This window comes from Gavia stellata, chromosome 8 (genome assembly GCF_030936135.1).
Source record: "Gavia stellata isolate bGavSte3 chromosome 8, bGavSte3.hap2, whole genome shotgun sequence".
NCBI lineage: Eukaryota > Metazoa > Chordata > Aves > Gaviiformes > Gaviidae > Gavia > Gavia stellata.
Window position 1 is genome coordinate 18,827,796 of NC_082601.1, and position 135,474 is coordinate 18,963,269.

At 61.0% G+C, this 135,474-nt stretch overlaps 8 protein-coding genes across 10 annotated transcripts in view; 4 read left to right on the top strand and 4 right to left on the bottom strand.

Moving 5' to 3' along the window:
* The first annotated feature begins 23,750 nt into the window (after positions 1–23,750).
* ASIC4 (acid sensing ion channel subunit family member 4) lies at positions 23,751–51,974 on the top strand. Its single transcript, XM_059820120.1, has 10 exons — positions 23,751–24,326; positions 48,706–48,850; positions 49,032–49,159; positions 49,252–49,411; positions 49,898–49,977; positions 50,076–50,206; positions 50,632–50,723; positions 51,041–51,120; positions 51,481–51,585; positions 51,855–51,974. Exons 1-10 carry the CDS (start codon positions 23,751–23,753, stop codon positions 51,972–51,974), a joined length of 1,617 nt encoding a protein of 538 aa, XP_059676103.1.
* Positions 51,975–59,571: 7,597 nt separating this feature from the next.
* CHPF (chondroitin polymerizing factor) lies at positions 59,572–63,981 on the bottom strand. 3 transcript variants are annotated; one of them, XM_059820118.1, is made up of 5 exons: positions 63,821–63,981; positions 63,677–63,742; positions 61,882–62,446; positions 61,504–61,686; positions 59,572–60,999 (listed from the first exon to the last, which is right to left on the bottom strand). In XM_059820118.1, the coding sequence occupies exons 1-5, from the start codon at positions 63,979–63,981 to the stop codon at positions 59,737–59,739; spliced, it is 2,238 nt and encodes a 745-aa protein (XP_059676101.1). In that variant the 3' UTR covers positions 59,572–59,736. The 3 variants fall into 3 exon arrangements, with proteins under 3 accessions (XP_059676101.1, XP_059676102.1, XP_059676100.1); XM_059820119.1 differs by lacking the exon at positions 61,504–61,686; XM_059820117.1 differs by having other exon boundaries at positions 63,677–63,981.
* Positions 63,982–68,947: 4,966 nt separating this feature from the next.
* Positions 68,948–71,231, top strand: TMEM198 (transmembrane protein 198). The gene is made up of 4 exons (XM_059820718.1): positions 68,948–69,445; positions 69,553–70,128; positions 70,357–70,547; positions 71,016–71,231. Exons 1-4 carry the CDS (start codon positions 69,256–69,258, stop codon positions 71,160–71,162), a joined length of 1,104 nt encoding a protein of 367 aa, XP_059676701.1. The 5' UTR covers positions 68,948–69,255; the 3' UTR covers positions 71,163–71,231.
* Positions 71,232–72,561: 1,330 nt separating this feature from the next.
* Positions 72,562–89,484, bottom strand: OBSL1 (obscurin like cytoskeletal adaptor 1). Its single transcript, XM_059820717.1, has 28 exons — positions 89,408–89,484; positions 87,435–88,184; positions 87,093–87,350; positions 86,052–86,321; positions 85,580–85,840; positions 84,931–85,236; positions 84,527–84,808; positions 84,155–84,430; positions 83,746–84,018; positions 80,926–81,198; positions 80,261–80,536; positions 79,907–80,179; positions 79,290–79,565; positions 78,784–79,059; positions 78,419–78,694; positions 77,866–78,147; positions 76,797–77,072; positions 76,384–76,659; positions 76,031–76,297; positions 75,602–75,871; positions 75,253–75,519; positions 74,691–74,957; positions 74,224–74,336; positions 73,886–74,039; positions 73,623–73,784; positions 73,346–73,450; positions 72,973–73,239; positions 72,562–72,729 (listed from the first exon to the last, which is right to left on the bottom strand). The coding sequence occupies exons 2-28, from the start codon at positions 88,129–88,131 to the stop codon at positions 72,722–72,724; spliced, it is 6,987 nt and encodes a 2,328-aa protein (XP_059676700.1). The 5' UTR covers positions 88,132–88,184; positions 89,408–89,484; the 3' UTR covers positions 72,562–72,721.
* Positions 89,485–90,948: 1,464 nt separating this feature from the next.
* INHA (inhibin subunit alpha) lies at positions 90,949–92,705 on the top strand. The gene is made up of 2 exons (XM_059820686.1): positions 90,949–91,207; positions 91,912–92,705. Exons 1-2 carry the CDS (start codon positions 90,949–90,951, stop codon positions 92,640–92,642), a joined length of 990 nt encoding a protein of 329 aa, XP_059676669.1. The 3' UTR covers positions 92,643–92,705.
* A 2,041-nt stretch (positions 92,706–94,746) lies between these two features.
* LOC132317397 (gap junction gamma-1 protein-like) lies at positions 94,747–98,553 on the bottom strand. The gene is made up of 3 exons (XM_059820472.1): positions 98,538–98,553; positions 94,900–96,107; positions 94,747–94,773 (listed from the first exon to the last, which is right to left on the bottom strand). The coding sequence occupies exons 2-3, from the start codon at positions 96,080–96,082 to the stop codon at positions 94,766–94,768; spliced, it is 1,191 nt and encodes a 396-aa protein (XP_059676455.1). The 5' UTR covers positions 96,083–96,107; positions 98,538–98,553; the 3' UTR covers positions 94,747–94,765.
* Positions 98,554–105,503: 6,950 nt separating this feature from the next.
* Positions 105,504–125,108, bottom strand: STK11IP (serine/threonine kinase 11 interacting protein). The gene is made up of 24 exons (XM_059820379.1): positions 125,054–125,108; positions 124,736–124,938; positions 122,553–122,627; positions 122,147–122,242; positions 121,093–121,200; positions 120,816–120,887; positions 119,720–119,849; positions 119,424–119,527; positions 118,701–118,790; positions 117,600–117,641; positions 116,916–117,083; positions 116,528–116,609; positions 116,054–116,419; positions 115,705–115,895; positions 114,661–114,771; positions 113,637–113,832; positions 111,629–112,123; positions 110,027–110,142; positions 109,740–109,837; positions 109,370–109,548; positions 109,032–109,116; positions 108,460–108,542; positions 106,711–106,937; positions 105,504–106,373 (listed from the first exon to the last, which is right to left on the bottom strand). The coding sequence occupies exons 1-24, from the start codon at positions 125,106–125,108 to the stop codon at positions 106,233–106,235; spliced, it is 3,513 nt and encodes a 1,170-aa protein (XP_059676362.1). The 3' UTR covers positions 105,504–106,232.
* A 5,939-nt stretch (positions 125,109–131,047) lies between these two features.
* SLC4A3 (solute carrier family 4 member 3) overlaps positions 131,048–135,474 on the top strand; it is a 27,489-nt gene continuing 23,062 nt past the window's right edge. Inside the window, exons 1-2 of the mRNA XM_059820114.1 lie at positions 131,048–131,101; positions 132,315–132,471. Of these exons, the coding sequence (XP_059676097.1) occupies positions 131,048–131,101; positions 132,315–132,471 (211 nt within the window). The remainder of the gene's footprint in view (positions 131,102–132,314; positions 132,472–135,474) is intronic.

Consider the following 135,474-nt stretch of genomic DNA (forward strand, 5'->3'; position numbering starts at 1 on the left):
ACGAGGCCCCAACGGGTCCCATCGATCCAGGCCGCTGTGCCATCTGTTCAGCAGTGCTGTGGCCCTGTCTGCCGTACCCCGGATTCCATGGAGATGTCATGTTTGGGTCTGCTCTTCCTGTGACAGCCTGAAGCCCTCCGTGCTCTCCTAGGAGACAGTAACTAGAGCGGACGCTTGCTCCTAGCAGGACGTGACTGGGGCTTGCAGAAGAGTCTCAGAGATCAATTTGGAGGTTGTTTTGATGCTCTCCTGGTTGCAGGATGGCGGTGGCAGCTGCTTGCTCAGCCCAGGGGACCGTGCATGGACAAGCACTGGCTGGTGATGCACGGTGGGGCTCAGCGAAACTGTTTGGGCTTGTATGAGCCACAGGGCTGGCTGTCGGCTTCGCAGCCCTGCGAAGGCTGTGGGTGCTGGCAGTGAAGATTCTGTTTGCTCCGAGGGGTGCCTGGAGCTGCCCTCTCTCTCCCAGCACCCATGGCCTGGGTTGCTGCGCCTCCAGGTTGGGGCAGAGCAGTGAGCAGGGGATGCCGTCCCGGTCCTGAGTGCTTGTCGGAGGACAGGGTGGGGAGAACGAGGGCTGGAGCGACGTCTCAGCAGGAAGACAGACAAATGCAGAGCAGATGTTTAATTATCAGCACAGCATTCTCAGACCCCTGGAAATCTCTGTATCCAAATGTAGATATTTTACGAGAGCATACACTTCTGCTGAGAGCTAGAGCCGCAGCACAGTGCCCACAAGCCGGCCGCTCATGGACTGTGTGTCGCCGGGGCTGGCGCGGTTTGCCTCTGCTGGGGATGGGGCACCCGTGGGGCTGGAGCTGGGCTGGAGGGAGCCACCAGGAACCATGTGAAGCTCTCAGGGATGAAGCTCTGCTGCAGGCTTGCAGCCCCAGAGGCATAGCTCTCTGTCCATCCTGCTGCATCCCGCTCTGCAGGGACATGCCGGGATGCAGCAGCTGGCCCTGGTGCCCAGCCGGGAACCTGGCCAGGCACAGGGGCATGCAGGGGTTGGAAACTGCCTTCTCCTTACATCCATCGCCTCTCACAGCTGGTCCTTACTGGCCCAGGCAACTTGTAGACATTACTTAAAGTCATTTGAGCCCTCTGAGGCCTCTGTTTTATACTGTAGGAATTGCTGGGTGTAGGCATGCGTGTCATCCCTGCAGACAAGCTGTCTCTCCCATATCTCACATCCCTTCCGTGGCCCTTGGCTGTTCTCCGGCACTCCTGGGGCAGGCGGAGGGCTGTGCTGTTGGCAGAGTGGGAGTTGGGGGAGCCATAGGCAGGACAGGCAGCGGAACCACCCAGGGCTCTCGGCTGACCCGAGCTTTGCGCACTGCTTGCCTCTTGGCTGCTGGAGGAGTTGGAAAGGCTGCCTGCCCTGCCGCAGGCCATGTGCTGCTGTAGGTCCCTCGAGACACCCCAGCTTGAGGCTGCAGCCAGATGTGGGGCTTGTCTCCAGCACAGAGCCCAGTGCCATGTCTGTGTAGTAGCACCATCCAGTCCAGGGCTGGCTGAGAGCAGCCCCAGTCTCCCTGCCTGCACGCAGGCACGGCGAACCCGGCTGTGCCGAATAAAGGAGTCAGCAAGAAGAAACAAGTACAGGCTGGTCCTCACCCATAGGCAGGAGTGAGGGGCACCGGGGGCAGAAAGCATTGAAGACCCCTCTCTGGCATCACTGTAAGAGACGTCTGCAGCCCAGGGGAGTCCCGCACACCAGGGCTTTGCCACAGGAATGGGTTCGGCACGTGGGGACTGGGCTTCCCTGAGTCTCCCCTGCCAGTCCCACAGAGCTGCTGTGGAGATGCCCGAACCAAGGGAGGGATTTCCAACAGCACATCAGGGATGCCGGCCGTCTCTCCCCAGCGTGGCCAGCTTGTCCCTGCCAGCCCTGCCTGACTTCCCTGCTCCACAGTTGCTGCGTCCCCTGAGGCTGCAAACATTTTGGATTCCCTGCCTCGCCTGCTCAGGCACCTTGCAGATTCAGGGCATGTTGCTGTCTTAAAACCTATCAGGTTTCCTGTCACCTCCCGGGGCCCATGAATCTGTGGCTGATGGCGGAGCTGGGACTGAAATGACCCTGCGGGGGAACGGCTCTGCGCACCCCTTGCACCGCCTCCAGCTCCCAGCGCGGCTCCTCAGCCCGCAGGTTTATAACTGCCCCCAACCCACGGGGAACTGCTCCAGCCCTGCAGAGGGGAGGGCAGTCCCTGGCGTGCTGGAACCTGCTGCTCTTCCCCTGCTCAGCCAGAGCTCCCAGGGACATCTGGGGCATCAGGTACCACCTCCAGCCGGGGCTGGTGCCGTGCCCTGGCCGCCAGCTCTGCCAGCAGGCTCAGAGCTGGGGCAGGCAAAGGGCCCGTCACTCCTGCCACCCTAATAAACCAGGACTTAGAAGCCAGGACATTTTTCTTGCCACTGTCACGCCACTTGGACATGCCGGCTGTATCCCTGCCCCAGGGGAGAGGGGAATTAGCGATGCTGTGAGTGCCGGAGTCCTGCCGGGCAGCAACGAACATGGGCTACACACGCAGCCGACAGCCCCAAACCCTCATAAATCTCCCTTGCATGGCCCATGGCTCACCTAAGTAGATTTGATTTGTCAAATATTAAAATTAATTTAGGATTGAGTGGTGGCCTGTGTGCGCACCCTGCTCTCCCGCCTTCCCCCCGCCTCCACCTCTGCTCCTGCCCAATGCATCATCCCGGGCCCCGCGCTCTCGCCCCAGCCGGGGTGCCGGGAGCTGGGATAAATCATCCTGCCGCCACGCTCAAAGACGAACCGATTGCTTGCTCGGCAGCAGGGGATCACAGGGGAAATCACACCGCGTGCCGCCCGCTCCGTGCCGGGGGCGGGGGAGACGCCACGCTTAGGCAGAGATTTATTTATTTGATTTTACTGGGCTGGGATTCTTTTTTTTTTTTTTTCATCTCTCAAACACCTACCAGGGAATTTCAGCCCCTGGAATATTAATGTCACTCAGGACGCCGGCTCATTAAAACGTCACCTGGCTGTATTTTCTCCTGTGCTTATTATTCCCTGGGGAGCACAAGCTCCCATCCTTCCCTGCCCACGGTGGTCCCAGCACGCGGGGTAGCCCTGTCCGTCCCCTTTGCCGCAGCACGAGCATTGCTCCGTCACGTCACCTGAAATGTTCCTGGCCCTCTTCCACCACCGCAGCGGTGGGCTGCACCGCCTCCGGCATCTCCTGCTGAGCTGAACCCCTGGGACCGATGCTGGGAAAGCCCCGTGCCCTTGGCCAGCAACAGCATGGTGCAAAACCAGCCTGGCCGGCGCGAGGGACGAGGGATGCCGGCATGGGCAGGGGTGGGCCGGGCAGGGGGGTGGCCAGCGGATAGTGCCAGTGCGGGCTGGGGGCAGGGTGGCACAGGGAACAGCTGCCTTAAGGAAACTTTGGCTCAGTTCCTGCAAATTAATGTTTTTTTCCCAAACAGTTTCCCGGCGCTAAGCGCGACGCGGGGAGCAATTATCTTTAGTGTCGATGTTATTACCATAAAAATTGCATTGAGGACTTTTCTCCTCCGATTAGAAAGTTAACGATCATCACTGCCTTCATTGTTCCCTGCACCGTGCTCGCTCTAATAAAGAGTCTGTGCACTTTACTTTTCACTTAGCATGAAAATTACCCAGCTGCTGCTGTGCGCGGCTGTGCAGCCCCCGCACTCGCTTCCCGGTGACGGGCCCCTGGCAGGTACCGGTGGGGAGCAGCCGCCGGCACGCAGGGGGCGGACAGGCCGACCTTCGGGCTTCCCCACGCGATGGGGGCCAGGGATCGGCTCGGGGTGGGGGATGCCGGCATCGGGGCTGCCCGCCCCACCTGTGCGCCATGGGAGCACCTGAGGGATGCTTTCCCATGCGCGCTCCTCTGGGGATATGATGTTAGCGGTCCCTGCCCACACTCATCTGCTGGGCATCCCCAGCCCCCCAAAACCCAAATCCACGGGGGATCATCCCTGCTCCCCTTGCTGAGGACTTGGAGCAGCTGGGATGGGTCCAGCCTCGCTGCAGCGGCTGCACACCCAGAGCAAGCCTCCGCCACAGCTCTCTACCCACGGCGAAGCCGGGGTCCCTCCTGGCCGTGCTCTTGTTACCTCTCATGGGCAGGGAGTGAGGGGTGAGCCCTGCCGCTGCCAGCTGTTTGCGTGCAGGCAGCACAGCATCACTGCTCACAGCGAGCCGGCGCTGTGCCTGCCTGTGGACATCCAGGCTCCGGCACTCACCGTCGGTCCCACCGCCTGTGATTTTCACAGGGAATATTTGTATCGTTTTACTCGATACCAGCATAGCTCTTTAAATTCTCCAAGTGCTGTAAAAATCTTAGCTAATCTTCAGAGAGCTTTTTTTTTTCCGAAGCTCTTCATTACTCCCTAATTGTTCAAACTTCTCTTCTTTTCCTTCTGATTAAAAGCAGATTTTAGAAGTGCAGTTCAGTTTCTCAGCTATTTTCAAGTCAAATGGATTCCATCCCCCTCTCCATGTATTAATAACCTGTTCTCGTGCATCCCCCAGTGAGCCAGTAAAAGCCCTTCTGAGCAGAGACAAGGTGACAGCAGCGCTCCAGAGGGAGCGATTGGAAGGGGGTTACAGCTTGGAGGGAGAGAGATCCATCCATCCAGCTATCTATCATCCACCCCGCTATCATCCATCTACCAGAGAAATAACATTTGCAATTCCGCTTTAGCTCTTCCTAATAATCATTAATATTTTTTTTTACCTTCCCAACCAGTAGCAGGAGGAGACGCAGGGGTTTGGGGCAGCGCTGTGGGGCTTGGGGAGGGTTGTGAGAGGAGGGGGGTTACGGTGTGGTAGCGGGATGGGGTGCGGAGGCTGCTGTGTCTGCGTGCTGGTGTGCAGGATGGCTGCGCTGCTGGGTAACTGGATGAGGGGAAAGCAGGAGAATCCAGAGCTGGTCCCCAGCACATCCCGCAGCAGGAGGGAGTGTGGGCTGGGCTGGAGAACCGTCTTCCTGAGGGGATTGCGGGATGTGGGGGCTCTGGGGGTGAAAAGCAGGTGCGGTGCTGCCCCGGGCTCTGCCCCTGCCTGGCAGAGTGAGCCTGGTGCCGGTCCTGGGTGCAAATGGTGCAGCGCAATCACAGGCAGCACCCAAGGGTGCCGCGTGCATCATCCTCTCACCATCCCCTGGGACCGGCCCCAAGGAGTCCCGCTCCCTCTGGCTGGTAAAGCCAGACCCCCCCGCAGAGCCCCAGCCCCCAGCCCGGCTGGCCTGCTGCAGGAGACAGGACAGTGATGGATTGCAGCACTTACACGTCTTCCCAGGGCGGAAATGCCAGGTCCTGCAGGGCTCCATCAGCTGTCGGCAGCGGGCAGGGCAGGACCACGGCTCTGACGGGAAGCGGGTGCCCATTTCTGATGAGCGATGCTGAGGGGGGCAGGGGGAATCCCAGGTGCCACTGCCCAGCCCGAGCGCTTCTTCCCTCTTTTGGGCACCTTCCCTCCTTTTGGTTACCACCACGCAACTCGCCTCGGGCAGGGGCAATGGCCCTGTAAAGCACCCACGCTCATCTGGAGGTGCCTGGAGGAGACCCCAGCATGGCCCAGGGGATGAGCCACCACAGTTATTGGTCCTGCTCTCCAGTGGGCTTCAGACCTGCCCCCAGGTTGGTTTGCACCACCTTCAAGCCACTTGCTGCTCTTAGACCATCACCCCCCAGTGCCAGTCATGATAAAAGCTTGTGAGAGCTTGTGAGCCATCTCTTTGGTCACCAGGGTCCCTCAGACCCAGGCTAAGACACTCCTCTGTGGCTCTGACTTTCGGTGTTCCTCTGGATGGGCACGCCGCAGCCCTGGACCCCTGGCCACATCCATGGCAAGTCCAAGATGTCCCCTGTGCCTCGCTGGAGAGATCTCCTCTTCAAAGGTCTCCTCATCCCTCTGGATGGCTCAGGCCACCCGTTGTGCTTCCCGTGGAGCAGCGTGGGGCAACCACAGGGAGGCGATGGGGCTGGGAGATGGGAGAGCCAGGGGAGGTACCAGGGGCTGGCACCGGCACCTGGGAGAGGCTGCAGGCAAGGTCCGCTGTGCCAGGCTCAAACCTTCAGGAGATGCCAGCAGGCTCATGGCTGTGGCCATGCCACGGGTGGAGGGATGCTGGTGGCACAGGGAGAGCCGCTGCGCGCTGGGGTGCTGGTGTCCCCTCCGCTGGCCTGTCCCGGCAGATGGCAGCAGGGACGCGTTGCAGCCGGGCAGCGCGTGGGGACCTGCCTCACGCCCCGACCTTGGAATAATCTTCAGTAGGATTAAGAGCTTAAATGTATCCGTGTAATTGCCAGGCCCCTGCTGAGCTGCAGAGAGTGTGAGTGCCAGCACGGGGAGGCAGTGCCCAGGCATGCCTCGCTCCCTCCTGCTGCCTGCTGCTGCTGCCACCACTGTGGGCACCACCGGGAGCCACCACCCTGAGCATGATGGACGACTGGGTGCAGGCAGGTGGCTGAAAAGGAGAGGGTGCTTGGTGTGGAAGGGACTGGTGCCCGGGCACCACCAGGGAATGGGCCCCGTGGTGTGCTCCAAAGGAGGATGCCAAGCGTGTAGAGCCTTGGGTGTGCTGCCCACACCTCCCCGGCACGGCCTTGGTCCTGCAACACTGCGCAAGGTGCTCTTGGGCACCTCTCCAGGCACCCCTCTGGGCACCCCTCTGGTACCCAGCAGCCTTGTGCCCAGGGAAGGATGCAGGGCTGCTCCTGTATGTGCCTTGAGGAATAGGGAGAGCTCAGCCAGGATGCTGGGGACCAAGAGAGTGTGTGTGTCCTGCCGAGCTGAGCCTGCCTGGGCAGATGATCTGGAAGGATTCATTCCTCTGCCCAGAAGGAGTGGGGCACATGGCTGGTGGTGTCTAGATCTGTGGGGTGCTCAGTGTGGGTTTTCAGCACCCATTAGCAATCAGAAGACGTTCAGGGTTGGCAGAGGTGCCAGGGGGGTTCAGACACCCCCAAGGAGCACAAAGGCACTGGGCTAGGGGCACCCATAGTACCAGCACAGTCCCTGCCCAGCCGTGCCAGGGGGATGCCAGCACCCTGGTCCCGGCCCGTCCAGCTGGCACAGGGCTTGGCATAGAGTGGGGAGCTGCCATCCCAGCCCCCTCCCTGTCTGCCTAATGGTCCCTGACATTTAAATGAGATTTAGTGCTCAGCCCGATGCTGAATATTCATGAGCCCATGCGGCCCTGACAGCCCGGCTGGGGCTGCTCTCATGATTAATAATTTGTTTTTCCCTTTACTGTAAACCTCACCTGCACTCGCTACTTGCTCCAGCACCACCAGCCCCATTGCTGCCGGGGAGTACCCATGCCATCTCCCAATGGGTCCTTCACTTCCCTCCCTGCTGTGGGGCACCCACCACAGGGCCCGGCAGCCCCCCAGGGACCCAGCCAGGGGCTGAGTGGCATCTGCCCAGCACAAGGAAACCTTTTCTTTGCTCTGAGTGGGCCAAGCCCTGGGCAAGGGAAGCAAGCATCCTGCCTGCTCCAGCCTGCAGAGGCAGCCCTGGATACCCAGCCTCTGCAAAGGAGCCCTGGGGATCCTGCATGGGCCACCCCAGGGAGGGGTCTGCAGTCTACAGCAGTGCTGTCCCTTACCCCCTCCCTGTGCCCTGGGCTGGGTGCAGGCACAAGTGGTGGGTCCTGGGGTAATTCCAGTTGCCCCCAAATAGAAACACCCTGGAGAGATGCAACCAAGTCCTGCGCGCTGGGCTCCATCTCTGTTGGCACCAGCCCAGGCGGTGCCGAGGCTGCCGGGCTTTCCCAGGCGGACAAGCAGTGGGCAGGCAGCCTCCAGCTGCAGCACCGCCAGCCAGAGTCCGGGACCTGCTTTTGGTGCTATTTGCATGGTTTGTGGCTGGTGCGGATGTTCCCACTGCAAACCCAGCATAGCAGTGCCCAGCCCTGACTTGGATATCCTACCATCCCGTGCATGAGTCCCCAAGGTCTTTGCTCCCAGGACCCTCGCTTCCCATCTTGCTGCCTGCTGGCTGTGGTGTGGAGGTGTGTGCCATGGCACGGCCGAGCGGTAACAGCCCCAGGCATGTCCCATGGGACCTGGGTGGAGCTGGGGTCCAGGCTGCCGTCTCCCCTCTGGCTCAGCAGTTCGGCTCCAGCAGCTCTGCGCAAATTGCATAAATATTCATAGCGAACTGAAGGAAATGCGACTGTCCCGGCTGATTACACGTGCCCGTCCTGAAGGCTGCGGCTGCTCCCCAGGTACTGCTGGCTGAGCACCTGCCGCATGGCGAGAGGCGGCGAGGGCACCCCCGCGCTGCCCACCTGCACCATGGCATGGGGCATGAGGCTGCTGGGACTGTGCACAGGGCTGGAACAAGGGCTGCGGGCTGGGGACATGCTCATCCTCAGCCCGTCCACAAGCTCAAGCCAAGGATGAGGCTTTTCCAGAGAAGGTCCCAAGACACACAGGGATTTTCTGGGATGCCCCATGAGCCTCGCCACCAGGCTCAGGGACTGCCCTGAGCACAGTCCCGGGATGCCTGCTCCCTGGTGACATGTCACACCCACTTTGGTGACCCTGGCACATTCAGCGCTGCCTCTGCTCCCTGGTCCTTTGGGCAGATGTGGGCAGGGAACAGGACAGAGCTCCTGGGAGGATCCCAGGGAGGCAGCCTGGCTGGGATACCTGCAGGCTGCAGAGATTAATCCCCTGCAGACCTGCGCAAGGTGCTGGGCTAATAGCCTGATTTATTCCTTCCTGTCTCTCCGGAGCACGCGAGGTTCCCCACTGTGTCCTGAACGACCTCATGTATAATACCATACACAATCCTATTAACGCCGCCCTGCCACGCGCTCCCTGCTTAGCGCCGCCACTCGCCAATGCCATTTCCCCATGATATATGGGAAAAATAATTGAACTATATTTGAAAATATATTGAGAATTACAGCTCGCACCCAGCGGGATTTATAGGGGCCATATTTCAGAAAACCACAGCCCCACACACCAAGGCACCTGGTGCTCCTGGGGAACCGGAGGAGAGACCTGTGGTCATGACGGGTGCTGCCCAGAGCCAGGCAGTGGGGAACGGGTCCCACTGCCCTCGTGGGGCTCAGTGTGTGCCCACGGGAGTCAGTGCAGGGCACAAGGGGGTCTGGCACAGCCCTGTGCCCTAGGAGCAGGGTGGGGGTGCCACAGGAGCAGGCGTTGGGTGCAGCAGGCACGGAGCACCCAGCTGCGCCAGGAGCCGAGGCGGCAGCTGCCAGCCAGAGCCGGGCTGAGCTTAATTCCCTCCCAGCGGGAGGAAGGAAAAGCTCCTGGCATCACACTGCCTGTTCAGCTGCACGGCTCTGCTCGCTGTGCCAGGCGGCCAGTTAGCTGGGCGCTGGTGTCCCCTGGCCTGCCGCGGGATGTCCTCCCTAGGGGCTGGTGGCTTCCCAGCCAGGACAGCCCCCGAGCTGAAGGAGGAAGGGAAGGGGCTGAGGGCTCTGTGCAGAGCTTCGAGACCTGCAATGCTCCGCAGCTACCTCTCCAGCCCCTTCGGCCCCAGCACTGCCCTGCCTGCGGGGTGGGATTTCCCTGCCTGGCTCTGGATGCCCAATGCAGTGACGGTGGCTCAGTGACAAGGGGTGCAACCTTTCCCTCCTCATCCCCTCCCTTCCCTCACACACAGTCCCCCTGCTCCCTGCCCGCATGCCCTGGGCACCCCTGCCCGAGCACCTCCGGCCCGGGTTGCCATTCCGGGCACGTCCTTGGCACTGTGGGTGCTGCTGGCACAGGTGCCGTGGGGAACATTAATTTCCTGTCAAAGCCTCTTGCTGGAGAGAGAAGCACCTGGCACGGGGGCACAGCAGATGCCCGCTGCGATCGGGGGGCTGGCAGGCAGGCTGTCCTGGGGTGCGCGGAGCCCTGGCTGGGGCACCCAGCTCTCCGCTGCATCCTGTAGCTGTGCAGCCCTGCACCCAAGGCGAGCAGGGCAGCGGTGGCGGCACATGCGCGCCCGCCTGTAGGGAGGAAGAGGAGAGAGGCCGCGATGCTGCCCAGATGGAGAAGCTCCCCCGGGGCAGCTGGCTGCACAGGCTGAGCAGGGAGCTGAGCCTGGGGGAAGCCCCCCCCCTCCCCAGCCCTGGCTGACCTGGCTGCCCTGGTAGCTGCCCCGGCAAGAGGAGCAGCCAGGGATGGTGCGTCTCTGTGAGCAGCTCCCAGGGCGACGGGGCTGGAGAGCCTTCATCCCTGTGACCCATTGAAGGGATCCCAGGGCATCGCTGTCTGGAGGAAACTCCCAGCGTGCCCTGGGGAAGGGAGCTATAAATAGCTGTCCAGCACAGGGCAGACGGGGACTGTTTGGGAAGCCGCTTTGTGATCAGGACAAAGAAGAGGCATCTTTGCGCTTGCTCTTTATTAGCTGCCTTCCTCTGGCTGGCCGGGCCAGGATGCGTTCGCATCGAATGACAGCAGGATGTAGCTGCCGGTGTCAAGGACGCAAACAATAAGGGCTTTAAATAGCAGCGCTGCCTTTGAAACCCGCTTGCCTGCGCCGCAGACGGAGCCCGGGAAAATTTTGTGGCACGACAAGCCGGGGGACGCGGGAGTGGGGGGGTGCCCTCGCCTCCAGGAAGGGCCTCCCAGTGCCACGGCTGCTGCCTGTGGGCAGGTGGTGCTGTGGCTGGGACACACAGACCCCTGCCCAGGAGCGGTCCGGGATGCCCGGGCAGATCCATCCTGGCCCCTCTGGCAGCTCCCAGAGTGGCAGAGTTCAAAGCTCCCCCTCCACGGTCCCCTGCAGCCCTGGGCGTGCGGTTAATTAGCAGGACCTCCCCACACTGCCAGAAAAGTGCCCCGTGGTTGCTGTCTGCTTTCCTCTCCCTCTGGCTCCAGGGCTCTGCTCTCCTCCTGCCTTCCTCCAGGAGATGAAGGAGCCTTGCAGGGGCCGCTGGCAGTCCCCCCCTGTGCCGGGCATGAAGGCGTCTCTCCATCTCCGCCTGGATGAGCCAAACAGCCGAGTGGCGTCCAATGGTGCCAGCAGGGATTTGGTGGGACATGAGATGGAAAAAGAAGGTGCTCTGCTATCGCGGGGAGCCCAGCTCCATGCTGTGCCAGCGTAGGACGGCCCCGGCCCTGGGTCAGACATGGGGCTGGGCACCCAGGATCTTCACATCAGGCTGATGGAGAGAGATCGGAGCCAGTGAGCCATGTGCAGGCACGTGCATGTGCACGGGGGGGCCTGGCTGCGCGTATTAGCAGGCCCTTAAATCAACACAGCACTTCAGACAGGAAGGAAATAGGCTTTGCCGACGGCAGGAGCGGCACTTGCTTTGTGCACATTACAGAACATCAGGAAAATGTCAAATTTACATAAAAATGATACAAACTCATTGGAAGAAACATGCATCCAATTATCGGCCCCAGCGCTGGCACGGCTCCGCAGCCAGAGGCTGGCTGGCCGGCTGGCTGCAAGGGACCCAGCCCCGGGGCACGCATTTCATCTCTGGGTGTTTAACATCAAAGCAACAAACAGCCTCGGCTCCGCTGGCTGCCCTGCTCGCCCACTCCCTCCCGCCGGCTTCCCGCCGCACCGTGGCCGCACCGCCTGGGCACACCGGGTGCAGGGCGAGGGGTGGGAGTGCCTGACCGCGGCTGGGTGGGGGTTTGGTCCTGGTCCTGCCAGGGCACGGTGGGGAAGGGGCTGTGCGGCTGCGGCGCTCCCACACGGCAGCGGCGTTGCGGGAAGGTGGGGGCACAGCTGAGCAGCCCAGAGTAGCAGGGATGGAGAGCTTGCTCGGAGATTTTGCCATTGCCGGGGTTGGGACCCTGTTCCTGGTTCTGTGCCAGGCTGTCCTGGTGGCCCCTTCTCTTCTTCCTGTTCCCGCCTTTCCCAGAGAAAGGCCACCGGCATCCACAGGGTTGAGAGAAGCCACACCTAACACATCCCTCCTGCTGTGGCCCCACAGCCGGGCAGCCTGGGCTGGGCACAACAGCCTGCATTCGCCCTGGGGCTGGGGGCACCCAGGGGGATGGGGGCTGGGCATGGGGACATGAGCAGGGCTGTCACCAGTGGGTGCCCTCCAGCCCTGCCCGCTCCCTGCCCTTGCTGGCATCCCACCCGGCTGCCCAGGATTGATGGCTCATCCTGCGGCCCATTCCCGGCACGCTGAACGCTACGTTTCTATCCCTGCCGTCCAGCAGGATTGATGTTTCACTGAGCGCAGGCAGTGGCCGTAACTCACGCCCGGGAGCCGGGCTCCCGGCTCGTTACTCACTGGGCACCGTCACCCCGTGAGTTATGGCTCTGCCTTGCACCGGGACACCTCAGCAGCAAGGGATCAGGGCAGGGGGACACACAGCTGAGGTGGGTCTGGGGCAGGGGACAAACCTCTCTCTCCAAGCATTCCATGGGCTGGCAACCTCGGCGCACCCACCAGCTGCCTCCATCCCTGCCAGCGGGGTGGAAGGTGGGCACACGCGGCCCCCAAGGAGGGATGCTGGGGTCCTGGGGGGGGCGGAGGGTGGCACCACAGCTGGGATTCCCCTTGCCGCACCCGCCGGCTGGTGCCCAGGCTGCAGTGCGTGGGGGAGGCTGACGAGCTGTTAATTACAGGTGCTGCTTGGCTGGTGCAGCGCGTCTCTGCTGCTCGGCTGGCAGAGCCGTGCGGCGGGTGACACACTCCATGATAAATTGATATCCCGTTTAGCATCAATTTTCCCTTCTCTGGTGGCAGACAGCTGTGCTAATGGGATGGGACAAGTGAAAATGAAATAACAGGCCCTGAGCACACCGGCACGCGCCGCAACACCGGCCCTCCTGCACAGCTGTCGCTCCCCTAGAGACAGGCGGGACCCCACACACCCTGGGGTGGGGGAGCTGTCGAGTCGGCAGCCCGCGGGCAGGGCTCCCTTCATCCCCCTGGCAGCGCGCTCAGCGCTGCTGCAAGCAGCTTGCTGGGTTGCCGTTGCACACCCGGGGCAGGTTTGTGACACGCGGTGTGCCAGCGCTTCGTGCCGCCGCCGAGCCTGGTGTTTATAGAGCATACGGTGCCTGGGGGGAGCTGGTCTTTGCAGCGGGCTTTGAGGCGGGCGTTGGAAGAAGGCTGGTTGCAGCGTGCCCAGCTCTCGGTGGTCAGCATGGGGGTGCCTGGTGTCTGCGTCCATTTGGTGTTTGCAATGCATTTAGAGGGTGGTGCCTTGGCACGTTTCCTATTTATAGCGCAGCACATAACAAGGAGGCAGAGAAGCGTTTGGTTGGCATTCAGCGCCCGTGCCATTTTGGGTATTTGCAACACACACAATGCTGAGCTGATGTATGCAGCATCCCCAGTGCCCGCGCCAAGTTTGGTGTATGCAGTAGCCCGTGGCACTCTGTACCCACACTCACACGGCATATTTTGGCTCGCTCAGCACCAGCCACACATTTGTTATCAGGAGTGTATTTGTCAAATTGGTGCCCGCAGCGTGTTTGCGGTCGTGATGTGTGCAGTGCTTGATGCCCACAGTTTGCTTGGTAATTGCAGAGTGCTCGGCACTTAATACCTGTGGCATCGTTGTTATTTGCACAGCGCTCGCACTCAGTGTCGGCAGCGCTCGGCACACGCGGTGTGCTCAGTGTAGGACCTGCCGCTGCTGATGTTTGCAGCACCTTCAGCATTTGGTGTCAGCTGTGGTTTCATGTTTGCCAAGCACCCCGCAATCTCCACAGGCAGCGTTTCGTATTCAAGGTGTGCCCAGTGCTGTTAGATTTGGCATTTGCAGCATAGTCAGTGCTCACACCTGCCTACTCTCTGTGGTGTGCTCAGTGTTTTGGTCCCTGTGGTGTGATCAGTGTTCTCAGCAGACCTCTGGCACTGCGGCCGGTGCCGCGTGCAGTGCTTGCAGTGGGCTCAGCCCGTGGTGCCTGCTGCACACTGCTGCTGCCCGCACACTCTCCACTTGCTCCCTCAGGTGTGCCTGCTTGCTGCTTGCCCTGCATCCTGCCCCCAGTGCCTGATGCACTGCTTGCTTGCTGTGTGCTTTGCGATCGCAGCCCACAGCGTGGTTGGTACAAGCTTCCTGATGCTTTTGCTATTTACAGAGCTTGCTGCACAGTGTTAGTGGTGCTTCTGCTATTTAGCCTGCGCTCGGTGCCAGATGCCAGCCCGCTTTGGAGTTGCAGTGTGCTCTGTGTGCACTGCTAGCACCAGCTCTCGCATTAGCAGTGGCATCAGTCTGTGGTTTCCCTGCCAAGGCTCGCTCGGCAGTGCGCTCAGCACTCACAGCCTGACATGCATCCCATATTCACAGCGCAGTTTTCAGTGCCCGTGGCACACGTGGCACTGTCGGTGCTCTCAGTGCTCGGCGTCAGCTGCCTGTTCGCAGGGAGGTGGCACTCAGTGCCTGAAGGTGTGGAGTTTGCAATGGCCCAGCTCACCTTTAGGATTGACACTTCTAGGATGCCCAGCAGTCAGATGCTTTCCCTATTTGCAGCATGCTCAGGATGAAGCCCAGCAAGGTGTTTGGTGTTTGCAGCATGCTCCACATTTGCTGCCAGCGGCATGCCCAGGGTTTGCAGCACACGGGGTGCTGAAGGCGCCCGACTCCACAGTGTCTAGCATGGCACACACAGCGTGTTTACTGTTAGCCTTATGCTTTGCAGCAGGCAGTACCCGCCGTGCCATCAGTACTCGTGGCCCATGCTGGGGCTGATTGATGCGGTATGCTCGGTGGCCAGCTGTGCGCTGTGCCCATGGTGCCCTCAGCCCTGGGGCCTGCCGCTGGGCTGGATCCCAGCCCCAGGAGCTCAGCTGTGGAGCTCGCATTGGGATTTCCTGGCAGCCTCCTCCGAATTCCCACTCCTCCCTGCACACCCGGTCCGGCCACCACCTCTCCACCAGCTGCCGAGGGGCAGGGCCAGTCCCGGGCTTGGCTCCCAGCCCCTTCGCCTGGCAGCCCAGGAAGGGCAGGCAGGGTGCCCCTGCTGCACATGCCGTTGGTGGGGCCGTGGCATTAAGGTTGAGGTTTTAATCACACAGATGTCAGGAAATGGGGAGCGATGGTTCCCATGGTAACGCTAACTCTGCCCCTTGCCCGCAGCACGGCGGCTGTGCACACATGGGCCCGTCATGGGCATCATGCGGCTGAGCTACTGCTGCTCGGGGACCCATAACTTCCAATTTCCTGGCTTGGGTGCATTTAAAACCTCAGCCCTATTGCTGTGCTGAGGCAGCTCTGCTGGCGGTTTATGGCTCTGTTGTTTTTAGGAAAGGCAAGCAGGAGGCCAGAGCCACCTGGGCAAAGCGCTGTAGATGGGGCAGGAGGAGCGGTCCAGGGCCAGGAGGAGCAGGAGGGTGCTGCCCGGGCACCGGCTGCCAGTGGCTGCAGGAGACGGGGCAGGACAGGGCCTGTGGGCACAGACGAGCGCGAGGGAGCCGCTGAGTGATGTCTCTTGTAGCATGAAGAGTGGATCCGCACGCTCCGCTGGCTGGGCATGCTCCCATCCAGCTCCTCACATCCCTTGGGGCCAGGGCCAAGACGGAGGAGCCGTGGTGGGTGGGTACCAGCCCTCCTGCCCGATGTGGGTGCTGCTGGAGTGCCAGCATTACCTGTGCCCAGCACTGGGGCTGCTCGCAGGCTGCACCTCTCGAGAGATGCCTAGAGAGCCTGGTGATGGGCTCCCTGCCACTGCTGTGCCGGGCTCCAGTGCTGCGGCATCCATCACCCTTCTGCTCCCATGCCAGCACAGGAGAGACTTGCTCCCTGGTGCAGCATCAGGGCTGTTTGAGGTGGGATGGGGCTCTCATCCTCCCTGCATGCCACAGCAAGGCTGCACCCATCTTCACCCTGCCCCTCCAGTGTGGCACAGCTCTGGGCATGTCCCCTTGGCTATGAGATGCCCTCCCAGCTGTGCCAGCTGTGCCTGTACAGCTATGCTCAGCAGCACCCCTACCCATGCATGCAGCTGTGCACGCTGGCGTGCCATCCCTGATGGGTGTGCGCTGGGATTGGCACTGTCGAGGCAGGACAGGGATGCCCGACCGGTGCTCGGGGTTGCACACAGTGGCCAGGGCTTACCCCAGCAGGAAGCCCAATACCATGGGGGCCTCCCGCCACTGGGAGCAGGGTGTTTCCCCAGGGTCAGCCCAGTTCATCCATCCGAGCATCTCCTGCCCATGAGTCAGGAACTGTCGGTAGGCTGCTTTAGGGGTTCATGTTCCTCCCGACTCCTTTTCCCCTGGAGGTCTTCTGGCCTGGCTTATGATCAGGGAGGACTGTGGGCAAGGTGGGCTGTCCGCCCTCCAGTCGCCTTTGCTCGGTTGTTGCTCTGGAGGGAACGAAGCAGGGGAGTGCCCTGTTCACAGCGGGGCCAGGAGAGGCTTGGCCGTGTCTCACAGCACTGTCTGGAGCATCTCCCAGCCCCGATGCTGCCCTCCCTGCCTAACTGCTGCAGCTCCCGTAATGTATTCATCCCAGGGTGCCCCGGTGCAGCTGCAATATCATTATTGGAGTTTATTACACCATTAGCTTTAAAGTTTTATAAACCACCAGGCAGGTGACAAGTCACAAGGGGGGGGCTCACACTGCAGGCAGAGGTGCTGCGCAGGGATAGCGCTGGGGACCGTCCCAGCAGGGTGCTGAGCCCAGTTTCCCCACCGTTGCTGGTGCCTTCTCTAGCGGTGCAAACCCAGCGGCACCCCAGGCACGTGCCCTGATGCTGAGCTGCTCAGCACAGCACGGCCACGTGCCAGCCTGCCCGGCTGCCCTCCTCAAGATGGCAGAGAGCAGGAAGGATCAACCCGCTGCAGCAATAAAAGGCTATAAAACCAAATGAGTGTCTGTGCACGCTGCAGCGATGGCTCCCAGGATGCTCTCCCCTTCCGAAGAGCGCTGAGGGCAGGAGGGACCGTGCTCACCCCAGCGCCCCATGCTCAGAGCTGGGGCTCCTGCTGCCACGCAGCCACTCTCCGGTCACGTCTGCAACGGCCTTTCCAGCCGCGGGCGATGCTCTGAGGGCGGTGAGGCCATTTCCTCCACTCCTCCCGCTCAGGACTGGAGGGCAGCATTAGCCGAGCCTGACCTCCTGCCCGTTCACGGGCCAGTGAGCACCGCTGGACCCGGAGCCTGGAGATAGGTGCTGGGCTGAGCATCCTCCTGGGCATGCTGAACAGCCTCTGTGCTGAAACGTGTGCCCATCCTGCTGGGAAGGAGGCTCTGCTTTGCTCTTCTCCATGGATTTGGGAGGCTTTTAGATGTGTTTTCTCTCAGTGAGGCTGTGTGTGTGGTGCAATCAAGTGGCTGGCTCAGTTTGGGGGTGGTTTGTACTGACGGGGTTAGAGCAGAACACGGATAGGGGATACCGGTTTCTGCTGCTCCTCTTGCTTTCAGCCCAGCAGAGCTGGGGCAGTGCAGGTCCATGGCACACCGGGTGTCTCAGATGGAGACCAGGAGCAGGGGCTGCTGTGCATGGGTGGGCAGCCCACAGCAACCGCTGCCTGCTGCCTCTCCCCAGGCATGGGGACAGGGGCTGGCTGGGATGGGGACATGGCTGAGCATCTCTGCATGGAGGAAGTCAGAAGGGCAACCAGCAAGGTCTCACCTGCTTCTTGGGGTTAAATACAATGGAATCTTCCTGGTCCCAGCACAGACCTTTTTCTCCTATGAGCCAGGATGGGATTTATTTATGGCACTATCCCGTTGAGAATCCATGGGATCTAACCTGGGTCTGATGCGGGCAGACATTGTCCTCTCAGCCATGGCAGATGCTCCTACACCCACATCCTACTGACACCCACTCCTCAAATTCCTGGAGGCAGGACCTCAAAAGCTGCATAAACCCAGCGTTGTTTTTCTGGCAACAGCAAAAGGTGTCCAGGGCACCTTGTGCGAGCTCATGCACACAGCTTACAAAAGAGACTTTATAATTGAGGTTTTGCGCTTAATGAAGGAATAAATTGAATGGGAGTGTTGTCCTTAATTGGGGTGTTGCATTAATTAAGGTATTGCACTTAATTGGGGTAAAACATTTAATAAGGTATTGTGTTTAATGGGGGTAGTTTACGTAAATGGGGTCAGCGCGTTAATGGGGTGTTGCATCGCCAATGCATCTGCCGGCCCTGGCAGACGTGTCATCTGCCACCGTGGGCTAAACCGGGGAGCAGCTCCTCGCACATGGGGGAGCCCAGCCCAACCCAGCCACCGCCTGCTCGTGTGACCAGGGCCACCAGCGAGGCTGGTCTGCGGCTCCGGAGCTGCCATCCTCCTCATCCCAGCACCGCGTGTCTGGTAACGGTGTTCGTAGCGATGGCTCTGCTCTCCGCCCTGGTGCGTACGGCTGCCTTCCGCTGTTCCCAGTCCCACTGCTCCCCGGGGGCGCAGGAGGACAGTGCGGAGGTTTTGGTGAGTGGGGTGCAAGCAGCATTACCACTCCTGTGGCTGCCCCACGGAGAGCTCCATGATGGGCGGTGGTGCCCGGCATGCTCATCACACTGTCGCCAGCCCTGCTCTCCTGTAATTGGAGTGGACATCTTGTCATCCCACATCTCCCCATAGCCGAGGCGCTTGCTGCCCTCGCCTCGGAGCCCGACCTGCCAGGCAGGGGGAGGAGGCTGTGCTTGTTAAGTCGGTGTGTTTGCAAGGGTCTCGGAACATCCAACCGGTGCGAGGCAGAGCTGAGCGTTGCGGCCAGCTGGGCTCCACAGTCACGTTTCCTTCAATTAGATCAAAATTAATGATTGCCCCACATCCACTTCCCTCCGGGCACAGGGCCACAGCCAGCGCCAGCTCCAGAGCATGTGGAGCTGGTGAGGAAGACACGGCATCCAGCTTACGGGCTTGGGCTGGCAACAGAAGTGCCCAGCAAGCAGGATCTGTGTCCCAGCCAGCTCGGAATGGCAGGGGATCAGGTGGGGGCTGCCTGCTGGGAGTCTCCCCTCGCGCAGGTGCCTGCTGCCTGCCTGGGGCTGTAACTGTCCCGTCACCTGTGTCCCCCACCCACCTGGGCTGCCCTGACCACGGCACCCTTTGGTCCCCCAGGCTGATCCCCTGTGCCCGCTCTGAGGAGCCGCAGCCCCACTGGGTGGCTGGGAGGGTGGGCTCACCGCAGCGGCACAGCACCAGTGCCGGAGCGTAGCGGGAGGTCAGGTGCTGGTACAGAGAAGAATCGATCCATTGGCTTGGTGGGAAGATAGGGAAATCACAACCAAACCCTCACCCAGATTGGCCTAAGAATAGAAACGGACAGTGTCTGTGTCTTGCGGGCCATGAATCATCACGAGGATGTTGGAGGGCACTGCGGCAGGATCAGTCCCACCAAGCACCCCTCCAGGCTGTGGGCCAGCTTCTCCCACATGGAGACTCCACCTAAGCCCTGCTGTCTTCTACGGTGTGTCAGGGCCCTGATGCTCTAGAAAGCCCTCTCCTTCTGTGCTCACAGCAGTTATTTTGTCTACGGATGCAGCCTCTCAGCCTCCTCCGCTCTTGCCCAAACCCCTAGTGCCTCCAGCCAGTCTCCAGTGCTGCTCTCTGTTATTGCCATCCTCTCTACTCTTTCCAATTAGTTTGGATTTTTCTTGACGTGTGGTCCCAGACCAGGCACAGGGCTCCCATCGAGGCCTCGCCGCCAGCAAGTGCTTCAGATGCCTTGCAAATGATGCTCCTTCTCATGCAGCCCTGAGCAACGTGCTCCTTTCCACCGAGCTCAGTGCAGTTGCAGGGCAGCCAGACATCCCATATTAAACTGGCAGATCCCATATCCCAAATGAATGAGGCTTCTCCTGTTTTTGCCTAGCTCCCGTCTGCTTTTCCAAGCAGCTGCCTGGCTGCTGGGCATCTGGAAGCGCAGCTTCTGCACACACAGATAACTGCACCTGCACAGCACGTCCTGCCTGGGGGGGTCTGACCCTCTGCACGCCTTGTTTATCCGACTGGGACTGTCCTGGGCTTTGGTGTTAAACTCAGGCAAACCAATGCTGCTGCCTGCTGCCAAGCCGGGGCTCTGCCCTGCCCTTCTGCCTGCTCGGCAGCCCTGCCCTCCAGCCACTCACCCTCCGCTTGCTGGACAGATTTACTTCCCTCCCCAGCCCAGCTCTCAGCGTTTGTCCTTTTGAATTGTATCTGATTGTTTTCAGGCCATTTCTCCGATTTGTCAACATCATTTTGAATTCCAGTCCTGTCTTCCCCGGCTCTCACAGCCTCCCCCTGTCATCTGAGCGTAGCACGTGGGCCCTGTGCCAAGCCCCCGCCACTCAGCATCCCCGCAGGCTGGGGGATGTGGGGGCGAGCAGGGGGGACCCCACTTTCCTGATCTGCTGGTAAGCCCTCAGCTGGATCTCTATTCCTGTCAGCTCGCTTGCACGGTGGCTAGTCAAGTCAGCACTCCCGAGCTTGGGGCATTGGGCTTCTCCCGGCTGTTAGCATCAAACCCAAGGGCTGGATGTGGGAGCACCAGTGGGCACGCAGGCTCTGCAGCGGCTCGTGGCCAGGTGGAGGGGCGGACGATTCCCAGTGCACACCGCAGAGTCTGTCCTCGTGGCCTCGTGACCCCTGTGCACAGGCGTGCCATGCTCAGTCACAGGTGGGAGGCTCTGGTGCAGAACCGTGAGCTGCAGACGTGCCATTCCCAGCTGGCGCTGTGCTCGCTGCTCTGTCTGGTCCCAGAAGAAAGCAGTCCCTGAGCCCTGCTGCCTCCCCTCCCAGCCGTGCTGCTTCTCTGCGCCCTGCCACTCCAGCCCAGCGTCTCTCCCAGTGTGCCCTCTCCCCAGTTGCTGGTGGCCGCAAAGCCACAGCCCTCCCTGCTCTGTGGCTTGCAGGAGGCCTGCTGCTACAGCTGGGGATGGGGCTTGTGCCCTGAGTGCCACTCATTTGGGCACAGCTTGATTCCATCCCAGCCTGGCTGCACTTCAGCCCCGAGCCCTGGGTCATCCTGCAAGGGGATGAGTCCCCAGTACCCGTCTGCGCTTGCCAGGTGGTCAGGCAGGACCAGGGCACAGCAGGGGAGGAGAGGCAGGACAGGACGCATCTCTTTGGCTGCAGAGGAGGGGGCCATGCTGTGGGGAGGGTGCTGAGAGGTGTCCCCAGCCCAGGTGGCGGCCGCTAATGGAGCAAAAGATGCCCAGAGAGGACAGGAGTCTGTGGTCCCCATGGCGTAGGGGCCAGGGCTGTGCAGGGAGCCATGAGGCAGTCCTGCTCCTGTGCCATGACTGTCCATCAACGGAGGACATCGGGCTCCTGCTGGTCTCAGGCTCAGACAGCTCGGTTTCCCCTGTACTTCCGTGCCCTCACTCCCCTCGCTACCACAGCACTGAGAGACACAGGCAGGGACTCCACACCATGCTCTGCAGACTGAAGACCCAATGCTGGCCATTGCCTCGCACCGCAGAACCTCCTCGCCACAGGATCAGGCCCTTGCTGCCCACAGTCTTCGAAGGACCAAGCATCCTGCCAGCCCTGCGAAAGCAGCTCGGCGCTTGTGGCTGTGTGGCTGGGGCTACCCGTGGTGGCAGCAGCGCTCGGGCTGCCTGCCTAGCCCGCTCCCCAACGTGCCTCTCCGAGCTGGGGATGCAGGGCTGGCACGTGCACACCGCATCCCCTGGGCAGGGTGAAGCGGGTGGCTGGGGCTGTGCGTGCTCCCTGCCGGAGGCAGCCTATCATGCTGTATTGACCCACACAGAGGCAGGAACATGTGTGCCATGCACAGATCGATGGGAAGATTGAAGATGTGTGTGCGCTTGCCGGACGACTGGGGAAAGCTTTGCCGTTGGCATCGGCAGCACAGTGAAGGTCACGCTGACCTGCGGCGCAGTCCTTGGGGAGAGGCGAGGCCTCTTGTCGAGCGCATGGGAGGCTGTCTCATCACTTGCCCTCCGGGGACCCTGGCTTCCCGGCCAGGCACGCACCTCCCCAGCAGAGCCGGGTCTCCTGTGGAGGGTACCCGGTGTTGGGCTTGTTCTGGAGGCAGGGAGCTGGTGTTTCCCCCACCGCTGTGCCGCTAGGCAGGGTCACAGGGGGTTGCTTGACTTGTGGGTGAGGGGTCCGGCTCAGCCTTTCTAGCAAAGCTAACCCTCCATCACCAGCTGGGGAAACTGAGGCAGGAAGCTGTGAGAGATCATGATTTGCTGGCAAAAGGTGCTGTGCATGGGGAGCAGCCAGATCCAGGTGCAGTGTGGCTCTGTGGTAGGTGCTGCAGGGTGAGCCTATAACCTCCTCTCAGCTCTGAACCTGCTGAGCGATGCAGGCAGAGCGCCACTGCTGTGGGCAGGATGGGGCAGGAGGGCACCCTGCTTCCCCCGCTGCGTGCGGGGCAGTGCTGCCACGGGCCCTGGGTCCTGTGCGGGGCTGTGCACAGGGGCAACGCAAGTGTGCCGTGGAGGGAGCAGAGCCAGACCTGAGGAGGGGTAGGGGCTCAGCAGGGTGGGAGAGGGTGAGGGTGACCCCGGCTCAGCCTTTGTAACAGAGCCGGTCACTGCCTGCAGTGACCCCCGCTGCTTGCACACCGGCCGTGGGGCAAGGCGGAGCCCAGCGTGCAGCACAGCGGGGGGCAGAGGTGAAGCTGGGGGAACCCAGCCCGGGGGCACAGCGGGCGCAGCAGGGAAGGAGACGTCGGACACGGTGGGTGGGTGACGGTGCTGCCGCCCTCCCGGCTCCGGGGCACCGAGGAGCACGGGGGGGGTGGGGGGCGCGGGGAGGTGCACTACCGGCGCCCCATCTTCAGCCCCGCTCCGCCGGCGGCTTGCCGGCTGGGGCTCGGCGGGGCCGTGGCCAGGACCGGGACCGGGACCGGCGGGGCTCAGCGCTCGCCGGCTTGGGGCGCGGCGGGCCGTGGCAGGGAGGCGGTTAACGGCCAGGGAGCCGCCGAGGCAGGAGGAGTCCGCAGGCGGGCGAGCAGGAGGGGGCCGCTGGGCGAGCTGCCCGCAGGCTGCCCGCCCCCGCCGAGCCGCGCCGAGCCGAGCCGCGCCGAGCCGCGCTCTGCCCCGGGGCGCACGGGCCGGCGGGGCACGGCGGGGCGAGGCGGCGAGCGCGGCGGCGGAGGCGGCGGCGGCGGAGGCGGCGGCGGGGGGCAGGCTCCGTGCCCCGCCCGCCTCGGCACGGCACGGCACGGCACGGCTCGGCACGGCACGGCTCGGCTCGGCTCGGCATCGCCCGGCACGGCGCGGCATCGCCCGGCACGGCGCGGCGCGGAGCGGCGCGGCTCGGCATCGCACGGAACGGCGCGGCATCGCACGGCACAGCACGGCTCGGCTCGGCTCCGCTCGGCACGGCTCCGGCAGCTCCCGAGCCATTCAAACAAGTGGCTCCGACAGCACTTCGGAGCCGGGGCTGGGGAGAGGGCGCAGCGCGGCTCCCTGCCCCGGAGGCGCCGGGCCCTTCACACTGCCTCTTTTCTCTGGCACTCGCTCTTTATTTGACGATGAAATAATGTTGACATGTCTTGAATTATTAAGTATTCCCTGGATTTTATTAGCACATGATGCCTAAATGCTGCCTGTATCTGCTGGGGTCTTAACCAGAGAGGAGCGAAGGAGAGAGGCAGAGAGACAGAGCGAGGGAGAGGAGAGAGAGGGGTTTTTGACAGCTGTATTTGTGCTGATAAGCGAAGGCACAAGGAGACGATCGACTAGTGAGACAAGAGGGAAGCGGCGGCTCGGAGCTGCTGAGAGGGGCTGCGCATCCCTCCCGAGACGGCTCGGCCCTCCCGGCGCCGTGCTGGGCCTTGGGGGGGACCCGAGCCCCTTCTCAGCGCCTGGCCGGGCTCTCAGCCGGTGCCCGTGCCAGGGGGCAGCTCGCTGGCTGGGCACACCGGCTGTGCGGGGCAGATGCCGATTGAAATCGTGTGTAAAATCAAATTTGCCGAGGAGGATGAGAAGCAGAAGGAGAAAGAAGAAGGGGATAAGGAGAGCCTGATCGAGGAGCCCGCCCGGCCCCGCTCCCGGGACCTGGCTGCCTTCGCCAGTGCCAGCACGCTGCACGGCCTGGGACACATCTGCCGGTCGGGGCGGCTGGGCGTGCGCCAGACCCTCTGGGCGTTCGCCTTCCTGGCCTCGCTCGCCTTCTTCCTCTACCAGGCAGCCAAGTCGGCACTGCTTTACCTGGAGCACCCCCACGTCATGGCCCTGGACGAGGAGGCCATCCGTGAGATGGTCTTCCCCGCCATCACCATCTGCAACATCAACCGCTACCGCCACTCGGCGCTCACCGATGCCGACATCTTCCACTTGGCCAACATGACCGGGCTGCCCCCCAAGGACCGGGATGGCCACAAGGCCACGGACCTGCTCTACCCCGACCCTGACATGGCTGACATCGTCAACCGCACTGGCCACCAGCTCGATGACATGCTCAAGAGCTGCAACTTCAGCGGCGAGAATTGCTCATCCCGTGATTTCACTGTGGTGAGTGCACACCTGGCTCAGCTTCCCTGGGGGCCCCCGCTGGTGTGGGGGGCACCCACCCGGCTGCGCCTTGCCGGAGCAGAGCTCCCTGGCTCGCTCCAGCTGCTGAAGTTTGCATTTCCCTCTGTTTGAGTTTCCCTCCAAGTTTCACACGGACAGAGAGAGAGAGGATCCTCTGTGGGAGCTCTGGGTAGGGCTCTGTGCCGCAGGACCGGGCTGCCAGCAGGTCCGTGCTGGAGGGGCTCACAGGCAGGAGCCGGGGCGGAGGGGGGAGCAGGGCTCAGCAGCTCCCAAGGTGGGTGTGCAGTGGGCAGGGGGAAAGCTGTGCTGTAGAACCCTGTTCCAGCCTGCACTTCCCCCGGGGTTGAAGTGCTCTGTCGCAGGGTGCTTTGTTCAGCGAGAGTGGCTGGGGGGGCAGGCAGAGACCCCTGTGCACACAGGGGAGCCTTCCTGCGTTTGGGGGGTTGGCGCTGGGATGTGTGTGAATCTGGAGGCTGCCAACATTGCACACGCACATGTGTGCGCACACACATGCGGAGCGGTGCCGCTCCGGAGGCATGGCTACAGCTGGGTGAGCGGGGGGCTGCCCAGGGCTTGCCGGTGGGGCCTCCTCCCAGCAGCGCCCTGCCTGCCCAGGCAGCGAGCTCCCGGTGGGGTGCCGCCAGTGTGCCGCTCTCGCTAATATTGAGCCTGGAATCACAAATCCCTGCTGTGGTTTGGGAAAATAAATGTGCTGAACGGGCGGAATACCTGATGGGACCCTTTTCAGACCATAATGACTCTGGAAATGAGCCGCCTCTCTCCTACATCTGCCAGGGGCTCCTGCTCGGCTGGCTTGCTACGCTCCCAGGAGCAGTGCTGCCAGCCGGAGCCCGCTCCATGCCAGGGAGGGGGATGCGATGCCACGGGCTGTGCGGGATGCTGGGGGGGAAGAGGAGGCTCCGTGGGGCTGGAAATGGCTGATGCAGCATGTCCTGTTTCACTTCGTGCCCATCGGTACAACGCCTGCTTACTGCGCAGGGTGATGCTGTCCCTGGGAAAGCGCCGTTTGGGGGGGGGCTGCCCTGTGCAGGGGGTTGGCATGGGGCACTGCAGTGGAGTGGGAAGGAGTAGGGGGCAGCGGGGGGCGGCAGCCCCACTTCTCTCGGGGTTTTGATGGGCTCTGTGCCTGCTCTACACCAGCTGCCTGAGTTTGCCGGGGAGAAGTGTGGTTCAGCGGGGCTGGGAGCAGGGGGCTCTGGTGCTGGACAGTCCTGCACGTGGCTCGGCCAAGCAGGCTCCAGCCCCAGGGTCCTCCTGGGGGATCCTGCACAGCTTTGGCTTGTGGGGGAGGCAGCGAGCCCAGCCTTGTGCTAGGCAGCGGCACAGCATGGCAATGGGATTTGGTGCGTGCTGCGAGGCTGGCAGGGCAGAGCTCAGGCGGATGGGGCTGGGTACAAGCTTCCTGCAGTGTGGACACGGTGTGTGGCGTGTGCCGCGCTGCGTGGCAGCAGAGGGTGACTGCCAGGACAGTCATCAGGACCCGGTTTCTCAGCGGGTGGCCATGCAGGACCAGCTGGCCTGCCTGCCTCGACTGGTTACAAGTCTGCCCTGGGAATGCCCGGGCAGCCGGGCTCTGGTGTGCCGGCACCCTGCACTGGAGCAGGCTTCAGGCATAAGGATGGTTAGTGCTAGCCAATCCCCAGCCCATGGCCCAAAGAAGGTGAGCCCAGGGCTCCCGCAGCCTCCACCCCCCTGTCCCCAGCTCAGCCCTCCAGCCCGGCCTTTGAGGCATCAGGGGCTGTCAGCAGAAAGGGGTAACCCTCTCACCTCTCACTTGCCAGGAGAAAAGGGGGGAACCTGGGACAGGAGAGGCTGCAGGGCATGGGCGTGGGGAGGGATGGGGGAAGATGTGACCTCTCTCTGCCACATACAATGTCCCAAAGCCTTGCCAGGCAGCAGTGGGACCTGTCGAGGCATCACACTGTTTGCAGCTGGAGCCTCCTACTCCTCCCGTTCCCTGAGCCAAATCGGTCCCTCGTGCCTCCTGGGAATGACTGAAACACAGTGCGAGCTGCTTGGCAGGCAGGGTGAGCCCCAGCTGTGATGTGTGGGCTTGGGCGCTCCCGTGCCTCCCAGCTGTGGCCCCGACGCAGGGGCACCCAGGCTGCCCTGCATTCAGCCGTCATGCGGCGGGGAGCTCCAGGCTTCATTGGTCCCAGACCTGGGTACCCATGTGTGCCTTTATGTTCGGAAAGCTCTTCTACCCCCGCTGCAGTGGGCAGATACGTGAGTCACCGCGTGTCCCAGCAGTGATGGAGGGCTCCCAGAACATCCAAAAGGGGAAAATGGCCTGGGGTCCCAGGGCACCCAGCCTATGGCAAGCAGCCCCTGGAGCAGAGGTTGCGTCTCCAGGGATGCGGGAGAAGGGAAGGAGCTTTTCCTGCAGCCGTGCTTGCAGGAGTGCTGAGGTCCTTCCTTCCCTCTGAGCACAAGGTGGACTTCATCCAGAGGCTGGAAGTTTTACAGCGCATGGGTGGCCAAGCCGTGGGGCCGCTGCCGGCCAGCTGCCTGCTCAGGAGCAGCGCCGAGGCTGGAGCGTGTCCCCTCGCACTGCTGCTTGCAGCCTGTGCTCACACGATAAATAACTCGTGCGGATCCTTTAAGTAAGAGCCGCGAGTGGTAAATGATCTTCCCCTATTTAACGTCACAAATCCACATTCTTTATGGGATAGCAAATTAAGAAACTATGGGGGGAAAAAAATCCCCAGCGTAAGCATCTTCCATGTAATAAAGCCCGGCTGGGCTGTAAATCTCCCTAGGCGGCAGGGACTGAGCTGCAGCAAGGCTCCCCTGCAGCCCCGCTGACAAATGTGCCCCCTGCGTTGGTTGCTGGAGGGCCATGCCGGAGCCCCGCCGAAGCCCCTTCTGACCCCCCCCCGAGCTGTGTCATGCTCTGCAGGCCCCCGATCCTTGCTCAGCCCAGGGGTGCGGGGCTGGGCTGCCCCTGCCCGCTGCCCCGTGCCCGCCAGCATGCTGCCCGGTGCCTTGGCGAGGGCGGCGGGTGCAGAGCCCTGCCAGCCGGGCGAGCGCAGCTGCAGTGCAAAGGGAGCAAAGTGTGTGGCCCCAGTGCGGGAAACCGATAGCACTCTTTACATGCCATTAAGCGGGAGGTTGGGAAGCCTCCCCAAGGGGTTGGGGCTCAGCTGCGGCAGGTGGCTTGTGCCCGCCCTCACCCCCATGCCTGGCACCCCGGTACGGCCACAGCCCGAGGCTGGTGCTGGCCACGTCGGGGGGCACTGTGGGAAGGGAGGGGGAAGATGTGACCTCTCTCTGCCACATACAATGTCCCAAAGCCTTGCCTTCCCTCGACAGGGACCTGCCGAGGCATCACACTGTTTGCAGCTGAAGCCTCCTACTCCCTCCCAGCAGTGCTTTGGGGACAGGGGGGATGGGCAGCTGGGTGGGCAGGGGTCTGGGGGCCGTGGGAGGAGGTGCGTGGAGGTCCCCCCCAGGCCGGCAGCAACATCCCGCCTGCTCGCCGGCAGCGGCTGTGGCAGGAGGCTCCGCTCATGGCCGGGTGGGAGCCCGGTGCCTTTCTCAAAACCGCGTTCCCTGTCAAAAGCCTTTTGTTCCTGATCTGTGGCTGCCGAAGCCAGTCCTGCCAGGGCTGGAGGTTGGGGGGGAACGGGGAGGTTGCTGAGAGCTGGCAGTGCCGCTTGGAGCTGGCACCAGCCCCGGCTCTCCAGGCAGGGCCTCCCGCCTGCCCGGGATATGGGCAGAGCAGGGGGTCTCCCCTGCACCCCATGCAGGCCCTGGGGGAGGAAGCCCCTGTGCCGAGACAGGGGGAGCATCCTTGGCTGTACCCCATGTGCACCCCGAGAGATCCTGGCGGGGGGGGTGGCGGGCAGGGGGTGGCAGGCTGTTGCCCCTGCCTTCCCCAGCAAGGCTCTGCGGCCATCCCCCCTGCAACCTGCACCGCTCCCGATGCGGGGACTCTCTCTGACCTTTCTGCCAGAACTGTACTTAATAAATGTCACATTTTCAGCCTATTTTTACTCTGGGTAAAAGAACTGGACTTATTGCTCCTCACCTGCCCTGCCCCGCCTGATGCCTGCTCAGCCCCCCACGTTCGCCCACCCCGTTTTCCCCCTCCACCTGTGCAGGGCTGAGTGTGCACCGGGGCACAGGGGGCTTGCTGGGTACCCCTGAGCCGCTCACTGGGCTCCAGGCACTGCAGGACCTGCCCTGGCTGGGGCACGGAGGGGCCAGGCAGTGCTGTAAGGGTCCCAAAGCAGCACCATCCCCCCTGGAGGGTGGCATGGCTGTGGCTTTGGTGGGTGTCCTGCTGCCCATGGCAGGGGCTGGCTGGGCTGAGGCTGGCAGCGTTGGTGCCCAGGACAGCCCAGAGCATCCCTCGCCAATCGCATGCCTGTGAGCTGCTTGGCCGAGCCCAGCCGTGCCCGTCTCGGTCACCGTGCTTTGCTCAGCGGATCCATGTCCTGCAGCCCCAGCCCAGCGCCTGAGACACCTCCCCAGGGACTTGCAGCTCGTCTGGAGCCCCCCACCCTCACAGCCCCGCCACAGTGCTTGTGCGTCCCCAGGTCTGTGTCCCGGGTGGTGCAGACACGCCGTGGGTTGGTTGTGCTCCTGTCCGGAGCAGTGGCAGCAGCAGCTCCGGCGCTGTTACACATGAGCTGCCCGGGCACAGCTCGAGGCGCTGCTTGTGCCAGAAAACGGGGGACTTTAATGCAATTCGTTGCCATTTAATTTTACACAATTCCTGCTGCTTAATCCACTGAGAAATGCTAATTTATACAATTTGCGTCTAAAAATAAATGTCAGTCCAGCAGCTCCCAGCAGCCCCCGCCAGAGCCTTGTGTGGGGACCCCAGCCCGGGGTCCACCCTGCTCCCGGCCAGCCGGGCTGCTGCTCCTCACCCTGTGGTGCTGGGGCTGTGGCAGCACGTGGGTGGCTGTGGGGGTGATGAGGATTTGGTGTACCAAGGCGGGACAGCAAGGGGCTGGCGGAACGTAGGGGTGTCACTGCAAAGCCCCTCAGCACACTGGGTCTTGGGGCAGCATGGCAAGGGGACACTGGGTGTCTTGGTGATCCAGCTGTCTTTTGGATGGCTGGGTGGTGTGAGGGGCGTGGGGTTCCTGAGGTGTCTCTGGGACCCCCGCTCCCTCGTGGCTTCCCCCAGGAAAGACGGGCTCAGCCCTGTGTGCAGCTGTACCCCAGGCTGCAGCTGGGGGTGCACAGGGCGAGAGGAGGGTCCCGGTGCGAAGGGCTGGTGTGGGGCCATCTGGGCTGCGCGTGAGGGATCTGGACATGGGTTGGGGCAGCCTCCACCTGGCTGACAGGTATTAATTGGTTGCAAAGCACCATTAATGAATGTGGGAGCAGAGGGAAGGGCACACCCCGCCTGCCTGGGGAGCAGGGATGCATCATTAGGTCCCCAAGGAGGCTGCTCCGCAGGGGACGGGGAGGGAGTCGGATCCTGCAGGGAAGTGGGCCCATGGCTGGGAAGAGCCCATGCTCAGCTCCCCAGACCCTTGCCTCTTGCCCCAGGACATCTCCATACCCCGCTGCCCTGCTCCTCAACTCCACCAGCCCTTACAGCTCTCCCCCATCGCCTCCAGTCTCCTACCCATTTGCTGGGCAGACGCCTATGCCATTTGGGTGGTGCGGCACTGGCACCAGCAGTGACACCGGGAATGGGGTGCCGGAGCAGCGGGGCGGGCAGCGAGGGCCGTGGCGTGGGTGCTGGCTCCCCATGGGTGGGGGCCGAGGCGAGGAAGCAGGGGGGTGCGGAGGCGACGCGGCGGGGGAGCGGAGATGCTGGAGGAGCCGGCGGCTTTCCCACCGTCTCCCTGATTGAGATCGGATCACTGTGAGCATAAAAAAGCTCTCTTCATAATTATATTTAATGAATTGACTTTAAAAGCTCTTACGCTCTTATCTGGGTAATTTAATATCACACACTTAATAAGCCTGTCTCCAATACAGGGGGGAGCCAGCGGCCAGGACGCCCGCGCCTGGTGTGGCTCCCCCGGGGACGCAGGACGTGCCACGAGGCCGGTCCCACGTGCTGGGCTGGGCGGACTGGGGGCACTGCCGTCCCCCGGGGTCAGGGCACCCGTGGGGGTCTGTGGGGCGGTGCTCCCCCAGTGCTGCTGGCTGCAGAGTGAGGTGGGCACCTCGGGCGGCTGTGGGAGGGATGGGGCCGGGGCACCCATGGGGGCTTGGTCCTGGGAGTGGGTGCTTGCTGGTGCATGGGTCCACAGGGCTGTGGGGCCATGGGGCAGTGGGGACACAGTTCTGTGGGCTGACAGGGTACAGGGTAGCTGGCTGGGGTGGGGGTTCATGGGGTGTAGTGTGGCTAGCTGGGCATGGGGACTCTGGGCATGGGGACTCTGGGCATGGGGCAGGGTTAGCTGGGGTGCAGGTGCCCTGTGCCAGCGGCGTGTTTGGATGCCACGTGGCACCGTGACTGGCAGGGCATTGCTGCAACCCCATCCTTGGGGCCAGCGTCACCTGTGGCAGGGATCCCATGGCCAGGCGGCACTGGGGGCAGCCACGGGGCAGAGTGCACCTTGGGTCCCAGTGCCACGATGCTGTTTGCTCCCTGTGTCCCTCTGGCTCCGGCCGCCTGCCCACCTGGGGTAGCCGGCTGGGGTGGCACGGGGTAAACAGAGGCTTGTCACCACGGACTATGCTGCTCTGTCCCCCCGGCTCCTGCGCTGCTGGCCGGCTGCCGGCTGCCTCCCTGCAGGCAGGCATTGCTGCAGCCCCGGCAGGACTCCCCGGCCCCCCCGCGACCCATCGGTGCGTGCACGCAGGCGCCTGCGGCAAGCCGGAGGGGCAGGCTCTGCTGTACGAAGCCAGGGGCCCCGGGGACCGCGGGAGCCGGTGTGCGGGCTGGGGCTGGGACCTGTGCCCCATGGCCATGGGGGCAGCACCCAGCACCCCCCGCACCAGGTGCTCGCTGGGCAGTGGGGTGGAAAGCCACCGGCTGGGCTCGTGTCCCCTGCATGTCAGAGACGGAGCTGCTGGGAGCTGGCTGGTCCCCCAGCCTGGCACCACGTCCCGGGTCACCCCATGCCCTCGGGTCCCTGATTCCCAAGTGATGGGGGACGGAGCGGCACCTCCCAGCATCCCTGCCTGCGCTGCCCCAGGACCCGTGGCAGGGACAGGGAGGGTGACAAGGGCAGGGTGCGTGGCGCTGGCCCGCAGCCGGCCATCCCCAGGCGCCGGCGTGCCTGGCAGTGCCGGCTGCCATGCTGGCACTCAGTGCCAAGGCCGGGCGCGTGCCAAGGCGGCGGGGCGGGGGGATGAGGACACAGCTGCCACCTGGCCCTGCGGGGGAAGGGGGGGCAGCCCCGGGCGGAGTGGGGACCCCGGGCTCCCCGCCGGCAGCGTGGGGCACGGGGCAGCCGTGCCGGGTCTCCCTCCACGGGGGAGCGGCTGGAGCAGGAGGTTTACGGAGCTGCACTAAGTGACGCAAATGGTTTGAAGCCCATAAAGAGAGACGGTTTTATGTAAGACAACTATATAAAGCTCTGCTGTTCTGCCATTGATGAGATATAGGCCTTTATTTATAGAAGGCAATGTTTGCGGTGCGAGCACTGAAAGCCAGCCAGGGACCCGCAGATAGGGCATCGAGTCATTTCACATGCAGCTGCCGTCGACACTGTTCACACATTAAAGAAAAAAATTAACAAGTTTGCAGCCAGTCAGGTGGAAAAAACAATAATTGTCGAAAACCGTATTTCCCCCTTTTTCCAATAACGAATAGCTGGAATGCTGCTGGGGAGGCTTGAGCTTGCCCTGGGAAAGGACAGGCTGAGGCTCTGGCCAGGCTGGGGGTTGGAGCGGGCAGGGGGAGCCAGCCAGGGGCGGGAGGAGAGCCCGTGCAGGGATGCAGGGGCTGCTGCCAGCACCCAGGCAGCTGGCAGGGGGTGGACGCCCCTGCCTGGGCATTTATATGTCCAGGACTGGAATAACAGGGCCTGCAGGCAGGGACGATGGCGCTGGCAGAGCAGCATGGCCGTGTGCGTGCTGAGGGCTGGGGGGGGGGGGGCGCAAACAGCAGGAGCATATGGCTGAAGGTGCCCGCTGCATGGGGGGCTGCGGACCAAGCCCCGCTGGGATTTCCTGCCTGGCCCAGCGTTGCTTCTCCCCGCCTGCGCACATAGGGATGCTCTGAGGTTATTTCTTTGCCAGATGTGGATGGTTTTTTACTGGAGAGCAAGCAGCGAGTCCCTGTGGTCAGAGCGCCCTGCCAAATTTTGTTTCATGCACGAAAGGAGGAAAAACTTCTCATGATTAATTGTGCAATAGGGGAGAACATGCGTCTCTCTAACCTGCTCCTTGCCGGTCTCTGGCCTTTTCTCCCAGGCGCTGCCCCGACATGCCGCTGGGGAGGAGGCGGCGAGCTTGTCCGCGGGGCACGCTCCCTGCATGGGCTGCACAGCGAGGGTGTGAGGGCAGAAGGGTGCCAACACCTCTGCCGCATCCTAACTACTGCAAGGGCTGTGAAGGGGAGGAAAGCCAGCCAGGGCTTCACAGCGGGGGAGCAGAGTCAGGCTCGTGCTTGTGCAGCTTCCCTGCAGCTCCCCACGCGGTTCTGTGGGTGGCTGTCCCCTGCTTACGCTGCAAAACCTTCCCTCTGTGCTCTGAGCCGTGCCCCGGTGTGCTGCGCAAGCAGCGGTTACAGGCAGGGCGCTGCCGGCCCTGTCCGCCCGCAGCTGCATCGCCGTGCCGGCAGCAAGCAGGAGGTGAGGATGGCCCTGCAGCTGAGCCAGGGCACATGGCACCGTGCTGTCGGTCTTGGGTGGGGGGGCTGGACCTGCTCCCCAACCCGCTGGGAGTGGGGGGCTCCTGCATGTGCCTGCCCTGTCCCCAGGAGACATCGCTGCCTGCATGGCTGGTCCTCCCCAGCCATCCTCGCACAGGTGGGGAGGGCCCCTCGGCGGACGCACCCCCGGCTCACCGTGCCCCTCTCCGGGCGCAGATGCACGCCGGAGCATGTTTTGCACCTGAACGGCTGTTAGGCGTTGACTAAGCTCAGCTGGACTCAACAGGTTTTCTTCCAGCAGAACAAAAGGTTCCCTCCTGATGCCAGCACTGGGAAGGCGAGCACAGGAGGAGGGGGGGAGGCAGAAAAGCCAGAGGCTGGGAGGACCTGTGGGTGCTGTGTCCCAGTGGCACAGGGGTTGGGGACCCCTCTCTGTGTCGGGGAGCTCAGCTGGGCTGGAGAGCCGGGCTGGCCCCTGCCCACGGTGGCTGGGCAGGCAGGGAGCAGGGGCTGGGGGGACCCGCTGGCAGGCTGCTGGCCACCAGCCCCTGGGCCGTGCAGGGCAGGAGGGGAGAGGAGGCACACGCCTGGTCAGAGCAGAGCCCCTGATTAATCACTAACTTCTGGCCCTCCAGCCAGCAGCTCATTAGCAGTTTAATTCACGGTGCCGGGCGCGCTGGAGGCCCGCGCGGCTCCAATTGAGCCAGCCACACTCGTCTGGGCAGCTGCAATCAGGCTGCGGCCTCCCTGCCCTGGTCACAGGCAGGATTAGTAGCCATGTCTGCCGTGCCCCCAGGGTGGGCTGGGCAGTGGGTGCTGCAGGTACTGTGGGTGATGCAGGCGCTGTGGGTGCTGCGGTCAGGCATTGGGTGAGGCACGTGGATGACAGTGGCTGCGGAGGGCTGGTGGGCAGCCCTGGGGGCAGGAGATGTGCCCATGTCTCCTCCTGTATCCGGCTGTACCCTGGCTGTGCTTGGAGCATCGCGGTCCCTGCGGTGTCACGGGTCTGGGAGCAGCTGCCAGCAGCTGTAGCGAGGTGCTGTGCTCGGCTGCACAGGGATCTCCCCAGTCGGTCACCCCCAGAGGGCAGGGGCACCCCGCACATCCCCATGCTGTCCTGTCCCTCTGCCACCTGTACCTGCACCCACAGGGTGGCAAAGCAAGTGCTGCGGGTGGCATCCATGTCCTTGCCTGCACCCCGGTGTCCCTGCCACCAGGCTCTTTCCTGCCCTGGGTCTTCCTCCTCCCAGGCCGGGGCTCAGCATGGGGGACCCCTCTGGGTATGGGCTGGGGTGCTCACCTGGGCCAGGGGAGCAGGGCAGGGGCAGGAGGGAACTGGGTGCCCCAGGAGAGCAGGCACCGGCCGTGGATGCTGCCCACGGACCTCATGCCCCATCCTGGGCATGCAGAGGTGGGCACTGCTGTGCCTTCCAGCTGCAGAGGGGTGTTTGCAGCTTGGCCACCCCTCTTTGCCCTCCAAACCCTGCTGTGCCCTTCACTCCCGAGCTGCCATCCCCGCAATTTCTTCGCAGCCCGAGGAGGGAGGGAGGGAGGGAGGGAGGGACCGCGCAGCAGAAGGAAGCGTTTCCATCTGTCTTCAATGCTCCAGTGGCTGGAGTGGGGCAGGGCAGGGGTCTGCGGGTGTTCCCGCTGCAGGCGGTGGTGGGGCGAGGAGGGCACATGGGGGCAAGCCGGGGGCCACGCTGGGGCTGTGACCCCACGGAGGAGGCAGTGCCAGTACAGCATCTGCTGCTGCTGCCCCCAGGAAGGTCATGGAGCAGTCTGCCTTCCCGGGCAGTGTGGGACCAAGGGCACTATACAAATCCAGCTGAGATGGATGCAAGTATTAATTATGTCCCAATGGCTCAGCTCCTGCCCAGCCAGGTGCCGCAGCTGCTCGTGCAGGAGAGATGGGTTTGCACTGGCAGTGTGTCCCCTATGCCTGACCCCTGTCCCCAGCCTGCTCCCACCGCCCCACTGTGCACCGTACTGTCCCGTGCCAGGCCAGCCCTGCTCTCCCAGCCCCGCGGCACTGCCTGGCCCAGGGGGTGAAGCCATCACCAACCGGGGAGGCGAACACTCTGAGGCAGGAGCAGCGCGAGCGCTGTCAAGCAGCCTGGCATGCCCGGCTCTGAGGTCCTGCTAATCAGAGAGTGTCTGCAATTACATGTGCTAATTACGGGCAGAGGTTCATAGCGATTTCTGCCCTGCTGGCACGGCACTGGTTGCACCGGGGTGCGTTGCTCCTGCACGAGGACAGAAGTGGATAACCAGGGCTGCTCAGCCAGCTCTCCCTGCCCAGGCATGGTGTATCACAGCTGGGCCCCCTGCCCAGCCCCATCCCATCCCCATTGCCATCCCATCCCCATTCCCATCCCCATTGCCATCCCATCCCATCCCATCCCATGCCATCCCATGCCATCCCATGCCATTCCCATCCTATCCCCATTCCATCCCATACTGGACATGGGTCCAGCATGTGTGGTCCCATCCTTGGAGCCCCTGCGCGTGCAGCTATGACAGCCGCTCTGTCGCCGCGCGGCTGGCTGATCACATCTCGGTGGAGTTGCTTTTCAGAGGGAGTTTTTCAGGCTCTGACCCCCCTGTGCAGCTGCTGCTCTGACATCCTGTTTCCTTATCGCCTGACACGACCTTAATTAACTCCCTGCACTGATAACGCTCTGGGCTTCTCCTCCAGGAGCTGTATCTCGGCATCCTGTCCTGCCTCACCTGCTCAGGGACTGCTGCAGAGACTGCACAGGCAGCCTGGAGCGAGGGAGAGAGAGGGTTGCCTGGTGCAGGCAGGGCAGGGCAGTGATAGCTGGGGACACTGGGGTGACATGGAGGGGACGGGCCAGTACTGGATGGGGTGGGTTGGTGCTGCATTGAGGGTTGCAGGGGAGATGCTGACCGGGTGGAGATGGCTGTCCTGGTGCAGAGGTGGGGGTGAGGGCAGGAGGGGGTCTGTGCTGATGCCCAGTGCAGGGTGGCGTGGGCAGCAGTGCCCATGGCAGCAGCATCCATCCCAGGCAGGCAGAGGTGCTGTGCAGCAGCATGGAGGGGTCCTGGCTCTCCTCGCACTGCTGCAGTCAGGGCACAGGGGCTGCTCGGTCAGGAGCCAGGGCAGGGGGCTCGGGGCGCTGATCTGTCAGGGCCTTGCCACCCTGGGGGGCTGCCAGCCTGCCTGGTCACCCTTTTGCCGCCATCCCGGGCGGATTGAAATGCCGGCACCGATGACTTTTGTAGCCACTTTATCTCCTGCACTCGACAAATATTGGTGGAGGGGAGATGATTCAATAGCGAGGTTTGCAGATGGGAATCTCGGTGTGTGATCCCGCTGGCTCCGTGCTGTGTGGCAGCCCGGCTGCCTCTGCAGCAGCCGCTGCTCATTGGGACTGAGCCTGGCACCAGCACAGCCTGGGGCCAGCGGGGCTGGTCCCAGCACCTTCTTCCCATGGACTGGTTCCCAGCAAGGCACTGGTCTAAGCTTCACTGTGTTGCAGCTCGTGTCTCATCCTCCAGCACAGGCAGCTCGGGCCCTGGAGTAGGGTGCCTGCTCGGGGTTCCTGTCACTCAAATGGCACCAGACCTATAGGCAGCTCTGCCCTGGCAGCATCTGGGGTGATGCTATGAGCCCTGAGAAAAGCAAACGGTGCAAAATGCTCTCAACCGGTCTCCTCCCAGCTTGCAGCCACACAACCCTCCTCCCCACAGCTCCTAGTCCCCAAAACCTTAGTCCTACCCATCTCAGGCACTCAGCTCCCATCCCCAGGCCCCCAGCCCAGGCAGTGGATAGGATGGGGAGCCAGTTGTTCCTGGGGCATCTGTGGGCAGGGTGCAGTTTGTCCCCTCTGCTAGTGCTGCCTGCAGATACAGTGGGAATTGCATTTTCCTGAAGCTGGTCATGCAGTGGAGACCATGGGCATTATAGAAAGCGTGTACAGATACTGCTGCTCACAGCACGTGATGTATGGGCTGCTGCAGGCAGCACATGGTCCTGGGAACACGGCGCTGGCTCCGAGCAGGGGAAGGGGAGACAGTCTGAAGGACAGAGGAGATGGGAGCTGCCAGTGCTGCTCCCCAGTGTGTGGGAAGCAAAGGGGGCATGAGGAGGTGGAAGGAGTCCCCCAGCTACAGGAGCAGGTTGTCCCATCCCATCCCTGCCAGGGCATGTCCCTGCTCCCATAGCAAGCCCTGAGAGGTGGAAGTTGCAGGGGGGGAACTGGGGAGCTCCTGTAGATGCTGAGGACCAGCACAAGGGCAATGTGGCCCAAGCATCCAGGAGGGGCAGACACCCCAGGAGTCCTGAGACCCTCCAGCCCATTGCTGCCTGCATGGCGAGCAGAGGATGGGGATACAGAGATACAGGCATGCAGGAATACAGGCCACCGGGTTGTCCCTGCCTGCCACTGCCCGCACCTCCTCCCCTGCCCAGCAGCCCCAAGGAGGGAGCCCCTGCCAGCACCAGGGTGCAGGGGCTCTGTCTATCAGCCCCTCCGCCCAGGAGCGCGTAGGCTGGGGAAAGCCAACCCCTATCATGTTTGTTCCATTGATTTAGCGCCGCGGAGAGGGTTTAATCAGCCTTTAGACTGCACGCTCCAGCATTAAGAACAAATCCATTAGCCACGAGATAACCACAAAGGGTTGCACTGAGGCTGGATGAGGTCCCAGCGCCTTCAAGATGCAAATTGGCAATCAAAGATCAAAGCCGTGCAGCTCCCTAATCTCTAATAAAAGGGCTCAGCTATTAACGAGCCCTTTCCCGCTGGGCTGTGATCATCCCACTTCACTCGGGCTCCCAATGTGCTGGCAGGTTACACCATGACCCTGACTGGCCCCCCAGCCCCCGCGGCCCCCCAAGCTGGCCCTGAGGAGGAGGGTGCAGCCGGGGCTCAGGCTATTTGTTTGCATGTTGTTTCCTTCTGTTCTGACATGCTGGAGTCAAATTCATGTTGGCGGAGAGAGCAGAGCCCCCAGCACCATCAGGGGGTCAGTAGCTGCAGGGGAGGAGAAGGGGAAGAGCCATGAGCCGGGATGGAGCAGGGTGGTGGGGGAGCTGTGCAGGGTTTATGCTGTGACTTTGGGGACAGTGGGGGATGCTGGCAGGCGGCTCCTTCTCCCACTGCTCAGGGATTTAGCCTGGTTCAGCCCCTGCCTGGCTGCACCAGGTGGCTCAGGGCAATCCCTACAGACCCCAGGGAAATCAGTGCTGGGGATCATGGCGGGGGGGCAGGCGGCAGGGCGTGGGTGAGGGAGCAGGACAGAGCAGGGTGCCTTGGGGCCAAATTTCGCTTTTTCAGGTACTCCTGCCCACCCCATATCACCCTGAGGCAGGGCATGCATAGCTGCCGGCTCCCGTGCAGTGCTGGGGTCAGACTGCGGGTTGGGGGGCTTCTCCCCACCCCCTGCCTGGGCCATCCTGCCTGCGGTGGCTCTATGCATGGCCACCCCGGCAGCCCTGTGAGTCCTGCACCACGCAGGAGAGCAGTGAAGCCGCCGAGCTGTGACAGGAGCTGTGCTGCCAGCACCGTCAGCAAATCTCTGGCAGCACAGATGTGCGTTCTGCTCAGCCTGGTCCGGCTCGGGGACCAGCATCCCCCTACATCCCGCTGTGATGGTGAGAGGCTGGGTGAGGCACCCTGGGACAAGTGTACAGGAGATCCATCAGCCCCAGCAGTGGGGAGCAGAGGGTTGTGTCTGGCTCTCCTGCTGTCCAGGGACCCGCTCTGCCAGCTGCTGCCCAGTGAGGTGCTGCTTGTGGCTCTTGTGGCACCCCCAGGCAGGCAGCACAGTCTTGGAAGAGGAGCAGGCAGTGAGGCGCCAGCAGCACCTCAGCCAGGGTGACAATCTTATCAGTGTAAACCCATCCATAGGCAGCAGGATAACCCCCCTGACAACCTGGCTAGTGCAGAGGCTTCATCTGCACCATGTCAGTGCTGCAGATTTACAGATGAATGCCATGGCTAGAGGGACCGTGTCTGTGCTGGCACCTGCTGGCTCCCGGGAGGTGGTCCCCCCTCCTGCCCACCCCTGCCCTGCAGCAGGAGCTGCCAGGGACAGGCCAGGGGTCACCCAGCGACATTGGCCATGGCGTGACCAGTGGGATGAGCAGACAGAGCAGAGCTGGTCTGGCACCCGGCGGGGGAGCACTGGATAGGTGAGGATGGAGAGAGGGGGACATGCAAGGCGAGGAGGCATTGCCCTGCCTGCTGTCCTGGCCCTGCTGTGTCCTACATGGACCATCTCATGGAGCCCTGCATCCTCCATCCACCCATGGGGGGGGCAAGGGCATCGCACAGGCTGGACCGTGTGTGCGGGGGCAAAGACCAGAAAATGTGTGTGTGTGCATGACACCGGCAGTGTGTCCCCGAGGCTGTGTGACAGCGCCGGGTGTGAAAAGCGCCACGTGTGAAACAGCACGCTCCGTGGGTGCAGTCGTGTGTGTGTGTGTGTGTGTGTGTCCATGCAGCCGCCCCGCTCCGGCTGGGCAGCAGGGGCCATGCGTGTGTGCCCGCCGTGGGGTGCCGGCCCGTGCCCGCCGTGGGGTGCCAGCGTGTGCCCGCCGTGGGGTGCCGGCCCATGCCCGCCGTGGGGTGCCGGCCCGTGCCCGCCGTGGGGTGCCGGCGTGTGCCTGCCGTGGGGTGCCGGCCCATGCCCGCTGTGGGGTGCCGGCGTGTGCCCGCCGTGGGGTGCCGGCGTGTGCCCGCCGTGGGGTGCCGGCCCGTGCCCGCCGTGGGGTGCCGGCGTGTGCCCGCCGTGGGGTGCCGGCCCGTGCCCGCCGTGGGGTGCCGGCGTGTGCCCGCCGTGGGGTGCCGGCCCGTGCCCGCCGTGGGGTGCCGGCGTGTGCCCGCCGTGGGGTGCCGGCCCGTGCCCGCCGTGGGGTGCCGGCGTGTGCCCGCCGTGGGGTGCCGGCGTGTGCCCGCCGTGGGGTGCCGGCCCGTGCCCGCCGTGGGGTGCCGGCGTGTGCCCGCCGTGGGGTGCCGGCCCGTGCCCGCCGTGGGGTGCCGGCGTGTGCCCGCCGTGGGGTGCCGGCCCGTGCCCGCCGTGGGGTGCCGGCGTGTGCCCGCCGTGGGGTGCCGGCCCGTGCCCGCCGTGGGGTGCCGGCGTGTGCCCGCCGTGGGGTGCCGGCCCGTGCCCGCCGTGGGGTGCCGGCGTGTGCCCGCCGTGGGGTGCCGGCCCGTGCCCGCCGTGGGGTGCCGGCGTGTGCCCGCCGTGGGGTGCCGGCCCGTGCCCGCCGCGCAGCGCGCCCGGCGGAGGCTGCCGAGCGAGGCGGCCGGCAGCAGCCGCCGCCCCGGGCCAGCGCTCCCCGGCTCAGCTCTCGCATCTCCTGGCGGCGCGGCCCGCGCAGCCGTGGGAGCAGTAATGAGATGGAGCAGCAGAAGGACGGCGAGATAAGGCTGCCTGCGCTGCCCCAGCAGATTAAACGCTGGGATTAAGCAGGCGGTGCCAGCTCTGCTGCCTTTTTATCTCGCTGCTTCTCCCTTCTTATTCTCCCGCAGTCGATAGTGAACGGTCTCCGAGCTGTCAGCAAAGGAAATTGCTTGTTAACCCTTTGGGGACGGGCGGCGCAGCACTCCCTGCACGGTTGCTTTCAAAGAGAAGTGGTCCCCAGGGACGGCGCTGCCTGGAGAGCTCTGCCTGCGCCGGGCAGGCAGCGGCGGGGACTGCGGTGCTGCGCGCTGCCTCCCCGCAGTGCCCCGGCATGCGAAGGGGAGCGAGGCAGGGCCGGTGGCACCCAGGATCTGCTGCCCTCTCCCAGCCAAAAGCCACCAGCATCCAACCGGCACTGTGCAGAGGCACTGATGTACCTGCAGGGCAGGTCCTCAGAGGCTGCCCGAGCTCCACAAAGGAGCCCCGGGGACACTGTGTACCCCACTTTCGGGTATCCTTCATGTTCCCTGCTTTCTCCCGCCTGCAGGGTGGATGGGCTCAGCACTACATCTCTGCGTGAAACCACAGGGCAGGGGATCCTTCCCTGGTCCTGAGGCCAAGTGGCACAGAGCGGCTGTATCTGCACAGCACCACACATGGCACTGGGTCTCCTGCGGCTGCCCAGAGGAGCCCGCTACCCAAAACCATAATTATTGCTGTGTGTGTGTTTTGTTGGGTTTGCAACAATGAGGCTGGGCTGCAGCCCACCCCAACGCTTATCCGTAGCGTACTGTGCTGTGTGCCTGGGGCAGCATGCCCAGCACAGAGGGTGCCTGAGGATGGGAACTGGCTGGAGAGTGCTGAAGGGGTGCACAGGGCAATGGCAGGATTGCTGCTCGGCACAGTCCAAACCCAGGCCAGGGAGCATGTTAGCAGCTTGGTGAGCTTGCTCTGGCATATTTGGGAGTGCAGCTTTGGTGTGTCTTTCCCATAGGGACCCTGATCGCCTCCTGGCTCTGCCCCACGGCTTTCCCCGTCTCCCTCCTGGGGGAGGAAGGAGGCAGAAACATGGGGCAGAAACCTCCTGCAACCCCAGCACCTGACCCTCATGCTACCAGAGTAGGTAGGCAGCACCCTTAGTTCTCAGAGAGGCTTGCTGGCTGCCAACAGGCTGAAGTGGGCTTCCCTGGCTCCTGCTCCCCTGCCTCTCTGTACCCCTGCCCTGTGCTGTAGCACACCTCCCTGCTCTGCCAGCAGTCCCAGCACTTCATCTGCTGCAGTTCCCTTGGTGTTGGCTCCTTCACCTGCCCAGGTGACCCTTTTGGCAGAGACTTTAAAGTGCTCAGCGCAAGCAAACCATATGAAAGCACAAGCTGCTGGGAGATCTGCAGGGAGCAGGTTAGCCCCAGCCAGGCCAGTGGTCCCGACCTGGGTGGGATACTGCCCCATGGCCACTGTGGGTTGGAGAGGGCAGAGTCACGCGTCTGCGTGGGCCAGGGACCTCACCGGAGCAGTGTGAGAGCCCTGGGAAGCCAAGGCTGAGGAAGCTGCTGGGAAGCTGGAGCAGATGCCATGCCGGGGAGCCGGGCTGCGCAGGCGAGCAGAGCCTGAATCCAGAGAGGAAACCAGGAGCGATTGGCATGTGCGGGCTGGCAGGCTGGAGGCTGCGAGGGGATGGGATTGCTGTTTATAAATACATCAAGGGAGTAAACACAAGGGAGGGAAGAGAGCTATTTAAGCTAAGGGACAATGCTGGCACGAGAACAAATGGTACAAACTGGCCATGAATAAATTTAGGTTGGAAATGAGGAGATGAGTGAGATTCTGGGACGAATTCCCCCCGGGAGTAGTGGGAGGGGAAAGCACAACTTTGCGATGGCTTTGCTACCAGAGGCAGCTGTGTGCTGCCCTGCCTGCACAGCGGGGCTGAGAGGTGAGGACCTGGGGTCCCCAGCCCCTTGCCTCCATGTCACAGCCACCCCGGGCGCGTGTGGCACCAGCAGTAGAGCCCCCTGCGGCTCCTGGCTTGGCTGGTGCAGGACTCCTGGGGTGATGGCTTGCAGGGAGAGCTCCTTCCCTGGCACACAAGTTTGGGTGTGCTGTCACAGATGCTGGTCCTGAAAGCAGGATGGTGCCAATGTCCCCCTGCCTTACTGATGTCACTGGCAGCACTGGGGCAGATGCACTGGGAAGGTGTCCTGGCCTGTGCGTGCGGTGCATCCCTCTGCCATGCATTGCATCCCCCTGCCATGCATTGCATCCCCGTGCTCCTGACCTGCCAGGAGCAGGGAGCCCTGGTCCATACCCAGCCCGCTCCTGGTGAGCACTGTGCTGCACGCTGGCCCCAATGCGGCAGCCTGGCAGTGACCAGCTCGCAGTGCCTGGTGCTGGGGCTAGGGTGCCTCCCGCCACTCTGCCCAGCTGGCAGCACAGCCCATGGCACAGCTGAGCACTTGGTATTCCAGCAGTGAGCCTGCTTGACACGAGAGGGGTTCTGCCAGCCCCATGCACCCACGTCTCCGATGCTGGCTCAGGCCTGACCAAGGGTGCTCAGCTGGCACGGGCTGGTCTGTGGTACAGAGAGAGGCACATCATCTGCGGTGGCACGAGGGGTCCTGGTCCCTCTGGGATGTGCCCGCAGCATCCCCCAGCCCTGCTGCCGCCCCACTGCTGTCCCTCCTCCTGGGGAAGTGGGTCGAGGCGCTGCGGACGATGCTCCAGAGCTTGGCCCTTTGCAGCCCTGCTTGGGGCTGAAGGTGCCTTGCTCTGACGGGACTGAGGCTGCAGAGCCCTGCATCCCATGGAGGCGAGAGCCCCAGCCCCCATGAGCAGGGCTGCATCCCGCAGAAGCCATCCCGGCAGCTCTGCATGGAGCAGGGGGCTGCGCCGAGGGGCTCCCAGTGTGGGGGATGGTTGTGCCGCTGCCAGAGCTGGGGTCGAGCCAAACTGGCGCTGTTCCCCAACCCCTCCTGGGAGCGTGGAAGAGAAATGGTGCAACCGTGCATGAGAGGGGACGTTTGCAGAGACGAAAACATCCCACTGGCTCAGAAAATTGCTGCAGAATCGGGCTTGAAATGAGTTGAAATTGCTGAATCCAAGCGGATCTCATATCCTGGGCAGTTGCAATGCTGGCGTCAGCGCTGCGGCTTCCCTCCCGGGGCACCCAGGCGGGGACTGGCCGTGCTGCGCGGGGGGAGCAGGCTGCTGGGGATGCAGTTGGGGGCTGCCACGGAGGGGCTGGGGGCGTGGTGGGGGGCTCTGGCAGAGCTGGGGTCCGCAGCCGGGATGGCCACAGCGAGGGGCAGGAGCAGAGCAGGGGGCAGAGTGCATGAGTGTGCTATTGCCCCAGCTCTACCAGTGTCATCCCAATTTGGCCCCTGCTCCTGTGCGTGTCTCCTGGCCAGGGGCTTCACTGTGCCTCCAGCTGCATTTCCAGTTTTGGAGGCTGCTTTCCTTTATACCACAGCCCTGCCCATGCTATTTTGCTCTCTGGGCTGGGGTACCTGGAGATCACTCTCAAGGTTACCCCGGTCTGGCATCCCCACCAAGCCCAGGGTGGGCTGCACTCCACTGTCTTCCCATCCCTGTCCCCATCCACATCATGCCCCAATAATGTCTGTTCTTAGGGGTGTCTCTATGCTGGGGTGCTCGCTCCTGTATGGTGTGCCCATGCCCAGGCCCTGCCGGCCAGCTGCATGTCACAGCGGGGATATGGGAGCAGGGCTGTGTGCCCCAGGCATGCAGGAGCAGGACCTGCCGGCGCCACACGTGCAGCAGCTCGTTTCCCTCGCCTGAAAACGTTTGGCTGGAAGCTTAGCACGGCCTCTTGTCTCCTCGGAGCAATCAGGATTTGTCGGTGCTTGCTATGTTTAACGTCGTCTTCCAGAGGCTAAATACCGTGGGGAGCCGTGTAAGCCTCGGAAATACCTGCGTTAGCTGGGATCAGCTGGAGGCTGGCACAATGGGCTGGCAGCAGTGGGGATGGGAGACTGGGAGTGCGTGGGGATGGTCCTCGCACGCCCAGTGCTCATGGGTGGGCTGGCGTGAGCCACGGTGAGGATGCTGGGGGCCAGCACCTTGCTCCCATGGGGCTCCCCGCAGCAGGGGGACAGGACAGTGAGCCCCAGGGGGGTGGAGGGGACTTCGGGGGCCCTGGAGCTGTGTGGGGGGGAGAGGAGGATGCTAGGGCCCCCAGCGATCTCTGGCTGGGATCCGCCTGCCGAGGCACAAGCAGCTATTTCTGTCAAGGTCAGCGTGTCTCCACGGCAGAGAGCAGGGAAATGAGGAATCGTGTTGAGAAATTACCTCCCTAATGGGGTCTCCCCTGCACGTGAGTGTGGCGCGGGGATGCCGGCATGCAGTGGCTGAGCAGGGAGGCTGGCATGAGGTGTGGGAATCCTGTCGCCCTGGCCCCGAGGCTACAGCACCCATGGGTGCTTGGTGAGCAGAGCAGGGTGCCTGGGGGCCCAAGCCCCAGGCACCGTTCCTGACTGGGCACATGTGCTCCAGCCCTGCAAGGCGCTTTTCTGGATCAGCTGTGGAGAGGAAATCATGTTCCTGGTGCAGGCAGGCTCTCCTCTGCCCTTCCGCCTCCTCCTCCTCCCGCACACCCTGTTATCTAATTGGGTTTGTCATGCTGGAAAGGCAGAGCCCTTCAGGACTGTGCTGTGCTCTCGCCAGTGCGATTTCACAGCTGGCCTCGGCACCCTGGCAGCTGACAAGTGAGTAACTCAGCTGGCTGCCACGGGCACTCCTGCACTCCCTGTGCACCCCTGAGGCTGTGCCCGCTTGCCTGAGGCTGCAGGGCACAGGGGATGAGGCCACTGCCACCACTGGACCCCCTCCTCGAGCCCTGCCCAACCTTGGTCCCTGTCCCCACGCTGTCTGTCCCTGCATGCTCCGGCCCCTGCTTCCCATCCCCACCCCTCGCCCCACTCCAGGGTGATTGCGATGCTGCCCGGAGATGTCTGAACCAACACAAGATGGAAGCATTCAGAGAAATGACATTTCCTCCAGCCTGGGAAGCTCATCCGCCGTTTAAAGAAAACTAATATAAAAGCTGCCCTGGTGTGCAAGGGGCTGATAGTATCAGGTCGGCAGCCTCCGGCTCTCGGAGCCACGATAAATCTCCACAAAGAGCCAAGCCAGCTTGAGCAGCCCCACGCAGACGTGCCGGCATCGGCGCGGGGGGCGGGGGGCAGGCAGGGGCTGAGCTGTGTCCCCGGGACAGTGCAGGGACACACAGGCTGGAGGGGACAGCCCAGTGTGGGGTGGCCCACTGGGCGGGTCCCGAGCGTGCAGAGAGCAGGGAGCTCATGGCAGTGCTCCTGTCCACACCGGCATTGTGCCGTGGAGAGGATGGTGCCAGGGCAAGTGACAGCTCTGGGACGCATGTGGGTTGCCAGGGCAAGTGACAGCTCTGGGACGCATGTGGGTTGCCAGGGCAAGTGACAGCTCTGGGACGCATGTGGGTGGCCAGGGCTGCTCCCCAGCCTTGGCTTCATGTCCCCAGGGAGCCGAGCTCTGTCCCAGGGAAGCCCTGCGGCCACGCAAGAGCATTTGCTCCTCCAGCAAAGCAAGCAGCAGCGCAGGCATCCCATGGCGGGCGGGATGGAGACCATCCTTCTCCAGGGCACACTCCCTGCTGCTGCCCGGCCAGCGCTGCCGTCGGTGGGGCTGGGATGCTGCGCTCACCCGCCCTGCGCTGTGCCGCGGCAGGACCCGAAGGTGGGATTACGACAGGAGCCAGGGAGCGCAGCCGGGGGGCCCGATCCTCCCTGGGCCGGGCTGGGCGAGCGGGTGCTGGGCGAGCGGGTGCCCGGCGGGGCCGGCGCTGCGCGCCCTGTGCCGCCCAGACGTGGGGCCCTGCTGCCCCCTGCCGGAGCCCGGTCCCGCCGGGCCGCGCACCCGCCGCCGGGTGCCGGTGTGCCGGGGCCTGGCCCTGGCCAGAGCCAGCACCCTGGGTGCCTCTGGGCTGGGCTTCTCCCTGCTGCGAGGCAGGGCGTGCCATGGAGGCGGGGTGGGAGGGAAGCGCCCTGCCACTCCTGGGCACCGGAGGTGCTGCCCGCTGCCTCTGCTCACCTCCCTCAGCGCCCGTCCCATTCCCTGAGGCCAAACCCTGTTCCGGACCTGCCTGGCGTCCTCCTGTGCCTGTGACCAAGCTGCCAGCTTGGATCCTGGCCGGGTCCTCGGGATGGCTACAGTCACGCCTTGCTCAGGCAGCAAGGCCAGCAGCAGGGATGGTGCTGGGAGTCACTGCTGAGGCGAGCAGGAGCTCCCCTCTTTCCAGTCCCCCCTTTCACTGCTGCTCTCCTGCTGCCCAGCTGCCATGGAGCTGCAGGGATGCTGCCCTTCACGGGAGCACAGCAGCCCTGGCTCATCCCGGGGCTGCTGAGGCTGCAGGACGCCCCCGGGGCCAGCCCGTGCCTCGGCAGGGCTGGTGCCAGAGGCGGGTGCCTGGGAGCGGCAGCAGCAGGAGATGAGAGGCTGCTGGGGAGCGCAGTGCTGAGCTTTGAAGGCACCCTGACAGGCTGTCGGGGCCCTGCCAGCCCTGCTGCCAGCCTGATGCAGAGACACCCCCCCGCCGCCGCCGCGCTCTGATCACAGGCTCGCTGTCACTTCAAAGCGCCCGCCGGGCTCAGGTGGGCTCCCACGCAGCCTCCCGCCCCGCAGCTCTACTCCTCCTGCCCCACGGCCCTGCTTCTCCCACCCCACAGGGCCCAGATCCACTGAGGTCCCCAGCTCCAGGGTGGGGAATACCAGGGTACAGCACTGGGGACCAAGGTACGCATGTGGTCCTGAGCAGCGCTGGCAGGAGGTGATGGCCCCCCAGGCCTGGCACTGTCTTGCCTCTGTGGGGCAGGACCCCCAGCCCCTGAGCAGCAGCGGTTGGGGACCCTGGGGGTCCAGGCAGGGATTGGGGGGGTGGGCTGCAGTGCGAGGGCAGGGGACAACGGGGACGAGTCAGGGCGCAGCATCCCTAGGCACAGGGCTCACACAGCGTGGCCGGGACAGGGCATCACCGTCCAGACACAGGTGCCCACCATGCTGGGGCACTGGGTGCTGCCAGTTCACCCTGCCTGGGGTAACGCAACACCCCCCCATCCCAGCCTGGCTCGGGGAGGAATTTTCCATTCCCGAATGGAGGTTGGGGGAAGGCGTGTGTTTGCAGCAGCCCCCTCCTCTCCCTCCCCTCGCCCGTCACCGGAGCAGCTCGGGAAAGCGCCTACCACGTTTGTCTCCAGGAAGGCACGGAGCAAAAGCCTCCCGGGAGTGAGAGCTCCCCGGAGGGCACCAGGGACCCCGGGCAGCCTCGGGAGCAGCTTGCACTCCACCTTCCAGAGAAGCCACCCTGCCTGCAGCCATGCCACTGCCCCTTGCCTGCTGCCGGGATGGGGAAGCCCTGGCAGCAGCTCAGGACGGAGGTGCTGCCCAGCTCACCATCGGCGTCCTGCGAGCCACCAGGATACCCGGGCTGCACTACATGTGCACCCGGCCGCAGTCCCGCCTGCGCCGCCTGCTCTGGAGCCTGGCCTTCCTGGCCTCCGCCGGGCTGCTGGCCACCGGCGCTGCTGACTGCCTGCACCACCTGCTCTCGCACCCCGTGCACACCCGGGCGCACCTCACCTGGGCTCCCCAGCTCCGCTTCCCAGCCGTCACCTTCTGCAACCCCAACCGGGCACGCTTCCTGCGCCTCACCAAGCCTGACCTCTACTCGGTGGGGCAGTGGCTGGGGCTGGCCTGGGAGAACCGCTCACTGGTGCCCGAGATGCTGGCCGTGCTGGGGGAGGACCAGCGTGCATGGCTGATGCGTCTCGCCAACTACTCGCGATTCTTGCCACCCCGCCGCTCTGAGCGCACCATGCAGAGCTTCTTTCATCGCCTGGGCCACCAGATTGAGGACATGCTGGTGGAGTGCCGCTTTCGGGGAGAGCGCTGCGGCCCCCAGCACTTCGCCCCTGTGAGTCCCCTCCTGGCAGGGGCAGGACAGCTGGGCTGCCCCTTGAGTGCTGGGAACGATGCTTCACTCCCCTCCCCCAACAAGGGCAGAGGGGTGGCAGCGTGGGGGGCAGGCTTAAATGAGCCCTTCCAAAAGCAATGCAAGACTGTTCCCCCACCCTTCCAGCACCTCCATGGGATTGGAAAGGGGTCCCTGGACCTCATCCTGCTTGCAGAATGCCCTGCCAGATCCCTGCCTGCTCCCTCACTCCCCTCTTTCTCCGTCCCCAGGTCTACACACGCTACGGTAAGTGCTACACCTTCAATGGGGACCGGAGGAACCCACGAGTGACCCGCCAAGGCGGCATGGGCAACGGGCTGGAGATCATGCTGGACATCCAGCAGGAAGAGTACCTGCCCATCTGGAGAGAGACCAGTGAGTGGGGCCACGGTGCAGGCAGGGCACGGGTGAGGGGTGCTGGGAGTGAGGGCTGCTGGGCAAGCAGGGCACCCTGGGGGGGATTATGGGGCAAGTGGGGCACTGGAGGGGTGCTGGACCCCAGGGTGCAGGTGCTGGGTGGGTGCAGGCATGCAACCCCTCTGGCCTTCTCCCACAGATGAGACGTCATTCGAAGCTGGCATCCGAGTCCAGATCCACAGCCAGGATGAGCCGCCCTACATCCATCAGCTGGGCTTCGGTGTCTCGCCCGGCTTCCAGACCTTCGTGTCCTGCCAGGAGCAGCGGGTAAGGCAGGATGCCCCACAGCCCCTGGGGAGGTGCCTGCAGGCACCCAGCCTGGCACGGCCCTGCAGCGATTGCCCCTCTCACCCTGGCAGCTCACCTACCTGCCGCAGCCGTGGGGGAACTGCCGGGCCAGCGTGCAGGGGGAGCAGATGCTCCCCGGCTACGACACCTACAGCATTGCTGCCTGCCGCCTGCAGTGTGAGAAGGAGGCTGTGGTGCGGAGCTGCCACTGCCGCATGGTCCACATGCCAGGTGAGGGGCTCACATGACGGCTTGGGGGCACCCCGCTGCCCTGACAGTCCCACCTGGGGCTGCCCCAGCCCCCTACAGCCTGCATGCGAAGATCACCCCTGCCCCATCCCTCTGCACTCAAGTGTCCCTCCCACCCCGTACTTCTGCACTCGAGAGCCCACCTGCCCCATCCCTCTGCACCCAGGGACCACCCCATCCTCTCTGCACGCTGGGTCAGCCCCTGTCCTACCCTCTTTACACCCCAGGTCAGCCCCTTCCCTGTCTGCCTTGTAGCCAGGGGCCACTCCTGCCCTAGCCAACCTGCACCCAAGGACCCATCCCCTCCGCACCCAGGGGCCACTCCTGCCCTAGCCAACCTGCACCCAAGGACCCATCCCCTCCGCACCCAGGGGCCACCCCTGCCCCACTGTCTTTAGGGGAGCGAGTCAAGGGCGGGGGGCAGAAGTGGGCCAGACTCACCCCCCCCAACCAGCTGCTTCTCCGCAGGCAACGAGTCCATCTGCACCCCCAACGTGTACATCGAGTGTGCTGACCACACGCTGGGTAGGTGCGGCGGTGGGCGGGCAGCTGAGGGCCAGCCGGGTGCCCCAGGGGAGGGGGCCGGGGGGGGTGCAGCCATGCCAATGGGTGCGTGCCCCCAGACGCGGCAGTGGAGGACAGCCAGGACCGCTGCAGCTGCCCCACGCCATGCAACCTGACGCGCTACGGCAAGGAGATCTCCATGGTGCGCATCCCCAACAAGGGCTCGGCGCGCTACCTCGCCCGCAAGTACAACAAGAACGAGACCTACATCCGGTGAGCAGCCGGCACTGGGGTGTGCTGGGGTGGGGGGCAGCGGTCTGGGGACACTGGGAACCTGAGGGACCCCCATTCAACTCCTGGCAGTGTGCGGGGAGCGGGCCCTGCCACGTGCGGTCCCTGCAGCATCCTCTGCCCAGGGGTGGCTGCGACTAGAGCATCTCCCCGACCCATCCGTGTCCTGCCAGCCCTCCTGCTGGCAGCTCCCCACCTCACGGTCCCTCCTGACATGGGACATGCCCCTTCCATGTTCCCACCGCACCATCCTGAACAACTCGCCAGGGCCCCGGGAGCACCTGGGAGCACCTGGGAACACCTGGGAGCTGGGGGGCTGGGGGACAGGGTCCCGAGGTTTGGGGGGCAGTGTGGGTGGGAGGGTTGGTGACCAGCCCTCCTTGCTGAGCTCTATGGTGTCCCCACAGGGAGAACTTCCTGGTGCTGGACATCTTTTTTGAGGCACTCAACTACGAGGCCATTGAGCAGAAGAAAGCCTACGACCTTGCTGGGCTTCTCGGTGACTCCCCCCACCTTCCCCTGGGACCCCGAGGCGCAGAGATCTGGGTCCCAGCCCAGGAGGGTATAGGGCTGGTTGGGGAGGGACCACATGACGCGGGAGCCAGCCGCAGCCTGGCTGAAGGGTGGCATGCTGCCGGCTGTCCCCTGTCCCACACATCCCCTGCTCCCTCCGTCCTGCCGACCCCGTCCCCATGACCGCACTGTCCCCCTCTGTCCAGCAGCCCTGGCACAGCCTGCAGCCCCGCTGGCCCACCCTGGGCTCCCAGTGGTCTGCACGGCAGCTCCCAGTGACCATCTCCTCCTCCTCCTCCCCAGGGGACATCGGGGGACAGATGGGCCTGTTCATTGGCGCCAGCATCCTCACTATCCTGGAGATCCTGGACTATGTCTACGAGGTGCGCTGAGCCCTTGGGGCTGTGGCGTGGTGGTGGGAGTGGGGCCACTACACGCAGGTGAGGTGCAGAGCAGGGGCTGGGCTCCTGAGGGAGGGGGTGCTGTGTGTGGCTACCCCAGAGAGCTACCTACAACACCCAAATTGGGGAGCTCCCAGCAGGAGGCAGTGGGAGGAGGACGGGTCCCCCAGCATGCCTCGGTGGCCTGAGAACTGGGGTGGGCAGTGGGCAGAGATGCTGTCCCCAGTGTCAGCCCTGTGTCCCCCAGGCAGGCAGGGGAGCAGGAGGCAGTTCCGTGTGGGTGCCCACACACGGGGTGCTGCCTGCATGCGGGTCCAGGGCTGACCCCCCATCTGCACCCAGGTGATCCGGGACAGGGTGAGCCGGGTCCTGCGCCGCTCCAAACCACCCCTGAAGAAGCCCTCGGGCAGCATTGCCACGCTGGGACTGGAGGAGCTCAAGGACCAGGTACCCCCACGGTGGAGGTCTGCCCAGGGAGCTGCAAGGAGAGGGCCTGGGCAGTGTCTGCCCCCTCCCCAGGAGGAAGGGACATTGTCCCAAGAGCAAGGGACAGCGCAGCTCTGTGTTTGGTGACCTCTGGCTGCAGAGCTGGGGCAGCCCCAGGGTGGCAGGGACCTGGGTGCCCCCGGGGAGGCTCCTGGGGACAGGCTGTGTTGGGGGCTGGGGGGCAGGGTGCATGGGGTCTGCACCCACCCCACTGACTGCCATCTCTGCAGAGCCCCTGCGAGACGCTGGGCCGGCACATGGAGGGCGCCTACAACGCGGGCATCCTGCCCAACCACCATCACCGCCACCACTACCCTCACCAGGGCGTCTTCGAGGACTTCGCCTGCTAGGACAGCTCGGGACTGGGGGGTGGGGCAGCCCCCCGCCACCCCCCTCCCCAAACGTCCGCATGGAGAGGGACCGCGGCACCTGGCGCAGTGGGCGCAGGCCCCCACCTCCCCCACCCCACCGGCGGGACCGGACGTGCCGTTCGCCCCTAGCAATGCTGCCGGAGCTACCGTGGCACTGGAGCGGACCCCCAGCCTTTTTGCCCATCACCTCCACTTGCCCCCAGCACACGGGCTCGGCCCCATCTCAAGCACACGGTGTGGAGGGGGACGGGCACACTGAGGGGGTTTGGGGGAGCAGCGGGGTGCAGGGCAGAGGGCAGAGAGGCCCTGGTGATGCAGGGCATGCAGGGGGTAAGCTGGGGTTCCTCTGAACCCCTCCAAGCCCTCCCCTGCTGACTTCTCCTGGGTGGGGGTCTCTGCCCTGCATGGTCCCCCCCTGGAGAGAAATGTGCCTGGAACAGCTTCCCTCCGCCCCAGGGACCACCACCCACCCCACTTTACTGCTGCAGGGCAGGGCAGCATTGCAGGGCACCCCTCTGAGCAGCATGGCCCCCTGGCCAGCCCAGGGACACCCCACCTGCAGCCACACCTGCATGGCACCACCCTGACCCCTGGCACCACCACCACTGTGACGCCCCCCCAAACATCTGCCCGTCCTTCCCCAGCCTCATGCAGCCTGCCAGGGCTGCAGCCCCCTCATCGCTGCTCCCAGCCAGACCCCTGCACTGTGACCCCCCCCAACTCCAGTGTTGGCCCCTGACAGACCCCAGTCATTGTGGCACTGCAAACCTACTGCCTCCCCCCACTCCTGCCCGCAGTCCACCGTGTCCCTCCAGCCCTTCCCATCCTCTCCTTGCCCAGGTATTGCCCAAAGCGGCTCACCCCTCGGTGCAGCTGCCCGGCACAGCCCAGGTGGTGCAGGGGAGGTCTCGCCCTCGCTCCGCTGCCTGTCGCTGCTCTTTTGCACCATGCACGTACCCCTTGCCACGCTCCCACCCCCCGGGTGCTGAGCACCCGCTGTGCCTCCCCCAGACTGTACACGGTTAGGAGGGTGCCCCGTGCCCAGCACCGCCCGGACAGCCACAGCCTGACCCGCTGGCTGGAGCCTTGGCCAGGACCAGCACCCACAGCCCTCCTGCCTGCCCCGAGATGGCAGGACCCACCGCAGGACCCACAGCGCTCCCCCTGTCCTACTGGACATTGCCTCCTCCCCCTCCACTGTAGCAGACACCAGCGCAGGGCAAACTGCCCCAAAATATCTCAGGAGGGGGGGCAGGCTGGCAAAGCCCCCCTCGACACACACACGCAGCAGAGAGGGGGACCCCAGAGCAGGAGTTTGGGACCTCTGGGGGGGCTGGGGTTGAGCCAGGTGGCCCCTGGCCCTGCGGGTTTGGTCCCCATCCCTGGTGCCCGCAGACGGAACACTGCCGTGCCATGCCGTGGCAGAAGCCATAGATGCAGGAGGAGCCATCATCCTTGCAGCCCCCAAGGTCCCACACGTGGGAGACACAGGGCAGGGACCGGAGCACCAGCCTGGTGATGTGCCTGACAGCCCTGGCTCTGGGTGCGCGCAGCCCAACGGCCTCCCCATAATATGGACCCACGTGGAAACACGTTCCCCATCGGTGCAATCTCCCTGTTGCGTGATGTCCCCCTGCTTAGTGGGGACACACAGCAAGCCTCCCAGCAGGGCAGGCACAGCGGTACTTCCCGGGGAGCCCCTCAGAGCCCCCTGTGCCAGCTCTCCATGGGGTCCCCCCACACCCACCTGCAAGCAGGAGCGTCACCGGAGGGGTGTCATGCCTTAGCCTGGGGACGTGCCACGGCCATGACAGCCAGCCCTACACCAAGGTCTCCTGCAGCAGGCGGGGGGTGTGCAGGATGTGGCTCCCTCCCTGCCAGCGGGAGCAGCCAGCCCCGAGCGGGGTGAACATGGGCACCACGGCGGGAGGGCCGGCGCGAACGCCCTTGTGCTGGTGAACGTGAGAGATGTGTGTCACTGTTTTATAAATGTACAAACGCTCCCTAATAAAGAGGCACAAGTAGGTCCGGAGCCACCTGCGAGAGCTGGGGTGGGTGCATCCGCAGGGCTGAGGGCAGCAGGCAGGGCTGGGGGGGGCAGAGAAGTGGGGGAGCTGGTCCCAACCTGGGGGAGGTGGCGGCGGGACCCAAGGAGCACTTTGCAGCTCTGCACTCATGCTTGGCATCGCAAAAGCCAGCATACCCAGTCACCTGAAGGCGAGCATCTCTGCGTTGCTGCCTGCAGAAAGCCTTGTCTGCTTCCCAGCAATTCGTGCCGGCAGAGGTGAGGCAGGTGCCAGCTGGGCACCAGAAGTGGGAGCCACCAGAGCAGTACACCAGCCCTCAAATCGCTCCGTGGGGCAGGGTGGGCACCCCATCAGTGCCCTGCCAGGCTCTATCAGCCTCGAGCAGGTGGTGCAGCAGGGAGGAAGGCTCTCATCTGCCTGGGAGCTGCCACAGGGCAGGGGGGCCGACGGGAGGACAGAAACATGGGCTAGGGATGCTTTGGGGGGTACTCCACGGACGCTGTGTGCCGGAGTGGCACCCCACACCCCTGCCCACAGCCAGGCCCCCACGCGGGACACGTCTGCCCGTGGGGCGGCCCCCGCAGTACGTGCAGACCTTCTGCTCCCATGCCTGTAGTGGCGACCTAGCAAAGATTTGACGCAAAGTTATTTTTATCTGCTGCTGTCAGCGTCTCTGTTCTTTAATTTGGCAACTTCCCGGTGGCACCTGGAGGTGACACCTCCTGTTGGGTCTCCCACCGCCTCCAAACAGGATGGGTGGGTGAGGTGACACCCTCATCCCCCCTGCCTGCACTGTGCCTGATGTCCCGGTGCAGATGGTGCTGGGCTGAGGAGGACCAGCAGGGTGACCCGGATTTAGCACGCAGGGCCAGCCCCAAACCTCAGCGCTGTGACCCCCAGGTGCCCCCTCCCATGCTGCGCCCATGCAAGGGCCACCAGGGGTCTGGTCCTTCCCAGGGACGGGGCCACTGCCACCCGGGGCTCGCCAGGCTGCAAAGTGACGTCCGCCCAGCCCAGCGCTGCTTGAATTGCCTGTAATGAGCCACATGAAATAGCTGGGGCATAATTAAAAGGGGATCCACTATAGTGAAACAGGCCCTTAATTTTAATGAGCACAGCCCTCTGGACAAACGCCAGACACCCAACAGCGGCAGGACCAGCTGTGCTGGCGACGGCTCCTGTCACCGTGGAGGTGACAACCCCGGCAGACTTGGCTCCTGAGGGATCCAGTGCCGGCCCCGGGGAGGGGTGACCGGGGTGGAGCAGCCAGTGAAGATCCCTTCTGCCCATGGGACAGGCATCTCTTCAGGTACTTCCCACCATGCCTCCACCACCACACACTGCAATTACTGCTGTTCCCAGGGAAAAGCCACGTTTCAAAGAAAAACCATCTGGCTTGGGAGCGGAGGGGCTGGAAGTGAGCCCCAGAGTGCAACAGGACACATGGCCTCACTGCTGTCACCTCCTCCCCATTGCCTCCTGCCCAAAGATGCTGGTGGTGACAGGCAACACCTGGAGAAAGGAGTGACCCGCAGCATCTCCTGATGACCCGAGTGTGCCAAGCTCGCTGCTTTGCTCCTGGCTGTTTCCCACGACCCCCTTGCTGGGAAAATGGACCAGCGGTGCCCATCGGTGGGGCCAGGCAGGGGACACACAGCCCTTGCTTTCCAGTGCTTGGCCCCTGCCGGCAGGCAAGCAGGCTGGAAAATCCAAGGAGGCAATCAAAATTAAAACCCAGTCAAGCTGCCTGCCTCTCCCCCCAGCCCCAGAGCTTCGGGTTCCTGCAGTCTGGCTGTGCTGGGGCTGTGTGTCCCCAGAAGGGATGTCCCTGGGCATAGCTGGGTGTGCTGACACCCCCGCGCAGGGAATCCCCTGTGGGCAGGGACACGCCAGCAGCAGCCCTGCCTGCACTTACAGCTAACGGCTGTTTCTCCCTTCATCGAAAGGCTCTGATTTCCCCGAGCTTGGCCAGAAAAGCCCCTGGCCAAGGCCCCCGCACGCTCCGGAGAGGCTCGGCAGGGCATTGGCCTGCAACCCGGGGCATTGGGCACAGGCAAAGCCCAGCATCTCCCTGCCTCCTCCTCCTTAAGCAGTGCAGCTTCTCCTGCCTTTGCTTGCGGCCAGGTGGAAATGTTTGCCGGGGTTGGGTCCCCCTCTGCGCCTGGCAGAGCTGCTCCTGTGGGACAGGCAGCAAGGCACTGCTGGCCCCTTCCCAAGAAAAGCCCAGGGACAAAAGGGCACTGTGCTCCCCCTTGCCCTCCAGCCCCCTCCTGGCACTGCCATGCTTCCTGCATCCTCCTAAAGGTCAGCTATCGAGCTGATTAACATTGACAGGGCTGAAGTAACTCTGCCACAGGGTTTAGCACAGCCAGAAGCGACCAAAGCAGGGCTAGAGAAGCAGGTTTTGCATTCCCCACTTGGAGGCTTGCTGCTGCATTTGCAGAGAGGCACCTCCATGACCACACTGGGGGAACAAATCTGGGGGGGGGCAGAACAGCAGAGCAGCAGCTTGGGTTTTCCCCCGTTTAAGTCCCTTTCTTTGTCATGGTGCAGGAAGGAGAGGGGAGGGAGGTGCCTGCGCAGCCCCGGTGTGCCCAGCCGGCCCTCTCGTGCTTCAGAGTGCTTTGCTCTGAACCGGCCTCTTTCAAAAAACTCCGCAAGAGGAACTTGCGTTGCTCTTCTTGAAGGCTGTGGTGAGCCAGTAACGCTTTTAGAAAATTTTCTCAAGGGAAGCAGAAGTCTATGGGCAGCAGACATGTGTTTTGTCCTGCCCCGTTGGGAAAATTGCTCTTTCACCACTCTGCCTCTGCAACCATGTCTGTGCAAAAATCGGCACATTGTACGGAAGTACCGGTCAAACCTGAACAGGGATTGCAGAAAGTCCCTGTCTGCTCAGCTGCCCACGTCAGCACCTGGGGCTGCTCCTCCCTGCCTCTTTCAAGGCTGTCACCGTCCTAGTCCAGCACCCTGCCTGCACCTGCCAGCCCTGCACAGGCAAGAGGGGGGGTTCAGCATGTTGCAATGCTGCAAATAACTTGGCAAACACCAAAGAAGCTTCAAACACTGCCAGCTGCCTTTTAAAAGGGAGCAATAACTGTGCTGGGAGTGCCCCCGAGACTGTCACTTGCTTGTAGATATGCTGGCGCAGGGGGGGCTTTGTAGGTGTTGATAGTGTGGAGCGTTAGGTATGCAAATAGGTCTAACTGAGCAAACAGCAAAGAGAAAACAAGAGCAACTCTATCTAGACCATCTTGTGACAACTGAATAACAATTCAGCATTTCTTTTCGCAGCCAACTTGATTTTAAGCCAGTTTGCTTTGTTACCATTTGGATACTCTTCTAACACCTAATCACATCCGGCTCCTCGGTCTGCTTTTTGGAGGAGAAATGTATCCGTAACGCGCCTGCATCTGCGTCGCTCCCTCTGTCCCAGATTCACATTTAAAGGGAATTAAGGATGCGCTCAGGGAAGATCAAAAATAGAAATACTCAGAGCAAGCTAACTGTTATCGTCTGAAATATAATAAAATTATATTTAAACACATACGCTCCCACACTGTGGATACGAAGACTGGAGCAGGATATATGAATGAGGTATCTTTGGGGAAGGCATGCCACACAGCCCAGGGGCTTTCCATGAGTTTCGCTGAGCACGAGCAACCTGGTTAACAAACAGCGAGTAGGTTCAGTTACTTTTCTTGGGGATATCTCTTTGATACGGGTGTTTCATGAACAAGCAAAACATGATGACCAAAGGACTGGTGGGAAGAGCACGCAGATCCATGAAAATCATGCCTGGAGCGGGCAGCATGGGCAGGGGACACAGTCCCTGCTTCTCATACTGCAAATAGGAGCTGCAGGTGGTGAGACAGTCTGGGGCAAGACCATGGTGCTCTGCTCGACCCAGCACCATGGCAGCGGGGAACTGGAAACCACAAGCAGTTGAGAAGCCCTGAGATGCAAAACAGCCTGAAAAAAGGGTGAAACCAACCCAGAGAGTAACGATTCAACACAGTGCTCAGATGCGGTTTCTGGCCCAGGAGCTTCCTTTGGAGCTAATCCCAGATGCTGGAGGGCAGAGCTCATCCCACTTGGCCACCCAACCTCTGCTCTGACGTGGGCCAGGGGTCCCCCGGTACCCATGTACAGCCCACAAAGGCTGTTAGGGGGACAGCATGTGTGGGAGGACACGCGGCTGCACCAGCCCCTCACCACAGTGCTTTTCCACCCGCAGCCAGGGCTGAGGAGGGCTGTAAACCTGGTCAGCAGGATCATGAATTTACAGCACCAAGAAAGACAGGGCATTGCCCAGAGCTCTGCGTGCTGCACAAAGGCACCGGAGCTTCCTGCAGCAAGGGGCTCAACATCCTGCTACACCACCAAGTGACTGGTAGCAGGAGGTGACAGCAGGATGGCCCCAGGGACAGTGGGCATCAGAGGAGGCCCACGACTCCTGCTGTGAGCCCCCAGGGGTTCAAGCTGATATTTCCAAGTGTCTGCTTGGCCTGTCCCTAAGCCGATGGGCTCCCCCGGCCTCACTAAGGACAGGCAGTCATCTCCCAGCTCAGGCAGAGGATGCTGCAGGTGGCTTGGGGAAAGCAGCATCTCTGCAAGGAAGCAGTCCAGCCAGCTGCAGCCAGGCTTTGTACAAGCAGCCAACACCTACTGCCATGCAGACCCCCGGGGGGATGGCCAGAGATGCCCAGGGGAAGAATCAGCCAGACCCACCAGTTCATCTCTCTGTTTTATTAGTGTAAACGCACCCCCCCCTTCCTCTCCCCACTATTAAATACAAACCAGGAGCAGAGAGCGGCTCCTCAGTCGCTTTCTCCTTAGGAGATGCGCAGCCAAACCCTCTGCTGTGCCCACCAAGCCGGGCACCACGTCCCCCACCCCTGAGGGTGGCCCCGCAGGGGGGAGGGCTCCCACCTCTGTTGGGAGGCTCTCGTCCGAGGGCTGCGACCTCCGACGTCCTATCGATACTGCGAAGGCCGAAGTGGCCTGGGTCACGGTTCCCATGGGGAGCAGCTCACGGTATGTGAATACAGCAGGATCCCCTCCAGCACCCCCTGTGCCCACTGGCTCCTGGGGCCAGGATCCCCCACCCCAACTTGCCAGGAGTGCTACGGTTCATTGCCAAGTGGCAAAACCCCAAAACCAACCTCCTTTTTGCTCTTTCGGGGTGGGACGTGCCCCATCCCACTGTCCCTGCACGACCGGGCTGATGCACCAAAGGAGCAAGGGGCGCAGCCCTGTCCCGGGGCGCTGGGTGAGCCACGCAGGATCACCCCCAGCCCCGTGGCAGTCATGGCCTGCAGCAGGAGGGCCTTGGGCTCCGTGTGCCCCCGGTTGAGGCAGGACAGCAAAGGACAGGGCAACCCATCACCTCCCCGCTGGGTAGCGGGGCCAGGACGGAGGGATGGGGCCGGCGGCCAGCAGCTCTCAGATGAGAAGCCGGGTGTTCCGGCTCACAGCTCGGCAACTCCGACCCCACCTCACCCCGGGGTCTGCACAGCCGCAGCTGCTCCAGAAGGACCTGGGCACCCCAGGCCAGCAGACCCCGGCCTGGGCAGCCCCAGCGGGGCAAGTCAAGAGTTCGGGCACCGGCGAACACTGCAGCTGCCGGGAGGAGGAAGACAGATTTGGGCAGCAGAAGAGGTGAGGTGGGCAGGCAGGCACGGCAGGGCAGGGCCAGTCCCTCCGCGCCCCAGAGTTCAGGTGCTGTTCCCCTGCTCCTGCTCAAAAAGCACCATGGCCAGCTGGGAGCGAGAGCCTACACCCTCCAGGCTGCTCTGCATGCAGCGGTGATAGATCTCCTCACTGAGCCGGGGGTTGCAGGCCTGGTGCCGGTAGTGCTGCAGCAGGGCGGGCTCCACAGCCCGGAAGACATGGAGGTTGGAGTACTTGATGAACATGTCGTAGATGTCCAGGGTCTCCAGGATGTCCTCGTTCTCCTGCACGTCATCTGCCATGTGGGTGCGTGCTGCCATGTAGTCAGCGTTGTAGAAGCAGGCTTCATGGAAGACATCGCGGTCAAAGCGTCCCGCATCCCGCAGCAGGTCCAGCGTGGCAGGTGGCACCTGGTTGTGGTAAGCGATGGCAGGGTTGTAGCCCTGGAAGTGGATGGGGAAGAAGACCTGCCAGTTGTTGATGGTGTTCATCCGGCAACGGTTCAGGAAGTCGATGGTGACCTCCGTCCCCACGCCAGCTACAAAGAAAAGTGTGTCCACGGGATGCTTCTTGGAGATGATGTCCATGACCTTGATTTGGGAGGGTGCGTCCGTCTTGACGCTGATCCACGGGATTTTCACCTCTGCATACTTGCGCTCGTACTCGGTGATCTGGGCCTTCACAGGGGCAAAGATGTCATTCTGGGTCACCTGCTGGGCCTCAAAGGGGTCATAGATGAAGAGGAAGGTGAGCACCGCATTCTCGCTGCTCTCAAAGGCGGCTGCTGCATAAGCCTCCAAAAAACGGGCAGCGTGGTCCCGGTCATGGGCCGTCAGCGGCAGGATGACATTGATGCGGCTGGCCTCTGTCACGTAGGGCATAGGGATGATCTCCACCTCGCTGAGGGGCCGCACCAGGTGCACGCGCTTGGTGACGGAGCGGCTGTGCCCCTTCTGGGTGACCACCTCCACCTGGAGGTCCAGCGTGTACTCCATGCCACGTGTGGGGTCAAATCGCCGGTACCCGTTCACCAACTGCTGCTTGTGGATGTGGAGCACTGGCTGGTACTTGCGGTTCAGCTCCTCCATTGCTGCGGCCACCACGTCGGCTACATCTGCCAGGTCCACGCCACGCAGCTCGCACTTGGGCGAGCCGTCCACGCAGGCATAGACCTGCTCCTCCGTGAAGTAGTCCCAACGCAGCACCTCGAAGCGGGTTTTGGGCTGGAAGGGGGGTGGGATGCCAATGGGCCATGTGGCACCGTGGTCCCCATCAGCAGACAGGCTGCTTGCATTCTGGATCTCCAGCTGCAAGAGGAGAGATGGAGGAGTGAGAGCCAAGGCAGGCGCAGGTAGGCCTTCCAGCTCTGGCTGCAGGCAAGCTGATTCCCGATCCTCAGAGACTGGCCCCTCCTGGCCCAAAGAGCAGTGCCAGAACAACTCTGCCTTCAGCCTGACTCCTGTCCAACACCTCAGATTTCCTCTGAACAGCACCCTGAATATGGCACGCCACCTCCATCGGCAGGATCCGCGCCCTCTCCCACCCTCCCCGGCCTTTGCTGGAGGACCTCAGCACCCCGCTGGCTCCATCACCCTGAACCACCACTGCAGCTCCAGGACCCATTCGGGTCCAAAGCTGCTCTCCAGCCAGCACCGCTGCCCCTGCAGCCGCACAGGCTCAGCTGATCCTGTCCCACAGCAGGTCCAGGTGGAAAACCCTCATGTTAGAGTGGAAAGGTGACACAGAGAGACCAGAAAGCCCCCAGGGATGACAGGAGGAGCCTTTACCCTCCCAGCCAAGCCAGGTCTCACCTGGAGCTGCTGGATCTCCTGGTACGTCCTCTCTAGCTCCACCTGCGCAAAGTACTTGTGCAGCTGATACATCTGGAGGGGATCCAGCACAGGATGGACGGTGAAGGCACTCTGGAAACGGAGGTCGGTCTCCCGCTCAGGGTCCGCTTTCTTCCCCAACTCAAAGTAGTGGTAACGTAGGCCCTGCACCAGCCAGGAAAGACAAGTCATGGTCGGCCCCAACCCGTGCTCCCACCCCACCGGCTGCCAGCACAGCAAGCTCAAAGGACGACAGGACACAAGGGCTGGTCCCCCAGGCCCTAGGAGCCCCTGAGGGGGCAGGGAAACACACTGGACCAGGATCAGGCTCCTGGAGGACATCTCTGCCACGGGACCTACCTCGTGCTCCTCAGCACAGTTGACAGACGTGTAGTCGATGATGCAGCGGCCCAGCCACTCATCGGGCCGGGCACTGAGGATGTCATTGCGGCAGCTCTCCAGGTGCTGCTGCAGGAGCAGGAGGAGGCTGCGGGATAGCAGGTAGCCAAAACCCCCGTAGCAGTAGCGTCCCTCAGTGTCCCCGCCGATGAACTCCTCCGGGCGACCCAGGTAGAGGTGGGTGTCAATGCTGAGGTGGGCGACCAGGCGGCTGATGCGGTGTGCCTCCGTGTAGGTATCGTCCTGCACCAGGAAGAACCAGTCGAAGTCATTCACGTAGTGGTCCAGAAGGTACCTGACAGTCTGGTACATGTTCCAGATGGGTCGCTCGTCGCTGTGCGTCACCACCGTCATGCCATGGGGCACCTTGCGGCCCCGCGTGCCTGTGAAGTACACCAGGCGCTCCAGGCGGTGGGCCAGCGTGCGGTTGACAGCCACCCCCAGCGTGTTCAGCGTGCTCTTGGAGGTCAGCACACCCACGAAGAGCCGCTGCCGCATACCCAGCTCCGTGCTGATGTACCGGGTCCTGCAGGAGGAAGAGAACATCTGTCCCTGGGGCACCGCACCCCACCTTGGCCTGCACCCTCCCTGTCCCCCACAATGGCATCGACCTCAGGTCCTCTGCAGGAACTGCTCTCAGGCTTCAATCACACATGCAAGACCACCTCAGCAGCACCAGCTGCCACTACACCCGGGCCAGGGGCACAACAGAGCACTCTGCTGAGGCCTCCCCCATCCTGACGCAACGGGGGACCCTCCTTTTCCATAAGCCAGCCAGCCCGACTCAAACCAGAGGCTTGCAAAAGGCTGAGCACAGCTAAAGGAGGGAAACAGGGCTGCACACCCCAGCTCTAGTGGGGACATGACCCACCAGGCACCCCACTATGCTGCCGGGACAGCTGAGCTGGGAAGCACCTTCCCGCTGCCCCTGCCAGACACGCTGCTCTCTCGAGCAGGCAGGCAGGCAGGAGAGCCTGTGCTGCCCTCCCCAGGGAAGGCAGGCCTCGCTGGGGTGGCTGAAGCCAGCATGGGGCCGGCTGCGTCCCCCTCCTGGCTGCGGCCCCCAGCTGCCCCACTCACAATGACTTTCAGGTTCAACTCTCCCAGCCCGGTGCAGCGGCAGGAAGCAACACCCCCCCCCAGCCGCCGCCTGGCACACACTAGCCCCATTCAGCCCCCTCCGTCCGCCCACCGCCTCGCCGGGACAAGGAGGCCCTTTCACTGCCTGCTCCCTGTCATCCGGGCCGCCAGGATGGGCCGCAGCCGGCCCTGGAGCAGAGCTGCAGTTTGCAGTGTTGGGAGGGGACATGCCACCGCGGGAGGGGTCCCTGCTCGGGCAGGGCAGGAGAGGGGCCGGGGCAGGGTGCCCGGCTGCACATGCTGCAGCAGGCAACCTTTGCACAGCAAGCAGCAGCGTGGGCACGAGGCCCTTCCGGGTGCTCCCGAGGCAGGCAGGGGCAGGGGGGTAAGGAGAAGGAGGGGAGGCGAAGGGGAGAAAGGGAAGCAGCAGGGAAAGGTGCTTGCAGTGAGGAAAGTCCAGCTGCGGCCCTGGGTGGCTGCAGGTGGGGGGAAGCACGTTGTCGGGTCACCTGTAAAGCCCCCCAGCACCGGCCCGGCAGACACACGCCCACAGCCGGGCACCCCAGCGCTCGGCCGCAGCTACTCCCATCCAAAGCCCAGTTAGCGCTGGCGGCCCTTCCGCCGACGGTGCCGCGGGGGCCCCGCTCCCCCCCGGGCCCGCCCCGGCCCCCCGCACCTGACGGCCTTCTTGGCGGCCCTGCCGGGGCTGGGCGGGCGGTAGGGCACGACGCGGGGCTCCCAGCTGTCGGTGCCCAGCCCGGCGGGCACGGCGTTGGGCCTGCGCGCCGCGTTGCCGTTGGTGTTGCCGGGGCCGGGGGGCGGCGCGGGGCCGCTGTCGGGGCGCGTGCGGGCGGCGGGGCGCGGCCCGCAGGGCTCCTCCACCCAGGTGACGCTGAGCAGGCTGAGGGTGAAGCCCAGCGAGACGCCGATGGCCACCGGCCCGGCGGGCCGCAGCACCGACAGCACCAGCGACAGCCGCATGGCGGGGACGCGGACGGGACCGGGGGCGGCTCCGGCTGCCGCTGCCGCTGGCGGCGCCGCCGTCCGACGTGTCACCCCCTGGCCCCGCCCCGCCGCGCGTCACCGCGAGTGTCCCGGCCCGGCCAATGGGCCGCGCTCCCTCCGCCGCGTCATGGGGCGGTGCGGGGAGCAGCGGGGGGGAGCAGGGGGCGGCGTGGGGGCGGGGCGATGTTGCTAGGAGACCGCGCGGCCCGGCGCCCCCCCTGCACACACACACCCCCCCCCCGGCCGACCCTCCCCTGTGGGGCAGGGGCCAGGGCCGGGCCGTGGGGCCAGGCAGGGGAGCGGGGCAGGGCGGCGAGACCCCCGCGGCGCCCCCCTCCAAGGCCCAGGAGACGTCGCTGCGCAGCTGCCCGGTGCCTGGCGCCGGCCGGGCCGCGGCGTTCGCCCCGGCGCTGCGGGGCGGGAGGGCAGCGCCCCCGGCCCCGGCTGCCCGCTCAGAAAGCACGTCTGCCCGGGCCGCGGCGTGGCTGGCGCCGGGACATGGCGCCTGAGCCGGCTTAAGGGCGGATTTCCCCGGGCGGGTGCCGCGGGGCCGGGGCACAGGCGGCCCTTTGTTCCCGGGGCTGGGGGGACGCCGCGGGGCCGGCCCGGCCCGGCTGCTCCCTGCGACAGCCCAACCCACGACGGTGAATTTCTGGTGGTCTTGAAGCGCCGTGTTCCCCTTCTCAAATCGCTGCCGGGGGGTCTTCCGCAAAGCGCGGGCAGCGGCGCTGGACTCTACCCGGGCGTCCCCAGGAGGGAACCGGTGGCGGTGGGCGGACGCGGAGTGTGGGTCTGAGCCCCCGAGCAGCAACGCAGGGGCCAGGGGCTGCAGAAAGCAGGTGCACGCCAGGTGCATGGGGAGCAGGCGTGCAGGAGGGCAAGCGGCAGGCGGAAGACCTTTGGACGCAGAGCAGCAATCCGTCCCGGGGCAGAGGGAGGGCAGGCAGAGCAGCAGGAGATGCCAGCGGCAGCACCGGGGACCCCTCAGTAGCTGCGAGTCAAAACGGGACCAAAGAGGTGGGTTCCGGGCCACCGTCCCACTACGAGCTGTCTGCAGAGCCACTGTCCCGCCGGCCGCCAGAAAGAGCCCCCAGGCAGACAGAGCTGGAGGAACCGGCTCAGGGCAGAGTTTGCGGCACACACAGAGCCTCCGGCACAGGAACGATCCAACGCAGAAGCTGCAAGGCCAGCAGCCCTACATGGCCGCTTGGTGCCAGGCATTACTGAATAAGGACAAGGAGGAGGACTCAGCCTTTCCGCCCATTCCCAGCCCATGGCTCCGCTTCCAGCAGCCTCGCAGCCATCAGGGCTCCCAAGTGCCCCTGGATTTACTCTGGCTGGTGGGGAGCCCATCCCACCCTCTCCAAGAAACAGAGCCCGCCTGCCCCGGGGAGCACCGGCAGCCACAGAGCACAGCAGGGCACTGAGGGCAGGCGGGAGCCTGCTCTGCTCCAGGATCTCTTTCATTTTCTGGAACAAAGCAGCCTGTTTTCATCAGGAAGCGGTTGGCAGCATCCCCCCCTCCCCGAGATACAGGACCATCATCCAAGCTCGGCCTGTTTTTATAGGCCTTTTTCTCCTGAATAGGCCAAGACAAGCAATCGGCAAAGGCAGTCACGTGGACGGCAGTTTAATGAAGAACATATAAAAACTAGAAACGGAGGGAATGCGATGGGATGAGGAGATGCCAGAAGGGAAAAGATGCAGAAGTAAGAAATGAGCAGAGATTTTCCACGGACAAGGGCCAAAAAGCAAGCATGATCATAAACAATCACAGTCGCCTGTTTTCTCTACGCAGAGAAATGTGTTAGAAATAGATGTATTTGATTTCCTTTACAGGTTGGAATATTTCATATTGGTCACGTTATACAAACCCAGATGATTTTACACGAGTGTTAAGAGCGGTTTCACTGTGAAATGACCCTGTTGATCTGAGCTTGTATTTAGATAGAGGTGCAGATCGGAGAAAGTACTGAAGTTTTCAGAAACAAGACTCTGAGCTCAGAAAAACTGCTTGGAGATGAAGCTGCGGGCAGAGCGAACGCCTCCCCAGGGCTTGCCTGGCCGGTGGCCGAGCCCAGGGCCCCCGCGCCCGGCCCCAGGAGATCCCGCGAGGGAAGCAGCCGGCGGGCACAGTGCCGTTCCTCCGGCAGACCCTTCGCAGCCCCCCGCCAGCTGCAGCTCCCGCCTTTGTCTCCCCGGTGTTGGCGTGGGGCTGGGAAGGGGCTGCCAGGGGAACTGCTGCTGCTGCCAAGAGACTTCTCCCTGCCAGGATTTCCCGGGGGTCTCTGGGCGCCGCGGCCGGGAGGTGCCAGCTCCAGGGAGCTCTGCAGAGCGCCATGTCCTCCCACCTCCCCGCCGCGCCTGCATCTCCCGGCCGCTCGCAGGGAGACGGGTGGGCAGCCTCTACAGGTGCGCCCTACATGCACGTCTGCCCCCTCCGAACGCAGGGGCCGCAGTCCCCGCGGCCCTGGCACAAGCCCCTCGCAAAGTCCACGGCCCTCTGCATGCTCTGCCAGCTGCGCGCAGGCAGGACAGCGCCGCGCACACCTGATGCAAGGCTCCCCTGCGGTTTTCACGCCCGCACCCCTGCACGCCCCCCCCGGCACCCCGTACCGCTCCGTCCCCTCCACACCGCGCGCGGGGGCCTGCAGCCCTCCCAGCTGCTGCAGGCTGAGCGCAGCCCACGCGCGGCCCGGCCCGGCGCACGCTGCGCACGCGGCCTTGCCCTGACTCTCCGCTGCACGCCCCGGTGTACGCCTCAGGGCACGCGCCAGCGCGCAGCGCGGTGCACACCCCAACGCGCAAGCCAGCGCACGGCCTGCGGTACGCGCCGGGGCACTCCATAGTGCACGTGCCGCGGCACACCACACCCCACCGCCCGCCCGGGGGCAGGCCCCGCCCCCTCCCAAGCCCCGCCCCTCCCGGGAGGCCCCGCCCCCCGGCCGGCGCGGTGACGCAGCGCGGTGACGTCAGGCGGAGCTGTCCGCTCAGCACCGCGCGGCGGGCCGCGCCGCCAGCATGCGCGGGGGCCGGGGCCGGGAGCGCCGGGCGCCGCGGGGCCGCTGCCGCTGCGGGGCCGGGAGCGCAGGTGGGAGCGGGCGGGGCGGGGCGGGGCTGCAGGGGGTGGGGGCAGCACGTGTAGGCCCGGCAGGCGGGGGGCGCGCTGGGCCCCTCGGGGGAAGGGCTCGGGCGCCGGGCTCCCGGCCCCCCCGCCCGCGGGAGAGAGTGCGGTGCCCGGGATGGGCGTGCGGGGCCCGGCGGAGCGCCGCCGGGACCCCCGCCCCGAACAAAGAGAGGGGCGGAGCGGCCCCGCGCCCCGGCGGCCCTTGCGGCCGTCGCTTAGCAACGCCGCGCCCGCCCCGCCGGCCCGGGGCCCGGCAGCCCGGCGGGGGGCAGCGGGGCCGGCCGGCGGGGGGGCGCCGCGGCGGGGCCGTGCCCCGAGCGCTGCCCCCGGGACCCCGCCACGCCGTGCCCAGGGGGACAGGCAGGGGAGGGCGGGGGGCCCGGGCCGGCGGCGGCGGCGGCGGCGGCGGCGGGGCTCCCGGGGCTGCGGGGAGGGCGGCAGCAGGTGGGTAAGTCCCGGCGCCAATGAGCAGGCGCTGGGCTCCCCTAGCAACAGTGCCCGCGCCAATGGGCGCCGGGAGCTGCCTGCAACGCTGCCCGCAACGCTGCCCGCAGCCCTGCCGGGACGGGCCTTCCCGGGCGAGCCTTCCCCGCCGCCCTGGCCGCGGCCCGGCGAGGGCTGAGGGGCAGAGGGCAGCACCTCGCCGCCCTCCCTCTGCTCCGCCAGCTGTGCCGTGCCGCGCCATGCCCAGGCCGACCGGCTCTGCCGTGCCCCGTCCCCGGCGCCCTGGGCACGGCCGGCCGGCAGAGCCCTGCTTTCACCCCACGCGGCATCGCCCGTCCCCGCCGGGGCAGCCAGGGCCGGCGCGTCGCCCGCGGGCTCCGCGGTTAAAGTCCAATCCTGCTTAGCACCCCCCCGGGGGCTCAGGCAGGGCGGGCAGGGGCCCGGCGCTCAGCTGCCCGCTCCCTGCCCGCCTGCTTCCCCGGGATTAGGCGCTGCGCTCGGCTTCCCCGGGGGGATTTGCCCTGGTTGGTGTTTCCGTCCCCGGCCGGAGGGAGGGAGGGAGGGAGGGGGCCGGCGGCGGGGGAAGAGGGGCCGGTGCAGCCCGGCCCGGGCAGCAGCGAGGTGCTGGGCAACAGAGAGGAGTGACTGCAGCCTCTGCCCTCTTCCCTGCCCCTTCCCGGTGCTCTGGTTTTGTGAGCCACCCTGAGCCGGCTGCTTTGACATGGCACTTGGAAGGACTGGTGCTGGCGCGGGGACAACCGGTGACAATAAACCCATCCTAAACCAACCGAACCCAGAAAGGCACCAGGGGAGCAAAGGGATGCCGGAACCGGCTCCAGGTGGGAGCGGGCAGACAGCCGCTGTAATTAGGTTTAAGCTGGAGCTGGATCAGTCTTTGTGGGGGATTATGACCCCTCCATCTGCATAGGCGCTGCGGGGGACCCGGTGACCGCCTGCTCGGCGTCCCGGCGGGGCCACGGCGTTACGGGTGAGGCCTCGGGTAAGGGGCCGCAGCAGCCAGGGCCGGTTCCCCTCTGGTCCCATGGGTTGGCGTGGGAGGGCTGGATCCAGTGTGGGGGCCTGCTTTGTTTTTACAAGGACACCAGGAGCTGGAGCGGGGATGAAAAATAGCCAGAAATATGATTAGAGGATTGGAGAAAATGCCTTGGAGTACAAGCTTTAAGAGCTCAATCTGTTGAGCCTATAAAAATAGAAGACTGAGGGGTGACTTAATTACCAAGCATAATTACTCCACAAGCAGAAAATGCCAGGTAGTGGAAGTCTCCCTTTAATCGAGCAGGGAAAGGGTGCCGGAGAGCCAGGGACAGGAAATTGAAGCTGCAGACAAATTATGAAGTGCCGCGTCCGGGCAGCGAAGCTCCCTGGGGGTGCGGACAGGCTCCATGAGGACAGTGCATCCCTGCAGCCACCCTCTGGGTGATGGTCTGTGCCCTCGCAACCCGTGTGGATAAGGCTGTTTCCCTATTCCCTTCCTTCCCACCTGGGTAGCAAGGGGCCGGAGCGGGTTTTTCAGTGTCTGGGTGCCGAGTGGTGGGCATCACCAGTAGGCACGTGTCAGCGGTGCTTCCATCCCCCTTCTCTCTCTCTCTCTCACCAGCTGGGGCAGGTGCCGGGGCACAGCTTTGCCGGCGACCCATGGGGCAGAAGCGGAGATTTTGATGCCTCTCCCGGGAGTCCCCAGAGCCATGACTGCAACTGTGCAGACACTGCGGTTCAAGCTGCTGCCACACGAGCCGGACCAGGAGTGGGGGCACAGCTGCCAGCAGGAAATAGAGCGTCGCTACCAGGTGGTGCCCTCAGTGGTGTGCGCCATGTGCTGCCTCTTCGGCATCATCTACTGCTTCTTCGGTGAGCCAGGCCAGCCCGGCAGCTGGTGGGGCAAGCGAGGAGAAGGGCAGGGGGGAGCTGGGGGGTTGCTGGCCATCCACCCTCTGACTGTGGTTGTCTCTCCACAGGCTACCGTTGCTTCAAGGCTGTCATGTTCCTGACCGGGCTGATGTTCGGCTCCATCATCATCTTCATGCTGTGCTACAAGGAGCGGGTGCTGGACACACAGCTGAGCGTGGAGGCCTCAGTGGGCATTGGGCTGGGCATTGGGGTCCTGTGCGGGCTGGTCACCATGCTGGTGCGCAGTGTCGGCCTCTTCATGGTGGGGCTGCTCCTGGGGCTGCTGCTAGCGGTGGCCACGCTGGTGGTGATGGAGCAGTTCTACCACCCGCCAACAGTGTGGATCCCCATCGCGCTGCTCCTGGGTGTGGGGATGCTCTTCGCTGTCCTCACCCTGCAGTGGCAGCGCTTCTTCACCACCCTCTCCACCGCTGTCTTCGGCAGTGCCATCATGACCGTCACTGTCGACTACTTCATTGAGCTCTTCCTCCTGGTGCAGTACATTTACGAGCGCATCAAGGTGGCCCCTGCTCGCCCTGTGTGCTGGTACAGCTGGGTCATCTTGGGTGTCTGGCCGCTCCTCACCACGCTGGGTGTCCTGGTCCAGTGGAAGGTCACGGCTGAGGGCTACTCCCACACTGAAGGTGTGTGGGGGCTGGAGGAGACAGACGTGCCATGGGGTGGGTGCAGGACCTGGGGGGCTGGGGTGGGGGTTCCCAGCACCTGGTTTGCATGCACAGATAAGGGGTTCGGGACTCTGTGGGGACATGGCACGACAAGGGGAGGCCTGGGTGTGCAAAGCCAGGACTGGTTTGGGTGCAGGGAGGATTTTGGGGTGTTCCCTGGCGCTCACAGGCCCCTCTGCCCCGCAGTGATCATCAGCCGGCAGCAGCGCCGTGTGCAGCTGATGCGCATCAAGCAGCGGGAGGACAGAAAGGAGAAGAAGAAGAAGCGGAGACCCCACCACCCGCCACCCCACCAGCACAAAGCCCACCCGCCCGAGCCTGCCTACCGCCGCAAGCCCAATCCCGTGCGCCGCTTCGATGGGGACGTGCTCTCCCCCGTGAGTCCCACGCCCAGGGTAGAGATCTCCCCCGGCCTCCATGGCCCTTCCTTCTCCATGTGGGTGGGCTGGGGCACGGAGAGGGGAGAGGTGCCTGGGCACCGTTTGGCATCAGAGCTCCGCGAGGGCCAAGGCCGGGGCATCCTGGGGACTAGGCAGCTCAGGAGGGGCTGAACTGGGACATGCCCACCACGGAGCACTTCAGCCTTTGCAAGCAGATGTAAACTGGTGGCCAAAAGTGCTGCAGCCATAGTAGAAACAGGCGGTGGGCAAGGCGCAAAGCGTGCGCTCAGGGAAGGGATGGGGCTGTGCACCCTGTTGTGGCCAGACTGCAGAGGGCCCGAGTGCTGGGGTGGGTGGGATTGCACAGGGCAGGTTCTGGGGGGCTGCTGCAGAGCTTACGGTAGGGTGGGATGGAGTGGGCCAGGAGCAGACCCCCCTCACTTTCTGTCCCTCTCTCTTGAGCAGAGCTACATCCAGAGTTTCCGAGAGCGGCAGACGGGGCCGTCCCTGAACAGCCTCATCGCCAGCTCCCACGCTGTGGTGGACCTGGACTATGACTGCAGCTCCACCGTGCCCCTCACCACGGGCTCCGGCCCCGCCGTGCGGGTATAAGCCAACCCAGTGACCTCAAGCAACACCAGCACCCCAGCCTGCTCCGACAGACCCCCTGGGACAGGCGGGGCTGTGCCCTCAGCCCTGGGCAGCCATGCACGCCGCAGGGCTATGGATGGAGACCCTTCCCAGGGACGGGTGGGACTTGGCTGGGCAAGCCCCGGCTGCCCGCGGGGCCCGGAGGTGCTGGGGGAGCCCTCCGGCAGGGACTCAGCCCAAGGACCGGCGACACCAGCACCCATGGACGCGTGGTGCAAGCGGCTCTGCTGGGGTGGGGGGTCCCTGGACCACCCGCTGCTGTGTGTTTCCCCATGGCCGGGGCATGCTCATTCTGCATCCCAACATCTTCCTCCCCATATTTGAAGCCCCTTTCCCTGAGAGCAACTCCCTGCGCCTGCCCCCACCCCATCATACCCCACCCAGCAACTCCCCAAGTGCCTGTGCCCCACATCCCTTCCTCAAAGAGCAGGTCCCCCAGCCCTTGCCCTGCCAGGGACTCCCCCGAGCATGTGTGCCCTGTCCCACCCTGGCCCCGAGACAAGCTCCCAGGCAGCACTTCCCAAAACCTGCTTCCTCAGAAGGTCCCCTTGCCCTAGACACACTCTCTGTCCCCCAGAGCAGCTCATCTCCCCACCTTTTCCTGAGCTGGACTGGGGTGGTCCTGGGGCAGAGGCTGCCAGGGCCAGGTGGTTCCTGTGAGGATGCTGCCCTGGGGTGATGCCACATGCACTCTCCCAAAATGTTTTGGTGGGAGACAGGACACTGGATCCAGCCTTTGGGCAGAGGCTGGGCTGCCTCAGGGACACTGGCACCCCCGTGGCATCAGAGACCGTCGCTGTTTTGCTGGCGACTGGATTTTATAGAGGCCCGGGGGGAGGGGACCCTGGGGTTGGGCTGAGCCTCCAGCTGGAGCAGGGCAGGGCAGGGAGGTGCCCCTTCCCAGAGCACTGCTGCGGGCAGAGGCTCCCGCCTTGTATATATTTCTCTTGCTGTGATTTGTATTAATTTATTATGGAGTGAGCCAGGACTTCCCCACGGCCAGGCACGCAGGATGGCGGCAAGACTAGACTTGGGGTGCCTGCCTTGTTTGGGACCCCCCCCACCCCGAGCCCAGCCTGGCCAGCCCCGCCGCCCGGGAACTGCATGTTTCTGCCAGGCGACCCCGTCCCCGCAGCGCCGCACCACCGTCCCCCTTTTCAGTCTCTTTTGTAAATGTGCCAAACGCTGCTGAGGCCACGGCCGCACAGTAAAGAGCCTTTCGGAGCCTGGCGTGTGGGGCCGTGGGGTGGGGCGAGGGGGGACCCCGAGGGCCAGGCTCCCCAGGGATGGTGGGTGAGATGCAGAGCGATGCCACCGCTCCTTCTCCTAATGGCACCCCAGCTCACTGGGGTGGAAGAAGCCATGTCAGAAAAAAATGCTGTTTAATGCAGAGCCCTGAGGCCAGAGCAGGCTGGGGATGGTGTCTGTGTGTCCGTGCGTCCCAGGGGAAGCATGACCCTATCTCCCAGCAGCGGCGTCCATCTGTCTGTGTGGAGCCCCTGAGCACTGCATCCTGGCTCCTAGCTCCCTGCAGGGACAATGGGATTCAGGGAGAGCTGCAGAATCCCCACAGCTGGTGGTGCACCCAAACAGGGTGTCCCAGCCAAGGGGGGCACAGACCCCTGGTCCCATATCCAGCCTGCTCCCCTCACCCCAGTGCTCAGACCTCTGCTAGCAGTGGGGGGTGGGGACAGGGCCCCCGGTGTCCCTCTGCTGCGAGGCACGGCAGCACTGCCAGCACCCAGTGATGCCCCTCCCTGTGCTTCCTCACCCTCCACGAGGATCCGGGCGGTGGAGCGGTCATCGAAGGCGTCGCAGGTGTACGAGTCCTCATCCTCAGGGCCCACACGGTGGATGATGAGTGTGCGGTAGCAGTCCAGGTTGCAGATCTCATACTTGTCACCAGCAAAGATCTCTGTGTCCCCGCGGAGCCAGCGCACTCGGCCCCGGGCATGGGACACGGTGCACTCCAGCGTCGCCTTGTGCCGCGCCAGCACCGTCTTGTCTCGCAGTGGCTTCACAATCCGGATGGGCAGCGCTGGTGGGTGGGGGAGAGCCATTGGCATTGTGGGGCAAGCGGGCTCTTGTGGGGACCCCAGCCCTGGTGCTGGAGGCTGGCCAGGCCTTGCACCCCACACCGGTACCTTCCACCCGCAGGCTGGCCTCCGAGACGGCTGTCCCGGCTGTGAAGCGGATGAGTCCCGTGTCCTCCGGGCACACGCCGCAGAGCAGCAGGAAATGCCGAGTCCCTGGGGAGGGAGAGGCTGGCTCAAGGGGACGGTGATGGGCACCCACAGCAGGCAGGGGCAGGCACTTTGTCCACACAAACTCTCCTTGCTCAAATTCACCCCCCTCCCAGCCCCAAACCAGGTGGGAGGTGGGAGGGGATGCAGTGCCCAGTGGCACCCCTGTACCCCCCACCTTCTTGCCGTATCTTCACTGTGCTGGAGACCTTGATTTTCTCCCTGTCCCGGAACCACTCGCCCTTCACGTCCCCGTACGACGTCTCGCAGGTGAAGACGGCGTTGTCACCCTCCCGCACCTGGGCATCCTGCAGGTCCTGCACGATGCGGACCTGGCGCTCTGTGGGCAAGCAGCAGGGTGCCAGGGTGGCCAAGGGCAAGGGGGTACGGGTGGTGCAGGGTTTGGGGGTGTGCATGCCCTTGGCAGGTGGGTGGCTGTACCCTGGACGTGCAGCGTGGCAGAGGCCTGGCAGTCGCCCGCGTCGCAGGTGTATATTCCAGCATCAGACAGCTTGCAGCAGCTCAGCTGCAGGATGCGGCGCCGACCCGCTGAGTAGACGCGGCAGTTGGGCCCTGGCCGCAGCTCCTGCCCATCCTGCCCAGGGAGCACGCGGTCAGGGGTGCAAGCAGGCAGCACCTCGCTGCCTTGCCCCTGCCTCCCCTGCCTCCCCTGCCCGCCCCCCACCTGCAGCTCCGGCAGGGAAGGCAGCAGCCCGGGGGTGAAGCAGGGAGGAGGACATGGCCAGGCAGTGCTGGAGGGGGTCGCGGTGAGCCCTCACCTTGAACCACTTCACCTCCACGCTGGGGCGAGACAGCTCGCATTCGAAACTGGCAACCCCTGTCTCTGGGACCCCCAGGTCCTGCGGGACCCTCACCATCGTGACCGGAGGCTCTGAGGTGGGACGACACAGTGGAGGAAGGTTTGGTAGGGGAAAGACATGGGCTTGGGGCTGCAGGGATGGGGAGCTGTGCCCAGGGCATCTCAGCATGGAGCAAGGGCGGCACTTCGCAGGGCGCAGCCACAGGCAAGCACTCATCACTGCTGTCCCAGCTGGGTCTGGACTCAGACTGTGGCTGGGCTTCCTACTGCTGAGCTCACATCTACCCCCTGGGGACAGGGGGCACCTGCCAGTGTGTGCCTGGAGTGGCCCAGCTCAGCCCTGGCATCTCCCCTGGGACTGAATGGCTGCAGGATGGGCAGCGCCGGTGCCGTGCTCCCCCCTGGCGCCTGCCCCAGTGACCGTACCCCGCACAAGCAGGCGGGCGCTGCAACGCAGCGTGTCAGCGGTGAAGGTGATGGTGCCCGAGTCCTCCATCGCCAGCCCCTCCAGCGTCAGGCTGTGCCCGCAGCCCATGGTGCTGATGCGGCATCTGCTGCTGGGCTTCACCCGGATCCCATCCCGTGTCCAGACCCCGGGCACGCCAGGGTGAGACAGCTTCAGGTGGAAGGTGGCCGTCTCCTTCTCGAAGGTCTCCACGTCTGCCAGCGGTGTCTGGATCGACACCTTCCGGGCTGCAAGGGACCCGTGTCCACGAGCAGGTGCCTGCTCCACCTCAGAGCCCCCAGCTCCCCAGTCTGTGGTTGCTGGAGTGATCCCCTAAATTCAGCCCTTTTTACCAGGCTCCCACCCCTGCCCATCCCTGATCCCCATACTCACCTCTCTGCTTGACCACCCCTTCCAGCCAAGTACCAGCTTGCCCACACTCCCTCCTCCAGCTTGCAGCAGAGTTGCAGCAGGCGGGTGCCTTCTGCATCCCATCCCCATCCCCATCCCCATTCCCATCCCCATCCCCAGCATGGTACTCACGCTCCACACAGAGCTTGGCCTGTGTGCGGTCGTGCAGGCTCTCGCAGCGGTAGGTGCCACGGTCGGCGCGGCTGAGGCAGCGAATGGTGAGGGTGCGCCGGCGCCCTGACTCCTGCAGCTGGTACTTGCTGCCTGGCTGGAGGAGGACGCCCTGCTTCAGCCACTGCACTTCGGCGGCCTCATGGCTCACCTCCACCTCCAGGCACGCATCCCCCTGCTCCTCTGCCACCACGTCCTGCAGCTTCCGCATGAACAGCACCTGCGCCTCTGCACAGCCGATGTGCCGCGTCAGCGTCTGGCCCCGGGGCTGTGCCCTGGGCTGTGCCCCAGCCAGCTCCTTCCCCCTCACCTTGCACGCTCAGCCGGGCCGTGCTCACCAGCCCCTCGGCGTTGGCCATCACGGTGGCCGAGTCACCTGGCTGGCACTGCCGGAGGGTGAGGCTGTGGCACAGCCCACTCCTCGTCACCAGCAGCCGCTCGCTGGGGACCACGGGCTGGCCATTCAACTGCCAGGTCATGGCCACATCCTCGGGGGACACCAAGCACTTGAAGGTGGCATCCTCCCCCTCCAGCACCGTCAGGCTCTGCAGCTCCATGATGATCTCCACCACCCTGTGGACTACAGCTGGGGTGTTGGGGCATGGCACCAGGGACCCCCCCATTCTGCAGAGCTGCTGAGCATCCCTGCACCCCCTTGCCATCACTGTGCCCAGCTTCCCCACCGCCCCCATGGCACAGGGGTCCCCGGGGTGGTGGCCAAGCCTCGGGCAGAGCTCACCCTGCACCGTCAGCGTTGCCAGCGTCTGGTCGTCGTTGGACTCGCAGCAGTACTCGCCGGCGTCCCCAGGTTCCACATGGCTCAGCACCAGCGAGCGCTCTCGCCCCTCCGCCATCATCTGCCACCGGGGGCCAGGTGCCAGCACCTGCCCGTTCTTCCGCCACACCACATCACCCCGCGCCTTGCAGAGCTCGCACCACAGCACCGCCCGCTCGCCCTGCCGTGCTCGCACATCCGACAGCCCACGCAGGAACTTCACCCGCAGCTCTGCATGGCCAAATCCCCTGCGTCAGCACCAGCCGTTGCCACGGGGGGGGGTCCCCAGGCAGCCCCACCACCCCCCCACCGCCCACCTCGGACGCTCACGTCGAACTGCATCTGGTCATGGGGGGAGAGGCAGGTGTAGATGCCGGCGTCCTCCTTGGCCACATTGTGGAGGACGAGGCTGTGCACACGGCCATCCTGCCGCAGTTCGCAGCGCTCGCCGGCCACCACTGCCTGCTGCGTGCCCAGCCAGGTGACGTTGGCTCGCTCCGTGGAGGCAACAGCGGAGAGCACGGCACTGCCACCCTCAAGTACCAGCAGCTTCTCCCGCTCCTCACGCTTGTTCACAAACAGCACGGGCGCCTCTGTGCCAGGGGAGAGCTGGGCTTAGCCGCACCCCCGCCGGCAGCGCCGGTGCGGGATGGGGGCATGAAGCATCCCGGTGTGTGGCAGGGGGACTGGTCCTGCCCCCTGCATGGGTGAGGGACACCTCTAGGCTCACCTTTCACGTGCAGTGTGAAATGCACCTCGTCATCACCGGCATCGCAGAGAAAGATGCCACTGTCACCCAGCTCCACTTGCTTGATGGTGAGGCTGCGTGCGGGGCCCTCGCTGCACACCAGCAGCCGCCCGCCTGAGTGCAGCGTCTTTCCATCCTTCTGCCACTGCGCTGCTGCCGTCTTGGGGGACAGCCGGGCCACCAGTGTCACACTGTCCCCCTCTAGCACCTCCAGCGGGCTCTGTGCCTCCTCCTTGTTGACAATACGCACAGGCCGGGCTAGGGGGTGCGGGGGACAAGACAGGCTCAGGGGTGTCCCCACAGCGCGGGGCAGCGTAAGGACGGGACCACTGCGAGCAGAGAGGTGGCGATGCCCACAGTGAGTCACCATGGGGCAGGAGGGCTGTGGGGCTGATGGGGGTCGTAGTGCATCCAGCTGCAGGATGTTGTGAGTGGCTGGGGGTTGCTGTGGCGCTGGCTGAGGGTCATGGTGGGACCAGCCAGGGGTCCCAGTGGGGCAGGCGTGAAGGCTGGTGGCATCTGGCAGGTCAGGGTCCCCTCGGGGAAGGGGCCCCAGGCAGGGACGGCAGCAGAGCCCATTGCTCCTGCATCCCTCCCTGCACAGGGAGCTCAGCTGCTGGGTTGGGGCCATTAATTTCGGTGTGTTCCCCATCCCAAGCACCTTGCTGGGGAGCTGGGACACCTGCCTGTGCCAGGCCTTCTCCCACCCTGCCCAGCCCTCCATCCCCAGCTGATAAGGGTCAGGGCTGAGCTCAGCCCTTGGCAGCCAAAGCAGGAGGAGCGGCGCCTGGGAGCCGGCCAAGGCTAAATTTAACCAGCCCCTGGCTGGAGGAGGCGGGAGGGACATGTCTTGCCATGACCCTGGCATGTCCCATTCTGACCAACAGCTCCTGCAGGGTTGGGGACAAGGCTCCCGTCCTCCCCTGCCATGCTGCCACCCTGGCCTCTGCCATCAGCAGGGTCACAGAGGCGTTCCCTCCCCTCACCCAGGGCTGTGGCACAATTCCACTGTGCTGGGAGTCCCCAGGGTGCTGAGGTCCTGCCGGCTCACCCGACACCTCCACGCTCGTCACCGCACGGTCGCTGGCAGCATCGCAGATGTAGCACCCCGAGTCACTGGGCTGCACCCCATGGATGGTGAGCTGCCGCAGCACCCCACGGGCCTCAACCTGCACCCGCTCACCCGGCTGCACCTCCTGGCTGTCCCGGAGCCAGCGCACGGTGGCATCGGGACGGGAGAGCTCACAAGCCAGCACCAGGTCTTCCCCGGCCACCAGGCAGCAATGCTCCACAGCGCCTGTGTTGCCCACGATGGTCACTGGTGGCTCTGGGACTGGAGAGACAGGCTGTCACTGCAGGAGCAGCAACCCATACTGGGTGCTGCAACAGCCAGATCCTGTCCAGACCTCCTCTGGCTGCAGCTGGGCAGCACAGGGGTTTCCACAGAGCCCCCGTGTGGGTGCAGCCAGCTCTCTGTCCCCGTCCCCCCCCAGCACCCACACACTCACTGCCACCCAGCCCAGCCCCACACCAGCCTCGCAGCAGCCAGGGACCCGCCTTGGTGCTTGCCCCACTGGCTGTCCCTCCCACGACCTCCCACTCACCTTCCACAGTGACACAGAACACAATGCTGTCATCACTGGTGTCGCAGAGATACTCTCCTGCATCCCTGCCCGTGGCGCCCAGGATGATGAGTGAGCGGCGTGCTCCATCCTCCTCCAGCCGCACACGCCCTGTGTCCTGCAGCTTCTCCCCGTCCTTGTACCACTTCACCTCCCCATGGGCGTGCGAGAGGTGCACCTCCAGCACCAGGTCCTCCATGGCCTGGCAGTGCCGGCGGGTCGGCAGGACATCCCTCTCCAGGATCCTGACCAGCGGGTCTGCAGCACCCAACACCGACAGAGCTGGGGTCTCTAGGGTCTGTGCACCCAGCACCCCCCACCAGGCACTCCCCCAGCCTTTTGCTCACCCAACACTTGGACGGTGAATGTCACTGTGTCATCAGCGGCGTCGCAGACGTATTTTCCAGAGTGCTCGGCTCGGGCCGTGGGGATGAGCAGGCGGCGGTAGGTACCTTCCTCCTCCAGGACCAGGCTGCCCCCAGCCTCCAGCCTGACGCCCTCCTTGGCCCAGTGCACGGGCGCATCCGCGCGGGACAGCTCACAGCCCAGCACCACTGTCTCCCCTGGGGACACTGTCACAATGGGAGGAGGTCTGAGGGGCTCCAAGATCCTCACCGGTGGCTCTGCAAGGACAGTGTGGCCATGATGCAAAGCAACACGAGGACAATGCAGCCCTGGGAACAATTCTATTACCAGCCCCGGGTGAGAACCCATGCTGGGTGGCCCAGCACCCGGGGGGTGGGGACCCACCGGCTCCATCACTACAGAGGAGCCAGTCTCCCTCACCCAGGCTGGGAAAGACCCTGCAGCCAGAGCCCCACCAGGGCCTCCGTGCTCCTGGGTCCCCGCTGACCTGACACCTTGACATCGAAGGAGACAGCCTCATCCTTGCTCTCGCAGATGTACTCGCCCGTGTCCTCTGCACTGCTCCTGGGGATGAGGAGGCAGCGCCAGGCCCCTTCCGCCAGTAGCAGCAGGTTGTCGGTCTCGTCCACCTCCAGCCCGTCCTTGAACCAGCGCACAAGAGCTTCTGGCGTCGAGAGCTCGCACCGCAGCTCCACGTGCCCTGGCGCCTGCACCAGCAGCTCCAGCGAGCGCTGCAGAGGGTGCAGGATCCTCACTGGCGGCTCTGCCGGGGACGCGGAGGAAGGGTGTGAGACTTGCTCTCTGCACCACTCCTGGCTCTGCTGTCCCTACTTACTGTCACCTCTGTCCCTGTCCCCATGGGGCTGCACAGATGCTACAGCCTCTTGCCCCAGTCCAAAGGAGCAGGAAGCTGCTCGAGGGCAGGGGTGGCAGGCACACGGTGCCAGCCCAGCACGGATGGAGGGGGGCACCCACCAGCCCCTGGGTGATGCAGCCACATGCCCTCCTCTGCAATGTTCAGGGCAGGCAGCAGCACTGGGGACCCCATGGCACAGAGCCAGGGCAGCGCTGCATTTCCCAGGACATCCCTGCTGTGCCACCAACCTGCCACCGAGACATGGTAGGAGACAGGCGCGTCACCGGCATCACAGATGAACTCCCCTGCGTCCTGTGGCCGGGCGCAGGGCAGCACCAGACAGCACCGCGGCCCCTCCTGCTCCAGCACCAGGTTCTCGCCCACCTCCACCTCCTCCCCGTCCTTGTACCAGCGCACCGGGGCTGCTGGGCGGGACAGCTGGCACCACAGCTCCACGCGCTGCCCGGCCACATAGGAGTGGGGGGCCTCCTCGTTGGAGCTGACTATCCTCACCGGTGCCTCTACCGGGGGACATATGGGGGGACTCAGCTGTGGTGGCAGGTGAGCCCTGCAGGAGGAGGGGCATCCCCCAGGCAACTCACCGCTCACGATCACACTGAAGCTGGCGGCATCGTCCTGGGCATCGCAGGTGTATGTCCCCGAGTCAGATGGCGCAGCTGTGGGGATGTGCAGCCTCCGTGAGCATCCCTCCGAGCAGATGGCCAGGACCTCGGTCGGGACCACGGCCTTGCCGTCCTTCAGCCATTGGACGGGGGCATCTGGAGGGGACACGTGGCACTCCAGCAGCACGGGCAGTCCTGCCTGTATGTCCTGGAGCTGCTGTGCCTCAGGCACCGGTGCGATGCGGACCTGTGGGACTGAGAGGACCAAGACCCTGTGTCACTTAGCCTCCATCCTACCTGCCCTGGGGCCAACAGCCAGGGTTGTCCCAGCCCTGTGCCACTGGTAGCTGAAAGCCAAGGGAGCACCAGGACTGGGGTGCGAGGTGGCATAACCCATGGGCACGCAGCGTGGCTGTGCCCTGGGGTGCGGAGGGGCAGCATGGCACAGGGCTCTGGGAGGAGACGGAGCAGCCAACCTGCCCCTGCCCACATCCCCATCCAGCCCAGGGTCATGGCAAAGGAGCTGCCCACAAGGAGCTGAGGGGCAGCCAAGATGCTGCAGCTGCCAGTGGCACTGCAGCATGAGCGGGGAGCTGGGGCAGAGGGAGAAGGGGGAGAGGGTTGTAGCTGTGCATTGCACCCACCTGCCACAGTGACAGTGTAGAAGACAGAATCCCCGCCGGCATCGCAGACGAACTCCCCCGTGTCCTGTGGCCGGGCACAGGGCAGTACCAGACGGCATCGCAGCCCCTCCTGCTCCAGCACCAGGTTCTCGCCCACCTCCACCTCCTCCCCGTCCTTGTACCAGTGCACTGGGGCCGCCGGGCGGGACAGCTGGCACCACAGCTCCACGCGCTGCCCGGCCATGTAGGAGTGGGGCGCCTCCTCGTTGGAGCCAATGATCCTCACCGGCGCCTCTGCCGGGGAGAGACACGGGGCTCAGCTGGGATGTAAAGACCAGAGCGGGTGATGGTGGCAGTCACAGCCCTGTGTGGAGCAATGGCTTCACCGGCTTGTTGGGTTTAAGGCTGGAAGGCACCACCTCATCCACATACTGTATTGCACAAGCAGCTGGGCTGCCCTGCCCAGGGCTCACCCTGCTCCTCACCCCTCGTACCCAGGAGGGACACCTGGCTTCCAGCCTGGCTGTAAATTGCTGCCGTGCCCCGGCTCCCACGGTACCTGCCCTGCTCTGTCCCGGGACAGAGCTGAGGGATGTAGAGGGGGGATGTGGGTAGGCAAGTGCCTTGTTAGCGAGCCCCAGCACTGCTAATTGCCATCTGTGGTGCCAGCACTGGCCCCTGTGGCTGCCCTGCCAGTGGGTGCCAAACCCTTCACCTGTCTCCCTGTTTTGGAGGTCGCCGGGTCCCGCCTGGTGCTTTTGTCTCAGCCCAGCCCTTGGCATTTGCTCACACTGCGGCGCAGGCATGTGGGTCGCTTGCGGCCAGCATCCCCATCCCTCCAGCTCACCAGGAGCTGGGACACCATGCCAGATCGCAGTGCTCGCTGAACACCACCGTTAATGGGTTACACATGAAATGTGTGCCACTGTTCACATCTCCCCACTGACTCCAGTCAGACCTCTAAAGCCAGAGGGGCTCCCAGTACAAGCATGAAGTAACCAGCCCTCCTCTCTCCTGGGAGGAGGTCAGGATGTGGCCCCTGCCTGCAGCAACCAACACCGCCTGCCTGGCCCTGTGCGTTGCAGCGGGCTGTAGCTGGCCCACATTGTGCCATGGTGCTCAGCCAGCCTGAAGCTCCGGGCAGGCACAGGGCACAGCCGGCACCAGAGCATGCTGGTGGCCGAGCAGCGACCTGCCCTTCTCACGGCCCGCAGCTGCCCCGTGCTGGGCGTCCGGGCTGCAAGCTTCCTAGACAGTTTCCAGCCACGATGCCCAGGCTCAGCAGCACACCGCAGCCCCGCAGTGCGTGAGAGTGGTGCGGCGCCAGTTTGCAGCATTCAACGTGCACCATGCTGAGCCTGCATCCGCTCGGCTCCCTGATCAAACGCTTGGCAGCTGCCTGTCTCCCTGGACCTGCTAAAAGCAATCACATCGCTGAAGTGCGGCTGGAGATGTTGAACAGCACTGAAGCAAGGAGGGGGCGATGTGCCAGCCCTCGGTGGGCGGCACTGCTCTGGTCCCAGCCCTGCTGCCGGCTCGGAGGGAGCCCCAGCACTCGGCAGCTGCCGGAAAACCTAGAGGCATGCAGGGGTGGCTGGGCTTGAGGCAGGCGGGCTCTGTGCTGCAGCAGCCCCTGGGGGATAGCTGGGATGCCTCGGGAAAACCCAAGCGTGCCACAGCAGCGCTGCTTGCAGCAGCCAGCCTGGCACTCGTGCCAGAGGGGTGCCAGCCGGAGCCTCCTGGCATCCACAGTGAGCCCCGCCGGTGACACTGATGGCCAAATCCTGATCAAACCGAGCCAGCCTCTCTAAGTCCCTTCCATCTAAGTTATGCAAAGCTGCTCAGCTGAAAGGCTGAGCTTCAGCAGATGGTGTTTCCCCCTCCCACCCTAGGGAAGCCGAGCTCTCCATGCCCAACACCCCCATGGGGCGGATGATGCCTCCTGCCTCTGCCCAGAGCACATGCTGCCTGTCCTTCCCGCTGGCGATTCTGCCTTTACCATGCTAAAACCCTCCTTTCTTCACACTCGCAGCGGTCCCCACTTCACTGACTCTTCCAGCATCTCTCATCACTCATCCGATCTTCACTCCTACATCCTCTGCCATCAACTTCGGCACTTTGCCACATATTAACACCATGGAGAGGTTTTACCGCTGTGGTCACGGAGCCTTTTAACTGGGCTTTAGCTCTGCCCCCGGTTGCCTTCCTGTGGTTGCAGGATTGTGGGTTTCGGGGCCAGCAAGGGGAAGTCTTTCACTCGCTTTCAGCTTTCATTATGCTCTGCCAGCCCGCAATGCCAGCAGCCGCTCCACAGCCGGGGCAGCCGCCACGGGACACTGTCCCCAGCTCGCACCCAGCAAATACCACCCAATCATTGGTATCCAGGCAACTGCTAATTCTCAGGTCAGCAATTAACACCGTCCGTCAGAGTGATGTCTGACTGTGAGTCACCCCACACCAGGTGCTGCACCCTCATACCCACTATTTTTAGGAACTCAGGGGAGGGCTTGTTTACTGGCCGTGGGAGAGGTCCGGCAAACACCCCAGCACGGGGGTGCTGGGTGCCAGCCCTCGGGCGCCCAAGTGTGTTGGACCAGCAGAGCTAGCTGTCCCCTTTGCCCGTCAGTCTGGGTGGTTTTATGCACTAGAGCTGCCGCAAAGACCCCGCCCGACCACCCGACCTCCTGGTGAGGATCCAGCAAGAGCATCTCTGATGAGCATCCCCAACCCCAGAGCAGCAAGCATCAGCAAGACCGACAGCAACACGTGCTGTGGCACCCTGCACCACCAAAGAAAGCCCCCCAAGATGTCACCCTGCCAGCCTGTCTGCATCACACCCACCTGCCACAGTGACGGTGTAGAAGACAGAATCCCCGCCGGCATCGCAGACGAACTCCCCCGTGTCCTGTGGCCGGGCGCAGGGCAGTACCAGACGGCATCGCAGCCCCTCCTGCTCCAGCACCAGGTTCTCGCCCACCTCCACCTCCTCCCCGTCCTTGTACCAGCGCACCAGGGCCGCCGGGCGGGACAGCTGGCACCACAGCTCCACGCGCTGCCCGGCCACGTAGGAGTGGGGCGCCTCCTCGTTGGAGCCAATGATCCTCACCGGCGCCTCTGCCAGGGAGAGACACGGGGCTCAGCACAGGCACCTGACTGACGGCAGCTTTCAGCCCCATCATGGGGGCAAGAAGAGGGGCAGGAGCACTGTCAGGAGGTGGGTCCAGGGTCCCACATGTGGTCCCCAGCTCACCGGTCACGGTCACCACAAAGCTCACAGCATCATCCCCGGCGTCACAGGTGTATGTGCCGGTGTCCAAGGGACCCGCCGAGCGGAGGAGCAGCCTCCGCACGCAGCCCTCCACCTGCACTGCAATAACGTCGTCCAGGGGCACGGCCTCGCCGTCTTTCAGCCAGCGGACGGGGGCACCCGGGGGGGACACCTTGCACTCCAGCAGCACGGGCAGCCCCGTCGGCACCTCCCGGAGCCGCTCAGCCTCGGACACTGGGGCGATGCGGACCTGTGGGGCTGAGAGACATTGCAGAGTGGTGAGAAGCATCCTCCAGCATGAGAGCCCCTGCTGCTCTTCTCCTGGCAGGACCCCAGGGTGAGTGCCCCGCTCACCTTGCACATGCAGCGTGGCAGAGTCCCGCACCCCGCCAGACACAAAGGTGACCTGGGCCCCACTGTCGGCCAGCCGCACTCCCCGGATCAGGAGCAAGTGCTCCGTCCCACGGCGCTGCACACTGCACCGGCTGCCCCCCTCCTCCTCCTCCTCACCCAGCCTGGCACCGTCGAGGAACCAAGCGCCGTGCACTGCAGCCGACAGCTCTAGGGAGAACTGCGCGTCCTCGCCGTCCCGCACCCGTGCATCCTGCAGACCCCTCTCCAGGCGAGCTGCAGGGGCTGGAGCACAGCCAGACTCAGCCCCAGCGGCACTGGCCAGCAGCGTGCCATGGCATGACATCCCGGCTGGTCCCTGGGGATAGCGGGGTCCCAGGCACGGGTCCCCAGCTTGGTGCCCTCACCGAGATGCACAGAGCCAGGGAACTCCACAGGGCCACTCCTGCCGTGCTCATTGGTGGCACAGACGCGGAAGCAGTAGTCGGCCTCGCGGGGCACGCTGTCACCCAGGACCTGCACGTGGCCGGGCAGGTCGGTGGCGAGGCACTGCACCCACTCGCCCCCCGCCGCCTCCCGCCGCTCCAGCAGGTAGCAGCTGGGGGGGCGCAGGTGGGCATCGGGCGCGGGGCACCACGTCAGCAGGGCTGCGTTGCTCTCTGCCACACTCATCTCGGCTGCCACCGGCGCGCTCGGGGGATCACGCTTCACACCTGCAAGTCACAGCCCGTGTTGCCTGCTTGGGGATGGCAGCGAGGCTCCCGCCAGGGTGGCAGAAGAGCTAAGTGGGGCTACACAGCCTGTTTCTCTGGGGATCCTCTCTCTGATGGAGAGGATGGATGGTCTTGCTCCCACGTAGCATGGTGCTGGTTACAGGCGCTTTTGAGTGCCTGCGAGGCTGGGGCCCTGGAGCCCTGCTAAAAGCCCCCTTCCCCAAACAGCCATTGCAGTATCATGTCCCCAGTGTTGTGGGTGCCCATCCCGTCTCTCCCCTGTGTCACCCCCCATGAATGGGCAGGAAGGAGGACATGGGGCCCCTCTGAATCTGGGGCTTACACTTGACCCGGAGCTGGGAGGACGTCTGCGACTCCCGGACGGTGAAGGAGATGATGCCTGCATCCTGGCGGGTGACGTGCACCAGCACCAGGAGGTGTGTCCTGCCGAAGCTCTTCAGCACAGTGCGGGGCGACTCCCGCAGCTGCAGCCCATCCCGGCTCCAGCAGATCCCCTCCACCACCTCCCGCGTCTCCACGCAGAAAACCGCATTCTCCCCCTCCATCACATCCAGCTTCCGCGGCAGACGCTTTGCGATCACCCCTACAGGAAGAGATGCATGAGAGCTGGGGGGAGATGCTGGGGAGCAGGGTTGGCTCCCTGGGGTGGGAAAGAGGAGGAGGAGGAGGTTGAGGAGGGGCAGCAGCAGGCACCATGGTCAAATGGTGGGAAGGCAGATGCAGGGGGCAGTGGGGAGCCTGGCAAGGAGGGGGATAGGAAGGCAAAGCCATGTTGCGGGAGACCTGCCCCCCACCTCGGACGGAGACCTCAGCGATGCTGCGCCCCTTGTCCTTCATCTGGCAGAGGTAGATGCCATCATCGTCGGTGCAGGCGTCGCGGATGGTCAGGCGCCGCAGCACGCCTCGCTCCTCCATCACGTACTTATGGCTGGGCTGCAGCTCCCTGTCTTCCAGGTACCAGGCGGTAGGGATGGTCTCCAGCGGCACCTGGCACTCCAGCACGGCGTCCTCACGCTCCACCACCTCCACGTCTGCCAGCTGCACCTGGAACCGCAGCCGGTGCTCTGCCGCCGGGAGAGACGGGTGCTGAGGGTGCGTGGTGCACAGCACCCGCTGGCAGGCCTTTGCTCAGGGCTCTCCCAGCTCGCAAACAGCACCGAGCCCTTGGCCCTTCTCTGCCCCCCTCCTCTTTGGCCTGCGTGGGATGGGCACTGTCCCGGGAAGCATATGCCCCAGAGAGGAGGGAAGCAAAGCACAGGCTGGGGACACCCAGTAATACCCTCAGCATCTCAGCAGGGAGTTTTGTGTGATGCAGGAGTGTGCACACCAGCACGCCGGGGCAGGTGTCTCAGCAGAGGGGAGCAGCGGGGTGCAGGCGGGGGGTGCAGCAGGTGCCAGGTCACCCCAGCGGTGGGCTGTCCCCAGCTGGCAGGGTGGTGCTGGGGGACGGGGCTGCCACCAGCGCAGAGGCTTGGAGCCGTGCCCTGCAGGGCTGCCCGCCAAAACCACTTGGCACTTCCAAGGGAATTTGTCACCAAGGCACTTTCCCCGCTCCCTGCTCGTGGATGGACACCCGCAGCCCTCCAGAGACGCCACCTCTCTGCTTGCAAGGAGAAAGGGGCACGGAGGGGGGGTACAGCTCCCCGGGGGAGCCCAGCGTCCCCTGCTTCCAGCCTGCAGCTCTGTCCAGACACGCCTGGGGTGACCCCAGCTGCATGAGGCAGGAGGGAGTCAAGGGATGCTGGGCTCACACACAGACACATCCCTGCCAGACGAAAAGCCCTGGACCTCCACGGCACCCGGCCGCCCCCAGCAGCACTTGGGCATGCTCCTACCTTTCACCTGGAGCTGCACCGCACTGAGGGTCTGGCCGGCGGTGTTGGACGCAGTACAGACATACAGCCCCTGGTCCTGGGGTTTGCAGTACAGCACCTTGAGGATGAAGTAGCCCTCCCGGTCCTCGTAGACGAGGTGCCTGCGACTGGGGGTGAGGGGCTTGCCATCCTTCTGCCAGATGATCTCTGGCTTGGGCTTGCCGGTGACGTAGCAGCGAAACTTGGCATGCTTCCCCGCGCTCACAGCGAACACCTTGGCCCCTGGCGCCCCAGCCAGCACCGTGCCATTGGGCACCTGAATCTCTGGTCCCGTGTGCTGTCCCGCTGTGTGCCGCCGCTGCTGCCGCTCCGCCAGCGGCTCGCAGCCGTCAGCAGGAGAGCCATTGGGGAGCCCATCTGGCAATGCCCGAGGTTCAACCAGGAGCACGGCAGCAGCCAGGGTCTCTCGGGAGCCGCTGCGTGCCCGGCACACGTACACCCCCCCATCCGGGGGCCGGGCACCAAACAGCTTCAGGAAGTGCCAGTCCTCCGACTCCTGCCCCACCACAAAGTGGCTGCTCTCGAAGAGGTCGGAGAGCTTGTGTCCATCCTTCTCCCACTCCAGCACCGGGCAGGGCTGCCCGGACACCCTGCAGGTGAACAACACATCCTCTCCCCGGCACACCCGCGTGGACAAGGGGGCGACGAGGAAGGTGGGTGCCTCGCCACCCAAGCATCCCTCTTCCTGGGGCTCCCCTGCCTCCACCTTGAGCGTGGCAGCGGCGTAGGTCTCGCCAACACTGTTCTTGGCCTTGCAGACGTAGAGCCCGCTGTCCTGGGGGGTGGCATGGGAGACCAGCAGGCTGTACAGGTCCCCCTTGGCCTCCATGTAGAAGCGGCCTGAGGGCTCGATCGGGGTCTTGTCTTTCTCCCAGAGGATGCTTGGCTGGGGGTCACCCATGATCTGGCAGCTCAGGACCGCATTGGCACCACTTTGCACCGTGGAGGCACGTGGATAGGCCAGGAACCTGGGGGCTCCCCCGAACCCCTCCATGGCCATCTTCCCAGGGTCACGGCAGGCGGCTGGCCAGGGCAGCAGTGGGGATCATCAGCCTGGGGTGATGCACAGACCAACAGGGGCAGGGGCTCAGGCTTTGGAGAAGGGACCCGCATGGAGCACCACGAGGAGAGACCCCCGCCCAGAGCGAAGCCCCCAGTACTGAGCCCGTGCCACAGGAGCATCACCCTCCCTGTGAGCACCCCCACCCCGCTGGATACGCTCCTGTCTCAGCCTGAGTCACCCATTTCCCAGCCCAGCAGCAATAGAAGACGTGACAAAAGGGACTCTCTGCACCCCGAGAGGCTGGGGTGCCCACAGCCCAGGCTGCCTGCCCCAGGGTCGCAGAGGGAACCCCAGCTCCGGGGGTGGGGGACCCCCGCCTAGACAGCAGGCAGCTGCTCGCTGGGTGCTGGGGACTTGGGTGGCCGAGGCAGGACGGCCCCAGCCCACCCCCTCCCCACCCGCGGGGCATTCCTGCAGTATCGGGTGGTGGCAGAGCCGCATTCCTGCAGCATCTGGGCTGGCTCAGCAGGCAGGTGCTGATACGGGGCTGCTGCAGGCAGGAGGCACCCGGCCGGATCCAGGCCTTCCTCCCAGGCTCGGAGGGGCAAGGGACCCCCCTGCACCCGGCGGTCCCCTCGCAGGGCCCTGCCCTGGGGCAAAGGGGGGCTCCCCCCGGGAGCAGGACCCCCTCCAGAGAGTGGTCCCACAGGCAGGATCCAGCCCTTGGGTACTGAAAGCCACGGCTGGAAATAATCAGTATCTCCAGCCCCAGGGGGCAGGGGGAAAGCCGGGGTCCTGCTTTCGGAGGGCACTGCCTCCATCCCCAGTGCTGCAGGTAACCGTGCCTATTGTCACGGGCAGGAGCGGGGCAGGGTGCTCCATGCCTCCCCTGGGTCAGCACAACCCAGTCTCTGCCTGCACCGTGGCTGGGGCTGGGGCAGAGGCACCTCTGCCTCCCTTGGGTAGGTGGAAGAGAAACCAAAATACTCCCTGAATGAGCCAGAAGGTGTGGTGGGAGAGGGCTGGTCCCCAAGGAGAGGCAGGGACCAGGGCCAGCTTCTCTTCCCAGACCCCTACCCCTGGGATGGTACATCGGTTCAGAGCCACCTCCCTGGGCCCAGGCTCGCCAGACCCATGGGCCACCCCTCGCAGCTCCTGCAGATAGGCCCAGCCTCAATGGCTCAGCCACCCTACTGCCCCTTCAACCACCCCCTTCCCTGATCGCCCTGCCCCATGCAGCCCCACAGCCCAGTGGCCTGCCCCATGCACATACCTCGCTCCGCTGCCTCTCCCCCGTGCCTCCCAGTGCCGGCACCAGTTCCTGCTGCTTCCCCCAGCTCCGCTCCTGGGTGTCAGCATGCAGGGACCAAACGTTACAAATGCCTGCAGCTGCTGTCCCCAAAAATACCCTCTGATGACACGCTGGGTTGATAAGGCTGAGCCTGCTCCATTCAGCGCCTTGTCGGGGCAGGGCTGGCCTACGTATAGCAGCCCGGTAGGAGCCACCCGGCGCGGAGCCGGCAGGCAGCACTCCACCTCCGGAGATCTGGCATGCCACAAACCCAGCCGTGCCTTGGTGCTGGGTCAGCCTGGAGCAGGAGGCAACACACCGCACAGGGTGCATGGCATGGGGTGCATGGCATGGGACGCCAGGCTGCAGTAGGACGGGACATGTCATGCAGGACGTGCCGTACAGGGTGGGACGTGCCACACCAGATGCTGCATGAGGTGCCAGGCTGCAGGGGATGGGATGTGCTGCATGGGCCATGCTGTGTGGGATGCCAGGCTGCAGGAGGAGCTCTGGGTGCAGAGTCTGCCCACAACCCTGCAGGCAGAGCTGCTGGATGGGGGACACCTGGCACTGTCCCCACAGACAGTAGAGGGAGGAAGGGCAGGATACACTGGGTCCCCTCACAGCCTGTGCCCGTCCTGCCCCAGGAGCCAGCCTTCAGCCAGCCAGACTCAACAGCACCATGGCATCCTTCTCCCAGCGCTGCTGTGGGGTCTCCAGGTGGCCTGGGTCTACCTCACCTCTTCCTCCTCCTCTCCTGAAGCTGGTCCACGCTTCCCCAGCCCCAGGCAGCACGGGGACCTCTTGCCACCCCTCCTGCTTCACGTCCCCAGGACCTCGCCAGCCTCCAGGCTACCCTGGAGATGCCACAGCCCCCCCCCCCCCCAGCCTGCCCTCCCCAGGGCCCCCTCCTCGTGGCCAGGCTCCCCCATGAACTTGGAGCATCCCAGCCATCCTCAGCATGAGGGTGCCCAGCCTGTCCCCCCCAATGTGGCCCCCCACCTTGGGGCCTCGCAGGACTCTGGACCCCATCAGGGCCCTGCCCAGATGTCCCTGCTGTGCACAGCCACTGCCACCTCCCACTGTCCCCCCACAAGCCCAAAATCTGCAGCTCCTCCACCATGGGAGGCACGCAGCACCAGCAGCTGCAAAGCTTACCCAGGGTGCCCCCTCTGTCCCCACCAGCACAGGAAAACCTTCCCAGCAGCACCCTGCCCACAGCCCGGTCTCCCCAGCCCCATGCACCCACCATCCCCAGCAGCATCCCCCCCCTACACCCCTCCTTCCCGAGCGCCATCCCCCCACACACCACACTGTCCTTGCAGTCCTCGCATTCCAGACGTCTCAGCGCTTTCGCTGCCCAGAGATAATATTCACGGCGAGCAGACATTTGCGTCAGTGTCAGATAGGTCTCAATGCCACCCTGCCCCGGGGGGAGCACAGTGGGCAGACGGGCTGGGCAGGCAGGCAGGAGCCCGCAGCAGAGCCCCCCAAGACACCAGCCCGCTGCGTGCCCCACGGTCATGCTGCTCCTCCTGCACCTGCTGCCTGCCATGCTGCCCACTGCCGCCCTGGCCAGCTGCACCGGGGCTGGTGCCGACCGGCAGCTCATCCTGGCCAAGGTACGGGCACAGGTGCTGGAGCATCTGAGCCCCCCGCTTCTCCACAAGGAGCCCCAGAAGGAAGCAAGGAGGGTGCACCGGAGAGACATCCTTGAAAACGCCGAAGTCGAGCCCGAGAGGCTGGAGGACACCTCCCAGGTGATTCTCTTCCCTTCCACAGGTGAGAATGCCCTGGTGGGATGGAGAGGGCAGAGGGGTGAAGCAGGGTGGGGGCTCAGGGCAACACGGATGCAGCAGGATGGAGGGGCTGCTGTGGGGGTCTGCAGGAGAAGACAGAGGGTACGCCAAGCTGGGGTGCAGGCATGGGCAAGGTGTGGCAGAGAGCCGGGAGGTGGAAAGGGATGGCCGGCGGAGACAGGCACAGCAGCCCAGGACACAGGCAGGGAGATGGGTGGGTGGCGCAAGACGGTGCTGAGAGGCTGGGGAATGGCTGGACCGGGTGGGATGCAGGGAGATGGGGGGGCTGAGGAGCAGGCAGGGTGAGATAAGGTGGGATGCTAGGGAATGGGGCAGGATGCTGGGAAATAGGATGGGATACAAAGGGACAGGGCAGGATGCTGTGGGACAGGGCAGGATGACCAGCTATGGGGCAGCACACTGGGAGATGGGGCAGGACGCTGGGGGACGGGGGCAGCAGTAACGGACCAGCCTTAGGGCACAGCAGGGCTCAGCTGTGGCATGCAGTGCAGTGGCTGCTGCATGGCACTAGATATCAGCCCTCCTGCACCCTGCCGCAGCCTGCGTGGGCAGCAGGGCGCCCTGCCAGCACCCTGGGGACCCTCTGCAAGACCCCACCTCCAATTTGGTGTCAGGGGCCCTCCCCGGGTTTGGGCACGCACCCTGAGCATCTTTCTCCCCCCACAGACGTGCCCTGCGAGCCCATGCAGCCGGACAAGCTGCTGGAGGAAGAAGGGATTTTCACCTACCTCTTCCAGCCCTCGGCGCACACCCTGAGCCGTGCCGTGACCTCCGCCCAGCTCTGGTTTTACACCGGTCCCTCAGCTGCCCCCAACCACTCGGCCCCCGACGTGCTGACCCTGTCGCAGCAGGGCCGCGTGCCGGTGGTGGCCACAGCGGTGCGGACGCCCGAGCACTGGACGGTGTTTCACTTCGCCCCAGAGCTGCTGTCCCAGCTCTCCCAGCCGCTCTTCGTGCTCCTGGTGCGCTGCCCCGGCTGCCCCTGCCTGGCCGAGGGGGACAAGATGCCCTTCTTGGTGGCCACCACCCGGGCCAAGGGCGAGAGGGCTCGTCGCTCTGCTGTGCCCTGGTCCCCAGCTGCCCTGAGCCTGCTGCAGCGGCCGTCCGAGGACCTGGCTGCCCACACCAACTGCCGCCGGGCTTCCCTCAACATCTCCTTCGAGGAGCTGGGCTGGGACAAGTGGATCGTGCATCCCAGCAGCTTCGTTTTCCATTACTGCCACGGGAGCTGCGCCGAGGGCCACGGGCTGAACCACCGCCTGGGCGTGCAGCTATGCTGCGCCGCCCTGCCTGGCACCATGCGCTCCCTGCGCGTCCGCACCACTTCCGATGGCGGGTATTCCTTCAAATATGAGACTGTGCCCAACATCCTGGCCCAGGACTGCACCTGTGTCTAGGGCATCCCGCAGCCTGTCCCCAGACCGTGACCCCACCCAGGAGGAGCTGTCTGCCCAGGGGACCCCTGGCCCCATGCCGCAGGGACCAGAGAGACCCAGCGGGTAGGTTTAGGCTGTGCCACCCTCCCCTGCACAAGCCAGAGTTTTGGGCTGCCCCAGGTATGGTCACGTTGCCAGACCTGCCCTGGGGTCAGTCCCAGCCCGGAGCAAGCCATGGCATGGCGGGGCAGGGACAGGCACAGCCTCCGGCAGAGGCACCAAGCCCCTGCCGAAGCCAGCCTGCTGTGTGCAATCAGCTCAGCCCCTGTTTCTCCCCAACTGCTCCTCTCCTCCAATTTCCCCCTACCAAGATGACTGGGGTCCCACTCCAGCTGCAGAGTGCAACAGCCTCCCTGTGCTCCCAGGCAGGGCCAGGCTGCCACGGCAGGGATTGGGATGTGCCAGGGTGAGCCCATGCTGGGACCTCACACCACTGGCAGGGCTGGTGGCACGCATGGCACTGCAAGCAAGCCCCCTCCCAGTGGTACAGCCTGCTGGAAATCTTAATGGGATTAGTGAAATAAACCTGTTCCCTTTACCAAAGCAGCCTGGAAACACCAGCTTCCATCAGAGGCAGCCACAGAGGTGGCACACGATTGTGCACTGGGATGCGAGCTCTCTGGGGGCTTTAGGCTGGAGGAGGGAGGTGACGGGCAAGTGCCGCAAGAGGCATCCAGCTCCGACCTGGGGTCCCAGAGAGGGAACTGGGGTGTGCTGGCCAAAATTGGCATGGTGTGGCTGGGTTTGATACAGCCCCAGGGCAGGGGAGCTCAGGGCAGGCCAGCATCCCTTCTGCTCCCAGCTGCAGCGGGATGGGGAGGCACGGGGAAGCCCCTCACCGGGCCCCTCGCCAGGGACTGGACCACACAGGAACGCGGCCGGAGCAATCCCACTCCGCCAGGCCAATGGAGGCTGCCCCGGCTTCAGCCGCCTCCGCACGGCAGGAACGACTGAGTCACCCCGGGTGAGCGAGCGGGGAGGTCCCAGGGCAGGAGGGCGGCGCTGCCCGCCCCAGCCCAGCTGCGCAGGATTCCCTTCCCACCCCTTCCTCCCAAAGGACCGGATGCAGCAGTTCAGTACAAAACGTCTCCAGCCTTTACTAATATAGATATTAAAAAAAAAAAAGAAAAAACAGAGTGACAATCATTTCTGAGTAAAAAACAATGCTACAAAAATCCCCGTGTGACCCAGGCTGAGATGATGAGAAATGCCCCGCTGGCTCCTGGCTGAGCCCGGCTCGGGGCACCGCGTCGCCCCACCATGGAAACAGGGTCCAGCCTCACACATGGGGTCCCGGCCCCATGGCCAGAGCGGGAGGGCATGGGCTTTGGTCCAAGGGCGGCCGGCCGGGAGCAGGGCGGAGGCAGCAGGAAGGACAGCCCCTGCCCTCTGCACAGACATTTCCCAAGCAGGCCAGCCCCGCAGCTCGCACCCCCGTGCCAGGACGCTGTGCAGCGCGGCCCCCCTGCCCACGCTGGCACCTTCCAGCAGCGGCGCCGGCAGGACCCCTCCCTCCCCTCCAGTCCCCACTGTCCCCTCCGCCTCAAGTGCAATGCCAGCCTGGCACCCTGCCCCATGGTCCAGCCAGTCCAGCCAGACCCCCAGGCTCGGCTCCCCTAAACCCCCCCACCATGGGGGCAATACCGGCATCACTGGCGCAGCCTGTGCATGCACAGCACTGGCTGGTGCAGTGGCGGCTGGCAGTGGGCACCGGAGGGCACGGGGAGGCACAAGCAGAAGATGCTGCAGGAAGTGGGTGCGGGAGGAGGACCAGGGGTTGAAACGGGAGACGGGGGGGGGCGTGGGCCCAGAGCAGGGATCGGGAGCGGAGTATAAAAATGCCAGGGTGCACACGCTGACAAGTTTATAAAAACGTACAAAAATAAGATATTCCCTTTGTGAAAATGAAGTAGGAACGTCCCCCAAGGCCCCATCCCTGCTGCCGCCCGCCGGGACGAGGCTGCCCAGCCAGCCCCGCTGGACAGGTGTGCGTCACCCTCTGCCCTGCGCTCCTGGCGAGCTGCCCGTCCTGTGGCGGTGGCGGCAGCCGCTCCGGCAGACACCGCCATCGTCCCTGGTGGCACTCACAGTCCTGCGGGGAGCAAGAGGCAGGTTAGCACCCACCCTGGGGTACCGTATCCCCTCCCCAGGGGAGCCTGGGGGCAGCCCCCCATATCCCCACCCCAGCCGGCTGGATCCGTCCCCCTCCCTGGCTCACCCGTGGTCCTGTCGCAGGTGGCGGTCCCCTTCTCATGGGCGAGGTTGAGGCGGTTCTGCTCGGCGGCGATGCCATTGGCCTCAGGGCTGCTGCTGCGGGCAGGGCTGGGGGGCCGTGGGGAAGGCTGGAGGTGGAAGGCCACCTCCAGGTGCTCCTGGGCCAGGCGCAGGTGCTCACGCAGCCGGTCCAGCTCGTGCGCCGGGGGAGCCCCGGCCAGGGCGAAGCGCCCTGCCGCCGCCGCCTGGGCCAGGCTCTCCCGGTAGTCCAGCTTGCAGTTGGACAGTGGGGCTTGCGGCGGCTCCTTCTTCAGTGAGTGGTAGGTGGGGGGTGCGCCAGGGGCTTTCTTGGGGTACTGCGGCGCAGGGCTGCTGCCAGCCGGGAGCGGGGGGCTGTCAGACTGGCTCAGGGCATCACGGATGCGCCCCACGCCGAGATGCACGAGCTCGCAGAGGTTGAGGAAGAGGCAGAGCCCGCTGACGGCATACATGATGAGGAGGAAGATGGTCTTCTCGGTAGGGCGGGAGACAAAGCAGTCGACGGTGTGAGGGCAGGGGCTACGGCTGCAGACGTAGGAGGGGCTCACCTCGAAGCGGTACAGCAGGTACTGCCCGAAGAGGAAAGCTGTCTCCAGCAGCGAGCGGCACAGCAAGTGCAGGACATAGGCGCGCATCAGCCCGTCCTGCTTGATGCGGCGCCGGCCATCGTGCTTCTCTCCGCCCTCCGGGCTCTTCTCCTTCTCCACCTCGATCTCCTCAAAGATCATGGGGTCTTCTTCGTTATCATCCTCCGCCTCCTCGTAGTCCCGCCCGGCTCCCCGGCGCACCACCGGCATGCGTGCCCGCCGGGCTGCCGGTGCCCGGCGCTGCGAGGACTCAGGCATGCGGGCGATGCGGTGCATGGCGAAGCCCAGGTAGAGGACCGACGGTGTGGCCACCATGATGATCTGAAAGATCCAGAAGCGGACGTGGGAGAGAGGGGCAAAGGCGTCGTAGCAGACGTTCTCACAGCCGGGCTGCTGCGTGTTGCAGACGAACTTGCTCTGCTCGTCGTAGTAGATGGACTCGCCCCCCACGGCCGTCAGCACAATGCGGAAGACGATGAGGACGGTCAGCCAGATCTTGCCCACAAAGGTCGAGTGGTTGTTGATCTCCTCCAGGAGCCGCGTCAGAAAACTCCAGCTCATCCTGGCCAGGCAGTTGGCTCAAACCCTGTGGGGAAGGGGCAGGCAAACAGGCACTGAGCAAACCCACATGTGCCTCATCGGGCCCCCCCCAAACCACCAGCCCTGCCCTCTCTCTCTCCCAGCACCAACGTCCCTTCCCTCACCCACCAGGTCCACAAACACAGCCCTGTGCAGGCAACCATATCCCCAAAACTGTGTCCAGCACCGCCTCCCCGCACTCCCCTCCGCATCCTGCTCCCGCCCCACTGCCTGCCAGGTGGGTGGCGGGGACCCGGGGAGCCGGGGAAAGGCTGGGACATCCCCGTCCGCTGCAGGACACATCTGGGGGAAAAGTCAGCACAGCCACAGCCAGGGTAAACACAGCAGCACAGGGCAGCGCCAGTTGGGGAGGGCGAGGGGACAGGCAGGGGACAGACACAGCCTCCTTCACCCCCAGTGCCGCAGGTCTGCCACCTGGTCCTGGGCAGGTCCCCAACCAGCACCGCACCCTGTGCCAGCACCCACACCCTCCCACAGGGGTCCACGGGCCCCTGGAGGAAGGCAACACGCAGGAAGCATGGCAGGGTGCTGGCAGCCCCTCTGGCCTGCTGCAGCTGCCAGACCCGAGCCCCAGCCAAGGGGGGGTTCCCCCAAACAACATCGCCCTCAACATGCCCGCGAGCCAGGTCCTCTGCACCCCACACAGCTCTCCCTCGAGGGCTGGCAGAGATGCAGCATCACTCTGCCGCACCAAATCTCTGCACCGTGCCCTCCATCCTGCGGGACCCCCAGCCCCCAATCCTTATGAGCCTCCGAAGCCTGCGGTGGCCAGTGCTCAGAGCATCCTGCAGCCCAACATCAAGGGCCGGTGGAGGCGGCGGGGCAGGAGAGCAACGGCAAGAGCAGCCTGGGGCAGCCAAGGAATTGCACAAAGTCCTGGCAAAGCAGCTGACACCGGAGGTCAGGGAGGAAATTACGAGGACCGCGACACAGCTCCCGGCCAAAGAAGAGGCAAGAGGAGACACCCCACCACCACCCCCAGTTTCAGCAGTTTGTGCACGAGCTGATGCAAGGGCAGCAGGTGGCAGGGCTGCCCGGGACAAGCGGAGGGGATGTGTCCCCATGGAGCCCCCAGCCTCCCTGATGCCTTGCCTGCTCTCCGGCCAGCCCCATCCCATTGCCTCTGGCCTGGGCACGTCCCTGCGGATGATGGCTCCTGCTGCACTCAGCCACTATTGTCCAGAATAAGAGGATCTTTCTGGCTTGGCTCAGCCTGCCTCCCGAGCAACCTCGCCTAAACAGAAAAGCCCCTCCAGCACAAGCACCCGCACCCAGGGGACACTCCCGCTGACAGCCTGATGCCCGGCACAGCCTGCTCAGCTGTGGGAGGTGGCACGAACTGGCACGAGGGACCCAAACCCAGCCCATCAGGGCCACCATCCTCCTGTGGTTGAGCACCCTGCAAGGTCTGACCGCTGCCCCGTCTCCCCGGTGGGAGGCCCTAGCCCCCAGGACCCCACGGGAAGGAGGATGCTTTGTGTCTGCGTTTAGCCCTTGCCTGGCAGCAGCACACCGCCCTGGCCCCAGGGTGAGGGGCTGGGGCAGGGGACCAGGCAGAGGGCAAGCCCAGGAGATGGCAAGCCCAGGGAAAACGAAAGCACACACGTGGGCGCTGCCACGGTGGCCAAGGAAGAGTGACCCAAGGGACAGACCTCTGTGTGGGTCAGGAGCTGCAGTGGGCGCGGCCGGCCGGGACAGCACAGAGCTCTCCGCACCCCTTCCCCCGCCCAGGGCAGGACCCCCCCGGGCAGGTAGCCTGACCCCAGCTCTGTGGCCAGAGGGCCAAGCCACATGCTGCATCCCAGCCACGCATGAGTCAGGACCAGCACCACGTGCGTTGGCTGGGCCCTACACCTACACCTACGCCCCCAGCCCTACCGACCCCAGGTTCCCCTGCCTGGGGCCCCCAGACCTCTCTGCCCCAGCCTGCCCTGCCCAGGGACCCCAATCTCCCCAACCCCCATCAGGGGCCCCTGCGCCACAGCACCAGGCAGCCCACCCAGGGGCTCACCAGCCCCTGCCCGCCCGGGGGGCTCCTGTTCCACTGACCCTGTCCAGCCTGTGCTGACCCCTCCCAGCCTGGGGACCCCCATCCTGCTGACCCCAGCCAGCCCACACTGGGACCCAGTGACCCCTGCCAGCCTGGGGACCCAGCCCCCCACCCCAGCCTTCCCGGGGTCCCCAGCCCCACTGACTCCAGCCCAGGGGGGGCCTCCAGCCCTGCTGACCCCAGCCTGCCCGAGATCCCCAGCCCCGCGATCCCCCCCGCCTCGCGGCCCCCAGCCTCCCTGGCCGCAGCCCACGCCTGGGGCTCCCGCCCCCCCGCCCGCGGGGTACCGACGCCTGCCCCTCCTGCCTCCCCCAGCCCCACCGACACCCGCCCTCCCGCAGCCCCCCGCTCCCCGGCCCCACTCACGGCGCGCCGGGACGAGCGGCTCCCGCCGGCGGACAAAGCGGCGGGGCGGCGCGCCGCCGCCTCCCGCCGAACAAAGGGGCCCAGGGCCGCCCCGCCCCGCCCCGCGCCCGCCCGCCGGTGCGCACCGACCGCCCCGCACCGATCAGCGGCCGCGCCACTTGGCGCGGAGCTGCTGCCCCGCTCCGTCCCGGCCCCGCCGGTCCCGCGACCGCCGGGTGACTCAGCCGCCGGGCGGGGCGCTGCCGGCCCCGGCCCCGGCCCCGGCCCCGGCCCCGGCCCCGGCCCCCTCCCTCCCCTCCCGCGGCTCGGGAGGCCGCGCAGGGCTGCGGGCAGGGGCCGGCCCTGGCCGAAACTCGCCCGAGCATCGCGTCTGCCGGCGACATCAGCCGCGGCAAACCCCGCTGTCCAGGCAGCCGCCGACAACCACCCGTCGCCCGGCGGCTGCTCCCCGCGCCGGCAGCCCCGTCCAGCCCGCGGTGGGCCGCCTCGCCCCCTCCGCCCTTTGCCCGCGGGAGCTCGTTGGCTCCTGGGACGCCGCCCCGCCGAGGTGCGAGGCTGAGGCTTCCTGCTCGCTGCAGGGAAACGCTCCAAACCGTTGGTGCAGCAGCAGCCTCGGGGGCCCTGGCTCAGCCCGCGGGGTGTTCAGGGCTGAGAAACACCTTCCGAAGGAGCGCTGGTGATCCTGGCCGCAGGGGGAGAGGAGGGAGCCAGCGCCCCGGCCATGAGAGTCTCCTGCCCCTCGTAACACCAAATTCTTCCTCTCCCCGTGAAAAGCGAGGGTGGAAGAAAGGAGAGACCTGGTGGCACCAGGGGAGAGGTGGCCCCAGACGTAGTGGGAACGTGGAGCAAAATGTGCCTGTGAGGTGGGAGTGCACTTCAAATCTTTTGAAGCCTGTGCTGCTCCTCGTACCCCAGGCCAGGTCCCTGCAGCAGGACCAGGCTGAGCATGCAGCACCTCCAAATGTGCCCTTGGAGAGTCACCACTGCTCATCCTGGGCAATAGCACCGCTCTCCCAAGGCTAGAGCAATAGCAGCGGTGGCTTTGAGTCACCACCCTGGAGCCATGGGCTGTGCCTCCGCCAGAGCACCCTAGCCACTCACTTTCTGTACTGCTAAAATTGGCGCGGGGCGGTTCAGGGCTGAGTCCCTGCGTTGGGTCAACCACACTCATGACATCCTGGGCAGAGCACCCTGTCCTTGTGCCCTTGTGTAGGGACGGGGAAGGATGCCGGGCTGCCTTGTGCAACCCAAATAGCCAGGGGGAAGCTGATGTCTGCGTAAGCTCATGAAACGCTGCTTTGCCCCACTGAAACACGTGCTCCCTCCTGCAATAGGGTTTCCACAAGCAGGCACTGGTGGGTGCAGCACCTCCACCCACCTTCTGTGGGCAGCGCCAGTAGCCAGCTGCAGGAGGGCAGAGGCCAGGCAGCTGGGGCAAGGAGCAGGGCAGGAAGCATGGCCACCGCATCCGGTGTGAGTTTTTGGTTATTCTGGGCCCGGTGAGTAACGGCAGCCCTGCCGCTTCCCTAAGTCAGCAAGAGCTGCCACGGTGCTGCCCCAGCACCCACACAGCCCCAGCATAGGCTCGGTGCTCCTGTGCGGGTGGGCAGCTGGAGCCCCCAGAGTAGCGTGCTGCACCCCGACATGGGTGCAGGTGTGTGCACAAGAAGAAGGGGGAAAGGGCCCCTCTTTGGGCTCGCTTGCTCCATCCTTCCTTCCGCCCTGCTCATGGATGGGTCCTTCCCAGGTAACAGCTTCAGCCATATGGTGGGAGAGCTGCAGCAGAAGGAAGGGGATTTGATCTGGCCATGAAGAAACACTTTCCGTTGAATCCTGCCCCCACGCACGCAACTGTGGCATTAACATTTCTGGAAGGGGAACTGCATGTTGTAGATCCAGCAACAGATGCTCTAGGAGCAACCCTTGGGCACAGTCTCCAGATCAGGCCCAGAGCCACAGGCAGAGGAGGATGAGGGAGACAGCAAGCCAAGCACAGAAACCCAAGCTTTTGGAAGGATGCAGGGAAGTGTTCAGGGCCAGGGAGGGAGCCTGGGGCTGCAGCCAGGTGGCACCCGCAGTGTGGCATGGAGAGGTGGGAGTAGAGCAGGGGGGCCGGCGTGAGGGCCACGTCCCAGTGGGCTGGGAAGGACCTGCTGGGGAGGGCAAGCAGCACATAGCCTGTGTTGAACCTCCTGCTCTTGCCAGGCGGTTAAAGCAGCTTGGGGTTTTCTTTCCTCACAGTCACTAGTTTTCAAGCACTCCCAGGTCTCACCTCCAGCCTGGCTTCACCCCCAGGCAGCCGAGCAGTTTGCCAGGGGTAAGGGACCAAGACCTTTGTCTCTGGTGCTCAGCGCATTAAGAACAAGCCCCGGTAGCAGCCTCACATTAAGCAGGAGAGTGTGACCCACTGAGGCACTGCAAACTGAGGCCGTTGCACCCAGAACGAAGCTGCTTGTCGGGCTGGGGCCAGGTACAGCTGCCGCAGCGGCAGCATTTTTGCACAGCACAGCTCAGCCCACGCCTGGGCTGCCCGGCAAAGCAAGCCACGGGAGGCCAGGCCCAGAGGCTGGTGTTGGAAACCCCCATGGACAGGCGTTACTGTGCTTGCCAGCATCCGGCCATTGGCGTCAGAGCCCTCCCGTTTCCCCCGCAACAGTGCCCTGCGTGTCCCCGGGCTCTACCCTCATCTTGAGCTTGCAACACCCAAGCGTCTGCAGAGGCATCACCCTTTCAGCCTGGGGCAGAGGGCAAACCCACAACAGCTGGGAAAGGAAGGCAATGGGCAAAGGGTGTTGGCCCACCCTCATCCCTTCCCACATCAGCTGAGGCTGACAGAGCCTGGGCCCATCACGGGCAGGAAGGATGTGCAAGAGCAGCAGCCTTGCAGGGTCCAGCTCAGAGATGAGCTTTGCAGAGGAAACAGGAGCCCTGTCACCAACCACAAAAAACAGGATCAGCCCCAAACCACTAAGTCTGTGGGGCAAAGCCCAGAGCTGGAGCAAGTGTGTGGAGCATGGCAGGGTGGGTGCAGGGCCTGGTGAGAGCAAGGGAAGCTGGTAATCGAGGAGATATGTCTGGGGGGGAGTGTAAGCGCAGAGATAAGGAGAACATCCACTTTTAGGACAATCGCTACAGTTCAAGGTGGGACGCAGCAAGAGCTCCCACAAGCAGCCCCTGCTTGCTGCTCAGCCACAGCACCACGATGGAGGCACCCTCAAGGGACTCCACCGCCGGACCCTGTGTCGGCTGCCAGACACGGGGTGCCAGGGAGGGCACAGTCTGGCTCTCGATAACAGCCTCAGTTCCTGCTTTAATCAATAGGGCAGGATGGGCTAGGCCCTGCTATGACTGCCTCTGCTTCCGGGGATGATGGCAATGCGGCAGATGGCAGGGCCGGGAGCCCCAGGCATGTTTGCTGCGGGGCGGCATGGACCCTGCCTGGCTGGTCCTCTACAGCAGGGTGAAGAAGGGGCAAGCTAGCTCCACCCTCCCCGAGTGGGGCCACAGGCAGGCAGGGCTGCAGGTGGGTAGCGCGAGTCCTCGGCAGCAAACAAGCTCTTCCCAGATTAAACAACTTGGCTGGCACTGGGACAGGGAGCCAGGGAGCAGACGTCTCTATTAGGGACTGTTTGTCCTGATACAGGACAGCTCCACAACTAGCTTAATAACCTTCTGATAACAAGACAGAGGCAGGCTCCATCACAGGAGGGCAAAGGGCAATGACCTTCCCCTTTAACACAAGCCAAGAGAAGGCTGGGATGGCTTCAAAGTCAAGTCCCCTTTCCCTTCCCCCCCCCCACTTGATCAGTGAGGGATACATGGCACAGCCCTTGCTCACCTCCCTCCTGCTAGGGTCTCCTGCCCAGTTCCTCAGTGCTGACTTCTGCCAGCACCCCAGTACCGCACATGGCACTCAAGCCCAGCCTGTGCTTGCTGCTCTTCCCCTGCTAGTCAAGCTGGAGGGCAACCCAAAAAGAAGGGGGTTAGACAGCCCTGGGCCATGGCTCTGTAAGCTGGGCAAGGAGCGTTGGCACCCGCAGGATGGATTAAGTTGGCCAGGCAGGTCCACGAGCCGTAGGGAATGTGTGCCCTTTGCTGCTACATCTCCAGTCCCCTGGAGAGGAGGCCAGCAGGGATATTCTGCTAGAAGTAAATGACTAGTCCCTCCAGTCACCCAGTTTGATTAGAAACAAGGCTTCGTTAGTTAGACATAGTGCAAGGGGGGGCTGACAGCTAACCCACAGGCTATGTATACTCAAGGCAGTGCTGGTTTAGAGGGCAGCGACACAGGGTAGGAAGCACTGAAATAGCCAAACCCATGACGGAGGCATCATTTTCATTGATGAGCTGAACAGCAAAAGTAAGGCAGGACTGGTATGTACCCATGGAGAAGTGGTGGTAGCTTCAGGCTCATGGCAATGGCCAGCCTGAAGCCTGAACCCACAACTGCCTAGGGCTGCCTGCAGCCTGTCTCCTGAGTCCTATGGCCACCCCAGGCCTGGGCATCCCTCCAGCTACACACACCTGGAGAAGAGCCTGCTCCAGACAGATACAGGCAGGGAAGTGCTGGGATTCAGACCAGCCTTGAGCCATGCTAGCAGCTGAGCGCTGGAGCCAAGTGCACCCAGAAAAGGAGAGGGGAAGGACGGGGAAAATCAAGAGTGTCTAAGAGCACAGCTGGGAGACTGCATGCTCAGAGCTGTGACAGGCAGAAGACATCTGCAGCTAGTTCAATAAATGTCACACCTTTCCACAAACCCTGGCTCTCCTATGCAGTCCCTGTTCCTGCATGGCCATCAGTCAGGGCTGCCTGCAGTGCTGGAGTTAATCCTATCACTGTGCCTAGTGTGAGGAGCCCCACAGCAAAGTGTTCATGATCAGGAATTAACCACAAAGGGGTTAATCTGGTAACAACCAGGACAAAACCCTAAGAGAAAACAAAGCAAGTGTTTCATTAAGAGGCAGGAGACAGGTTGTGGCAGCATGTGTGAGCTTCCCTGTCAGCAGCTGGAGGAATGCAGAAAAGCAGGGAGCTGTTAACAGACCAAGAGGCTAGTGCTGAGCTGGGGGCAGAGACATGGCAAGGAGCAGAAGCAAACAAGTAGCCACTTCTTCAGTAAAAACCAGGAAGAGCTTGAGAAGAGCTATGGACAGGCACACAGCTGAAACCTTTGGTTCTGGCAGTCCACCCTTTGTCAGGCCCCTCCATGCATACACAGACACTGGCATGGCAGAGCAAAGGTACAGCTCGGCTAAGATGGAAAAAGCAGGCTCCAGGGATGGCCTTTCTCAGGGGATCAGCTTAAGCAGAGGAGACATCAGCAAACCAGTCCAATAACTCCAATTTTGACTCTTACTCTTTGTGAAAAACACAGCTATAGAAGGTGAAGACAGTACTTACACAAGCTCCTTAAATGGCAAGATGAAGACAGAAAACCCTTACTGGTTTTTACTGGCTCAGCTCTCTCAGACTCCTTCCCCCAGACAAAGTGCTAGGTGATGGCAGCACTTCCACTGAGCTCGCTCCCACTTGTGATCTGAAAGCGCTCCAAAGGAACGGACAGCAGCAGCCATATGCCCATTTAGGAAGAGGGGAGAAAGTGAAATGCATTGTGACATCTGCCTCAAGACAGTATAGATCTTGTCAATCAAGTCTATAGAAGGCTAGATAAAAATATCGGCCACTGTGGGCCTTCAGCAACTCAACTGCTTCTGAAAGTGACAGGAGAAAGTCTAATAGTACAGCAAGAAAGTGGATTCCAAGAAAGCATCCAACTGCATGTTGCGAGGTGGCCTTCAGACCACTACAAAGTATAGAAACTGAACTTCCCACTCTCCTAAGGCTATGAGGAGGGCATAGCTGGGTTTGAGCAGGGAGGGAAACTATCTCATCTGTCCAGGTGAGACTGGAGCAGTGGGATGCTGTAGGACCTAGTCACTGCTGTTTTCTAGTTGAAAGAAGCTGAAGCCACAGACACCAATTTAGGGTACGTGGAAGGTTTGGATGTCGTAGAGGCTGTTGCAAAGAGCTGCCATGCTCAGTATCCAAAGAAAATAGGCATCAGGTCACTGAATGACAAACACACGTCTTTAAAGAAATCAAGATCACCTTGCTATAAAATAGAGGTTTGTCACTAAGGATTCAGCAGTCAGAAAACTCGCCTGAAACTGTGGGTTGAACACTCCTAGCAAGACAGAGACGCTGCTCTGGGAAAAGCAATCAGCAGTAAAGGTCCCGGTTTGGGCTATCAGATCCCACCTGGCAGCACCTTAATGTAACAGGCCCGTTTCTGCTCAGCCCAAAAGGGAGCTTCAACTGCATCGAAACACCACACACAGCATGTCCACTTGCTCTTCACTGGGCAGGGTGAAGAGACCCTGTGACACAGCAAGCCCAGGCCAGGCAGCAGCATTTTTTCAGCTGCATTTAACTCTGTGCAGAAGAGGTTGAGACAAGGTAAAGCCTGGTACAGGGAAGAACCTGGGGGCAGGCACTCCCACCTCCACAGCCACAGCAGCAACAGCTCCTGTGAGAGGCATGCCTCTGAGGGCCTGTACAGCCAGTAAGCAACTTGCTGGAGCTGGAAGCCCACAGGATGCTCGCCTGAGGGCAATTGTCACAGGAGAACAGCACACCCAGTACCTGCTGTCCGTTTAATCCTGTTTGGGCCTTGTTCCTTGGTTGCTGCTTGGGAGCCAGGCAGGTGGAGATTAGTTTAGCAGCCCATCAGCATCCACCCTGAACAGGACGGGGAGAATGGCTCAAACCCTGTGAGATGTTGGGGAACCCGTGAGGCTGCTGCAAAGCTAGTATGCAAGACCTTACAAAGACATTACAGCAGTGCAAGAGGATGAAACAAGGAAAATGTGACAATTCAATAAATAGAAGTTTTTATTACAATAGAAAATAGTAAAACTCATGTTAAAATAGACTCTTGCTTTTGGACTGCTCAGAAAAGCCTAAGCCTCACTTTTACCTGCCAGTGCCCACCAGGGTCCTGACCCCCAAGCGATGAGCAATACGTTTCTGTGCTAAGAGCCTCACAGCTCCTCCCTCCCCAGTGACAGTGAAAGACTACAGCAGCAGACAGAGCCATGCCCTGCCAGGCAGGCAGGTAAGGGCTCTCTGTGGGTTTATTACTACAACATGCCTCATCCCCTTGTGCAATCAGGCTCCTGTTCGAAGCAGGCAGCTTTAGGGAAGCCGTGGACAAGAGGGAGGGGGAGGAAAAGAAAAAAATAATATCAGCAGCAGATAATGGCAGCTGTTCTGAGACAGCTAGGAAGGCAGCAAATACACCTGCTCGAAAGACCCCAGCACCCTGGCCTGCTGTTTGCCTAGTACCACTGCATGTCCCACTGCACGTGCTCTGGCCTGACTCCCCTATTCCTTCAGTGACCCTGAAGGAGACTAGCAGACACTGCCAAGTTAAAACTGTGTAGCTTATGCAGTATTACAGGGAACACCCTCCACCTCCTTCTTCCATGGCCAACCCAGTGCAAGTGAGCGACTATGCAGTCTGGACCATCATGTGCTCCCCTCCCTCCCCACCAAAAAGGGCCAGGGGCAAGAGTAGAGTAGAAAGTAGAGGCCACAGGACAGCAAGGTCAGATGGGAGTGGGAGACACTTGTGCACCATTGCCAGCACAGCAGCACCCTTGACTCCAAGTCCCGCCTGTCTACAGTTGGCAAGCTCACTCCAGTCCCTCGTACACAGCCTTCCGTAGATCGATCAAGAACATCTCCTCCCAGGGTCCGCGGATCCACTCCACCAGCTCTACCAGGAGCTCAGGGCACTCTGTGCGGATGTGCCAAGTGCTCTCCACCTTCAGCACCTGTGAGGGAGGAAAGGGAGGAAGGAAAGAGAGGGAGGCAGATGAGGAATGCCTAGCCCCAAAGGCACTGATCAGCCCTGAGCCGCTATATCCCAGCGAAGCTGCCAGCTCCTCCCAATTCCTAACTGACATCCTCCTCCCTCTCCACTACCAGCCGTGCAAGTGTCCCTGCATGACTTTTGTAAAGCAGCAATTCGCTGCGCTCCCCTGCCTCTGCGGTGCAAGGCCCTAGGTTAGGATGGGAGACGACAGCCCCAAGACACTCTTGGCAGGAACAGGATCTGAGCAGAATCCAGCCCCCAGCATCTTGTGTGCCCCACAACCACCTCCTGGTTACCTCATCATAAAGCATCAGCTTGATGTCGCAAGGACAGAGGCGATAGGTTATAACATTGCTAATACTGCTGATTGGCTGCTTCTCCTTCAACTGGATGTTGCTCCTAGGAGGCGTTTCTGCCTCATGGTCTTCATCCAAGGAGGGCTGCACCTGCCACTGGTGATTCTCCTCCAGCAGAAACAGCATGCTTCGGGTGCTCAGCAGGGTCACAGGGAAAGCAGATGCCCCTACAAGGACACGAGGGAATAGGAGAGGCCTTGCTGAGAGCCTGAGTCATCACAGAACCAGCTTTGCTTTCCTTTCCTCCCCTAGGGAAATCCTTTACAGCAACAGTGACTGGGTGAACAGCTTTATCCAGCTTCCTGACTGAAGAGGGGAAGCAGAGTAGCTAAACGTGGCTGGGCTTGACCATCTTAACCAAGCTCACTGCACGAGCATGTATACGAAAGACCACTGCCCAGCAAGCTTTGTCCATCCTATGTCCTCATGTGAGGCACGAAAAGACACTTGAGTCCTGTGACCTCATAAACAACACTTTACTACTCCTTAGTTAAAAGTCAGCAGCTCCAGCTAAAAGGCTGCCTTTTTTGGCCTGAATTCATCTGGCTGCAGATATCTGATGGTTGGAACAGAGAGCACACACATAAAGTTTAATACCAAGTTGGGATGTGTCATAAGTATGGCAGGAAGCAAAGTAGTTTTGATAAACTGAAGGGAGCATAAATATAACCCAGCTGATTTCAGTGGATGCAAAAGAAAAGCACTAGAACTTGGGAATAAGTCAGATGCACAGAAATAGGGAACCACTAGCAGAACTGGCTGAGGTCACAGGGGATCACAAGCGGCTACAGCAACGTGTTGCTTTTCTTGTCACATCTCACTCTTGGGAATTAGTAGGAATATCAGAAATGGGATGTTTAATTAGTCCTGTCTACTTGGCAGTGAGGCCTCAGCTGGAACTGTGTCCAGTGTTGGACACCATGCTCTAAAAAAGGAGAAAAACTGTAGAGTAAGAAAAACGCATTATAAGTTCTCCCTCCCACAGGCTATTTGTTCAGCTTGAGGAGACCAATAAACATACTTCCCACAGATTCCTTCTCATTCTTTTTCTCTCATACCTCCCCAATGGCCAATGGTGAAGGAGGATGCAAGAGCAGTAACAAATTGGTCAGAATGTGATTAACGGCTAGGTTGATTTTTTCCAGTGTGCCAAGCTAAGAAGACACTGGAATTGTTCACTGAAGACTCACATCCCAGGTTTAGCACATTTGGCCCTCAGCAAGCCCTGGGACAGAATTTGGTAGGCTGCAGCAGGCTGCATCTGTCCTACCGTCTCAAGTTCTGGACACCTGCTTATGTTTTCCCAAAACGAGAAGCCTTTCAGCTCCTCACATAAACCAGCTGTGTGTATATAACCCCTCAGCTTAGGGCAACAATCCAGCCCTTAGATAATTTCCAGCTTCTCAGAAGCCATTCTGAGTTGTCACCAAACCTGGTGTGCAAGACGAAGTGCTCCCTAGAGCCTGGACTTCCATGCAGAAAAGGGCTGGGAGACTCACTGGATATATTGGAAGAAGCATGCTGCTATCCTGCATGTCTCAACACTAAAAAAAACTCCTCAACCCATGCCCCCACCCCATCTGTGCTGCAATGGCCCAGCTCTGTTCCCACAGACTGTACATTAAAAACACAAGAATGTAAGCAGACAGCACAAGGTCTGGGACACCTGGCCCCTGAGATCTCCTGTACCTTGGATCAGATAGGCCAGCAGGTAGAAGAAACAAGTATCATTTGCAGCTGCAGAATCTCTGGTCTTGGAGTCCAGCAGAGGCCTAGAGGAGATATAACAGCAGGCTGACCGAGAAATCACTCTGTTTCCAGTGTAGGCTTGCTGTGAGCTAGCTACTGTTCACTGTCCTCTTGGGGATAGGAGGGACCCATTTTTTCCAGGTGTTGCAGAATTCCTCTCTCTCCCATTACTCTGCCCACCACCTTGCCAGCTAGGGACCAAATGCTTCTTACAAGGGAGGAGGCAACTCTATGCCTCCCTGTTTTCCTTCCTCCATTATATTCTGCTCAGGCTCCTCCAGGAGAGCTGGAGTTGCCCAGCCTGGCTCAGTCCATGACATCCCTTTGCCTGCTCACCCCCTGTGCAGCAGTTACCTGAGCCAGTTGCCTTAAACCTATAACATAGGCCTGGCTGCTACTCCAGTGGTGCCTCCTCCTGTGCTGCCCTGTTTTGAGCACTAAGCTTCCCAGGCACTGCTGGACAAGTAGACACCCTTTATCCAAAACTCTAACCTCTCAGAGACTGTTCTTACCATAGCCAATGTTGTGGATTCATTTCCACAATGGGGATTTCCTTCACCTTACTCCTGTGCTTAGCAGGCAGGTCTTGCATGAGATCTAAAGAGGGGGAGAAGGTAGATGTCTTTTATTGCAAGCCCAAGGGCAGTACATAACAGCTCAGGATGGTTCTCTAGTCTACAGAGAGGCACTGGAAGTTACGATGCCAGTGGGATTTTCCCCCAACTTTTTTCTGAGCTGGCAAGAAGTGAATTTCCAACATACATCCAACTACAGCTCTCCTGGTAGCTCTCCAAGAGCAAATCTTCCAAATCCTTTACCCACCCTGCCCCTGCTACAGCTCTATTCTTACATGTCAGGATCTGCAGGAACTGGTCACAGCAGCTTTGGTTCCGGACCAGCAGATTGTAGGAGGCTTTTGGGTTCTCAAACTCCATTCGCAAGCTCTGGTGGCAGAGTCCCACTTCCAGATGCGAAATGTCAGACAGGTAGTGAGAGTCATTCTTCTTCAGCCAGTTTGCAGGTTGTCCCCTAATCACAGAGCACAGCCCTCAGCTGCAGCAGGTTGCCCCATCTCCCCTCCCACATCAGATTGCAGCAGTGGGGTTTGCCAGAAGAGCCTTTGCATGTCACCACACCTCCAGGGTAAGGCTAGCACAGGCTGGCACTACCCAGCACGCACAGCCTTGCTGCAGGTTCTCACTTGCCACCATTCTCCTCACCTGATAACCCCAGTGACTTCCAGCACATAAATCTTGAGATCAGAGGCAACCAGAATTGAGAGGAACTCTCCTTGTCGGCCAAACTTCACCATGACCACCTAGAGCACAGAGGGTGGGTCACAGCACTGGCCTGCCCCTTGCCAGCCCACCCACGGAAAGGACCGACTCAAACACACTTCAGCTCCCTTCACACCTCACAGTCTCTGGGATGCCACCCCAGAGCAGAACTTGCAGGATGGCTAGAAGGATAGCCAAGGAGCTGTAGGAGTGGTGCTGCAGGAGCTCACCTTGAGGAAGCACTGGAACTCCTCAGCGTTCTCCTCAAAAACCTCCATATCCAGGTACAGCTTCAGGCGATGATCCACAGAACGGAAGTCCCTTGTGTTCAGGATGCCGTTTACAGCTGAGGAGAGAAAAGTGTAAGGCTGACACTCTGTCCACTGACCAGATGCTGCCCAAGCATGCAGACTGGCACCAGGGCAGCAGTGTCACCCCCTCTGCACATTTGCTTCCATTAAGTCTCTCCTCAAGACAAAGGGTCAATGCTAGGGCTTTCCAGGCCACCGGTCTCAAATGTGGAGACATGAGGGGACTCCATCACTTGCTTTTTCAGATATACAAAGCTTCGGTCTAACCCATCTTCAACTTATGCTCAGCTTAGTCACAGGAGGACATGGCTTTGCTGCCAGATTTGTCAGGAGGGCAATTCTTTATCACAAAGCCAGAAAGATATTTCCGATTTCAGCTGCTGTCAGCTCAGGTTCAACTTTTTAAACTCTGACTTCAGCTGTAGTAGGGCTAAAGGGGACTGAGGAAGACACCAATAAAACTGCTTAAGAACATGATTAGGTTTGTCATGCGATTGTATGCCAATTTATACAATAGCCACAATACTGCCCGAGAGTACACACTTCCCCAGCAGAGCCTGTTCTCCACCAGAAACACTAATGAACTTCTCCTCAGCAGGAACTTCTTCATGGGCTCAGTTTTAAATTGGGAGCTTGCGATTTGACCTGAACAAGAGACTGCTTTATTTCTCACACTTCAAGTGCACAAGACTGAACATGGCAATCCTAAACACTGGTCCTATACCAACTCCTCTTCAGAGGCACAGCAGTCTTGAAAGGCTGGGGGAGATCTCTATAGATCAAGAAGCTGATGGGTTTGAAAATCAGGACTAGACTGCAGTTGCAGTAGAGTCCCTTCGTGGACTGGACCAGATAACCTCCATAGCACCTTTCCACCTTCAGTTATTGTGTAAATCACAAGCTGATGCCCAAGAAAAGGCAGTCTGCTACATCAGAAATCCAAGGCCCTTCACAAAAAGCATTTGTCAACCTCCTAGTAACTGCTATCTTCCACCATAGCACTCACACAGCCAGCACACAGTCTCTTCTTTTGGACAGGCTTTGTCATCTGAAGCTCACAAAGACCACTGAGGAAAGCACAAGTAACTGTAGATCCACTAACCAGAGCCCCCAAGAAACATACCAGCCTCACACTGCACTTAAATCAGAGAATAAAGACAGAGAAATTGTGCATACTATTCTCTGAAGGTAATGCTCCAGCTGGCAGCTCACTGGTGCCACAGGAACCCAATGTATCTGTAACTGAGCAGTGCAGCTCCCAGAACAAGACCCTATTACTCAGAGTCTGAGCAATACTATGGATTAGGAGCTGACTCAGTTTTCCCTACCTTCAAGCATGAGGATTGAACAGAGAGGGGAATGAAAAACTCTGCCCATAAGAACCATGGTCACTGCTGCTTGTGCTTGATGACCCCCCTTCCTCATTAAACAGGAGGCAGGGCACTATGCAAGCAGCAGTGACAAAGCCCAACACCAAGCTGTGCAACAGCCCTAAACCCTGCACAGCTCCTACATACTCACAAGGACTGAGATTCCACATTTCCTCAGACTCGGAGTTGAGAGAGAGCTGGGAAGGAGTGGGCCCACGAGAAACACTGTAATGGTAGCTCCCCATCAAGCTGCCCCCATTGGTGTCTGTGTGGCTGAGGGCCAAGTACTGGCTCTTCATGCCCAGCTCCTTCTTCCCGCAGCCCCCATCTGAACTGCGGGAGCTGGAATGGAGAGTGCCGTCATGCTCGCCGCTCAGCTCCGGGGTCCTAGTGCTGTTGCTGGTATCCATCTCCGAGCTGTCTTCCCCGCCGATGTAGAACCTCCCACTCTTGCTGGCCAGGGCAGGTGCTTCCTCTGGGCCCTCCTGCTGGCTGCCTCCCTCCAGGACAGAGTCTGACAGGTCCTCACTCATGCTATCAGGGCCAGGTGGCAAAGGTGTGCTGGAGCACACCTCTGAAGGCAAGATGACCACATGGTCACTGGAACAACCAGGACAGGCTATGGGCTCACCAGCTGCTGCAGCATCTGTGGAAGATTTCATCAGGGATAAAGAAAAAACAGAACAGCTCTCCCCCAACAAAATTTTACTTTTTTTTTTTTCCTCTGCAAACCACAAACCATCCCTTTCAAAGCAGACAATAGTTATAGTCCAACTTGAGCAACTTGTTGAGCAATTCTGTTCAGAATCATATGCTACAGACCTCCCCTCACAAATCAATGAGAGATTTGTATCAGTACCAACACCCTCCTGAAATAGCTCTGCTCAGATTTAGGGTGACCAGTGTGTGCTGTAGTTGCAACCAAAACTACATCAGGGCTTTGGCTCATGACTTTCCTCCACTTCCACCTCAGGTCCACAAGTGCTCACACAGCCTTTGAAGCCCAAACTCGTGACCAGCCAATCCAACCTTCCTTAGCCACCCCCATCCCCAGCTTGGTTTATCCTCCAGCCAGCCACACCACAAGCATGCCGTGTCCCTTCTCCAGCTGTCCTTATCCCTCCTGATCCCAGTTCCTGATGCTCCCTTCACCCACACCACAGCAGACTCCCAGATGGATCTCAGGACTTCCACTACCCTGGTGGGGTGGATAAAGCGTCGCAGGGTGGAGGAAAGTGCTGCAGCTGGGACAGCACTTCTGCCCTCACTGCAGTACTTTGATCCCAGGATACTTTGTCAAACAAGCAGCATCTTTCAAGCTAAGGCTGGGCACTCCCCACTTCAAATATAAACTGAGCTTTGAAAAACTCAGCTGTCAGAAGATGCCTATTCAGCACTAGCCATGTCTCAGCCAAAATACCACATCTAGTTTCAGACACCCAAAGAAAAATGTGGACCAATGGGAAAGAGTACAAAGGAGACCAGCAAGAATAACTGCATTGTATGAGATATGACTGACAAGCAAATTATCTAGGGAGTTGAGCTTATTTAGTCTAGAGGACAGAAGACAGGACTAATCGTGGGGGGAGAACAATGGCCCTCAAATATAAAGGAATAAATCATTCCCCGTAAGCGAAGTAAGAGTAGGCTTAAGATCACAGCCAGGGAGACTTAGGTTAGGGTTCTGGTTGTTTTTCTGATGTCTAACAGCCAAAATTTTACCTGAAATACTGGAGCAGATTCCCCAGAAGCCTCTGTTAGCAAAAGCACTTTAGAACAAATTAGTCTCTGTGGCAGAACTGACCACAGTTTCAACAGGACGAGAGACTACACGACCTTTAAGGCCTCTCCCAGACTTCAGATTTCTATGGACCATCTGCAGTTTCCAGCACCCCTATGTTCTCCCAGACCCCAGGCTACCCACAACAGGGGTGCTGTTTGCTTTACCTTACAACAGTGGCTTATTCCTGCTAGTGAACAAGGCAGGCTCTTCCCAGTCCAAGTGAGCCAAGTGAGATTACATCCCACAACAGGTTTTAATTCCAGTACAGCCAAGGCATCACCTTCTCCTATACATTCCATGCTCTGCACCACAGCTGCCATTCTGGCAGTCTGCATGGGCATTAGCAAGCATCCTTTTTCTGGGCACTACATCCTACCTTGATTTGAGGCAACTAGGGTCTCCAGGATTTTGGCATCTCTAACCTCTGAAGGATAAGGACCTTGATGCCAGGGAGCCAGGGACTGCAAAAACTCCTGCTTGCATTTCAGGCACTGGAGCTTCATGGATCCCTTCTCTTGGTCCTGATTTCGCAGATTCTCCTCAACAGCTGGGGACAACACTTCCAGGACAGACTAAAAGTAGCAGCACAGGGAAAAGAGTGCTAGCAGGCAACTATAACCATCCTAATAAAAGCATGCTTCTGACATCAGCAAGTCTCCTCACATGCCTCATTACAGCATTTCAGAGTGCAAGGGGTGCAGGGGCATTTCCCAGCTAACAGAGTACAACAGCCAGTCTGTGCAAGACTTGCCAAGGGCACGGAGCTTCACTGCAGAAGACCAGGAGAACCTGGTTTTGTAGGTCTGTGCCTTGTATCTACATACTGACAGGCTCTCCCTGGAACTCTGGTCTCAAAGGTCCCACCTATTTGTGCCTTCTCTGTAACAACTTGTTAAAAGGTACTTAAACAACAGTACCTCGAGAAAAATACTTGGATTTGAGACCGGAATCCCTACAGCACCTGTGCAGACCAGAGCTGCCATAACACTGACACTTACATGGTCACATCTCACTGTCCAGAGGGCTAAGTACAGGCTAGCGCATCACTCGGCACCCAGGAAACATTACGTTGTACATGCACAACAAGTAAAGATCACTATCTTGACTACTAACTTTTCTCCCAAGAGGGAGAAAACTGCAAGGCTTTCTCCTTGAGAGCACCCTTTATGCTCCAGGAGCTCCACTGCCCATGGCCATGCTCACAGGGCCCTCCACAGGTCATCTGTGAAGCATGAGAAATCCTGAGCTTACAAGCCAGACAAGGGCTGACAGAGGGCAGCAGATGTGCATATGCTCTGAGAACAGGGGCCCTGTGCTGACTGGAAGAATTCAGCATCTTCCAGTAACACTGCCCTCCCCCTGCCCCCCCCCCCCAGGCTTCCCCCTCTAGCCTCCCCTACCTGTAGACACTGCTCCGGGCAGTCGTCAAGCACCACATATTTGCGCTTCTGCCGATCCTTGCGAATGTAGCTGAAGTGCAATGTGAGGACAGGGAAAACTTGCTCCAGGTCCTGCAGGAGACAGAAAACACCAGTTCTAGAAAAAGGGTGCAGCATCCAGTATACAGACTACACTTGTTTGCAACTGGCTGAAATGTGGCTGTACAAGCACTTAATTTAGTAAGCCTTGAGTAGCCCTCCATAACTGACAGCATTTGGGAGCCTGGTAAAATGGGCATAAATAGGTAAAAATAAAGCTCATGAGTGCTGAGGACAACAGTAAGTTTCAAGGCCCAGAATGAAGCATTTCAAACAAAACACCTTTTCACAAAGGTATTTCAGAAAAATATCAAGCCACAAACATTCAAGTAGTACAAGGGCAGGAAGATAAAATGAGTTGGAGCTTTTGGGGAAAACAGTATTAGAGAAGCCTGTGAACGTGTCCATGCACACGTCAAATGTTAAAATCCTACCACGAGGAAAAAGAGATTTCCAAACTCCCTTTCTAAATAACCACAAAAGCAAAATAGGGCTGGTAGTGCTAAAGCATGCACCTAGAGCAGATGAAAAACCACCCACTGAGCTACCAGTAGCTTTCTAAACATCACTGCTGCACTGCCTAAGAAAAAGTGCAATTCACAAAGAGTCCTCCAAGGTCAGAGTGATATCCCAGTGAGGAATGGATGGGAAGGAGGTCTCCATTTCATTTAGGCTCCTCTTGAGAAGTCTCTCATTCCTGCACACTGGAACAAGTCCAGCCATTGTCTTTTTAACTCCAGCTTTGGAGCAGAATTGGTGCTGGCTTCTGCTGCATTATCACAGGTACTCTAAGCAATACAGATGCTGTTAGATACACATGCATTGGGTGGAAGATGTGCTCAATCAATCAGGCTTTGCAGGAGCTAGGAAAAAGACCTGCAGGGTACTCCGACAGAAGCCCAGATCCAGAATGCTGGCGCACACAGGGAGTAAGATGCTAAAGGCTCACACAGAGGCATAACTCACCATCCTCTTCCAGTTCATCTCAGAGGTCTCCACCTTCTGCAGGCATTTCAGCTCTAGCTTGTGGAGGACTCTGGCAGCCTTCAGTTCCACCTCAATCACATGCTTAGCTGTGACTCGCAGGAAGATCCAGTCTGGCTCTGGGTCCCCTTCACCTTCTATTTGGCTCACCAGCACTGGCTGGCAAAGGTCCACTGCCAGGCAAGACACAGTACAGGTCAGTACTTGGCCCAAGTCCTTAGAATTCCCACAATACTGGGCAGCACAATAAAGCTTCAGGGATATCACATTTGGTCCATCTATTCTATTGTCACCCAAGCCCTCAAACACAGCAGTGAAAGGACCTGTTTACCTTCTGGCTTCTCCTCCTCTTCCTCCCCCAGCATTAGCTCATCTGCCTCCTCTTCTCCTCTCTGTTCTCCTTCCACAGACTCATCCAGCTGTACTTCAGGCTCTTCTTCCTTCTCAGTATCATCCAGAGGAGGAGAGGATTCTTTCTGGGATACTTGGGGTTTTCCTTGCTCTGGGTCAGAGCTCTCACTCTGCAAGTCCATTGCAGCAGGTTTGCCTCCAATCTCATCTGCAGAACGGCTACGGCAGATGACAGGTACTTGGTCATGCTCCTCCAGGTGTCTCTTGTACTGCAGCCAGTCAACACCAAAGCGATCTCTGAAGCTGTCCAAGCGCTTCATCTCCTTCTGATGCTGTAGGACCAGGCCTGCAGAGAGAAAACTTGGGAAGTATGAAAATGGTCACCATGCCAGAGCACTCCTCTGACTGTGGGCAGTTCAGCTGCTGTGTTACTGAGGAAGAAGACAAGCCTCACCAGCAGAGAGAGGTAAAGCCTGGGGCTCATGTTCTGTGTCACTGGGCTCCGAAATGCTTGCTCTGCGCACTTTGACTTTTCCCTGGAACAAACAGGGTAAGAATAGTTGGGATGGCACCAGAACAACCAAAACAGCATCTGATGAGGGGCTCTGCCAAGCTGAAGGGTTCATAGCTGTTACAGTGCAGAAGCACACCATGAAACATTTGTCACAGTGTATCAAGACATGCAGGTAAGCCCGGCCCCTTCATAACACACAGCAGCATAGAGGCTCACTACCACACAGTCAGTACAAGACCACATCTCACTGCACAAGGCTTTCACGTGGAGGCAGCCCCTTCACCCAACATGCCAGCTACATGGTTAAGAAGCTGTCTCAGTCCCAGACCTTGCTTTTCTTCCGAGGGAGCCTGACAGCCACATTCTCTGCTGGGGACTGACTGTCACTGAAGTCTGCAGCACAGGAACTGTCCAGAGCACTGCGGTCCAGTGCGGTCTTCTCTGAGGTAGAAGTGTGGATGGACTGTGACACACTTTGCACAAGCCTTGGAAGGTGCTAAAGCCAAAAGAAGAGAACGCTGCCTGCTGAGTGCAAAGGGGAGACAAGGTAACCAAGCCACAACTCAAGCTGACAACTTCCCTGCCCCTCACCCCAAACTTTCAGCAACTCAGTCGAAGTGGTGACAACAGATCCTGCCTGGTTGACTGGATTGTTTATCACGACCACTCCGATTTAACTCAATCTCTGCCTTTCTTAAAAACAGCAGATGGGAAACCGATAAATGTTTGTTTTGCTGACATGTAATTCAAGTGTCAAGTACCAGATAGTACCTGAAGAGGAAACAGGCAAAGCTCCAAGTTCTGCAAGGCTATATAGGACAGAATAAGTTACACAGAATAAGTTGGCCAGTCCCAACAATTACCAGGAACCAGCACGGACTGAGCCAAAATGAGCTGTGTCAAAGAGTCAAGGCAGCCCATACAGATTTAAAGGGACACATGACAATGCAAAAACCTGTCAGAGTTCCCACTCCCAAAGCCAGTAAGATCAGTTTACAGCAATTGTACTTACCATTAGGTCCGAAGAAGAGAGTGGCTCCCCATCCAAGAGGAACTGTAATTAGAGACCCATTTGCAGTCAGATTCCATTTGGTTGGCACATACTCAGGACAACAACATCTGCTGACTCCTATTCCCCTTCAGACCACCCGAGAGTTGGGATCCCTGGCACAAAACTGCGAAGACTACCAGAAACAACCCTGTTCCTGCCTATCCATCGCTCCTTTAGTTGTAGCTACCTGACCTAATAGCATATCAGGCCCAGAAGGGACCACTGTGGTTTTCCTGTTTACAGACTTTACAACTCCCAGAAACATATCCAAGGCAGTTTGCGGAAAAGATACTATAGATTATTCTGCAACAACTCACAAATTGTTTTGAGAGGTACTCACTTTCACCTCAAAGCTTGTACCCTACTTCTAGTCTGACTCTACCTAGCTTCCAGTAACTTGAGCTCAGTGAAAGCTTATTCCAAGATGCAGTTTGAAGACAATGAATCCAGTCAATGGGATCATCAGACAATGAATACGAATGGCAGACCAGCTCTGGAACACCTCTGACCCTTAGCAAGCAAGTTTACTTTGCTAAATTGCCAGAATGCTCTCTTTGCTGGCTTCTTTATTTAAAATCAGATTACCAAGAACTGACCTAAGCACCAGAGTGCGAGGGAAACAGTGATGACACCTAGCTGAGCAGAGTGATGGGGAGAAAGAAAGAGGTGGCCACAGCTGCCAAAGGAGTATGTAATTAGGCAAGGTGGGCCAAGACAGTGAGTTCCTTCTTTGCAAAATCCAGCTGCATAGTCACCATCTAGCAGGAACAGAGTAAAGTTTAGGGACCATCAGTGAGCAGAACTGATGAAGCAGACACTATTAAGATCTGAGGTCTTGTAAACCTGAGATCAGTATTCAACTCTGTCTGCCCTGGCCAGCAAACCATGTAAGAATTTAAGGATAAACTACTCTACGTAAAAAAAAACCAACTACCCACAAAACAATCACTACTGTTACACCACTGGAATAAAATTTTCAGGTTTATGCAATTCTTTCCCCTGAGTGTCAGAACACCCTATGCCTTCAACAGCAGGGGCAGAAGGCACATGGCTAATACTCACATTGGAGGAGGCTGCCCTGGGAGACAGATGTACAAGGGTTGCAGATCGGTGGTTTTGATGGAACCATAATGGGTTTCCCTCTAAATGCAGCTGGGTGGGGGGTATAAAGAAATTGTTATTAGAATCAATATTCTATACCCCGACCTAATCTGCCTGCAGGCTCCAGGCTTTCTCTCTGCCTCAGGAAATATCCTTGCAGTGGAACAGTGATCAAGCCAGGAGAGGACTGAGCTTTTACAATGCTTCCTGAGATTTGTTCAGCCAACAGAGAAGAAAATTAAAGTACTTCCTGCTCATGCCCCTAAATCATTAGGAGATTTTTCAGTACTGACTCTCAGAAGTGTTGAGAGAACAGTCCTTTGCAGGCTATCTTCCTTCACAAGCACTATAGCGACTGCAGTTATGCTCCTTCAGACTTCTCTGAACACACAAATCCACAAGATTAGGGCAGGATCTTTCCTGAACTTGACAGTGTTAAAATTGTAAAGGGGGAGCAAGGAGGTGGGGATGAATACATGGAAAAAGGTTAGCTTGAGCAGGGGTCACTGAAAATGAAGGCTGAAATACAGGTGTCTCTCCAAGGCTCCCCCATCAGCTTCCCACATTAAAATTAAATGCTCAAGAGTTGAACTGATCTTTCAAAACTCTCTTCTCACTGCACAGTCTCCACCTTGCACCCCCTGACCATGACATCTCTACCAACCCATCAGGCTTTGTGCTTACTTTTTTTACATAGTGCAGACTGGACAATGGTGCCAATTGGGCATGTTCCAGCAGCAGGTTATAGGCCACATCCAGGTGCTGCAGATTCACTAGCTGTTCAACCCCTGCAAACAAAGCAGGAAGCCATCAGCACTCTAGAAAATATAACTTAGGAACTTCCCACCTACCCCTCTCCCCGAAAATTGAACCCTAGCAAAAATAGCTGTGCCCAAGATTTCAAGATTTCAAGTTCTTTTCCTCCTTGAGGAAGAGAGAAAGGCCTGAAACTCAGAAATGCTCCTCCCTTGTGGGCTCACCATTAATGCTGTCAAGCTCATTGTTGCGCAGGATCAGAGTCACCAGCTTGGATCGGCTGAAGATGCCAAGGTTTGGCATCTTGGAAAGGAAGTTATAAGCCAGATTGAGGTACTCTAGTTCTGTAAGGGTCTGTTCAGAGAGAAGAGCAACACCAGATCAATTGAGACCTTAGCTCAAAGCCTGACCCTGAACTCAAGACAGGGTACTAGCCCCTACCATTTTTTCTATCCCACCAAGGTCAACCAACAAGTGAGTTTCTTAAGACTATTTTTGCAGCAAGACTTTGATGTTCACATTGGAGTGGTTTGCCTAGGGGCACTCAGGATGATCTAATTGCTTTACAAAATTTGCTAGGAGCAGCTTTCTCCTTCCGTATAAACTTCAATGGATCACAGGAAGGGACTGGATCCCCTGCCTCAGCAAAAGGACTGAACTACCAAAAGAAGCCCTTTCTTACCTTGCTAAGACGATGGTGAATGATACATTGTGAGCCCCACCATCTCCATGAAAAGCTGTTTCATAGCTTCTCTCAAAAGAAGCAGATCTAGCCCAGCAAAGCATGGATTTCATTGCCATTCCCCGGAGACGCACATGCCACTGTGATGGACTACCACCTTTCTAAAGTAACTGACAGGAGATTTCTGAGAGCGAGAAGGAAACACTGCTGGCGGTCTGAAGAAACCTAACAGCAAGTCTACAGCCCCATGTCCGGCTACATAATCCCCACCTGCTGCACAGATTACAGTGAAGTGTTGGCCAGAATGGAGTGCACACTGCATGTGCGACTGTATGTACAGCGTACACTGCATGTATCACTCGGCCACACTGGAGTGCCAAGTGATACATACAGCTAACTTTCCTGTCTTAGAGCAGATGAGGAACACTGCCTTCTCTGCCTCAGTGGCACAGGGGCTGCACATACAGGACAACAGTGTCAAGGCTGCAGGCACTAGCTCTGAATCACATGACTGCTGAGCCACATCTCCAGTTTCTTTTGTTGTACTTCACCTAGCAGGCACATGGTCAATGATTACAGCACTTTAGCAGTGTCCTCTCCATATGGGGAAAGTCTGGTGCTCAGCCCAAGACACTCACCGTTAAATAGTGCTCACAATCCTGGATCTTGTTGTGACTCAAATCCAAGACTCTCAGAGCATTCAGTAATTGCTGAAGGGCAAAAAGATACTAGATCAGATCCTACACATCTCCATTGCAGCATAGAAACCATGTCCTGCTGGGAGAGGCCAGCAAAATTAACACTGCCCACTTCCTCCCACCCAGACCTAGCAGCATCAGTAACAGAGTGCCCAGTTCTTGGCTGTGATCATCTCCTCTCTTCCTCTCAGTCATGCAGGAAGGATGCCCCACTCACCAGTGAGCCATCCAAGGCAGTGATCGAGTTATAGCTGAAGTTCACAGTCTGCAATTCCAACCACGGGAGAGCACAGCTCAGATCTCCACCACATGCTGAAATGATTTCCTAGGAAGAAGTGAGGAGCCATTCCTTGGTGAGTACTAGCTGTTACAGTAACAGCAGATGAACACAGGAGAACAGCTAGTCTAGAACAAGGCTGGCATATTGTGCTTTACAGACCCTGCCTTGCCTAGAGCAGCAATGACTTTTATGTCACCAATTCAAGTATTTGGAGGTGGTGGGAATTCCACGGCTAGGGATTTAGCAAAAAGGGGAGATGCTTTTGCTTCCTACACTCAAGTGGCAATGGTTAACCTAACATGTTACAATTCGTAGGCTCTGAACACTAAACACAAAGATTCATGCTAAAAAAACCTTTTTCAGACCTCCATCAAAGCAGAAGCCAGATACACATGCCCTGGCCAAATAACTTGTGCTCTGGTCTCAAAGCACTCCCTACCAGCAGCCCCTGTTCACCAGCAGACAGCTGCTTCCGTGCCACAGACAGAAGCCCAGAGCCCCATGGCTAGCACAGCCCACACTACTCAGTTCTCCACAGCTGGAGCTTGCCTTCATGTCTCAGAAACCTGCTGGGCACCAGTGCAGATAAGGCACTGGGGCATAGCATTCCCTCTTTCCCTCTGACAATCAGCTCTAATTTAAGGCTGCTGAGGCACAATGAAATAAACCTCGATCAGCTGCAGGCCTTTGAACATGGAAATGACCAGACACACAGTCAGACCTAGCCAATACGAATATTGGCCGGAGCCAGAAATTCTCAAGCAGCTAAAAAGGAGACTACAGAGCACACGTGTATCCAACCAGGGATTACTTCAACGCTGTTTGATTCAGGAGTAGGACCCCAGAACGGGGAAGGGAGAGAAAGCCATATACAACATAGATTGATAAGATGGTTAACCTCATCTCCTACATCTTCCCTGTGCGAAGGGCTGTAGGATCAAGACAGCTTTTGTCCTGTAGTTTTCCCCAGGAGCTGTGTAGAAACACTCACCTCCAGTGTACTGATACATTTGCAACAGGTTAAAGATTCCAGCTGAGAATAGACAAATCGCAGTCCCCGGAGGCAGTGCGGAGGGACAGACCTCAACTGCAGCAGTGAGGAGAAAATAAGGACAACATACATCAAAATATTATAGTGTAAGAGCAGCTGCCATCCCAGGCCCATCTCCACAAGGGATCTCCCATTTTCCTGCTGGAGCCTCCCTCCCTAGCACTCCAACCTTTGCTCATATCCAAGCTTCACGCCAAGCAAGTGTTGCAGGATTTAGACTTAGCCTTCTAGGGAAGCCACAAAAGCCTACCCAGTTTTTAGGAGCAGAGGCATTCTGCAACCACAAAACTAAGTCAAGGAAAGCCAAACAGCAAGACTAAAAGCCAGTTCTGCCTCCTATACTTACTTCTAGATGCCGGAGGGACTTGAAAGGGAAGATCTTCACAGCAGATTGCAAAACACAGTTTGGAACATGAACAAGCTAGAGAAATCAGAAAAGAAGTCTCATGTCAAGCTCGATTTGCGCTGCAATACAGCCCTCCCGATGCACTGACTGCAGCACCTTGAACAGGCCCCCCCCTTCAGCTCGGGTGTTCACTAACAAGCTCTCCCCTGATGCTGGTATCAGCACTGTCTCCTGGCCCCATAGTTCAATAGAGGTCAAAGAGAAAAGCATGTTAGGTAGCACAAGACCACGGTCTGCCAGACCATAGAGCTCCTTTTCTTCTCCCCTGCCCATGTGGCTTCACCACTTTCAGAACCACAGGGAGGTCTGACAACTGGATTCCTCATCAGCCACCACTAACAAATCTACTAAATAAAGACAAATCTAACTGCTGGAGCTGTGTTTATCGAGCAACTGAGCTGAACGAGCACACTGGTGGGAGGTGTGCATGTGCATTTCACTAGAACAGGCCAAATAAGGCAAATCACAAGCAGATACAATGGAAAACAGTTGGTCTCCAAGACACTGTTAGCATTAGACTGAGACACCTGCAAACCTCCTCTTTGCATTCTGTAGTGCAGCCACAGGCTTTTTCACCACAGGGTAGTTAGGCTGTGTTCATGTACCACAACACAGCTTATTAAATCCAGCTTCTTATGCTTCCTATGGACAGTGCATAAACTATTTCAGTAAAAGTGAGTAATGAAGTAGTTAACGCTTCCACTGCAGACACCAGAGTACAACTGGAGAGATCATCTCTGCCAGCTACATCTACGTTCACGCAGAAGTGACTCATCAGGTGCAGAACAGACATCCCAAGGCCTCATCACCACTACTGCTTCCACAGTTACAGCCATGGTGGTGATGAATCACTGCCCACTGCCTGCCAGCACTAATGTGGCATGTTGAACAGGACCACTTGCAGGGGAAGCTTGCACCGGGAAGCTCTGATGATCAGTTTTAGCAAAGTTTATTTCAGATGCCATCCTTGCTCTGTGTCCTGACTGTCTCCTCTCCATCCACTGTCTTAGGAATCTGATGAGGCTGATATAAATTATTAGTTTCTCCAAGCAAATCAGTTACCGCACCACAATGGTTAGCTTCCCCTTCTTTACAGGCTTTTTACAGAAACAGCTCATTTTTTGGTTAAGACAAGCACTCACCACAACATCCTCCTGACTGCAGCATCCCTCCCCACCACCTCCTGCCAGGGGACCCGTGTTTCTTCACAGCCCCGGGCTCCACTCCAATCTCCACCTTCAGCACACTGCTACAAAACCCTCCCAACAACATTCAGATAATCTCCAATCTGTCTCATACAGAAAACACTTTTAAAGACATCACAGGCTGTAGTGCTCAGCCACAACACCTCCTGAGCACCACTGCGGAAACTAAGAAGAGCTGCTAATTCCCCTTCCCCTTTCAGGCCCATTTCACCTCTGCTACCCTCCTAGCAGTGCCCCAGTGCCAAGTATAATCATGTGCAGCCTCGTAACACATGCCATTTCAAAAAGCTCTCTGAAGAATCCCTAGCTCCATACTTTTATTTTTATTACAGCCTTCTTAAAATTAACGAGGTCACGTTACTAGCAATGTCCCACGCTGTGAAACAGATCAACCAGAACCACTGCCCAGGCAGAAGCATGTAACACTCAGAAATAATAAGCAGAAGGTCTCAGAGTAGTGGGCGCATACGTCACCTGGCTGCTCTGCTCAAATACCCGGGGCTTTGCTGCCTCATGCAGATCTATCATCACTCAGGGAGCACTCAGCTGTGCTCTGCTGCCAGATACTGCCTGAATTGCTCAAGCATTTCAGGAAATAATCATTTTCCCAACAATGTCAACACCTTACCAAGGTCTGAACATAATTAACCCCTGCTGCCCCTATTTTTAACTCTGAAAAACTTTCCGCTGAGTTGCGTGGCTGATCCTAGACAAAGTAGCTACACACTACCATGCTGAACTACGACTCCATGCAACAGCCCTGTGAGACCTATCAGACCCACATAGCATGCACATAAGATGGGGTCAATGTGCACCAAAGGAGGCCACTCTGGAGCAGACAGCTGTGCCTCCCACCCCCACTGGCTGGCCTTGCAGTACCCCTGGCCCCTCACATCCCCGGCCACGGTAGGTACGGACCTTCAGGGAGTGAGTCTTCTGCAGGACGTCGAAGAGGAACTGTGCCTGGAGGATGGCAGCAGTCTCGGCCGGGTGCGAGGGCAGGGCCACGAAGCCCCGGTTCTGGTTGCGGGAGCCCAGGTGCTGCTCGAAGACCTGCGTAAGGTGCTGCAGGGTGGGGGTGAGCAGCGTCAGCGTGCTGGAGCCGTCCAGGACAAGGTCCCCTGCAGGGATGGGGAAGGACGGGACAGGCCGTGAGCGCTGCTGCTTCCACAACGGGGCCTTCACTCCGGCCCGGCCCGGCCCAGCCCGGCGGGGCCCGCGTCGGCTGCCACTCACCCGCGTCCTGCAGCAGCCGCGCCAGGCCGCGCACCAGCGTCTCCGCCGCCGCCATCGCGGGGGGGAAGGCTGAGGTGACCGCGGCGCGGCTCGTCCCGTGCTGCCGCCGGCCCCTCGCACTTCCGCGTTACCACAGAGACGCGCCCTTCCGCCGCACCAGTGAGGCGGCCACCGCGGCTAGAGCGCCGCCGCTTACATCCGGTTGCCATGGAGCCCGCCCCAGCGTCCCCCTCCCGCCCGGCGGGGCCCGCGCCCCCCGGCCCCCGCCCCGCCGCCGCCGCCCCGCGCCGCCGGGGGAGCGCCCCGCGCCGCCGCCCCGCAGCCCCACCGGTAAGCGGGGGCAGCCCGGGAGGGGCGGCGGGCGGCACGAAGCGGGGCGGCGGGCCAGCGCCGCGCCCTGCGCAGGGCCGGCGGGAGGCCGGGGCCGCAGCGCCGCCGGCGCGGCGCGGCGTGGCACGGCACGGCACGGCACGGCACGTGTCGGGCGGAGCGCGGTGGCGGGGCCGGGGCGCGGCGCGGCGGCGGGCGGCTCTCCTTCTCCGGCGGTGTGAGGTACGGGCCGGGCGGGGGCTGAGGAGGGGCGGGTCCTGGTGCTGCCCCTCCGCTGCCCCGGCTGCAGCACCCCACGGGCCCCGCGGACACGCGTGGCGGGCGCCGCTGCCCCGCAGAGCCCGGGCAGCCAGCCTGGCCGCCCTCCCCCCGGCCCCGTGTGCGGGGCGCGGCGTGCGCAGGACGCTCCGGTGATGCACGGTGCACGGCACAGCACGGTGCAGGTCACTGCACAGTGTGTGGCATGGCACGGCGCGGTGTAGGGTGCTGCACCGTGCATGGTACGGTGCAGGACGCTGCATGGGGCAGGGCATGGCATGGCATGGGGCATGGTGTAGGGCGGTGCATGGCACGGGGCATGGTGCATGGCGTGGGGCATGGTGCATGGCACAGCACGCAGCACAGTCCCGGGCACGGCGCAGTGCCCGGTGCTGGATGCTGCACGGCATGGCATGCAGTGTGGTTTGGTCCCACGCACCACACCATACGGGTTGCACGACACGGCACGGCATGGCACGGCATGGCACGGTACATGGTGCAGTGCATCCCCAGCGCCTGCCTACGTCCCTTCGCTCCCCCGGCTCTACGCGTGTCTGTCAGAGCCATCCGTACGTCCAGTGGAGGGGTGTCTCCTTGTCACTGCCTGGTGCTGGTACTTTGTTCGGGAGTGGGTTTTGTTCCTGTTCGTTTCTATATGTGTCTGTCGGCCGCGTGAGCTCCGTCCCATCCGGTACCTCTGTGAAGGGCGAGTCAGGGAACAGAGCAGGTGCTTCAGAAGTGAATGGCTATGGTGGTTTATCCAGGCTAGTTCAGTAGGTTATAGGATTCATTGAAATATTTAAGCCTTATAAAATACTTCTGTATTCTTAGTTTCAGCATAGCCATGTGGCAGAGAGATCCACAGGTTAAACCCTTCATGCTTGAAAACTTTGTGTGTTTACAGTCTTACGTGTTGTCTTTTCATTCTGGCATGTGTGTCCCTGTTCCTCCACCGTGGCAGGTGAGAAGTAGGGGCTGCGCAGCCCACTCCCGTTTTGTTGGGGTTTGAGGCTGTGACTGTCACAGCAGCATCCGAATGCTTCGGTGTACTCAGCAGCACACCTCCTGCTCCTCTCCTCCATGGACAGGCTCATCAGTATGTCTTCCCAGGAAAATCTTCACAGGCCTCTAATCCTTTTCCTTCTTGAGCTCTTACCGTCTGTGTCTATCAGCCAGAGTGTCTTCTCCTCCGCTATCCCCAAACCAGCTTTGCCCCTGTGGTTTTATCCCTATCTTAACATCCACTCCTTGGCTAGACACTCCACGGCTAAATTATTCTCAGCCCAACAGCCAGGGGATTAGGGAAGAGCTGAGGAGATGGATGTGGGGCCCAATGGCTATCTCCATGCAGCCCCTTGCCCACAGAGCTGGGGCAGCTTGCTGTAGCCCTCCTGGCTCATCTTTACTGCAAAGGGGCAGTGTGAACTGCTCGCCTCTGCCCCTCGAAGACGTGCCAGATGCGTTTTTCTCAGCGAAACAGGAAAGCTCCTGTACTGGCACTGTGAAGCAGCCTTTGGGGGTCAGGGGAAGCTCCGCTGGAGTCCCTGTTAGCAACATGTGGGAGATGCTGTAGCTGCCAGCATTGCAGGGGCATGCCTGCTTGCTTTCCTTCAGCGTTCATTTAGCCTAGATGGTTGGTACAAGGTACGGTGATTTAGGTGAGCCAGTTCTGTTTACTGATGTGCTTGCAGAGAGAGCAGGGAGGTGTGAGTGCGCACAGGTCGTCAGGCTGTGGGTTTTTCTGGCTTCCCTTCGAATCTGGCCTGCTGGCATGATGCTTTTATCACTGAAAATTACTTCTAGTAGGAATGCTGAATCACGTACTCCCGACAACCAGGAGATACTGTCGGATGAAGGTATCGTTCATTCAGTTTTCTTTACTGGTTTTTTTTTTCTTTCCCCTTTTGTCTTGTGTTCTTATGGCAGCCCAGGCAGTGATGCCAGCAGGCTGGGCGCTTCAGCATGATTCTCATTAGCAGAATTCTCCCTGATACTAATTTTAAATTTCTCTTTTAAATATTAACCCATTTCTAAGTGTCTTTGTGCAGGGCTGCCTGAAAAAAAAATACCTTTGGTTGTGTTTTACACCCTTGAGATCTTTCCAGACTGCTGGCTTGTCCCCTCCCCATCTTAGTCATCCCATATTGTGCTAGACAAATTTAGCTCCTAACCTTTCCTTATAAATCAATTGCTCTGGCCTACTGGCAATTTTTTGTTGCTCTTCTCTGAACTTCTTCTGTTGTGGGTAATAGAAGAGCCAGGCCAGACCCGAGTAGGTGTCCATCCAGCCTCTCTCTGAGAGGTTGCACCAGGTTGCACAGAGCAAGGGGCAAGTGGCCTCTAGTGGACAGCCATCCATTAATGCACCGAAAGGGAGCACCAGTGCTCCCAGGCCATGGGCTCTCCCTTCTCGAGAAGGCAGGAGGGCTGGTAGGGTTAGGATCGGAGAAAGCACCTCCCATCCTCGCCCCTCTCTCGGCCCCAAAGCGGCAGACCCCTCCGGCAGCTCTGCCCCCCAGCCCCGCCGGCTGGCTCGGGGTGCCCACGCATGGCGTCCCGCTTTCACAGGGTGGTGAGCGGGGGATTGACGGAAACCCCGTGAGCACCTCGCAGTCCCTCTGAAATTTCGAAGCAAGTCCCAAGGGCTCTCTTACTTTACTGCTAGTACCACTGCCTTGCTTTTAGCTGTTCAGCAGTGTCATCAGATTGACATATTTTCAGCATATTTCAGAATAAGTTGCTTGGGTGGGTAAAGAAAGAGTAAGTGCTGGATTTTCCCTCCCTTTTAACTTCGTTTAGGCAGTCAGGCTGTAGCTTTAAACTCAGTGTAACGTCTTGCAAAGGTGGAACCAGCAGAGTGTGTTGCATCCAGCAGTTGTCCTGGTCGGTCGTGGGTTTCCTCCCGCCTGGAGCACAAATGCCCCTGTGAGCCCCTGCCTAGCTCCAGACAAACCTGAGCTTGACCTGAAACAAAGCACATTGTTTCACAACATTGCTGATAGTTTGCAGCTTCCTTTGGAGGCCCCACAAGGCACATAAGTGGCAAAGAGGTGGAGCTGAGCATTAGCATTTTTTTTTGTTACATTACCTTCACCGTTTTGCTAGTTTTTAGGGATTCTGCCACTACAGGAGCTGCCGTCCAAAGCCCCATCATCAGTTTACTCCCTGAAGAAGTAGTGCTTGCAACATGTTTTTGCAGGCAGTCTATAGCTGTAGATGTTATGTTCCTTACAAATACCCAATCCTTTCTTTAACAGTCCTGATGCCGTGGCCCTGCAGGACTGCAGAGCCAGGTTCCCCTGCTGGCTCTTCCCGCCGGAATAAAGCGTTCCCTGCCTTCAGTTTCAAATGTGCTGCTGTTTGCTTTCATGGAATGATACCCTGTTCTTCAGTTAAATGCGAAAGGAAATAAAAGCCATGTATTACCCTTTTCTCTATCATGTCTCCTACTAAAAAGCAGCTCAGTCTCTGCTTACAGATGATTTCCAGACCTTTCTCCTTTTTTCTGCTTTCTCTCTCGGAACCCTTTTGCTCTAATTTTCTTGGAAAACAGGGTGTGAAGTTGAATATTACAGCTTGAGATCTACAGAGTGGATTGGGTATTTTCATTCTTTTCTGTTCTGTTCCTTATGGCCTGGACTCTGCATTTGCTTTTTAGATGTCTGTCTTGGCAGCATATTCCTCTTGAGCTGTTCAGGTCTCATCAAGGGATTCCGTTACTGAAGAGTTCAGTGAGGTGTGTTTGAGGGGTTTCTTCCATTAAGTTTTGCCTTGTTCCTGATGATTAGGAGGGTGGGCCAAGGGACCATGCTTCATCAGTGGTTAGATTAGCGCCTCAAAAACTTGCCTTACAGATGGCCTCGGGATTTTTGGTTTGAATAAGCTAAATGTGTGCCTTCAGGTAGGCAGGGTAAGCAGAGACTGTAGTAGCACCTTCTGGCGATCTTCAAAGATAGAAGGAGGGATGATGAAGTGGCCTTACTGGTGTCACCTGTAGACCATCTGTTTTAGTGACCTGTCTCGAACAGTGGCCCATACTAGGTACTTCAGATGAGATAGTAAGAAACGCCTCAGCAGATCACCGGGATATAACCTATAATACTTCTTCCAAAGCTTTGATAGCTAGAGAATAGCTTGTTCTGAAAGATAGATTTAACTTCTCTTAATTTTCTTTGTCATAAATATGACAACTTGTTACCCAGAGAGATGGCCAGGCTATCCTCTGACTTTGCATATTTTTCCTCCTCAATGATGTCACTGAAAAAAATGTTTTTGTTTGTCAGTTTCGAATTCATTTGTATTCTACCCTTGTAGTTTTAACAAATGTCCCTTTTCTTGTGCTGTGAGATGAGAACACTTTGCTTATCCCTGTGCCCAAAGCACTGTGCATGTGTTTACATCTTCTCTCCTTCTCCGTATGAGTTCAGATGAGTTCTTGGAGGTCGGTATCTTCCCAGTACCAGTCCCTGTAACATCTCCAACTCTTCCTGGGGTGCAACCCATGCTGAGTTCAGCCTGCGCTGTTGCTGTAGATAATACAACTACAGCTGTTTCTGTGTTAGTCTCCATCCCACTCCTTGTGAACTGTGGCATCTCATTGCCTTCACTTGCTGTAGCATATTGAGCAGAGCGCTCCCTCGGGCTGTCCGCGGGGTCTTCTGCGTCCCTCAGCCACGCCGGTGCAGACAGGGCACAGATCTGTGGTCTGAAGGTTGGCCTCTTTTCCTGTAACATGTGTTGTTTTGTGTTTGGTGTTTGAATGCTGAACTGTTTCCCCTTGTGCCATCTCTCTGGCCTCCACAGATCTCTCTGAGGTTCCTCCTGGCCATTTTGGGATCTGCCCAATTAAAGCTAGGTGGCACAGGACCACTCCGCTGCCTGCTCCTGGCATGCCCTCCCAGCACCCAACCTCTCCAACTTTATCCTTCCCCGGCGGTCGGTCATGCCCTGGCTTTGCACAGAAGTCCTGGTGGAGAGGTGGCTGAGCAGGAAGCCTTTTCTTCTCTCGCACTGCCTGTGCAGGAGCTACGCATAGCCGCTGTCTCGGTTCGCCCCTGCACCCTCCGAGCAGCAGGTTGTTTGGAGGAGGACAGGGTCCCACCTGCCTTTGAAGTGTTGGAGGCGGTGCACAAAGCAGCACGGGCTGGGCCATTCTCACCCCCTCGCTGCAGCGTGTCAGGGTACAGCCCTGTCCTAGTGATGCCGGGGAGGTTCCCGGAGGGCTGGCGAGGTAAACTCTCTGGGTTAGGAACCAGGGGGGTTGAGGGTAGCGGCCAGCAGTCTTCCACGATATTCCCTTGTCCTGCCCTCTCTCCACAGGTTATGCCACTCTCCAGGTTTGCTGGGTGCCTGCCGGTGAAAGAGAAGGGTTGATATTTTGCCCAGGCCCTTAGGTCCTGAACCAAAATGGCAGCTGGAGAGTCCCCTCCCGTAGGAGATGTCTTCATCGACCTGCAGCAGGTGAGGTGGGAATCCAGCAGCAGCGGGGCCGTTTCTTCCCCGGGGACCGTGCTCCTGCCAGGCTGAGTGTGGGACCTGCGTCCCGGCAGCCTGCTGCAGTAGGAGACACAGCCTCTGTTCCCTGGGGACAGGTCTGCGCAAAGGGTGCCCCGAGGCTGCCCACAAGCCCACGTCCACTCTCTGTGCAGACAGCAAAGTGTGGTCCAGAAAATGCCAGAGGTTGTTCTGTGGGGTCTCTGTGCCTTCACATGCCATTGAGTGGGGCAGGCAAGCATCAGGAGGAGCTGGGCAGCTTGCAATTAGACTCTCCCCATTTAGGCTGGGCTTGGGGCGCCCATGCTAAGGTGAGAGGAGAAGCAGTCTCGCCCACAGATACAAAGCCGCTCCCGGGGCACAGCTGGGAACAGCTGGGGATGTGGGGAGAAGTACAACTAGGCTAAAGCCGCCTTGCTCCCTCTTTCCGCCCAGCACAGACAGATTTGTCACAGTTGGGCCTCCTCCTGTTTCCATGGAAACACGGGAGTCCACAACAGCTCCGCGCTGGCATTTCGGCTATATTGACAGAAAATTTTACCAGCTGCAGCTGCTCAGGAGGCAGAAAGGACAGGAGTCACCTAACGATGCTCTTCTCGGAGCGTCTTCACCAGCAAAAGGCAGAGAAGAGCCCACTGCCTGAAACAGGAGAAAAAGAGGCAGAAAAGCCTGAAGAAGGCATGCCAAGGGGAACAGGGTCCCCTAGGAGTGCTGAGGGGAGGTGGGAAGGCACAGGGTGGTCACTGACCCGAGGGCAGCTCACCAGAGCAGGGATGCTGTTTCCCAGGGGGAAATACAGAGGAGGTCTAAGAAAGGGAGGGATGGCAGACTGGGCAAAGGGAAGGCCAGAGGCCAGCAGTTGGATGTGAGGAGAGAGAAACTCCAGCTAAACTAAAGCTATGCATCTCCGCTGGTAGGAAAGACAGGCACTGACATAGTCCCTTGATACCTGCCACTCAGGGGAGGTGTGGAGGACCGTAAGGTATCTCTGCAGAGTGCAGCTTGGAGGCTTGCCGATCTGTTCTGGCTCTTGGTTTTGAGTGGAGCTGTGCTTCTAAGTGAGAAACTATGCCCCAGCCCTGTCGTGTGGAGCCTGCTGCTCCTCAGCAAGCCTGGCACCGTTTGTAGAGGGCTCTAGGGGTCTGCAGTGTTTGATTCTTGTCTGGCGATTTCTGTGCAGGGCAGAGATCGTGCAGAGAAAGCCTCTCCTGGTGCCGAGGATGATGAGGACTTGGATAAGACTTTGTCAATCGAGAGATTTGGGGACCTGATAAGCAAATCAGCATCAAGCAATCTGGAGAAGCAAAGACGCAGCTACAGTGAGAGAGATTTTGAATGTACGTAGGTTTGAACCATTGTACCCCCTTCCACCCTCACCACTAACCCTCACTCAGCCCCACGTGCTCTGCAGCGTTGTGCCGGGATCCTGCAGATTGTGTTAGCCCGCTATTCACTTCCTCCCTTCAAAGTGCTCCCAGAGTGCTGCGTACACCCAGTTTAGGACCAGTGCCCACAGCCTCTTCCCAGTCTGTTCCCTGTTTTCCCCGTCCCCACGCAGCAGTATAGCTCAGCCCAGGGTGTTCACTCACCTCCTCACCCAGTGTCGGGGACCTCTGCAGCCACTTCCCGCACGTTGAAATTTCCAGTTTGAAACTATTTTTCTTCCATATGGCTGCAAAGAAACATCCAAATATGGCCAGAAGCCAGGCTGTCCTCCCCAGTCTGAAAGCAGATGGCTCCAGTCAGACATGCCTGTGTATTTCTAAATAGCAACCATGAAACCATCAGGCTTATCTGCTCAAAGAAACGACTGCGAAATAAAAATGGGGTGTGAATTTAAAATGCTGTACCTATCTCACCTGAACTCCTCTGATCAGCATATTTATTCCTCTAACTGTCCTTCCATGATGAAGGCAACTAGTCTGCCCAAACTCACTTTGGCTGTAAAACGAGAGTGTGTCCACAAGAGTGGCTGTAAACTATTGCCTGGTGTATGTAGGTGGGTTGCATTAACTTGTAGTAACAGCAGTGAAAGGCAGGAAGAAGAGGCCCCCGGCCAGCAGCCTGCTTGTGTGGCAGACAAGTAGCAATGGTTGGGAGAGTGTCCCACTCTCTGGCTCTCCACAGTCAGATACTGCTTATTTTCCAGCTTAGCTTTGATGGGATACAACCTTGGGAACATTATGTTCCAAGTACCTCACCAGGCTGTTTTCTGCTTGGCCACTCATTTCCAATGGCTGTTGTAAAAGTTTGCTGGTAAAAGTCTGTTCCTGTAGCGCACCCCAGCTGCTCCTTTCTGCTTGTGTCATTTCTCTACAGAGGCTCCATTCAAGTAACACTTTCCACCTGAGCACACAGTCACTCGCGCACATGGCTGCAAGGTGCTACTAGCTTTGCTGTGGGTTGAGTACCTGCCCTGTGCTGGTAGGACTTACCTGCTCAGAAGCTCTGCCTGTGTGCACAGGTGTGTGGATTGGCTTGGAGGACATGAACAATCTGCTTGAGCATGCATGGCAGAAGCTTCTTTGAAAATTTGACGAGAGATTTGTACTGTTTCGAGGTTTTTTTCTTCTTAATAGGAGAGTCCTCCTTTCTTTGTCAGAATCAAGCTTGTTTTCCTCTGAGCTCCTGATGTATCCCTGTTATCTAGGACTACGTCAACCCTGGTTATCGAAGTTTTATACAGTTTGTGTTCTTAAAGCTGGAAGATCTGGCTAGGTCTTTAGACTTCGAAAGATAAGATACCAGGCCATAGAGGTGAATGCTCTCTGGGTTTAGAAATGTTTCCTGCCCTATTCAAAGTCAGGAATTCCTAATATGTAGGCTCTTCCTTCTGGGCTCCCTGTCCAAATTACTTTTTTGTATCTCTTGTTTTAAGTTCACTGAGAAGTGTAATCAAACATCTAGGACACTGGTTTGGCAATAACTTTCCATACAGACAGGAACGGAGCAGGGAAGGAGGGCAGGGGCTGGGCACACAGGAGTTGCAGGAGGACAGGGAGGAAGAAGAGGAAGGCATGAAGCCTTTTGTGTTTGGGAGAGGTATGTGTTTACCACCTCCAGGCCACCTCTGTGGAGACAAGATCAGTTGACACAAGGAGAGCCGAGTGCAGCGGTGAAGAGCAGTGGTCCCCTCTTCTGTGCCAGATCAGCCATTTACCATCACTGCCCTTCCCTGCAACCCAAGGCTTCGGTTTCCTTCTGATCTAAAATGTAAATGTTTCTGTCTTGGGCTGATGTGAACAAGCCAGAAGGAAAAGATGGGCTATGCCCTCACCAGCAGCTTTGTGCTGTAGAAGGAGCAATGAGTGTACGGTTGGGGCCTTCCTTGCTTCTTCTTACATGAGAAATACATGCCTGACCTATCCGTGGCATGCAGAGCAGTGCTATGGGAGTGCAGCAGCGGGGCAGGAGGGCCTTTCTGCCAAAACCTGCAAGTGAAATAGGGTACATCTAGTTAGGTCAAAGAACTAGAGAACACTTTGGAGGAAAAAGTGTTTATAAAGAGCCCAAACTCTTCAATTTGCAGATGTCTGACCATTCCCAGTCTCCTCTAATCTTGCCACAAGCCTCTCCTGCTGAACCAGGGGTGTGTGTGAAATATCCATGCTGTTCCCAAGGGGGGAAACAAGGGAGAAAAGACTTGAGAAACCAAAGGAAAGGAAACATGACAGCAGAACAATGAACCTGCCTGGCTCTCCCAGGGAGAAGGTTATAGCTTCCATTGAAAATCTCCTTTGAAGGTAGTTTTCACTATAAACAGATTTTGCTGCCATGTCACAGGAAAGCTGGGAAGGAACCAAATCAAAACAGGCTGGAAACAATTCCTCAGGAAGAGCTGCTGAGCAAAGCCCCCTTGCGAAGTGGCTGGTGCCCCCGTGATTTCAACTGCTCCGGGTGCAGCCCCAGGATCCGTGCATCCTGCAGACTGCCTATGGGGGGCTTTGTGCCTACAGATAGACCTGGCAGAAACGGCTTTCCTCTCTCTCGCAGGGAGATGCTGAGCTTACGCTGTTCTCTGCATGGTGCGTTATCGTTGGTTTAGAGCGAAGGCTCAGAAATGCCATTAATTTCTTCTCACTCTGTAATTCCCATGAGACCCAGGTCAAGCCTGTATGAATTTCTCTTTGTAGATTAGTTTAAAGAAAAGTCCTTCTGCCCTGTTTTTTACCCTGGTTTTTAAAAGACAGCTTCCTAAGTGAACCTGAATTTCAGAGACTGGTGGGCAGAAGCCCTCACAGTACCTGGGATGCAACTTAGGTTGCATCTGTCTGTGGTTCCTGTGCGTGTGCAGGAGGGACTTTCTGTCAAAGCCTGGGGGCTAAAGAAGGTGCATCTAT

Bases quoted from the DNA above. Each gene is read 5' to 3' on its own strand.
- CHPF (XM_059820117.1), bottom strand. From the start codon at position 63,981: ATGCGGCTGTCGCTGGTGCTGTCGGTGCTGCGGCCCGCCGGGCCGGTG. The intron at 61,687-61,881 runs GTAGGTCCCGTG...TGGCTGGTGCAG, and splicing joins ACTGTGCTGAGGAGCACGAG to GGCCTACGTTACCACTACTT. The intron at 61,000-61,503 runs GTGAGACCTGGC...CTCCTCTTGCAG, and splicing joins AGGAGATCCAGCAGCTCCAG to CTGGAGATCCAGAATGCAAG.
- STK11IP (XM_059820379.1), bottom strand. From the start codon at position 125,108: ATGGCGGCGGCGGAGACGCTGGTGCGCGGCCTGGCGCGGCTGCTGCAG. The intron at 122,628-124,735 runs GTCCGTACCTAC...TGATTTCTCTAG, and splicing joins AGAAGACTCACTCCCTGAAG to CTTGTTCATGTTCCAAACTG. The intron at 109,549-109,739 runs GTGAGGAGAATG...CTCTGTGATTAG, and splicing joins GAAGTCACTGGGGTTATCAG to GGGACAACCTGCAAACTGGC.
- LOC132317397 (XM_059820472.1), bottom strand. From the start codon at position 96,082: ATGAGCTGGAGTTTTCTGACGCGGCTCCTGGAGGAGATCAACAACCAC.
- TMEM198 (XM_059820718.1), top strand. From the start codon at position 69,256: ATGCCTCTCCCGGGAGTCCCCAGAGCCATGACTGCAACTGTGCAGACA. The intron at 70,129-70,356 runs GTGTGTGGGGGC...TCTGCCCCGCAG, and splicing joins GGGCTACTCCCACACTGAAG to TGATCATCAGCCGGCAGCAG. The intron at 70,548-71,015 runs GTGAGTCCCACG...TCTCTTGAGCAG, and splicing joins ATGGGGACGTGCTCTCCCCC to AGCTACATCCAGAGTTTCCG.
- INHA (XM_059820686.1), top strand. From the start codon at position 90,949: ATGCTGCTCCTCCTGCACCTGCTGCCTGCCATGCTGCCCACTGCCGCC. The intron at 91,208-91,911 runs GTGAGAATGCCC...CTCCCCCCACAG, and splicing joins GATTCTCTTCCCTTCCACAG to ACGTGCCCTGCGAGCCCATG.
- OBSL1 (XM_059820717.1), bottom strand. From the start codon at position 88,131: ATGGCCATGGAGGGGTTCGGGGGAGCCCCCAGGTTCCTGGCCTATCCA. The intron at 80,180-80,260 runs GTGAGTTGCCTG...GTCCCCCGGTAG, and splicing joins CTTCAGTGTGATCGTGAGCG to AGGCACCGGTGAGGATAGTC. The intron at 78,148-78,418 runs GTGAGTGGGAGG...CTGTCTCTCCAG, and splicing joins GTTCTGTGTCACTGTGGAAG to TCCCAGAGCCACCAGTGACC.
- ASIC4 (XM_059820120.1), top strand. From the start codon at position 23,751: ATGCCGATTGAAATCGTGTGTAAAATCAAATTTGCCGAGGAGGATGAG. The intron at 24,327-48,705 runs GTGAGTGCACAC...CTCCGTCCCCAG, and splicing joins CATCCCGTGATTTCACTGTG to GTCTACACACGCTACGGTAA. The intron at 48,851-49,031 runs GTGAGTGGGGCC...CTTCTCCCACAG, and splicing joins GCCCATCTGGAGAGAGACCA to ATGAGACGTCATTCGAAGCT.